This window comes from Podarcis pityusensis (assembly GCF_964106645.2).
Source record: "Podarcis pityusensis genome assembly, chromosome: 3".
In the NCBI taxonomy this organism is placed as follows: domain Eukaryota; kingdom Metazoa; phylum Chordata; class Lepidosauria; order Squamata; family Lacertidae; genus Podarcis; species Podarcis pityusensis.
Window position 1 is genome coordinate 54261460 of NC_138026.1, and position 144179 is coordinate 54405638.

Genomic DNA, 144179 nt, shown 5'->3' on the forward strand with positions numbered 1-144179 from the left:
TAGATCCATTTCAATTGGGGTTCTGAGAATGTAGAATATATTGCTGCAAATATATATATATAAAATTCAGAAATATAGGAAAATAAATAGGAACCATCCTAGGAACCAATAACGCATCATAAGTTACAGCACAAAGGGAACTTCATAAGCAACTTAGTAGTTTCCACTATCTAGGAACATATGATGTTCAGACTATTCAACACTCATTTCATCACTCTCTGAAAAGCGCCAACATTCCTGTCATCAATGATGGGATTTTCTATTCAACCATACCTATTTATTATCTGTATAGCAACTAATGCAACTGTGGCAAGAACAGAAAGGAATTGGGCATTAACTTCTCTGCCGATTACCATATATTTTGTGCTGCTTATTTTGTTCCAGTTGCATCTTATTGAACAAAAAGGAAGGAATGCCAATACATTGTTGATAAGCAATTGTTTAAAGTGCTATGCCCAGTTTTTATGGTGAGTATTTAAGTTGCGTGTGGGAAATGAAAATCAATAGCTGAGCAATGAGGCATGCAGGTTGGAGAGACGTGAGTGGAAATGAAGTATTGGTGTTAAGCAGTACTAACAGGGCTTATAATTTACGGTTGAATTTGGTTTCTTTCTTTTGGAATCAGAAAAATAAGTTGGCACATTTTCAGCCCCTTTATTTATCATTTGGTATTTAAGACAAATATATAGGGACTGTATAAACAACCCCAGCTTTTTATTAAAAATGCCACAATTTGTTTTTCCATTCTTGAACCTGGGAACTTCTGCACATAAAGCAGGTGCTCTGCTACTGAGCTATGGCCCCAACCCCTGCGTCCAGTGGGGCTTACTCCTTGTAGGATTCAGCATTAAAGTATGCTTTAGCTCCATATCTGACAACACTTACATTGGCCAATGCATCTGACCACCTTTACAGAGCTGCTTGAGTAGAAACCATCTGGTGTGGTGATTGTGGAAACTATTCCATTTCCCCTAGAGAAACAGTTGTGGAGGCTGGGCAGTAGGATCAATGGGTTTATAGGCTAATCCAGTTTAGCAAATCCTGTGAAATGCTACATTCATGGTGTGTGTGTGTGTGTGTGTGTGTGTGTGTGTATAATAAAAGAAACCTCTTCTGAATATCACTGAGGAGACCACTAGTGATAGATCCATTGGAGAGTCAAACAATTAAAATGCAGAGGTTTCAGGATGCGTGTAACCAAATTAAGAATGAGCAGAAAAGGCAAAAGCAAACAAAATGGAATAAGTGGAGGGGTGGGGTGAAGTGGGTGCAGGAGGGAGACAATCCCTCCATAAGCCACTGCCACAACAAATAATATACATATCCCCAAAGATGCATACTAAAGAGAAAGGCACAATACTTTTCTTCCATTGCAGAGACTGTCCTTGAGCCCAGCTCCCCATGGGGTGACTTAGAAGCTTTAGAAAGGGAGTTTTAAAAAAATGAATGGGAAATAGGCTTCATTTGAATATCTATTTAAAAAACTGGATTGAAGTCAGTTTATAGACAGCCCCATAAAGCTGTCTGTCAAGCGGCGACCCAATCTGGGTGAGAAATCTGTTCAATTAAAAAGGAAAGATCACTCCAGATGGAATTGGCTGGATGAATGGCCAGCTACTCAGAGATAGGATTCTCTCTTCAAAGGGGAGATACTAGGAGCGCAACAAAAATGTATAAAAATGCAAGTGCCAACAATTTCTGGGTTATTTTGTTTGGGTTTTGTCTGAAGTCATGACAGGTTTCTCAGCCACCTGAGCCTCATTGTTCTCAGGAGAAAGAATGGCCCTCAACACACCAGCCAGTACAAAAAAGAGGCCTGACTGGCTAATTTGATATTTCTCCACCATTAATATTAATCTTTTCACTCAAGTGACACCAAATGCGACCTGTCAGATTTACCTCCCCTGCTGCTTTCTGTTTTGGTTTGAGAAAGTCAGGCTGAAATGGCAGCTTTAGCTGATGCAATTCGCAGATCATTGCCATTCAGAAGCAGCTTTTGTGTAATGAGATTGGAAAGTCAGGCCATCTAGCCTTAACCACTGCAGAGGGCTACTGATTTCCTAGAGAACCTGAGTTGGTATCAGCCTTCAGTTGGGTTTTTTTGTCAGCCAATTCTATAAGAATACAAATTTAAAAGGTAATGAAATGGGATTCAAAATTTAAAGGACAGTAAAAGGAGTGGCGGGGACGCGGGTGGCGCTGTGGGTAAAACCTCAGCGCCTAGGACTTGCCGATTGCATGGTCGACGGTTCGAATCCCTGCGGCGGGGTGAGCTCCCGTCTTTCGGTCCCAGCTCCTGCCCACCTAGCAGTTCGAAAGCATGTCAAAGTGCAAGTAGATAAATAGGTACCGCTTTATAGCGGGAAGGTAAACGGCGTTTCCGTGTGCTGCGCTGGTGCTGGCTCGCCAGAGCAGCTTCGTCATGCTGGCCACGTGACCCGGAAGTGTCTCCGGACAGCGCTGGCCCCCGGCCTCTTAAGTGAGATGGGCGCACAACCCTAGAGTCGGACACGACTGGCCCGTATGGGCAGGGGTACCTTTACCTTTACTAAAAGGAGTGGCACATTTTCATCTCCCAAGATGGAGCCAGAATGAAACCATTTCAGTATGAATTCATTATCCAAAATGAAGTTGTCACACAAATCAGTAGAGAACTGCATCTGGATTGCGAAACCAAAGACTAATATGAGGAGACATTCAGCATGTCTGGTCTTCCAGTTGCTGTTGGACATTCCCCGACCACCTACCTTGTTGTCTGAGACTGATGGGATAGTCACAAGTCCCTCATCTCAGGTTTAGGAAACACACCTGTCAGGAAGCCCAACCAGGAGGTGGTTGTCTCAGAAAAACAACAGGAACAGCTGGACAAGATACAACTAAGTCAAGTGCCACCTAGTGACTAAATTATATAATTACAGACACCCTGATTACAAATAGATTTCTGTACATATGGCTGTTCAGGATGCGTGACAGCAGAAAGTAACTTTTCAAATGGGCCTTGACAGGTTTCTACAAGAACATACAATATTTTGCAACTGATCAGGCAGGACTATTACAGGAACCCAATGCATGCTTCCTAGGAAGTAAAGCTTTGTCTAAGGCAGCTTCCTACCTAATTACAGTAATCTGATTAGGATTGCATCTCTACAGAATGACCCCATTTAGTTGAGTATGGTTGCATTACCTGGGAGTAAGCCCATGGAACTCAGTGGGGCTTCTGAGAAGACATATATAGGACTGCACTGTAAAGCAAGCCAGCACCTATTTGGATACAAAGCAGGATTTACTTTGAAGTAAACATTTATAGGAGGATTAACACGGCCACTTCCACTAGGATGCAAGATATATTTCTATATCCAACAGACGTAGCCTAAGGGGAAAGCTCTTGGCTGTTGCAGCTGGAGAAAAAAATACTGACATTGCTAGGTAACTAAAAGTGATACATCTCTTGTGCTTTCTATGAACACATGCTCACCACGCGCAGATATTTGTGTGTGTGTGTAGCATTTCAATATTTATCTAGTGTAAATCTGATACACACACACAATATTACATTCTTACTAAACATTGCTTCATATTGCTTAAAACCCCCCAATCCTGAATCAACAATTCAAGGAGGCAAATGTGTGTTTCCTGTACATATAATACATGCTAAAACCAGTGAAGGGCAAAACTAAAATGAAAGAGAATGACTGAATCGCCAAGAGTAATAGGAGCATATCAAGGCTTGGGAAGATGACATAAGGCAGGAAGGCAGGAAAAGGTTGTGCGGTTACTACCCGCATGCAAATCAATCCCTTTGTCAATGTCTGCAGCACATCTCTTTGAAGGATGAGTCACTGATTGAGTCATAGGTAAGTATACTTAATTGATTTGATAAGGGTGAGTGGGTGGGAAATGGAACTGGGGGGTTATCTTTATATTTTGTACAGTTTATGACTAGCTAGCAAAGAGTTCCAGCTCCAGGTTAGTCATTTGCTACAGAGAAGCAAACTGAATTCAACATTCAGAGTAAAAAAATATAAGAACAATAATGGGGATTAGCAAAATTAGAAAATTGCCAGTTTCGAAAAAAATGCCAAGAAAGAGAGAGATTTGGAGCTGTATAAGCTTTATCTAAAGTCCTTCTGCAATATATTGGCATGAAGAAGGCATATGCACACACGGGGGGGGGGGTAGAGAGAAGGAGAGGGAGAGAAATATTTATCAGGGGTGTGTGACTGCAAATTGATGAACTGGGGTCTTGATTCTGAATTTCAACATGTAACAGGAATGTTGAAAGCACTGCTGGAATAACCATGAAATAGGATAGCCCTTGAAGTAGTTCTGTGGCAAAATCTGAAGTTATATTACAATTGAAAGTAGTTGACTTGTATTATAGCAGGATATATGAAATATACATTTATGGAATTTAAGGCAGCAATATACTTACCTAGGAATGAGTCACACTGAATTAAGTGTGGCTTACTTCCAACTAGATATGTATAGGATCACACTATAAGTTTACATATGAAAAAGCAACATTGAATTCCAAATTATACCCTAAAGATGCAGCAACTGTGAAGTAAATTAAGCAATCTTTCATCCTTAACTATGGACTTAAGAGCTTTGATTTCAGCTAGTACTGGATACATTAATATAGTTAATCATTAGATTAATCAAAGATAGCTTTAATTGCAGATTAATACTTGCCATTAATTGCATGTTGGAACAGAAAACAAAGAAAACTCAGTTCTTCTGAGAGGCATGCCATGCATACATGTCACAGAGGCCCTGGAACCTGCATCAAATTTGACTTTTAAACAATTCCCTCTCCCAGTTTGTCTGTTTAAAAATGAGGTGTTATTCCCCACCCCCTCCCAACGGCAAAATTAGGGCTTTTCTATTAATAATTTGAAGAACGACAGGCTACTGAAGTAGACAATGCTCAGCTGAGGTATATGTACAACGTATACCCAAATATTCCACAGGGCAAAAGGGTATTGAACTTCTTGCTTCTCATTCTATTATGATATGGAATAAAGAATATTTCCTATGACATTGAAGCAATTTTGATTCCCAGTCTATTGTGATACCAAGTGAAGAATATTATTTATTTCAAAATTGAGAAAGAAAATATTAAAGAGGAGCAGTTGGATTTTGTTTCTCAGGCTGTAAATTATTGGCCAAGATTGCAGGTTCAATCCCCGTAAGGGACAGCTGAATATTCTTACACTGCAGGGGGATTGCTTCCCTTAACTTGCTGATACTTCTTCCTTGGGTGCAGATGGTGTTGTTTTAGCTACATAAGGATCAGCACCCAGAGAACTGAGTTTGTTGTTGTTTTGAGTTGCTGCCACAATGGATAGAGCAGCCTGCGAAGCCAGCATCAAAAATCAAAGACAAGCTTTCTGCACGCAAGTGATTTCTCTTGATCAGAACCTAATGGGTTAATAATTGCATGTTGAAAAACCTTGAGGTGGCTAAAATCCTGGGCAGCTGCAGACATGCTCCACCAGAGGCATTAAAGCTTAGTACTTCCTTAAGATGCACAATAGACGATGCACACTATAAATCAACCTGCACTTATTATGTCAGCTCAGGTTTGATTCTGCTTTTCAGTTTGTATTGGGGAAAACCGAGATCTATCTGGAAGAAGACTATTTACTAACCTCCTGCCAGAGGCACTAAGGAGATACTTACTTATGAAAAGAAGTGATTTTGCTTTCGCTCGGGTGAACATCAGCACAATGGTATGTTGCTTGCTAAAGGCTTTTAGTTTAAAAATACCTAAAGCAAAAATGGTAGAAAAGTGAGTGGTCTAGAAGGGGTCAATTTAACACAAAGGGCCTTTCTCCAGAAATGTAGAGATTAACATCATGCCAGAAGCAAAGTTCAAATATATTACTGTTGCTTGAATGGTGCTTTGGCTGCAGTTTCCTTCTCTGAGTCACAATTTCCAGCAACTTTATCAAACTACAGTTCCCAGGATTCTTTGGGGGAAGCCATGTGCTATAATGTGCACTGTATGTGCATTAAATATTTGTTGTTGATCTGCCCAGTATTAGTTGTGGTTCGCTTTCTGACTCTATATGACTTCCCAACTTACTTGTCTATTTTTAGTTTTTACACAAAGAGACACCTGGGTGACATTATCTCCAGCCATGCTGGGGGCAGAGTGGTGGTGAAGAAAAATATTCCCTCTTTTCAACAAGGCTTGTTCTTCTGTATGTTTGGTTACTGTATCTTTAGCAATATCTTTCACCAGTTTTTCCAGGAAACAGGTTAAGCTAGCCAGCCTGCAATTTCTAGAACTCCGCTGGATCAAGTTATGGGCAAGTTATGGACAAGTTACATATTTTTGTTAGAAGATTAACTATTTCACAATTCCCACCCACAACTCTTGGATGAATGCCATTGAGGTCTGGTGATTTGTCAGTTTTTATTTCGTCAATAAGGCCTAGAACTTTGTCACAACCATTTCCTTCAATTCCTCAGACTCTCTCCTAGAGTTAATTCAGGCTCGGGAATCGGCCCTATATCTTCTGCTGTGAAGATAAAGGGAAATAATTCATTCAGATTCTCTGCAATCTTCTTTTCCTCTGTTTGCAGATCTTTGATTCCCGTGTCATCAAGGTCCAACTGCTTCCCCAGACAGTCTCTTGCTACTAAGGCATTTAAATATGTTGCTGGAGGTGGCCGTTATGCTTTTATCAATGTGCACCTCAAATTCCTTTTTAGCATACAGTGGTACCTTGGGTTAAGAACTTAATTTGTTCTGGAGGTCTGTTCTTAACCTGAAACTGTTCTTAACCTGAAGCACCACTTTAGCTAATGGGGCCTCCTGCTGCCGCTGCGCCGCCGCTGCACAATTTCTGTTCTCATCCTGAAGCAAAGTTCTTAACCCGAGGTACTATTTCTGGGTTAGCGGAGTCTGTAACCTGAAGCGTCTGTAACCTGAAGCGTATGTAACCCAAGGTACCACTGTACTTTCTTGTCTGTGTGCATTTTCCTTTGCAAAGTTTGTGTTCCTTTTTGTTCTCATTATTTTGAAGCCTGCAGTAGCTTCTCTGACCCTCTTGTTAACCACAGTGGCATCCCCCTGGCCCCAGTGGTACATTCCCTGATCTTCCATATACACTCCAGCTGAGCTTGGAATATTGTATTTTTAAAGCATTTTGGAAAGATTAGACCCTCTCAACTTTGCCTTTTGACTTCCTTTTTACCAATCCCTTCATTCTGGGGAAGTTTCCCCTTTTGAAGTTGAATGTGATGACCATCTTGCATGTTCTTGGCAATTGACATTTTACATGTTTATTTAATTTAATAGCACTATGGTCACTGTTCCCAATTGTTCCAGTAGCACTTACATCTCACACCACATCCTGGGCACCACGTACAAGCTCAGAGATTGAATGGCCTGTGGTTTCTCTTTTGGGCTTCTACAGGTCTTTGTATCACTTGTACTGTTTGCAGCAAGATACCTCTCTGGGAAGAGCTTTTCAGTGCCCTTCCTGCATTTCAACGTTTTTTTCAACCTCCTTCTCCTCCAGTCTTGGGAAGTGGGAATTCATCAAGGTCCACAGTGACGTGAATACAAGGAGAACTGAAAGTGATCCGATGTTGGAGAAAGTGCCTCGGATTTACTTGCCTCAGCACTTTCTGCTCCTCCAGCACGAAGGATCTTCTTACATAGGCAGAAGCAAAATAAATGTCATTCAATGACACTTTCTCCTTGAACAAAGCAGACAAAGGGAGACAGGGCGAGGGAATCCTTTTTTTCTTTTCTTTCCTAAGCGGCTTTACTTGAAGAAATCCAAGTTCACCTAATTAGTATGCTTGATTAGAAGGCAAGGACCAGGACCCTTTCCAGAACTTACACAAGGAGTCGTCGTATACTTGCCCATAGGAAGCTACCACATGCATTGTTCCATGTAACTCAGTACTGCCTACAATGAATGGCAGCATCGGTCCAAGTTTTTAGATGGGGGACATTTTCATCCAATCCCAATGCCGGGGATTATACCTGGGACCTTTTGCACATGCTCTACCTCTGAGCCACTTCCCTTCTATCTAGTCCAGTATTGTCTACAGATGGCTGGCAGCTGCTTTCAAGGTGAGGGTCTTACCCAGAAGCCTGTGTGAGGTGAGTGGTGGTGGGGACAGCAGGGTTGGGGAAGAAAATGACAGGAGAAATGGTGGCTGCCTTCTTTTCTGCTGCAATGGCAGAATTGAAAGCATATGAATGTTCTTTGGCTTGCAACCTTGTCTCTAGAGGAGACGAAATAAAATATGCAGGCAGCTATGCATGCATTACCTGCATTATTAACACAGTTGCCTGCCTCTATTAAGCTATAGAGACAAGAATAACTATCCAGATGATGACTGAAGACATCCTTTGCCAACCTGGTGCCATTGAGATGTTTTGGAGTCAACATGCCAGCTGGGACAGATGGAAGTTGCAGTGTAAAAATCAGGGAGGTTGGCAAAGGCTGATCTGTGAATTCTTGGTGAAGGGTACTGGAAGTCAATTCCCCCTCAAAGCCAAGTGGGATGCTGCATGAGCGCCCTGCGGTTGCCAACTTTTCAACTAGCTCCATTTGGTGTGCCTTTCACTACTGATTTGCAGACCTTAGCAGGTGGAGCAATGCTCCATGCTGTGAAAAGGCTTCAACTACTGGCTCCTGCTTATCAAATGACTCTTAAGAAGTCATCCCTGCTGGGCAGGGCCCCAGCTCAGTGGTGAAGCACCTGCTTTGCATGCTGAATGTCCCAGGTTCAATTCCCCAGGCTGAGAATGCTGCCTGTGTGAAACCCCGAAGAACCACAGAATTGGAAGGGACTCCAAGGGTCAGGCCAGTCAGTGTAGACAACACTGAGCTAGACAGACTAGTGTACTGACTTGTTATAATGACTACATCCTAAAGGCTCCCTCCCCCGCCCCCTGCAGCTGCCCAATCAAGTGGCAACCCAGGAAACACATGATCCTTTTTACAACACAGTGGCAGCAAAACAAAGGCAACAGCGCCTTCTTCCTTCCAAGGGTGGTGAACCTCAGGCCCGGTAGTGGTCCGTTGCTGGGTTGCAATGCATCCTTGAACTGTGACAGTGCCTCTTGCCTTTCCTGGATGGGAATGGAGAGGATCTCTGTGTTCAGAAGCCTCAGGCTTGAATGCGGCTGGAATGTGGCCTATTTGTACAAAAGTAAGAATCACACCCAGTTGTATCACCCACTTTTTGCCTCTCGCCCTGCCCACCGCTGCCACGCAACCCCTGCTAAAAACACTTTTGTTTGGATAAACCTAACCAGATATGTAGAATGTTGGCATGTGCTTTTATCTTATCAATGACTTTGATTATTTTTGAATGTTTTAAAATAGCTGTTTTTAACTCTCTCTTTTTACTGATAACTTTATCGTTCTATTCTTTTTGTATACCGCTTTGAGGTTTGTAAAAACAAAAACAAAAAACAAAAAAAAACCCCAAGCGGTATATAAATTTTATGATATAATAAAAAAAACAAAATGATTTTTTATTTCTTTCCTGCCTTTCACCCAAAGGTCCCAGGGTGAGTTACGGCATTAAAACCCAATATTAAAAGCAAACTTTTAAAACAACTTTCTTTAAAAATATGCAAATTATTTTCTTTCTTTTTTGCACAGCAAAATGTTCCAGCTAGAAAATGTTCAAGTGATACTTGTGAGCATCCTCAAAATGATATCCAGGTTGGACCAACAGCAGAAAACAGTGGGGGGGGGCGGGGTCTGCCTCACCTGTCTGGCTTGTGGACTACCTGATGAGCCACTGTAGGGAGCAGGATGCTGCACTAGGAAGCCTGTTGGGATGGTCCATCAGGGCTCCTCTTATGCCGTTAGGTATACAGGTTGAGCATATGTCATAACAAAAACAGCAGTACCCCGATCACAAAGCAGATAAGCAAAAGTAAATCAGCAGTTGTTTTTAAAATTCCGCCTAGCAATTATTCCGAGCAAGCGAACAGATCCGCGAGAGAAAAAGAAATAAAAGAGGTTTTTGTTGTTGTTTTTAAATTACAGCTTGAATACTAACAGAGAAACAACCTTTCCATGAGATACTCTCAAAGGCTGCAGAAACCAGCTGAAAAAATGCAGAGGAAAACTTTAAACGTTGGAGAGTGCCCTCTGGTGGCCGGCACACGCAACTTCTTAAAACAATATTGTTTCCAAACCCCAACCACACCCCAAATAAGCAACTGTAAACGCGGGGGAAGGCGAGTGAGAGCAAAGCCCTTGCCCAAGGAAGTATTATGCTCACCAGGTGCTCTGAAAGGCCTCTCTGCAGTGTTTGAGCTCTGACTCTAGTTTCATACATTAAAGTCATCCTTTTGATGTCGCAGTTCTCAAGGGATGAAAAAGCATGGGTAATGCAAAGGTATGCCATTTCCATCATCGCCGCCACCACGGCCCCAAATTGAGAGAATATTTGCATCTAGCAACATCTGACCAGGTATACTTTCCACACATACTAAATCACTTTCAAGTACTGTTATTTCAGTGAACAAATAAATGAGGTTATATAGAAACATTTTTTCTTGGCCGGGGCAGGGGGGACTTTGTAAGATCAAAAGATGTCCTTACCAACAGAGCCTGAAAGCAGGATAACTACCCTTGTAAACTCTGGCCTAGTTCACTGCATCCGATTCATTTGTTTTAAAATTATTCATTCACTGAAGTGATAAGCACTCACAGGTGCAAATGCAAAACCAGTTTACGGCGGGGGGGGGGGTGCACAGGAAAGGTCAGTGGGAAAACTGCTGGAGGGCGAGGCTTTCGTTGATAAAATAAATGCAGATATGTTCCTGCACAAGGTTCTGTCAAGGAAGAATAATTATGATTCCAATGAGATCTCTCCCCCCTCCCCCATTCTCAAGTATAACAGAAAGCAATCTGTTCTCAGAATGGATAAAACAGGAAATATCAGTATCTAGCAGATAAAGAGCATATCATTTATTATTAATGAAATTTGTGGTTCAATTGCAACAAATACTGAGCATTTAATACCAAGTTTTCCGTCAATAAATGCATCCCCTATGATATGCAATACTACTTGCCATCACTTGGGAGACCCAACTGATGCTTTATTTATTCAGTAAGAATTCCAGCTTTGCCTTTCAATGTGACCTACTGCGTTCTCTACTCACAGACAACCCATGCACATTAATGGATCTTCTGCTGACGCAGTGCTGCAAGGATCAGACCAGTGTAATACGTGAATTTATTTCTCAATCAAGAAGAGAACAGTCTTTGATAAGTGCAGTGCAGTCCTACGTCTCTCTGTTCAGAAGCATCCCCTTCCCGCTTAATTCAATGAGACTTACTCATAGGTAAGCGTGTATAGGATTTCAGCCAGAATGGTACAAAACTACAAGGAAAAAAAGACCAAAGCCTAGGGGATAAAAAGAAAGCACAGGCAAATGCTGTCATTCATTAAGTCTCTTGACTAAAGCCTTGACTGTGACTTCACTCTTGAGCTGTTCCACACACACATCCAAGCAACTGGACTAAAGGATACACATGATGCTTAAGAAAACTGTGAAATCTCTTCCTTTGTTTGAAACAGCATAGCAAAATCACAGCTGTATTTCTAACAACAAAAGCCCTCTGATATGAGGAAAGCTGTTAAGAGCGTGGCTTTCAGTTCCATTCTGGAGTCGTGATTTTGTCTTTTATGGCAAGTACAACTAAGAGAAATAATCTGAAATGATCTAGAACGAGATTGTCTATTACTAAAGGTCACACCAGTCTTGTCCATCAATGCACTTCTGTTACAAGCACATTGTCCCTGGTTCTCAGCATGAACTCTACATAGCTTTGGATACAGGAGGAATACAGAGACCCTCTTGTGTGGAATGTGCTCTAGTGCATTCATTGTGCGGAGAAGGGAAAAATGTTCTGCTTATGTCAGTGCCCTGCAGAGACTGGAGAACTGCTGGTGCTGCCGTCACTGGGCACCAAAACCAGGGCACAGATTGTGCACCAAAGCCAGAGTCAGCCGCTAAGGAGCCAGCTATTTGTTTCACAACAAAGCACTGCAAGTTAGTAGTAGTTGAGGGTTGGGTAGAGATTAGGTCAGGAGATTTCTAGCGGATCAGAAATCAACACCAACACATACAGTAACTTGAAGACACGCTGCGAAGTTCAGTAACCCCCAAATTCAGGACATCAACCAAGTGTGGGCTGTGAACCTCATTACACTTGGTTTCTGCTATCCTAAAGGTGGTAAAGTACCAAATTATCTCCTAGGCTAGATCCACATTGCAGCCCCTGCATTTGCAAGGCAGGATTGCCTTGGGGATTTTTGCAAATGCAATTGCTGCTCACCAAAGAGCACATTCATAACTCAAGTCCATACTACCTGCCACTGGGAAGCACAATAAAAAGTGGGAGGATCTATGTGGCATTTGAGATGTCTTTTTAAATATTATGTACTCAGGGTTTATAGACTGCTTGATTGTAAAAGCAACAGCAACTTCTAAGTAGGTTACCAAAATATATCCTCTGCCATCACTGATTCTCCACCTCCCACTGTGTGTTACATAGCCTGTTTCTTTCCTTATGCCTAATTCTCTTTCCCATGCCATACCCTGGCAGGGCGAACCATTCACTGTGTATCCATCCATTCAAGGCAGCAGCAAGCACAGAGTGAATCAAAAGGAGGCAAGGAGCAATACCAGTCTTAAAAAACACCAGCCCTGAACGTGGATCAGCCCCTAAAGTTCTAAAAATAATCTATCCCAATCTTATAAACTGGAACAGAGAAGAAGCTGGATTTTCAACCAACCAGCCAATCAATATCCAATGCATAGGGTATCTTAGGAAACAAATTCAGCACCTTAAAGCAGCCTTCCCAACCTGGTGCTCTGTAGATGCTTTGAACTACAACTTCCATCTAGCTGATGGAAGCAGTACAACACAGCTATGCCAGTCACATTAAATCACCACCGTATTTTAAAGACAGGGAGAAACTCCACTGGTAGAATTCCCAGCCTAAATAAGGACACACTTTCTCTGCACCTTGTGCTCTTGGTTACTTACTAGTTTTCCACACTAATAGTGGAAGCACATGCACGATAAATGAGAAGCAAATCACGTCTGACAGGTAACAGGATTTATGCAATTGGCATTTAGCTATAGATCCATGGTACTGCTAAGCAATACTTTAATTCCTTCAAATATGGACCAGTTGGCTAGCAGTACATAAGCCACCAATTATGGCTGCGAAAGAACAATTTCAATGGGACATGGATGGGATCCTAACAGAAGCATCACAGGAAGGAAGGATTTTCTTGAAGTGGATTGTGCCCAAGTAAGCCATTAAGGAGGGACGCGGGTGGCGCTGTGGGTAAAACCTCAGTGCCTAGGACTTGCCGATCGTATGGTCGGCGGTTCGAATCCCCGCGGCAGGGTGAGCTCCCGTCGTTTGGTCCCTGCTCCTGCCCACCTAGCAGTTCGAAAGCACTCTTAAGTGCAAGTAGATAAATAGGGACCACTTTATAGCGGGAAGGTAAACGGTGTTTCCGTGTGCTGCGCTGGTGCTGGCTCGCCAGCTGCAGCTTCGTCACGCTGGCCACGTGACCCGGAAGTGTCTTCGGACGGCGCCGGCCCACGGCCTCTAGAGCGAGATGAGCACGCAACCCTAGAGTCGGACACGACTGGCCCGTACGGGCAGGGGTACCTTTACCTTTACCTAAGCCATAAGGAAAGTGTTGTGTATCCATATATAGGCATCTTTGGAATAAATGCCATATTAAATCTGCTTCTCGTTAGACATCTGTATGAAATACATCATAACATATTACACAGATTGAAATATGTGCGCATGGGCTTAGCACACAACTTTTCTCTTTAAAATCCACAGAATGGGAGACTTGCAAAGGATCAGCCCCTTTGCCCATGTGCTTCGAGTAAATACAGTGCAGTGCACATTTTGTTCTCGCTACACTACTGATACTTACAGCAAGATTAATTTAGATTAGATATACAGCCTTGTTTGCCACTGGATACGGGGGGGGGGGGGGGGCTTTTTAGCAATTCAAATACATGTACAAACCTGTAACTTTAATGGAATTATGTGCTTTATATAATTGTTTCAACAATGCATTCCTTAATGCAAAGAAGAACTCTTTCTTTTAAGGGCATCTGTCCAATACTTACTCGGTTTTTCACACACCCATGTGAAACTACTTGCATTTACTAAATAATTAGATCAAGGCAAAGTAGGAACCTGCTAACTGATACTTTATTGAAGGACAGCAATGAAGATCACAGATTTTAAATAGCGTATGTATGGTGCCAAAGCCCATCTCCTCCATCAATCATTTTAAGCTGTGCAGTTTCTTTGGACTGGGCAAAGAAATAAAACCCCTTATTGAACAAATACGTATGTACTCCCCCAATTACTGTGATATAATACAACAATGAAAAAACTAATTTATGTTGAGGGACCTATAGCAGATAATTAAATGAAATTCTCCAGTAAAATACCATGAACCAAGCAGCTTTGGGTAATTCTGTATTACTAGATGAACACAGCTCATTCATAGTCCTTGCACAAAAAGCTGCGGTGTGTTACCTACACCACAAAATGTTATGTAAATGTCGCAGCTGGAAGACACTGAAAGGTGTAGCCCAAAAGCCACATTCTGAAATGGAACCAGTCTGGGATAACTGATTTGAGGTACTTTATGGCCTAAGCATTGCAATGCAGCAAGCATTAAAAGGAAGATGGAGAAGAGAAAACTATGCAATTGCTGTTTTTAAAGGCATGATATTTTTTGGGTGGGAGGTATTAATAGGAAGATGACTATAATTACACCTGGTGGAATCAAGAATTTGTGCAGTAAACTGACTGAAAGAGAAATCTAAATTAAAAAACCTATGCTTCATTGTCAGGGGTTATTCCTCCCTCGGTTTAACCAAGTCATATCCAAAATATGCCAACAAAACAGTCAGTGGAATCAGACATCTTGGAGGAAAAGAGGAATTAGTTGCAATGGCACCTGATGCTTGCCTCTAGGCAATCCTCCATAGTAGTCTACTACCTTCAACACAGTAGTCTGCTAGCTCCATAGCAGTCTACTAACTTCTCTTTGAGGACAGCAGTCTGGGTGTCCTAAAAGTACCACAATTTAAGGGCGCCAAGATTTAGAAAACCTGTATGTTCTTTGTAATTACCTTGAATCCTAACTAGGTTTCTGTGAATGGAGAGGATCCTTCCATTCACTGATGGGACTCTGATCTAGTGCATGATTCTGCTGGCAGAAAGGGGCAAGGCATTTTCTCCAGTTCTTCACTCCCATGTCTCATGCTGCTTTGGAGAACCATCCAAACAAGGTTTTTGGGATGGGGGGGGGGGACAGGACTACAAGAGGAAGGAGAAAATTACTGAAGGTCACTTCCCCTGTTCTGCTGACAGAAGTATCACATGAGTGGAACTTTGCTCAGAGGATGCTTCCACCAGCAGGAGTAAGCTCAGGATCCCAGCCTTTGTAAAGAGGCCATTTTGTAGGTTCATTTAGGCAAGATTAAAACAGATTTCATTTTCAGCATTTTGCAGTGCCATTTTGAGGAGGAAGCAGAAGTTCTTTTTAAGATTTGAGTTTCCTCTTACTCTCTTCATCCCAGTCAAAGTCTAGGGTGGAATCATCAAAATCAGCTATTGAGAACAAAGATTTTCCTGTGCCAGTGCTGGTTCTTTCCAGTTCAAAGCACTTCCTTGAGTGCCCCACGCTATTGGAGGTTTGGGTCTCCAATGGCTCCCTCTGTCTGTCCCTGTCATTACTGGTGACATGCAACAAACCTGGAGACCTTGGCTTTGATTCAGCTGATGGCTTGAAGGCAAAGCTGGCTAATTTTGCCAGTATGCTAGAGCACACTTTTTTCGTGTCCGCACCATCTGATATTTCCTCTCTCATTCTTGCCTTTTTTGTGGAGGAAGGGAGTGAATTATCGTTTTGCTCCTCCTCCTCTCTTTGGTTATCACAAGGGCGTTTCTCCATTCTATTATTTCCCACCTTAATATTGTGTTCCTTGTGGTGTTTCTCAGGACAGTCTTCTCCCCTTGGCTTCCCCACTTTTGACACGGTTTTGGTAGAAGTGTGAGGGCTGCAGACAGTATCAGGCAATTGGGCATGATTTTCATTTTCAGAAGGCCAAGCAAGCTTTGGCTTCTGCTTACGCTGAAACTTAGCTAGTTTAGCAGCCGCAGGTCCCAAATCTTCCAGGATTTCAGGTTTAGTAGAACTTCCTGCTGCACCTTTATTTGTTTGGCCTCTGTTTCGCTTTCTGGTTGAAGTAGCAGACTTCTGTTGCCTTAAAAATGCGCTGTGAGGTGGGGAAGCACCCAAGTCTGTTCTGGGGTGTTGTGGAACAACGGCTGGACCAGGAGAAAATAAAGTTGGAGAACACTCAACCTTAGGATCTGGGGTACTTGCACAAAACCCATTAACTCCTTCAATGTTTTCCCTGTGCCATTTCTTAGAGGCCCTGTGAGTAATCACTAAATCAGGTGAGGTACAATCCGCTGCATTTGGGCCTTTGTCACTTGCTCCTGAAGGTAAACTTGTGGGCTTGGTTGCCTTCCCCCCATCAAGACTAGAGGCAGCCTGTCTGCAGGCATTTCCCAGGGCTATTGTTGTTGGTGTGGTTTGCTTGGCTTCACTTAAGTCATTTCTTTCTTTAGAGCAGGGTTTGTTGTGTGGGGCTTTCAAAGACGTTCTTGCAGTTGGAGACATTCTTGCAACTGGAGACTCATAAATGCTCTTCTCAGCTTCAGTGCTGCTGTCCGTCATACTGTCAAACCAGCTCAAGCTACTGTCCTTGCTGCATTCACTGGGTTTGCCCCATTCCTTTGTTACTCTGTTATCATCAGATGTCTGGCTGCTTGAGAATGTTGGATACTTATCAGGTTGCAATTGTATATTATTGCCCTCTTGGTCTGAATGTTGTGGACGAGACATCTGCTCCGGTTTCTCAAGTGTGCGATTGTTTGAGGATGCCTCTTTGGACTGCAGAAACTGAGACGAATTTTCATTCTGCAATCTGCAAAACAAAAACAAAATATATTTTACAAAAATTAACTATATTTTCCCCTTCCCTGATCCTATGAAATGCAGGATCTGCTCCATCTATGTTTGGGTTCACAGCCCTAATTATTTATTTTGATTTTGGTAAGCATATAAGTAAATGTAAGCAACTGTCTAATTACAGAGTTATTATTCGGCACCATGCGTCTTCACTTTGATACCCTGGACAGTAAGTTTATTAGTGGCCATCCTATGCTACTGCCTATTGCAATAGCACATGTGTTGCCTGAATCCACTGTGAATTACAAAGGCTTTTTTTGCCTCCCGTATAAATGTTTATCACCTGTCAAGTCTTTGGAATTCTTCACGCAGAATGTCCTGGAGTTCCAGCTTCTCGAGGATCAGTTTACACTGCATTCGATACTGCTCCAGTGGATTTTCAGGAAATGATGTGTGCAGTGCATTGACACCTCCAAGGAGTGCACCTCCCTACAGGAAAGAAGAAGAGAGAAATACAATGCAAATGAACTTTAATTAGATATGTCTGTGTGTAAACCTATATGCCGTTAAAAGGGTTATATGACACAGCACACAGATAGGCAGGTTTTTTAGCACTGAATAAAACTGCTATCAAACTAACCCTGTATCTTTAGCTTATAAAAACAGGCATTTGCACCCTTCTTCAGTGCAGCGTGTGTGGGCACAATGACACGCACAGGGACCTTCCATTCTGCCTGCACAAGGCTCTCCTTCTTCCCTGATGCCTTGCTCACCATCATGGTTTCAGTAGTGGTGGTGGTAGGACAGTAGAAGCAGAAGACATTTTATTTACAGGCCCAAATGTACAAAACTGAGGGCTAATGTTAGGAATTGTTGAAGATTAGTTCTGAGGTGTGGAAACGTGGTCTCCTTGTTGCGTTGTGAACCTTGCTTCCGATCACATGTACCACAAAGAACTGTTTCAGCTGCCAGTCTCTACAAGGAAACTCACCTGCATTGAAGACTCCATCACTGAAACCACGGTTACTGCATCTTCCACAGTCACAGTATCTCTAAACATCAACCGAGCATGTGCTAAAAACAAACAACAACAACAAATGTTGCTGAAACTGATGAGCAGATGGTTAGGTTAAATTTATTAAATGCATATGCCACCTATTTAGAAAGCTCTATCGGTGGAAGAAGATTGGAAGAAATTCCAATACAGAAATATTGTAAAATTAATGAATGTTAGAATGATGTTGGATAGTAATTAAGTGGTTTCCAGCTGTAATGCTTTAAGGGAATATGAAAAAAGGGTTATAAATAGGTAAAAATTTAATATTATTACTTTTAAAGGATTTGCTGAACCAACAGATTGAAGTGGAATACAAAAAAGGGAGGTATGAGGAGGTCCGGGAAATAAGTCAAAGGAAAATAAGTAATGGAAAATCTGTGTGTTTTTAACTATTTTTATTTTGTATTTTTGTCATTTTTTTTCCTTTCTCATTTTTATTGTAATATTTTAAAAAAATCTTAATAAATATATTATAAAAATAAAAATAGAAAGCGATAATGGAATTACACTAGCAAAGTTTTTGATTTAAATCTTTAAAAAGTACTGTTGCACACCACCCCAACCTCTGAGTGGTGCAAGATTCCAGGGGTTCCAGGCGCTTACTTACACCCACCAACTGAAGCACTACTTACCCATATTAGGGCTCCTGGTGGTGGGTGTAGTATTTAAAAGCCTCTCAATCCATGTTACAACATTTGCAAGCCAGAGTGGCCATAGCCTAGCTACAGCGTACAATGCTGGGGCATGGAAACCCTATATATGCAGGTGCTGCTGCACTGGATAAAACCCTCTTAGAGGTTCACCATACTGAGTGCCAACAGAAACAAGCATTTGTTGTAGCCCCTGGAGCATTCAAACACGCACCTAGGAGTTTAGTCCAATCAGCTGCATGACCTGGTTCCAGCACTGCCATGAAACGTTTCCCAATTTATTTTGTGTGATGTAAGCGCTAGAAAAGGAAGAGGAAACCCAAGCTCTCACCTTCAGCTAATCGTATCAAACTCTCTAATAAGCGGATGGTGGTTCGCGCAGCGTTCCTGCAGTCGCTCTGCCTCTGCATCTGATAATAGCGGACAAGAATCAAGTTGCTTTCATCAGTCAATACCGGCTGCAGGTTCTTTATAAGGCAGAAATATGTTTTCATTTTTTCCATAGTCCACAGCTTTTCAGACACACTTGGGCAAGCTGCATGAGAAGAGTTTGCAGAAAGAACTGCATTAACAAAATAAGACACAGAGTAGAAATCAATAGACTTCATAATAACTACGCTGTCGTTGGCTCCAACCCTCTGGTGCACTTATTCTGCATGAGCACAAATGGATATGTAGGCTAGGTAGTGTAGAGATTCAGATATATTCTCTATAACTGATTGCAAAAGCCACTGCTACCTTTGTTTTCCAGTATGAATGAGGAAATTATGCGATCCCATTCTTCATTTCTTGTATCCAGCAATACCAGGACAAGGTCGAACCTGCTAAGGAGAGGGCTGCCAAGGGCGATGTTCACAGAGACAGATTCATTAGGGTCATACTGCCCCTTTGGATTGGTTGCTGCCAAGATAGTGGTCCTTGTGTTCAGCTTGCACACTAAACTGAAGAGAAACATGATCAATATTGACACAGAACTATGTTATGCCACCACCCCACTGCCCAAAGGAACACTTTCAGGTACTTTCCATTTTGAACCTTCCCTTCAGAAATTTCACATAGGCTGAACGGATGAGAGAAAAAATGAGGTGACAAACTAGCTAGAAAGGTTTGCGGAACCTAATGCAAATAAAGTGTGGTTTTGGATGAATGTGATGAACTGCAAATATAGATAACAGATAAGATCAAGGGCCAGCAAGGAGCCCTGTCTGGACTGGAGGCCACATCTATAATTTTAATTGGCAGTAAACTAGAGTTCCTAATCAGCCAGCATTAGATCAGTAAGCTTGCTTTGCCAAGTAGCTAAAACTAAAGTCTGAAAAGCCAATTTTAAAAACCTGAATACTCCAGATTCTGCTCATAACCTACCCAGCTCCATCCTCCCTCTTCTACAATCTACCAGAAGGTCTCACTATGTAGCATCACCGGGGTGGGGAGGGGAAGGATTTTTTAGATCAAAAGTTGACAATCTTAACACTGGGGGAAAAAATGCATGCTCTCTCCTACGCAGGCAAATGCAAACTCTCTTACACTGTTGTCTCTGCCACTTGCACACATACACCTGTTTGATGCACAGACATGTCGGTGTTCTTCCACTTGCAGGCACACTCATAAATACACAGATGTTTGCAAATGTACACAATCTCACTATACAAACTACCACGATCATAAGAACAGTATCTATAACAACATTTAGTATGGTGCAATTTCTCCCCCCCCCATCCCTTAATTCATTTGACCTTGACCCGAGGTTTGTTTTCAGAGCTACAGAAGGGTGTTTTGTCCAAGTAAGCATAACTCTCTCAGTGCAGACATTTAGACAGCTGTTCTAAATCTGACTTCGAAGTGATCTATTTCCAGTTGGTGCCATCTTCGCTCTTACCTCATTGTACTGAGAGGGAGCAAGTACAGCACCAAGAATCTTAGCTTTCATATTTGTAGTACATAACATGGGAAAAGTATTTTGACTCTTAGCCAGTAACAACAGAGATTCAAAAAAGAAATCAAGAGTTGACCCCCACTCTGTAATGCCTTAAGGATGTCTAAATATGGAAGTGAAAGGTTGCAGCCCCAGAACACATACTTGGAATGGAGGAAAGGTCTAAAATTCCATCTGCAGCACAAAACAACTGTTTCATTGCTCTCCTGACTAAAAATGGTTTTCCTTTTTTAAAAAACAACAACACTGAAAATAGTTCCCAATGGTGGTCATTTTAAAGTTGTGTATATGTCTGGTCTAGTACTGGTACAATAAGATGCAAACATAGGGTCAAAGAACATAATTCCCTCCCATTTTTGTGGCTTGTAAAAGCTGAACAAGTACACTTAGCTCTTGCACCTTATGAATGTTTACTCAGAAGCCAAGCCCCACTATGTTCAGTGGGGCATGCTCCCTAGTAAGGTAAAAGGTAAAGGATCCTTGGATGAATTAAGTCCAGTCAAAGGCGACTATGGGGCTGCGGCGCTCATCAATTGTAGGGATAAGTTTCACCTCTTCACTGCGGGAAGTTGGGAAGGTGGTGAGACAAAAAGGGAATGAACAGCCAGTCAACAGAAGCTGTGTTTTTCCCTACCTGGTAGAGGTCTGAAAAGTGATGGAAGTACTTAGCACTGACTGCAATGGCTAATACCTTGTCATATAGTGAGAACAGCTAAAATTTTGAGATTTGCTGGGATGGAATTTTATACTTCTTAGCTTTCTGGTTTCATGTATATTCCTGGGCATACGCCAGTTAGGCTGGAAGCAGATTAATAAATAAATAAATTCCCTAGAGAGTTTAAAAGAAGGTCCATTGCTCATTCTGCTTTCCCTCCTGGAAAATGGACTGCAGGTTTCTGGCTTCTTTGAAAACCTACAAAGTTTGTTTGAGCAGACCCTCATGCAACAACAATACAAGAGTGGTGAAATAAATTAGCATCCATGGCCCTTTTTTAAAAAAAAAATTACTTACCCAGCCTTGGCCACGCTGATGGTCTGTTGTTCCATTGCCTCGTGAATGCTGGTTCTGTCGTGTTCCTTGATGCTGTTAAACTCATCAATACAGCAAAGTCCTCCATCAGCCAGCACGAGGGCTCCAGCCTCCAAGTTCCACTCTCCAGAGTCTTTCACAGCAGTCACTGTTAAACCTTTGGAACAGAAAAGTGTTGTTTGAGCAACCCTGGCTCAATCTCATTTGAACAAGGCTTAACAAGGGTCAGCCTAAAAAAAGTAAAGGTGACAGTAGTACAATTTCCAGTGAAGACAGACCTGGTGCAGCTAGTGCCTTTTGTTACCATGAAAGTAAAGGTAAAGGTACCCCTGCCCATCAGGGCCAGTCGTGACCGACTCTAGGGTTGCACGCTCATCTCGCTCAAGAGGCCGGGAGCCGGCGCTGTCCGAAGACACTTCCGGGTAACGTGGCCAGCGTGACTAAACTGCATCTGGCGAGCCAGCACCAGCGCCGCACACGGAAACGCCGTTTACCTTCCCGCTAGAAAGCGGTCCCTATTTATCTACTTGCACTTAGGGGTGCTTTTGAACTGCTAGGTGGGCAGGAGCTGGGACCAAACGACGGGAGCTCACCCCACCGCGGGGATTCGAACCGCCGACCTTTCGATCAGCAGGTCCTAGGCTCTGTGGTTTAACCCACAGCGCCACCCGCGTCCCCTGTTACCATGAAACTTCCTCAGAATTCCCTATGGAAGTTTAGTGTTTGTTTCTTTGTTTGTTTAAAAAAATCATTTTCTTAATTAACAAGGCAAAACAACAACTTACTTACCCGAGTACATGCAGATTTAAAAATAAAATAAAATTAAAAGGTGGGCAGCCTGCTTGGAGCATGTGTGAGGGGGGAAACTGGAGAAACTAGTGTTATGAGGTTTTTTTGGGGGGGGGGTATGTATTAGTATGTGTAGGCTGTATGCCTGAGCCTCCTTCTAATTTCTGGATCCAGCACAGACTCAATTCCTGGAGGAACCAGGCTAGCTTCCTGATGAGGTAAGTATGGGTCATTAAGGTAACAAAGGAAGTGGCTCTGTACCAGATGAATAAGGGGTGACCCCCCCCTTCAACTCACTGGTAGTTAGAAAGACAAAGGGCAGAGTTGAGAGTTATGTGAACTAGCAAGTAGAAGCAAGGCTGCAAGCTGGGCAGCTGGGAGACAGAACCATGCCTGATTTCTGTTGGAATACAAGGCTGTGGCTATGAGAGGAGCAAGACCATTGGGGGGGTGTTAATGCTGTGAACCTCTACATGTAGGCTCAGGTTGAATATATGTGTAAGTAAACCATATAACATAGAGACACCACATTCTCCGCTGTCTCTCATTCCAAAAGAAACACAAGCCCTGAATAAGTGTGTGGAACCCCCGTAATCTCGCATTGCTCAGAGACTGGGGTGGTGTGCAATACCTGTCATTCAAAATGCAAACCAAGGATGGAAGCCAGACTTAGTCCCTTGGCTAAGGGACCTCCTGCAAGTTGTCTCTTTACATTACACCTGCCTGCACCCTAAATCTGATATGTTATCATTCATGATACTATATAGTATAAATAGACTAATGGAAAATCAATTCACATTCATTTGTCAAAGGAAACTTGAAATTCAGTTGCATTTACGAAAGATAGCACAGCAGCAGTGCATCCTTATCTCTGCTGCTCTGGTGGTTTCTTTTTTGAGTATGTTGCTGTCTGCTGAGCTACGCAAAGGGTGGGTAAGTTCTGGAGCAATGACTGTTGTACTTATCAACAGCTGTGGAGTGCACTTGTGCAAGTAAACACCTGGGACGCTGAACCAGGGTAGTAAGTTAAAGAGGTGCAATTGCACCATTAAAGCTTTTTATGACTCACATGTGTGCAGCAAAAAATCAAACCTGGGACTTCCTCCTCACACTGCAGTTTAAAAAAGAGCTGGCCTGTGAGTGACAATGCTTTATAAGTCACATGTCCATAAGCCACACAATGGCATGATTTAAATGTTGTAGTGCAAGAGAACAACCACTAGGTGGTTCCTGTAATTGTCATCCCTAGTTTGTCCCTCTGGGGGTTCCATAGAGGCTTCCTGTGCGAGCCAACAAGCAACCACAAGAAAACGCCACCTATCACTAGAAAATAAAGACTGCTGCTCTTACCAACTGCCTGAATCCTATCTTTCCACAACGCTACAAAAACATAGCATATGTTTAAAACACCCACTGAAAAGGTAATTAGCAGTAACAATAACCTGAGCAGCAGAAAAAAGACAAAGGGATAATCAAGGCAATCTGAAAGACCTCCAGAAGAGAGCTACCATGGTCTGGCATCTGAAAGTTAGCAAGAAAACAAAGGCAAACTAGGAAGTCCCAGAGTTTTGATGCCCTTGCAGAAAAGGCCCTGGCTCATGTTGCAACCTACTGTGTTTCGGAAGGGGAGAACACACAAAAGCAGGGGCTCTGGAGGTGTCCACAATACGGCATTAATGGATATGTGGACTGCTGTTTCCATGTGCATGTTTGTGTGTGTACAGAAGTACAATTTTATGCCTCTATCCTGATGTTTCCCATCCAAAATCCAAATTCAGTCTGTGTGTTTTGGACGGGGGGGGGGGGGGGCGGATTGCTGCCACTTGGATGAAGACATCATATAGACACCAGGGGGGGAAAACAGACACAAGCAGCTCCAAGTGCACTTTAAAATTCAGTGTGGACAAGCCCTCTGAGGAGGAGCCTGCACTTTGGTAGGTTTATGTGGGACCAGTCAATCCTTAAACTAACATGGGCCCAGACTATTTGTCTAGGGTTTTAAAAGTCAAAAACAAAGACTTTAAATTGAATCCAGAAACCAAGTGGGAGCTATTTTGGAGAGCAACCTAAACCCTGGCCAGGCAGTGATGGACCGATGGAGTGGCGTAGTCCCTACATTAACGGTCTTGTTCCACACGTTAGCTGGGGTAGTAGTCCAGCAGATCTTGAGCTGGCTCAGCCCCTCCATGGGGGGGGGGGCTTGTGGTGTGTTTATGCACTTTGCAGATCACCACTCTTTTATTCCACACTTTTCAATGCACTCCTCACTTTCTAATTCGCAAAAAAAAAAAAAAAAATCTGTTTCTTTTTAAAAGAGGATTTGTTTCACTAGGCCGAGTGTGTGCTTTAATCCACTTTAACTGCACAAATCCATCCCACAGAATACTGAGAGGTATGGAGGCATCCTAAAAGCACATACATGCAATCATTAGTTTAAAATAAAGCCCACCATTTATTCTTTTTTTGGGGGGGGAGCAATCAACATGGGCAGTGTTTCTTTTCCCCTTTTCTTTTCACTTCGCTTCAATTACGCCAAGGCCCCTCTTCTTGCTAGTTCACTTCTCTCAAGAGCCTCGCTCGCTTCGCTCTCCAGCCCTTTCACCCTCCTCTGGTCCAGCAGGTGGAGCGCCAGCTAAAGCTTCCCACTCCACTCGGGCTACGGGAGCCCATCTTGCTCTTTCGGGGAAGCCTCGGCTGCAGGAGGAGGGCCATAGCTCAGCGTGCAGCCAATCCGCGCCAGCCCTGCCAGTTAACAGAGCAGAATGGGCTGTAGTTTAGTGTAACAGGAAAGCTGCAAAACAGTGTGGAGTGCTCTCGGTGCAACGTTAAAAAAGAGAGAGAGGAAAACAAGAAAGGGGAAGACGGAGAAGGGCGAGTTTTTGGGTGGTGCTTTTTTTTTTTTTTTTTTTAAAGCAACCCAAACCTCAAAGTTTCCTAACTCTCAACGTGCTCGCTTGCCGGCGCTGGGGTTCGCGCCCTGCAAAAGGGGAGCCCCCTGGACTTTTCTCGGGCTGCGGTAACGCACTATTGTTTGCGGGTCTCCCCTCCCCCCCTCCCCGAAATATGGCAAAGGTTCAGGTGAACAACGTCGTGGTGCTGGACAACCCTTCTCCTTTCTACAACCCTTTCCAGTTCGAGATCACGTTCGAGTGCATCGAGGACTTATCCGAAGGTGAGTTTGCCCGGGGTGGATTTTTCGCCCCCTCGGCGCTGACCAAGCCCTTTCGGGCTATTTCCCTTCCCAGGCTTAAAGTTTGCAAAGGCCTCGCTGCTGCTGCTCCCTCGCCTCCTCCACCTCCTCTGCATCTGGCATGACGGAAGGACGGTGGGCTTTGCAGCCGCCGCCTCCTTCTCTCCCACCCAACCCGGCAGCGCCCGCACGGTGCGCCCAGCTTCTCCGGTCTTCCGCTCGCGAGGAAGGGAAGCCTTTAAGTTGCAAGGAACTTGTTTGAGCGCTGGGAGCAGCCATGTTGCCAGCATTGTGCTGCTGCTGGTGTGCGTTGGAGGGGGCGGCGGGGCGCGTACGCGAGAGAAGGAGGGCTCAACGGAAACACCTCGCACGCTTCGGGTTTTGGTGGCGGGAGGCGAGCCGGGAGAGGCTCAACTACCCAGTGCAAAGGAACCAAAGGGGTGCTACAGATGGGCGGGGGGGGGGCCGCTGAGAACACCTGCAAGTTAAGTGGTTTCCACTCATCCGCTTTTAGTGCTCGCACGAAGGGGTGTGTGTGACATGTTTAAAACGCTTTAGGGAAAAAACAACAACAGAATTTTAACGATGCCTTTTTTTAAAAAGTGTTAAATGGCCTTAAAAGCACTTCTGGTACTACTTTACGTTTGCATAACTTTTTAATTGTGACACCCCTTTCAGACGGAAGTTCGCTTTGGGGAACGCCCTGGAGGTTTGTAGTGGGTGTTTTGTTTTTCGTCTGGATAGCCTAATAAGCCTCTCTTCGGACCTCCACCCTTGCCCCCTCCCGGGGTAGTGAGGTCAGCAACACTTTCCCTACTAGAGGTAGCTAGCAACTTTTGCCGCCACCCTTCAAAAACGTCTTTGCCCTAGGAGGGCAGGAAGAATTCTTAAAGACTCCTCCAGAACTTGCTATCCTAACCTACTGTCTAGTGAAGTCCTGTTGAATTCAGCAGGGTTTACTCCCAAGTAACAGGTTAGGGTCTACAGCCTCAACTACTAAATATTACGAAGTCATGCAGAAATTGAGCAGAATGCTACAGTTGTCTAGAACAACACTTAAAAGTGCTAGTATCAACAAACCTCTTCAAAACAATTTTTCAGTATTGTAAAACATTTCCTTGGATGTAAATACTAATTATTTTCAGCCAGCCCTGCTGGTTTTCAATATTTGCTTTCAAATAAATATAAACATCATCGAGTTAATGTCAACTGGCTTTACTAATGTTAAGAGGCTACAATTTTTATGTGTTTTATTTTAGGTAAAGCAAAAGTACTAAAAGGTTTTTCTTCTTATAATGTAGATTTGGAATGGAAAATTATCTACGTGGGCTCCGCAGAAAGCGAGGAGTACGATCAAGTTCTAGATTCAGTTTTGGTGGGCCCTGTTCCTGCAGGAAGACACATGTTTGTATTTCAGGCAAGTCTGCTTTTAAACATTAAGGAAATTCTAAAACATTGTGTGTATGTTCAGATGGCTACTTTTGCGACAAGCAGTCACAAATTACATGTGACTTAAGTTCAGCACTGCCCTTTGCTTTAAAAGGGTAGCAAATCTAATGTTTAACCCAAGGCTGGACAGCTCTTCCTCTGGGTGCTGATTTTTAACCAAAAACATAGGGACACACATACCCAAGCGTGTGAGCAAGCATCATAAACAGTAAGTTGGCTCTGCTCTAGAAGAGAGAGAGAGTTGCTACAGAAAAATCTGTTCTGGGAATAGAAGGGAGGGAGGGAAATACTGTATATGGGGTAAAAATTTTAATTTCAGTAGGATTTTTTTTTTTAGTGTTTTAGAGGAACGATTTTTCGTGCATTTTTCATGAATACAGTAACATACCCTATTTTTCGCCCCATAGGACGCACCTAGTTTTTTTTGGGGGGGGGGAATAAAGAAAAAAAATTATTTCCCCCCCAGGCACGGGGCTGGCACGGGGGAAGCCCGAGCTCCCCCTGACCCCAGAAGAGCCTGCTATCCGCAAGCCTAGGGAGCCGCGCCGGTCTCCCCAGGCTTGCGGACAGCTGTGCGAAGCCCGGGTGCACTGAGGCTTCCTAATGCAGGCAGCTCTGCGCAACCCTCCGGAGCCCGGCGCAGCTGCGCAATCCTCCGGACCCCGGGAGGGCAGGCAGCTCTGCGCGATCCTCCGGAGGCCAGAGCGGCTTCGCGCCGGGCTCCGGAGGGTTGCGCAGAGCTTCCTGAAGCCTGGAGAGCGAGAGCCTCTCGCTCTCCAGGCTTCAGCGAAAGCCTGTATTCGCCCCATAGGACGCACCCACATTTCCCCTTCATTTTTGGAGGGGAAAAAGTGCGTTCTATAGGGCGAAAAATACGGTAAGCTATGTACGTGCAATCGTAGGTAATATTTTGGCCATCAGACTTGCAACTGCTCACACTGAGTATGAGTTAGATACTTTTCAGGGGAGGCTGTGTGTCTTCCTGCTTTCTGACATGCAAGTGGTGGGTGTGCAGGATACTGACTTCTTTGTAAAAGTGCCTGGGCTCTGGAATTTACAACCCTAGGGGGCCCATCTAGCCCAGTCTCCAAATCATCAAGAGGGCTGTAAAGGAATGTCATTTTTGTAGACGGCTTTTAACATTATCTGAACCCATGAGTTAATGGTTATATGTTGCTTCTGGTCACCTCCTTAACTGGCGGCAATATAGATGCATACATAAAATTTGTCAGCCTCATTGGGACCTCTGTGGGGCCAAAAATCTGCACAGAAATATTAAGAGCACACAATGCTTTTTGGGCGGAGTGTTCTTCAGGAAAGGGGGAAACAAGTGCGTTTAGAGGCCACTGAACACTGTGTGACTTGCAATTGTGGCACAGATTGCACTTGCTAAGCTAATACACTCTAGTTCTGTGCATCTCTCTACAAGGGGATTATTACACAGTCACGTAGTTGCATTTGTATGTAGCTGGTTTTAACCATGATGTGTTCAAGAAGCCAATGTTTTGTTTCTCCAAAGTTTGGTTTGTTACCCAGTGGCTCTTGCCTTGTGCCTCTGTAGCTTGGTGTGTGCCTAGTCTGGAGCTACTAAGCAGAGCATGGTTAGGTAAGGCTGCTATGTTCAGACATGACAAACCATAGTTAAAACAAGCTGTGGTTTGTACGCCAACAACAAACTGGCTTCACATAATGATTTGTTGCCAGGAAAAAAATGATTAGTCCGCTGGGCAGGGTTCAGATATTCAAATGAACCATGGTTTAACATTATGTGCAGACGAGGTATGCGTGTGTTTATGTAAATAGCTGGGTGAATCCACACAGCTAAAAGCTGTGATGTTTGCTCTTTTGGGTAAAAAATTAAGGCAGATTGGGTACAACCTGGTTTGTTTTACTAAAGGAAGTCCACCAACAAAAAAATCTAGTAACAAGTTAAAAGACCTCACAAAAAATAAAATGAGCTTGGAATCCATATCAAGGAGCTGAAACAATTACAGGATGGTCCTTGACTGAAAACCTGAAGTATATGTCTTTGAAGATTAGAACTTTTGTGCTTCTTAGTTCAGTCGGCATCAATAAGTACTGTGCCAAATCTCTTTATATTGTGAGCATAGTGGTTTCCTTAACAAACAAAAAAAGTGGGGGAGCATTGGTCAGTCTTGTGTTTTGTTTTTTGCTGCAGGCAGATGCTCCTAATCCAGGACTAATTCCTGATGCAGATGCTGTAGGAGTCACAGTTGTGTTAATCACCTGCACCTACAGAGGTCAAGAATTTATTAGAGTTGGCTATTATGTGAACAATGAATATACTGAAACAGAATTGAGAGAAAATCCTCCGGTAAAGCCAGATTTTTCTAAGGTAGGAGTTATTATGCTTTGCTTATCTATTAAAATACTCTTGTTACATAGAATTAAAATGCTAAGAAATAAATCAGCAAGTCAAATTTTAAAAAGAGCTTTGTCCTGAATTTGTTCTAAGACTGCTTCAGAAGTCAAGAGTGTCTGATGCAACTCCAAAATGTTGATGTGAATGTCCTTGTTTTGCAGCTCCAGAGGAATATTTTGGCATCTAACCCCAGGGTCACAAGATTCCACATTAATTGGGAGGACAACACTGAAAAACTGACAGATGCAGAGAGCAGCAACCCAAACCTTCAGTCACTCCTTTCTACAGATGCACTGCCTTCTGCTTCAAAAGGATGGTCAACATCAGAAAATTCACTAAATGTTATGTTAGAATCTCATATGGACTGCATGTGACCCGACTTACCTTTCAGCGCTATGTATGTGTTAGGATGTAGACAGACAGCACAGAGACACACATACACACACACACACACACACACACCATCACCAGAAACGATTTCCCGGGAATTGCATATTCAACATGTGAAGAATTTGTTTTAAAATCCCCACATTCTGTAGAAAGTTTATAAGGAAAAAGTATTTGAGTGGATGTATAAATAAAAATTATTTTTAAGTAATTCTGAGGGTTTGCTTAGGCCACACTAAGTATGTTATTAAAACATTTATTTATTTTTCCTCCCCTGCAGGCTGGGTGGGGGTTGAGGGAAATACAGGAAGTTAGATATCTCATAGAATAGTTGGAAAGTACCCTGAGGATCATCTAGTCCTGAAATGCAGGAATATGCAACTGTCCCTTACGGAGATCGAACCTGCAACCTTGGCGTTGTCAGCACCACGCTCTAACCAACTGAACTGAAGAAGTTAAATATACTACTTGTTCAGTACATATGCAAGACTATTCTAAACAGCTTTTGTTTGGAAAGCAGGAAGCATAGCATAAACCGCAGCTGCCTTTTCAAGGCACATATGACTTTTAACAATACAATTTAGTCCAGCATCAAAACGTTTGTGTGGAATACTATTGTGCGTGTACTGTGGGGGTCCCCCCCTTCTCACATACGCTGTTCGTGGCATGCCATGCAGTGTTACCACAGAAAGAAATACAGGACTAAAATGTTTGTGCTGGCCTAGATGCATGGACACTAAACTCAAATCCTCCACCGCACCAAAATAATAGTATGTGCATTACAGTAGTCCTTATCAAGCAGTCAGGCTTATGTATAAGTTGTGGCTTAAAAGATTTATCAGCCTGCAGCCACATACTTGGTCTGAGACAGGGTCTTACGCTTTGTAGACCTCCCACACACTGACCCATTGCATGAAACATGATAAATAGAATTTAAAGCAACAGAAACTGAAGGTGCCTGGCACAGCATCAGGAAGCCTCTATATGCACACAGTATGATTATTTTATCTTTGATGCTATATAGTGTGGGAAGGAAGGGGAACTGAGTTCCTAGGCCAAACAAGATCTTAAATGTCTCATTGGGAGATAAAAGTGTATTCTTTTTAAAAAGGTAAAGGGACCCCTAACTGTTAGGTCTAGTCATGGATGACTATGGGGTTGCGGCGCTCATCTCGCTTTACCGGCCGAGGGAGCCGGCGTACAGCCGGTCATGTGGCCAGCATGACTAAGCTGCTTCTGGCGAACCAGAGCAGCGCATGGAAATGCTGTTTACCTTCCTGCCGGAGCGGTACCTGTTTATCTACTTGCACTTCATGCTTTCGAACTGCTAGGTTGGCAGGAGCAGAGACTGAGCAATGGGAGCTCACCCTGTCTGCCAACCTTCTGATTGGCAAGCCCTAGGCTCTGTGGTTTAACCCACAGTGCCACCCGTGTCCCATATTCTTCTTAGGTCCTCCCAAAGAGAAAACACAACTGGGCCGAAATATTAGAAAAGTTTCACTGTGACAGATGACATTTATTCCAGTTCTGCCCAACTGGCAATGGCCTCCTAGGTTCCTTACACAGCCCTGCTCCATGACATAATACTAGATACACACCCCGGGTTCATCCAGTGCAGTTGAACTTCAGGAGGTACGGGACAGACAAAAGGAAGTATTGTAAAATATAAACTCTGGGGTTTGCTACAACAGGGTGTGAAAATATGGTCCCCAAGCTTGATGGCTTAAAAGGGACTGGATTAAAAATTGAGGATAAAGGCTATGTGGCAATAAGGTTGAGTACCAGCAGATGGGAAACTGGAAGAAACCTACTGACTTCATGTCCTGCTTGTGAGCTTAACCATAGCTATTTGCCCACTGTGGGAACAGAATGCTGGACTAAATGGACCCTCAGTCTGATCTAGCAGAACTACTCTTACGTTCTGAAGAGTCCTTTGAAATTAAGAGCTTGCAGATTAAAGTTAGGGCATTCTGTGTGCAAAGCACATGTTCTATCGAGCCTTCTGGGAATAAAAAGATTATGTTTTGTCATGTATAGATATATCAACATCTTGAGGTAGGACTCAAAACACAAGTCCTGTTTCCTACAGAGTGCTTTTTCCTCAGTGCACTATTACCAAGAGTTATATTGCATTTGAATAAAAAAAAAATCCACTCCTTCATTACAACCTAAAGATGTAGATACTTTCAGAAGGTAATTGTCAACTGCCTCCTCCCCCAATATAAACAAAAATTCCAACCGCATTTGATTGTGCATTTGGATGTCTCATTTTACCTGCGCTTGTGGATCCAATTCCTGCTGTAAGTACAGAACGCGGAGTAATCTTTACTGCGTATTTCAGAAACTGAGACTTCCCTGTTCCAGGGTCTCCAACCAATAAAAGATGTGATTCACCTTGCAGGGAAACAAACGCACAAGTGTTTGCTAAAGCAGCATTTTAGATTAAAGTAATTATTTGGTGCAAGGCCAGAGAAATAATGAAACAGCAGAAATATAATGCCATCATGTCAGCCAATTTCCAATCTTTAAAATAAAAAGCCTTACATTTATCCTGCTTTCCATGAAAAGATAGCCACAAAGTGGCAGTTTTATCATATGTACTTGAATGTATGTACACTCAAAAAACAGAAGAATCTCACCCACCTGCCCTGTGTGCTCCACCTGCTCTGATCCCTGAACCAGACATGCCCACATGTATTGAATACTACCTGCATAGCCCAACCCTGATACTGAATCCTGGATACCAGGATTCAGATTACCACTCAGCCATGAAGATCACTGGGTTACCTTGGGCCAGTTGCAGGATCTCAGCCTAACCAACCTCACAGGTATTGGCAAAATAAAAAGAAAGTGCACCACCCTGAGCTTCTTGTAGGAAAGAGTGGGATATAACTATAATAATATATATATATTTTTAAATGTAGCCCCCAACTTTGCTAAGAAAGGATATGTGCTGAAAGTTTTATGGAAACGTCCTAGACACTAATTTCCATATTTTTTGTCCTAATTACAATTACGCTTTTATTTTATTTTTGCTTAGCTACAAAAATGATCATTCACCTCAATTCATCTCATATGATCTCAGGAGGAAAATGTAAAATATTTAATGTCTTAACAAACATTAGTAGTAGGATTATGATTAAGCATTAGTGGGGTTTTCCCATCCTTTTGATAGTATGCAAGCTCATCATGAGGTAACTTGCATTTCTAAATGGGGAGGGAATGATCTGACAAAAATGGCCATTGCTCAGGAATATTCCACTATAGTTTAGATAATGTTTATTGCAGGAAAATTGTACTTAATAGCCCTCTACAGAAATGACATTAATGCTTTGAAGGTGGCATTTAAATTTTGCTCTGGTGACCTATGGCATATATGCACACATTCAAAAACCTCTTAGGATTATATCCACCTACGCAAGTGGTGACATTTACTGCCCAGCACACAGCACTTCTGCCCTCCACACAAGGAAAAGCAGTTTGCTGAAAATTCTACAGTAACAGATCTAAGAAAAAATAACAGGCAAGTATGGAAAGAAAAGACTGGAATCAAATTATTTGAAGTTACAGGCTGTCAAAACATACAGGCCTTGCTCCCATGTCACTTTAAACCACGGACTATTGTTTAAAGATGAACACAAAGCATGCTGGTGCATAGGGCTAAAATTGCAGCTGCTTTGCTGCTACTTCTGTGTTGTCGACAGCAAAGCCATGGTTTCACTAAGCATCATGTCCAAACCCAGACTCATGGTTTGTTTCTCCCCAAACCACCATGAGTGGTAAGCCACAAACAAACCTTGGTTGTAGCTCATGGTTTATTTTGAGAGCAACAAAACGAGTCTGAGTTTAGATGCAACATGCAACAACAGAAGGGGTGGAAGAGCAAGGTACCCGCAATTTTAGCCTAATGCACCCAGCACATTCACCTTTAACTATGGTTTAGCACAGAGGTCGGCAACCTAAGGCCCATGGGCTGCTTTCGGCCCATGAGCTTCCTGGAACCGGTCCACAGCCGCTCTGTGGATCGGCCTGGGGATTCCATGCTTTTTTCCCCGCGGTGCCATTTTTTTTCTCACCACGGGGACCAACTTCCGGGTCAGAAGAGTGCCAGAAATGGTATGTGCGCATGTGCACGGTCACTCCTCTGTCCCAGAAGTGTGCCCGAAATAGCGTGTACGCACACGCGGGCATGCACACTCTGGCCCACTGAGAGGTCTGCCAGGGAGTGGACCGGCCCAGCCTTAAAAAACATTGCTGACCCCTGGTTCAGCATGATGTGTGAATAAGGCTTTTGTGAGATTTTGCTCTTTCCCCTCCAAAATCTGGTCAAATCTTTATTTTCATGTTATTAACTTGCTGGTGGATTATTTAAATTTAAAGAAGTCATTAAAAAATATTTTTAAACTACCACAAAAAGCACCACAACAATGTTGTGACAAAGTGACACAGTCCTGTGAAGTAGTACAGCAAATTTAAAGCCGTCTTTGTGACTGTTGCTATTGTTCCTCAAAGTGTACAACATACAGTTGCTTTCTAGAGTTTTTAGGGACATGATAACTTATGTGAGTGTCTTTCATGGGACTACTTTATCAAGAAAGCACTAAGGGATTAAAAAATCATACAATGGCAGCTCTTTTACACTACAAGTGGTACAGTAATTCAGGCCAATGTAGTGATAAAGGAGACAGGTCTATAGAGGGTTGTGTGTATGTAAAAGAGGGGATAGGTTTTATATATACTAACCTCTAACCCGAGTGCCTGCAGCATCTGTTCTCTGCACACCCCCTGCAAGCACCATGGCTACGGCCAACTTCACAAGATACAACCCAAAAATCTGAGGGCACAAGCTTGCTAAAATGTCGTTTCTCCCTGAAAAGGGGGGAGGGAAAATAATTAGTTCAGCTGATAACAAACTATATCTGATCACACACATTTCCCAAGTAAATGTCTAAGATACTACTCATTTGAACTCCTTGATTTAAAGTAACAGACTATGACAGGTGAATTAAAAAAAATAATGATCAGATGGCACTTTTGTAAATATTGGTTTGTTGTGGGAATGGTCTCACATGATGCTGAACAGAAAAAAAAGCCCAGATTCAGTGTTTTCCAGTGGGCAGTGATACTTAGAGAACATGTAGAAATTGGATCAGTAGAAGATGGTGTATTGGAGAAGTGCTGCTCACTCATGTTGCTGCTGCTTACTGGGAGGTGGAAGGGAAAGGTGGCAGCAAGGTTGGCATGGTATGGAGCTAATTCAGTGCTCCTGGCAGTGCATTTGCACCATGCCAACCTCCATGCCGCTTCGCCCCTCCTCCTCTAACCTCCCATAAGCAGCAGTGATACAACCGACCAGAGGTCAGGTGAGTGGCAGCGCTCCACCATGCCTTGTGCTATTGGAATAAATGAGATGTATAGCTTTACTGAAACACCTTTATTATTATTATTCCTCACAGGTATACTCGAGGGGTCATAGAAATAACACAGACTGGTTCTGGCTGTGAGAGCTCTGACAGATGTACAGAAGTCTACTATCAGCAAGAACACCCTTCATGCATTAAATAATTAATTTCAAGCAAAGGAAGGTTTGAGTAGATCAGGTCTCTCCACTTAAATGAATGGCTTTGCACAGGCAGTGGTACAATGTGCAGATTTGAGTGCACACAGAACTCTTAGTTTCGAGTAAATATTTATTACCCACATAAAAGCCAGCTCCTGGCTTCTGCCTCTTGGTCACACAAACAGAATCAATAAATAAAGTAGTGTGGCTGTCTGTCCCCAAGGCCACTTCTCGCTTGCACAGACTCTAGGATAGGCACCCCCAAACTCAGCCCTCCAGACGTTTTGGGACTACAACTCCCATCATCCCTAACCAGGGATGATGGGAGTTGTAGTCCGAAAACATCTGGAGGGCCGAGTTTGGGGGTGCCTGCTCTAGGATGTCTCTTCCCCATCCATCAACCTGAATAGTCACAGCACTGCTCCATCATTTAAAATGAAAGTTACTAGGAAATTCAGTTAGGCACCATTTATTGCACACTAAGTAGAAAACTATATAACTTTTTTGACAGTACAATGTACAATGCTGCTCAACACATCATCTAACAAGACAACAGACCGTTACGTTCTGATGTCATTTTAAGTTATTTATATAAAAAGTGCATACAGTGGTACCTCAGTTTATGAACAGCCCTGTTAATGAAATATTTGGTTTACGAACTCCACAAAACCAGAAGTAGTGTTCCCTTTTGCGAACTTTATCTTGGTCTGCAAACAGAAGCTGAATGGTGGAAGGGCATTGGCAGCGGGAGGCCTCATTAGGGAAAGTGCGCCTCAGTTTAAGAACAGATTTGGTTTAAGAACGGACTTCAGGAATGGATTAAGTTTGTAAACCGAGGTACCATTGTACAACTAAGTTCATAACAGAACCTGCAATAAATTTGCTATGAATTTATTATCTGGGAGAAAGCTTTGAACTATGTGTTTTAGTGCTTTTAATGCTCAGAAACAATAAAATTCCTGATACCAAAGTATCTTGATGAGGAAAAATGCTGTGAGAATGAAACAAACAGGAATCAAATGTGCACTTATTGAGTAAACAACTGACAGTGCAGGTGGGTTTTGCATATTTAGGTATGGCCCAACTGATAGAAAAGTCCTACTGTCCTCCATAAAAGCAGCAGCTTAGAAATCAGACCTAACGAAACAGGCCTAATTGTGAATATGTTCCGCCCCCCCACCACTAAAAAAAAATGGTGTGTTAGCATTTTTTCATTCCACTAATCTATTATATTCTCTTTTACAAACCTGCTAAGGGGTCGCCCCTATGTTTTCCCCAAAAATCTTCAAATTCTTTGCGGACCTCCTCATCAATTATAACACCTAACATCTGCTCGTTGTTTACTTGAATGTAATTGGCCTTTAAGACAATCTCTACATCACAACGTGCATCCTGGTGAAAAGGTTTCCACCTCTGCATTACTACTCCATAAACTGTTATGTCATCACCTGAGGACAAACGAGAATGGTCAAAACAATATTGCACATATCACATTCTGAACACACAAAGCTTCCTGTGGTTGACTCAGACTATTGGTCCATCGAGGTCAGCATCATCTATTCTGACTGGAAATGGCTTTCTAAGGATTTGTGCAGGGGCCTTTCCCAACCCTTAAAATGGGAAAGTCAGGAATAAAACTTAGCATTTGCATACAGAGCACATCCTTTGCCTCTCTCTCAGTTAACTTGGTTAATACCTGCAGACATCTGTTTAACAGCTAAATACTTTAGATGCTAGCACTCTGATGGATTGGAATCATAGAATCATAGAGCTGGAAGGGACCACAAGGATAATGTATTCCAACCCACTGCAGTGCAGGAATCTGTTGCCCAACATGGGGCTCAAACCCCACAACTCTGGGATTAAGAGTCTCATGCTCTACTGACTGAGCTTTCACCTAACGTCAATGACATTATCTTCTACGTAGCAACTTTTTAAAACCTTCATTTGTAAAGTTTTAGAGGCAATGCAGCTCAAATAAAAATAAACAAACAAGACAATACCTGCTAAAAACAAAGTTTAATGCTAACAATCACTAATCAACCAAATTATAAGCAAGGAACAACCGAGTGGTAAACATTATGATTTTTAAATTGTGCATATAAAGAATAATATATTTGGAAACAGATCAAATTTACATTTAGGGTTTAAAAAACTTTGACCGCACCCTTCATCTAGCAATTAGTACTGCAACATGGTAAAAGAAATGTTTATTTCATCTAGTGGTAATGTAATTAAGGTATGTCTCAGGGAACTGCCATCGGAAGGAAGGGAGGTGAAAGGGCTCACACAGGTTGGGAGAGACTCAGCAGCTGAAGAGGGAACCAGTAGGGGGAGAGGAGGTGAGCTGAGGGAAAGTGAGCTGGAGGGATGGCTCAGAGACACTTCCAGCGAAAACAGTGGGGAGGTTTCAGGACCTCCTGTAGGGACACCCACTCCTCGCCGGAAACTGTCACGCAGAGAGTCCAGAAGACGTGTTTCCGTTAAGGAGCTTTTATGTTGGAAGCGATTCCGAAAGCAACCACTGTCGGAATCTGCCAGCGACTGACGGAGCCATGTTTAAGGGGCTCCGTTACAGACAGAGGTTTGCAAACTTGACCAAACTCTGAGGGACTTGGATTTTACACACAAGCAGCTCATCGTCCCATCACAGCATTCCGACAGTCTCCGTGAGCAGCTTGTGCAGGAGAAGGCATCATGAGCAACCCAGCCGGAACCGGAGAAGCAGGAGCTGGAGCGGGTCCAAGCCTGGAAGAAAGGTACCGGGCGTTGGAGGTCCAGCTAGCGCTGCAGACGGCGAGGCTCGAGGAGAGGAGGGCTCAAGATGCAGAGAAGGGGAAAACCACCCCGCTCGCCAGAAAGTTGCCAGGATTGGTACAGAAGTTTGGGGGGGAGCCCAAGGACTATCATGCCTTTAGGACAGAGATGCAATATGCCCTTAATCTGCAGTTTGATGACTTTCCCGACGAGGAATCGCGGGTGGCTTTTGTGATTGGGCATCTCGAAAAGGGGGCGAAAGACTGGGTGAGGCCCCTGATGGCAACGAATAATGACATCCTGAAGGACACGAGGAAGTTTTTTCGTGCCATGGATCTGATGTTTTCCAGCGATATTGAGCAGGGAGTGGTACGCAGACAGTTAATGGCGTGCAAACAGGGGAGCCGATCTGTTCGTGAGTACTGGACTGAGTTTACCATGTTGATCCATAAATTGGGGTGGGATCTATCGGCGGAACCCATTCAAATGCTCTTTGAAGAAGGGCTTTCTTCGGCTGTGAAAGACGAACTTTCCCGGGCGCCCAGGGCGGAGTCTATGGACCAGCTGACCAAATCAGCGCTGACCATAGGAGCGCGCCAAGAGGCGAGAGCCTTGGAGAGGCGGGAAGGGAAGGGGGAACGTTGGAGGGAGCTTCGCATTCCAGAGATTCCAGAGCCACCGTTCCCGCCGGGAGAGCCGATGGAAATTGGAACAGCGCGCGCGCAGTTTCAAAGCCCAGTGAAGAGCGGAAGAAGGAGGGGAAGGGCGCCAAGAAATGTTATCTCTGCCAACAGCCAGGTCATTTTGCCAGAGTCTGCCCCCAAAGAAAGGAATGGCAAGGAATGGCGGGAGCTGTTGGGGAGAGGGAGGAAAAGGTACCGGAGCAAGTAAAAGCCAACGCCTGGCTGCCACCGTCAGGGCACAGCAGCCAGGCCAAAGAGCAGTGAAAGTGCCCACGCCGGAACCTCCTAAACCCGCCCTAGTGATAGAGGTGTTACTAGAGCTGCCTAACGGACACCCACTAAAGATAAAGGCGCTATTGGACTCAGGCAGCTCCTGCAATTTCATGAGTAAGGAGTTTGCTGCTGAGCACCAGATACAGACTATCCCTTTAAGTAACCCTTTGCAGGTGACCACGATCGATGGAAGGGAGCTGCTGGGAGGAGAAGTCAGCCAGCAGACCGTCCCAATGATAATGAGGGTAGCAAGACACACTGAGCTAATAGCGTTTAATGTGGCTACCTTGGGAGGAGCTCCCATTATTTTGGGGATGAGCTGGCTAGCGTTACATGATCCGCTAGTGGGCTGGCATCAGAGAGTGGTCTCCTTTGGGTCAGCACATTGTCTAGAACACTGCAAAGAGCGGGAGGCTCAAGGAGGGGCCAGAGCCACTCTAGCAGGGACGGAAGTAACGGAGAAGGGGAAGGTTCCCCAACAATACGCCGACCTGAGCAACGTCTTCAGCGAGAGGGAGGCAAACAAACTACCCCCACATAGACCCTTTGACTGTCAAATCAATTTACTCCCTGGGGCACAGCTCCCTGTAGGCAAGCTGTACGCCATGTCAGACAGAGAGATGCAGGAGCTAAGGGAGTTCATTGACAAGAACCTGAAGAGAGGGTTCATCAGAGAGTCCAGGGCGGTGGGGGGCAGCCCAGTGTTTTTTGTGGATAAAAAAAACACGGACAAACCTAGACTTGTAGTGGACTTCAGGGCCTTAAATGCAGTGTCAGAACCAGTGACTTTCCCGATGCCCAGAATTGATGACATTTTGACAAGGGTCAGGAAGGGAAAGATTTTTACTAAACTGGACCTGAGGGGGGCGTACAACCTGATACGAATAAGGAAGGGGGATGAATGGAAAACCACCATGTTCACCCCTTTGGGGGCATTTGAATATTTAGTTATGCCCTTCGGCTTACAAGCAGGCTCCGCGTGCTTTCAATCGTTTATGAACCACGTCCTGGGGCCTTTGCTTTACAAGAATTGTGTGGCCTTCTTAGATGACGTGTTAGTATATTCAGAGAATGAGGAGCAGCATGTAAAAGACGTCAGGGAAGTGTTGGGCAGACTGCAAGCCAATCAGCTGTGGGTGAAGCTAGAGAAGTGTCAGTTTCATGCCAAGGAGGTGGAATTCCTGGGGTACCGCTTGTCGGACAAGGGATTGGCCATGGATCCTGGCAAGGTCCAAGCGGTACTGGAATGGAAAACACCGAAAACAAGGAAGGATGTGCAAAGATTCCTTGGATTTGGAAACTTCTATCGGAAGTTCATCAGAAATTTTGCCCACTTGACGGCGCCCATTACGGACTGTCTCAGCAGTAAGAGGAAATTCGTTTGGATGGCGGAGACGGAGCGAGCTTTTGAGGAGCTGAAAAGGGCGTTCGCTTCGGAAGAACAGCTCCTGCATGTGGATTTACAAAAACCGATGCGAGTGGAAACGGACGCATCAGACCGGGCTGTGGGGGCGGTGCTTCTGCAGCCTGGCAAGGAGGAGTCGGAGTGGAGACCGTGTGCCTTTTTTTCGCGAAAGCTGAACAAATCTGAGAGGAACTACACGGTGTATGACCGAGAACTACTAGCCATTCATGAAGCGTTCAGGAGATGGAGGCATTTATTAATTGGGGCACAACATAAGGTGCAAGTGTGCACGGACCACAAGAACTTAGAGTATTGGAGAACGGCACGAGTGCTCAACCAACGGCAAGTGAGATGGGCCCAGGAGTTCTCCAAATTCCACTTTGAAATTTGTTATGTGCCAGGTCCAGAAAATGTTAGGGCGGACGCTCTCTCACGCAAACCTGAATATTTGGAAGGGGAGGGGGCACCCGAAGAGAGACATGTCATCCCAGAGGACCGCTGGGTGTGTGGGGCGGCACTGGTGGGGCAAAGAGAACTGGTAGAGGAAACAGCGAATGATGAATACGCCCAGAATAAGCTCAGAGGTCTTAGGGGTGAGGGAGAGGAACCAGGGGGTTTCGAGGAAAGAAATGGAGCTTTGTATTACAAAGGGGCACTGTATATCCCTGAAGGAGACTTAAGGGGGAGGGTACTCAAGCAGTTGCACGACAGCCCCACGGCGGGGCATTTTGGACAACACAAAACCATGTGGTTGGTCACCAGGGAATTTTGGTGGCCTAAGGTGAGGGAAGATGTACGGGAGTATGTAAGAGGGTGCGAGCAATGCCAGCGAGCCAAAGGGGAGAGGCGGGCACCGGCGGGGCTATTAGAACCCTTACCAACCCCAGAACGACCTTGGGAGGCAGTGTCGATAGATTTTATGACTGATCTGCCGAAGTCCAAGGGGAAAACAGCCATCATGGTGGTGGTAGACCTACTAACAAAGATGTGCCACTTTGTAGCCTGCTCGCATGCAGTCACGGCGGAAGAGACAGCGAAGTTATTTGTAGAACACATTTTTAGGTTGCCCGGGGTGCCATTGAGGGTGGTCTCAGACCGAGGAAAACAATTTACTTCCAGGTTCTGGAGGAAGCTCATGAGCTTACTGCAGGTGGAGGTCAACTTTTCGACTGCCCGGCACCCTGAAACCAACGGGCAGGCGGAAAGAGCAAACGGTGTCCTCCAGCAATACCTGAGGTGTTATGTCAATGACAGAGAGAATGACTGGGTAGAAAAGTTGGCGCTGGCGGAATTTGCCTACAACAATGCCGAGAATGTGTCCACAGGGATGAGCCCCTTCTTGGCTAATTATGGGTGTCATCCCAGGGCTTTCCCAGGGGGAGAAGGGGAGAGATGGAGCGTCCCGGCAGCCGAGCATTATGTAGAAGAAATGGAAGCAATCCATCGTCAGCTCCAACTCAACTTAGAAAGGGCGAAGGAAGAATACAAGAGGCAGGCAGACAAGAACCGAAGGGAAGGTGAAACCATAAGGGTGGGAGATAGGGTGTGGCTGTCAACCCAAGGGTTGCCGTTCAAAGGAGGTTGTAAGAAATTAAGACCCAGGAGATTGGGTCCCTTTGAGGTCATTCAACAGGTCAACCCAGTGGCTTTCAGGCTCCGGTTACCCAACCACATGAAACTGCACCCAGTATTTCACAGGTCGTTACTGTCACCGTATGAGGGGGGACGAGAAGGGATGGCCACTCGGGGACCGGTCATAGAAGAAAGAGAATGCAGCAGCCATGTGGCAGAAATCCTCGACGCCAGGTGGAAGGGGGATCAGGTGGAGTATTTGGTAGCGTGGGAAGGAGAACCGGAGTCAGAAAACACTTGGGTAATGGCAGAAGATATCAATGACGAGGTATTGATAGAAACGTTCCATCAAAGGTTCCCAAGGAAACCTCAGCCTGTGGAGAGGTTCCGGAGGGAATACTTTGGGACCACCGATGAGGAGGAGGAGTTGGAAGGATTCCCGGACTTGGAAGGGGAAGGGGAGATGGACTCTGAGGAGGAGGAGTACTTCGAGACCAGGAACCGCAACAGGTGGAGAGAAGTGTTCGAGACATCGGAAGATGAAGGAAGTTCATTCCGGGGTTTTGCCTCCTCACCGCCCGTAGAGGAGGGGGCGGGAGGGGGTGAAGGGGGCCCTGGAGGGGAGGTGGATGTCAGGGAACTGCCATCGGAAGGAAGGGAGGTGAAAGGGCTCACACAGGTTGGGAGAGACTCAGCAGCTGAAGAGGGAACCAGTAGGGGGAGAGGAGGTGAGCTGAGGGAAAGTGAGCTGGAGGGATGGCTCAGAGACACTTCCAGCGAAAACAGTGGGGAGGTTTCAGGACCTCCTGTAGGGACACCCACTCCTCGCCGGAAACTGTCACGCAGAGAGTCCAGAAGACGTGTTTCCGTTAAGGAGCTTTTATGTTGGAAGCGATTCCGAAAGCAACCACTGTCGGAATCTGCCAGCGACTGACGGAGCCATGTTTAAGGGGCTCCGTTACAGACAGAGGTTTGCAAACTTGACCAAACTCTGAGGGACTTGGATTTTACACACAAGCAGCTCATCGTCCCATCACAGTATGGAATAAATTTCTAATGAAAAATGACTTTAAAAAAACCATTAAAAAAATCAGTGGGCTAAAAAGAAAATAAGGTGCCCCTTGAAATGGAAGTTTCCTCTCACAAGCCACAATTGTCTTAAAGTATCAAGATTTCATATTGTATGACCACAATGCCAGCAAAACAACATGGCATATAACATTTTCCTATTAGACAGTAACAACTCTGCTTTCACCTTTTCAAACATGGACAGTCCTAAAGAAGATTTTTTCAAAAGGCAGTGGCACAGAACTCACCAGATTTGCAGCTGTCAACTAAGTCATCTTCAAGGACAACTATCATAGAACGAGGAATACTTCCAACAGAGAGCCTTTGAACCTAGATTGCAAGAAGTGTATGTATTTTATTTCAAGATAAACAATGTTCAAAATAATCCTGAGCTAGAATCCTACAAATATCTCAACAGAAATTACACTTGAGTACCTATGTTGATCATTTGTGGCCTCATCCCTGGGAAATAATTCTTTAGCTACCCAATGGTGTCCAGGCAATCTGCTTTCATTTGGTCTATATTTCAATCAGGTTATGAATACTATGGTGACCCCTTTCCAAATAATTTGCAGCCTGAGCCTATGCAAGTTGAGTCATAATTTAATCCATGATGTTCAGTGGGGCTTATTCCCAAATCAATCTGCATAGGATTGTGGCCTTGAAATACTTTTACAGCATGGGGACACTTGACATGTCAAACCAATAAATACAAGGCAATATGGTGATGAGGTACCAGCTGGCTTGTTACAATTATTTGGGGGTGGGGAGGAAATTAGGAAGGAGCTCAATTGCCACCTTGCTCTTGTACATCAATTTCATTCATTTCTTGGGATTTCCGTATGCTGCATACAAAGTTTCCAAAACACTAAACTTTTCCTGAATTAAAACAAAAGCACTTTCTCTTAAAGAATGCATTTGAATGGGCATGCTGCTCAGATGAAATGGAGTGGGAAGTTAGCCATCAGTGACAATGAAACTAGCCTTTGGTCTTAAACCATTTTAGGTGCTGATCATTTTAATTCACATCTCTCAATGTCTGCTGGAAAAATATCAAGAGAAAAAAATAACTAAACAGCAATGTGGAATGGTACTGTTACCTGATGGTTTATTTAAGCACACCTAATGTGATTTTCCAGGACTGTTGTCTGCTTAAAAATTAAGATGTTCCTTATAAGAAGATGCAAAAATGTGATTTTGCTGCAACACAGGGATTTAATCTATATGTATGCCGGTAATTGTATTGTTTTTGTCCTCCAGGGAAAATTCAGTACAATCTCAACACAGTATATTTGAAGTTTGCCATAATTATTAATAAGATACAGGTAGAATGCAGGCAGAATGGTAAAACAATGCATAATAATTTCTATGCTTGCATCCATGTTACTATAACGGCTATGGCAGTCATCAGGGCATATCATCTGTTTAAGCATTTTGCCAATTTGTGTTAACCCTATTGTGAGATCCTAATTTTGCAGAGATGAATGGTGGGAACTAATGTGCCATGGCTGGGACACAGAATCACGGCAGAAGGTATAGCCAATATTAAAAGGGATGGAGGAGACATATCACTGAAGCTAACATCTATCCACTGATTTCCATAGCAAAATTAGGACCCCAGAAAAGTCATGGTATTAGTTTAAATATATTTGATACCTGCTCCTGAATCTTGATTTCTTGGTAGTCTCTGCAGCTGTTGGGAGCACAGGATGTTCCAGTGAGGCAAGTAAACTTAGATGAGTTGCAGCCTTCTTCATTAGGACAGGCTGGAGGACGGCAGAAAGCATAGTATTGTTCAAAGTCAGCCTTGACTACAAACACATGCTTGCACTTGTTGCACATGTAATCCCGTTCAAACTCCAGGACTTTCACAAGACTGGTACGAATAACAGTGCCAGTGACTGAGAGGAAGTGTCCCACATCTCTGGTCTTTGGGATGTGTTCTCTGGTTAGCTCTGGGCAAACCGGCAAACCTGGTAAATCAGCACATAGAAAATATTACCCCACAAATGTTAATTAAAGCTATGTTTTCTTATGTCACTGTTAAATCCCATCAAGGCTGCATCTTCAATTCCCCAGCAGCACAAGTTTGCAAGGCATTCTCAGATACACCTTGATGTAGAGCTGCCATCAAAGTATTTCATTAACTTGATCTACTACTAACAGCTTGGATGGGGAACTGGTGGCATGCCAACTCTCAACAGTCCCAGTGAACATGGCCAATGGTCAGGGATTATGGGAGCTGTAGTTCAGCAATTTTTAGGGCATACTATGTTTGCTACCCTTGGCCCCTAGTAGAAAGCCAAAGGTAAAGGACCCCTGACAGTTAAAGCCAGTCGCAAATGACACTGGGGTTGCAGCGCTCATCTCGTTTACTGTCTGAGGGAGCCGACGTTTGTCCGCAGACAGTATTTCCAGGTCATGTGGCCAGCATGACTAAGCCGCTTCTGGCGAAACCAGAGCAGTGCACGGAAACGCCTTTTACCTTCCCGCCAGAGCGGTACCTATTTATCTACTTGCATTTTGACGTGCTTTCGAACTTATCTGTCATTAATCTACCATGTGCAATTCTCAATTAATTACATGGTGGAGTGTTTTCCACTTGAATGACTTTGAACAAAACTTCTAAAGCAAATGCAGATACAACTGGCTAGAGCAGATAAAACATAACCACATATATCATGAGGGTAATAAGCTTAAAACACATAACTAATACTCAGAGGTTTTAAAGCATATGTGAGTGTCAAGCTTATGATATGCTGGCCACCCACAACCCCCAGAATTCTTGGATGATGTTTCACCAAAGCCCAAATAGTTATTTTGGATTCATATTGGCAATAAAAAACATTCAGGTTGCTCTTTTACAGCTTTTATTCATGGGATGAGATTACCCTTTGTAGACTGCCAAGAACCCCCTCCTTTCCATGCAGCAGTGGTTTCAAGCTCCTTACAGGCAAGTGGTGCAGGCCCTGTGCTGACAAGATCTGTGGTGGGATTCTTACTGGATGAGAACCCTAGCCTCTTCAATGCCACCCTGTTTTGTTGACACGGCCTTTTCACATTTTAGTATCTACATGAAACCACTGAGTGAGGTCATCCAGAATTGTGGAGCAAGTTTTCAGCAATATGCGGATGACACACAGCCTTACTTCTCCTTTACATCTGCAGGTGGAGCAGTGGATGTGCCAGACCATTGTCTTGCCTTGCTAGTGGACTGGATGAGAGCCAATGCACTGAAGTTCACTCCAGATAAGACAGACACACTGTTAGTGGTCAGTTCCCTGTATCAACTTTGTCACCCTCCTATGCACACATTCCAGCTTGTCAATATTGATTCTCACTGTGTCTTTTTATGTTATAAACCACCCTGTGATCCTCTGATGAAGCAGGCATACAAATTTAATAAATAATAAAATAATTATTTTATTTCTCCATGTTCTCGTGGCCTTGGAAACTATTTATGTTTTACCGGAATTCTACATAGGGAGATAGCTAGCAGGAAACTCCCATGTCAACCTATAATGTTCTCAAAGCCTTGGCAAGCATTCTGTGATCACTGTGAGACCATATTCTGCTTTATCTCTATAAGACAGATCACCCCTGCCCCAACTGCATCCCCGCCCCCCATTTGTACGCATTTCACTAAGTCCTTTGCAATAAATGCTAAACCTGCAGGTTCATAGAATTGCTGACTACACAGATTCATATTAACTGATACATCCATAGGTTATAGTTATAAACATATGCAAGGCCTTATAGAGGGAAAATTGATGGCATCACACTATCTACTCCTGATAACAATACTCTTCCTCAGTGTGACACTACAGGTGCATACAGGGAGGAAGCCTTTGAGGGGAGTGATTAACATAAAAATAGATCACAAAACACACTGTACTTTTAAAAACAAAAACACCCCATTGTTCAGTCAGAACACAAAATAAGTCCTGGAGAGAGTGAGTGTGTGTGTGTGTTATTGTAACCTTGGAGATATTATACTCTCTACATAAATTAAGAAGAGCTTCATGTTTTCCCACCATTTTGCCTGCAGCATCCTTTTTTCTATTAATAGGCCTAAACTCGACGACCTTCTTAAAGCACAGCTTATGCACCTCAAGCCAGAGACAGCTACAGCACTTCAGTAAGCTACTGCACATCTTTTTGGCATGGTTCTCAGGCAAAGCATCAGACAAGCAGACAACTGAGATCCAAAAGTAAAGCATTTGAAGAATAATAGGAGCCACCTTGTTTTGCCCTTTATAAGATAAGAGATAGGGAGGCCAGCAAGCAAAGGGATGCAGTCATCGAGGGGGGACTGAGACCATTGGTCAGAGAATAAATATTATAATGGAAAAAAGAAACAATAATTAATAACATCAGTAAAATCTAGGAGCTGGTGGGACTGAGTAAGAACCATTTCAGAGGGAGGGAAAGGTGGAGACCTGCCCAAAGCGTGTGGCAATCCTGCATGCCACTTTGAACTGTCTGGAGACAGGCAGGGAGAAAAGAAAACTGTGAACAAAACAGCAGACTCCAACCTCCCCTTTCTACATTCTATAATTATTAAGATTCTTTGTAATAAATGAATGAATGAATGAATGAATGAATAAATAAATTACACTAATGCCTGGAGAGTTTCTCTTCAATGCAATTCAATACATGGTTGCAATCTGATGAAATTCATACCTGATATCCTGGCATGAAGGTTCTGTTTAACAACAAAGTCATCCGTTTGAGGAACGGACTGAGAAAGGGTCATGGCTGCCCTGCGCAACGCATTGTCAAAAACAGGGAGCACTTCATTGGGAAAAGCATTAAAATATTCACCAACTTCCATGTTGGTCTCAAATAGCGTCATAGCATCAACAATAACTGGGTAATGCGTATCGTCATCTTTTTCTCTTAAAATCAGCAAGAGGTCATTTTTGTGGTGTTCCAGAACATACGACTCAAACACTTGTCCAATTAGGTTTATCTGTTCAGTACTTAGAAGCATAGTGAACCTATAATTAGAAGATGAAAAAAAATTCATTAAGCCAGTAAAAATGCACATCTTTAAATTATTTGCAGACAACCTTTCTTTTTCTTTTGGGTTCCATTGTGAGGGATGGCTATAAATTGAATAAATGAATAAAATAATTTTTAAAACCCATTCTGGACTTGTTTCTACAATTGACTTTGGACTTTAATCATGTTTTCTGCCTACCGTAGTTTCTAGTGGAAATTCTTTCCCACATCTCCTGTACTTCTACAAATTTCTGTAACAATGTTTATTTTTACAAGGTGTGTTCCCCACCAACTTTTATTTATTTATATTCTTATTTAAACAATTTACATACTACTTAACTACAGTAGTCTCTAAGTGATGCACAGAAAATACAATAAAGGTAAACCTCAGTTAAAACTATAAAACCAGAAATAAGTTAAAATGCCTGCTGGAATAAATAAGTGTTCAAGAGGGAGGGGGGCTTGTATAACCTCAACTGGAAGGGAGTTCCATAAAACTGGGCCAACAATACAAAATACATGGTTTTGGGTGGCTACGAGCCATGCCTCTGAACCATGGGGGACCACCAACAGTGTTTCCTCTAATATCTCAGTGACTGGGCAGGTATAGGCCAGAGATCACCAACTGGATGCCTGTGCGAACCATGGTGTCCATGAAAATGTCCCAGAAGCTGAGCTTTCATTTCTTAAAATTTAAGTCTCAGGCCCTCCTAGAAAGAAAATTATGGGGCAAAATGTGCAGGTACTAAGGGGCACCCCAAAACTTGTTCTGTCAGAGGAAGTGAAACCCCAACCAGAACTGGAAATTTTCTAGTCTCTTGGGCACAGGAACCACGAACCCCCAGAGCCTCTGTCTTCCCAGGGTTCAGGTTCACTTTATTGGCCCTCATCTAGTCTACTGTGCCCAGATAATGCTTGACATCACACACAGCCTCTCCTGATTCAGATATTATGGAGCAGCAGAGCTGTGTGTCATCTGTGTACTAATGACACTTTGGGACCAAACTCCAAAAAGACCGCAAGGGGGACAATAATGTACCCATTATACCTATCTGGTGTTTAACAAATGATAAACATTATAACTGATATAGCAAATCAGTTCTTATCCCACCATGCCTATTTATTTAAACCGACAAATTTAAAACTGCTCTTTCATGCTCAGAGCTCTGAAAAGGCAGGCTTCTAAGTTTTAGCAAGCAGGTAAGAATTTCGGAAGCTCCATTCTTTTATTGCAACACGTGAGCTGCCCTGAAAATTAAAGGGTGGTGTTATACTGCAAATCGGCTGAGCAAATAAATAAATAAATGTTTGATTTTAAATTGAATTAATTAAAAATCAGTATTTTTAATACCTCCTAATACTCTGGGTATGTATAAGCTGTAGTTTGGTTCAGTTATCAACCTTAGCAATGCTCACTGGTTAACTACCATGTATTAGTATCTAAGACACTGGGGCAGCCGAGGTTGCTCCCTCCAGATGTTAGGATCCAGCTCCACTCAGCCCCAGCTTGCAAGGCTATGATGTAGTCCTACATTGACTGGAGGGTGGCACCTTGCCTACTCCTGTTCTGAAGACGGGTACAGGAGCTCACAGAAGAACTTTTGCCTTCTGACCAGGAAGCCTTGAAAACTCTCTTTTTGGTGCTTCAGGACTGAACAGGAAGGAAGACACCAGGACTCCTGCACCAGTAATCACTGTGGAGAAGAGATAAGCTGGGCAGCTGCAAGATTTTGAGGGGCAGAGTGGAGGCCAAATCCCGTCTCCTCCACCGCCATGTCGCCCTTGACTTCTGGCCTCCTTATTCATTTTTTATCACAGGTGTTCTTGCAGCTCACCCGGCCCCCACAAAAACCTAACACGCTGCTGACTATGTCCCCAGAGCGGAGGGAGAGGCACTTTGCGCATGTTCTCTTCTCCACACGCTCAGTCGTACTGAGCTCGGATCGAAAACATCGCGCGCCTCAGGCTAAACACTCTCAGGCAAGCGCTGGGTGCGGACGGGGGAGGGAGGGGAAGCACCGAGCCGGCTGCAGCCCCAGAAGGAAGCGGCATTTCCCGCCTCCGGAGCGCAGCGCTCGTGGGAAGCAAAGCCCCGCCCCGCCGCCGCGCTCAGGGCGCCGAGAGCCCCCGGGGGTTGATGGGTTTGTAACTTGTTGCAAGAGCAGAAGCCGTAAAGGGGCGGCGGGAGAAGCCTCCTGCAAAGCAAAGCCAGGCCGAAATGGAAGAGCCGCCTGTGTACAAACCAATTCCGCCGCTGTGGGAGACGCACCTCTTCAGGCAGAGTGGCGTCTTCGCCAGGAAGCGTGTGAAGGAGGAAGTAACCCCGGAGGAGCGCGTTATTGAGGGGAAAAGAGAAAGAAAGAGCTCCCCCGCCTTTCCTCCGGGGGTTCCGTCAGGGCTTACCCAGGCGGGTCGGCCGGCCACTCCTCGCAGTCTTCGCTGCCGCCGGCGGTAGTAGCTGCGGTGGGTGGGACGAGCGTTGTGCAGTTGGCGGGAGCGACGAGGCGCCTCTCGGTCCCCGCCTTCTCTCCCAAGTTCGCTCCGGCCCGTTCAGCTGAGCTGGCTGCTGGTTATTAGGAGGAGCTTGGGAGAGTTGAAGCGAGAGGAGGATAGTGCTGCCTCTCTTCTCAGAAATAAACCCAAGGAATCAGTTAGCAGCGGTGGGGAGAAAGGGAGTTACTCCCCTCTCCTCCCGCCCCTAACTAGAGGTCAGGCCAGGGGTGCAAAGATTAACAGCGCGCGAGCATAGGCGTGCAGTGGGGGCTTATGTCCTGGTAACTTGCCCTTTTCATGTGAGCCTCGCTTGGGCATCGGGTTGCGTCCTAGCCTAAGACTCTTAACGGGATTACCTGGAAGGTATTGCCCATTGAACTTCGTACGACTTGTGAATAAATATAATGGTAGGCATATGTGTTTATTAATTAAGCACCTAGGTAAGTGGCAGGCATTGTCGGGAACAATGTACAGTGGTACCTCGCAAGACGAATGCCTCGGAAGACGAAAAACTCGCAAGAGGAAAGAGTTTTTCGTTTTTTGAGTTGCTTCGCAAGACGGATTTCCCTATGGGCTTGCTTCGCAAGACGAAAAACGAAAACGTCTTGCAAGTTTGTTTCCTTTTTCTTAAAACCGTTAATACCCAGGCTGACTTCGAGGAGCAACTCATAGCACGTGGTGTGGTAGCCTTTTTTGAGGTTTTTGAAGACTTTGGGAAACCGTGCTTCACAAGATGAAAAAAATCGCAAGACGAAAAAACTCGCAGAATGAATTAATTTCGTCTTGCGAGGCACCACTGTATATGCAAAATATCGAGAATTGTGGGGGTTAGCCTGCACGGTGCCCAACTCCCTTCTAAATTCTGGGGTTCCGGATCCAACGAGGGTTAAAACTGTGTAGGATTCCATAGTTGAAGCAGCCAGGCCAGCTTCTTTGTGGGTTAATGGGCCTAAGCATGGTTATTAGTATAACAGAAGTGGTTTTGTGCCAGAGGGCAAATTGGTGGGTCTGCTTCCTCACCTGGTTTATAGTGAGGACAATGGTGTGTGAGAAAGCTGAGAGCAAGGAGCAGGCAGAAGCCAGTGAGTGAGAGCCATGCCTGATTTCTGCTGGAATCCAAGACTGTGACTATGGGAGAATCAAGACCTTCTAGGGTGTTAATGCTGTGAACCCCTCCATTGTAGGCTCAGGTTGTATAGATGTATAAATAAACCATGTATCATAAAGACAACACAGTCTCTGCTGTCTCTCATTTCAAGGAAACAGCCCTGATTAAGCTCCTGAAACCCCTGGAATGTCACACTGCTTGGAGATTAGGGTGGTGTGCAACAATACATAAAGGTAGAATGCATTCAGTTTCCAGACAGTAGGAAAATCTACTTTATAAAAACCCTGAACTTGTGGGGACAAGGACTAAACTGTGATCTTCCAGGCGTTGCTGGACTACAAATCCCATACTCACTGGTGGTTTGCCATGCTGGTTGGAGCAGATGAAAGTTAGAATCCAACATCTGGAGAGCTACAAGTTACTCAATCCCACCACAGGCATTCTCAGTCTCTGCCTCTGTGTCTGATATGGGGATGATAATACTGGCCTACCTCATCAAACTGCTGGGAAGATTACTGAGATACTGTATAGGAAGTCCTTTGAACACTTAAAAAAAAAAACCCTCAAGTTTGAGTACTTGCCTCCATCCAGAAACAACTGGGTACAATGACTGCTGTGGCACTTTATCTAGCTGCATTGTGAGTTGTTACGATACGATACGATAATCTTTATTGTTATTGTCCCATACAGAACAATGAAATTGAAAAATCTACATAAGACATTCAAAAACCAACAAGCCTGCTATCCCAGCCATCCCAACCTGGTTTGCCCCTTAAAAACTCTGATATCCCATTTTTAAATACAATATACTCCCATAGAGACTCCTTACACTGCGTTTAAAACCAAAATTGCATTTGGATAGAAACTGTTTCTCAGGTGGCTAGTCCTAGTCTTATGTTGCCTATGTTTATGTGGAATTTCCGGGGTGGGGTAGGGTGGCACGTTTCTATTTCCCCCCCATGAACCCTCATGTCTAAGAAGTCTTTAAAACAGAAGTGGCTAATCTGTGGCTCTCCAGCTGCCACTGAACTACAGCTACCAGTCCCAGCCAGCATAGCTGGGATTAATGGGAATTGTGGCATAACTACATCAAAAGCTCTGCAAGTTAGCCACCTGTTTTAAATTGTAGAAAATGCTTTTAAAAAAATCAAGTATGACCTTATGCAGTGCTCCTTTCTGCCTTCATTCTTCCCTTCCTGACTGGATAATCAGGGCTGACCTTTGTTTCTCTCCTGCCAATACACTGATGCTGATGATGCCACTGCAACTATAAAATAGTCGGTTTCACAGGCAACCTATAGTATTGTTGTCTACATCCTTGCCTTGGGCTTTTTACCCAAGCTACTGTAGAGTTGCACTGTTTTATGTTCAGTAGGTGGTAACAGCTAACAGTCAATTTAGCTAATCTATTGTTTTAATTCCAGTGATAAAGGTGTAGCATGCAGATGCTCAGTTAAATTGGCCTTCCTTTTGGACACCACCACATCGGTGACAAGGTACAGAACAGGATAAGGACTTTCCTTAAGACCCAAGGGTACATCATACAGAGCAGAATCAGCATAAATCATAAGCAACTGTGTTTATACAAGAATTGCCTTTTGCTCATAGCATGCTTTTGGGGTTCCATCACAAATGTTAAGAAATAGAGGGTGACAACAGTTTCCCTTATTCATCCATTTCTGAGGAGCAATGTAAGTGTAATTATCTTATCAATGTGCATTCCCACAATTTAGAACCTAATATTTTAAAAGTTTAGTGTGTTGGTGGGGAGAGCAACTTACAAACTGACAACACAGACTATAGAATGATTCGTTCTCGGCATACTTATATTGCTGAAAATTATTATCTCCTTATGCCCAGTTTGCATTCAAAGGACCTTGTGGTGATTTTTACAGCACTTTTATTATTATCTTAAGTGCCATCAATAAGCTTAGTGTTTTGCCTAGGTTCATAAACAACCAATGGACTTAAGAATCTAAATTTTGACAGTGGTAAGAGCAGGAGGGTAGGGGAGCAAGAAATGACCACTGTAAGGAACAAATACAAACAATGTATCTCTCACTTGGTTATTACAACTGGGAATGAGGATTTGAGGTTTAAAGAACTGTTTCAGAAAAAAGCACAGCAAAGAGTCACGGCAGTATCTTAAAGATTAACAGTTTTATTTGTTGTGACATTAGCTTCTGTGTAATAGAATTCATTTCATTAGATGCATCAGATCCAGCAGATGAAGATGATTTTAGTCCATGAAAGCTTATGCCACAATCAATCTGTTAAGTCTTTAAGATGCCCTAAGACTGTTTTTGAAGACAGAATTGCCTGGCGTGCTCTGGTCCATGGGGTCACGAAGAGTAGGTCACGACTAAACGACTAAACAACAACAACAACAAAGACTGTTTTTGCTGCAACTGACTAGCAGACAGAAGTGGCACCACAGGGAGTTCCAACCTTGTGGTGCAAATAAGATTAAACTGGCATAGGCATTTGGGGATTGGAACAGGCTGTTGAGAGAGCTGAAGGCATAGAGGCCACAGATAGACACATACAAAAATATTAGAGCAGAAGGGCAAGGTGGAACAAGCGTCTGAATTACTCTGAAGCGAAGGACAGGTTAAAAACAAAAACAGTAAAACAAAACCCGTTTGATCAGGATATTTAAAAAGCTGTGGAATTATTTTCCCAGCAATGCCAGGATTGTGTCCATATGGTATAGTCCTGCCTAAACTTTCTTATGTTTCTTTGACTTATGGTGTAGCTTCATCCACTTTTGCCATCAAGCCCTGCCCATGCTATATGATATAGTGACATAGTATGTAGGCATCTTTGAAAACACATTGAAAGGAGTAGAGAACAGCATTTTCCACAACACACACAGTTTGGACCCCAGAAATCATCAACCTAAAATAGTCTAACTGGGGCAGGGGCTTGTATTTTGCTTGTGGGAGGAGAAAAGGGGTTTGTGTTAAAAAATTGATAAGGACAGTACAGATGGTGAGGGTTTTTCCCATCTAGAATTGATACGTAAAGCACTATTTTTAAAGGTTGTGTCCACAAACTTTCTAATTCCTGTCTGTGGAATGTAAGAACAAGCTTAAATAATGCAAATTTTCCATTGGAGATAGTGGATAGCTTCACTTAATCAAGTCACTTTTATGTGTACACCACATAAAGGGAAAAACTGTGGGAACCTGTCCTCAGGATTGTGCAGTGCAGCCAGCCCCCAAGTACACGTGAAAGGGACTTTATATGTGAAGGATACATGAGTTGCTGATATGAGAGGATGATTTTTGGAAGAAGATTTATGCATCTAGCTCATTACAGGCCTTTTAAGGCAAGTTTTAAAACTGCTTCAGGACACCTAGGAGCTCTTTGACACTTATTAGGGTTGCTCAGTTAGTAGTTTCTCTGAAATGAATAAGGTTCTCTGAAAGGCAGCATGCCTAGCAATATTGATCTTCCCCCATGAAGAGCATTTTGTAAACAAGAAAACCGAAGGAAAGTAAACTTTAAAGATTGCTATACCTATACATAAAGGTAAAGGTACCCCTGACCATTAGGTCCAGTCGCAGATGATTCTGGAGTTGCGGCGCTCATCTTGCTCTATAGGCCGAGGGAGCCGGCGTTTGTCCATAGACAGCTTCCGCGTCATGTGGCCAGCATGACTAAGCTGCTTCTGGCAAACCAGAGCAGCGCACGGAAACACAGTTTATACTTCCCGCCGGAGCGGTACCTATTTATCTACTAGCACTTTTAGTGTGCTTTCGAACTGCTAGGTGGGCAGGAGCTGGGACCGAGCAACGGAAGCTCACCCCGTCGCGGGGATTCGAAACACTGACCTTCTGATTGGTAAGCCCTAGGCTCTGTGGTTTAGACCACAGCACCACCTGCGTCATACCAGGTGCAAATATTTCTCACTTTTAGAGCTCTTTTGATAAAATAATGTAGTGACCTCAAAGAAGAAAAAAGAAACACAACACAACAAATGCTTCAGAACATCATAGCAAAATCATCCAGTGTGTTTTATTTCACACAACAGCCAAGAAATCTGACTTTGACTCGATATGGCTTTCTTCTAATGTAAAGGCTGCATATACCTACAGTTAAATCCATCAACCATAGAGTAGCTGCCAAACACTGCTTTAGATTAGCAGCAAAACATTAGAACACTGCTTCCAGTGAAGCTTTCAGGCTGAGTTTGCAAGAGATACATTTTTAAAATTCTGATTTAGAATATTTTATATTTTATATGAAAACATACAAATTATTCTTTTATACATATGCTACATATAAAACTTATTGTAACTATTACTGGTACCTTTGATTATGTTTTTGCATAATGGGAAGACATGGTCTGGGCTTCAGCAGAAATAATGAAGAGCTATAATTCTGTATCGAAGGATAAAAATCTTATTTAAAATAACCAAGCAATCCCCCCTCTTTTTTTTTAAAGATACAAATATCAGGTCTGAAAGTACATTCATAAAAGAAAAAAATTCTCCCTGAGATTACCAGTGTCAGCTGCATTGTGGTAATCTTGGAATTGACAACATCATCAACAAAAGTATATAAACCAGATTTGCCATGGTATTACATATTTTCTGCCAGAGAGATTGCACATCTGTAAGACAAGTGTAATAGAGTGGAAAATCAGGCTCATTTGCCATATGAAAAAGGTCATGTGGTCCCTGGCTTAATTTTATAATGTAAGATGGAACATCTTTCTTTGTAAGTTAAGTATGCTGGAGCTCTAATGAAAGATTTGCATGCTTTATTATGCATAATTGATTTAGCACTATTTTTTTTTTTTGTAAAGCCTGAGTTTTGCTCCCAAATTATAATGTTCTCAAAATGCAGATTTCCATAAATGATTATTCATTAATACAGCATTACATAGTGTAGTACCCCACATGTTCTAAAGAGCACTGTCTTTGTAGGTATTTATAAAATATTTGACAAAAGTTTGATGAAATCCAACATTAAAATATAGTAATTATAATTACTAAAGGGCAGATCAGTTGTAGATAAGAAATAAGGATGCCATGTTCTTACTATGTTCTTAAAATCACTCTAAAGGCCATCAGCTATACTACTGCTATTTATTTTGCATTCTTCACCACTTTTAGAGTAAACACAATTTTTAAAGTCAAGTTCTACAAGATAACTAAATAAAAACCGAAGGATTTAAACGTATCTTCCCGCAGTCTGATTTTTAAACTGTTGACAGTTTTATTTTGATATACAATAACCATGCAACTGATTGCATTTGGGATGGGAGACAGGAGGGGGAAAGCCTTTCCTGAAACCAAAGAAAATACATATTTATAGGAAAATGGGTAGGAAGCTTTAAGTTTCTTCTACGAAAATTTGTTATGCAGTAATTACAAAGTTTAAATACTCTTCCATTTTAAATAAAAATAAAAGTGTCATTAAGCACATTTATATTACCATGTCAAGTGATTCCAACAAATATCACATAAAATACAGTGCATTTTCAAATCAGAGAGACAAAATACTTTCTCATTCACAGTGTTTGACATATTACAGGTAAGCTTGTTCACATAAGGGTTTATTTTAAGGTCATGCTCTTATGAACAGTCCACACCACACTGTGCCACACACAAAAATAATCTCTCAGAATGTGAAGTAACGGGCAAACCATTCCTGACGTTGTGGATCGGGTGAAGCCATTGGAGAAGCTTCAGTCTGAGGAGGGCTAAATTCATAAAAAGAAAAGACAGATTTAACCTACAACCAACAGTGAAAATGCAGAAGGCCTGGAAAAAGCACAAAGAAGCCAATACATAGCACACGATGTTTGCAAATCAAGTATCATGTCATAGGATAACCTGATTTAGTTTAATGCCCATTTCTACTATTTCCGATCATCCACTCCATTGGAGAGCATCAGCAGCACATGGTCACTAAGCCACATAAGAGGGTGGGGGAAAATAGTATTTTTGGGGAGGCGGGGGAATGAATGGGATGGCTGCCTTTTTAAAAAAATGTACTGTGGGGAAAAGCGATTTTTGGAAGATCCTCTTTTAGCATCCTTTTCTTCTGGTCAAATTAGTTGTCAGAAGTATGATGCAAGCATCATATTCTTAAATACGTGCAGAATGAAAACTAAACTATGTATTTTAACTGTTTCATAGTCCAAACTAAATTATTGTAGGTTCATGCACATGGGGTTAGATATGTTTTAACAAGGAATTCAGTGCAAAGCAAACACACTTGCCACCCACAAATATAATTCCCAAATATACCTGCATGATGTAATCTTTATATTACTTTAACGTGCTAGTAAAATGTAAATGTTAGAAAAATTAATAAAATAATCCCTACCGTTTTTGGGGGGTAATACAAGGCACGAAATAATTTGCAATGGAAACTCCAGCATCGCAATCCATGAATTCATGCACATGCATGTTAGTGGCGCCTGAGCAAACATGCATACCACATGCACAGGGAAAAATAAGGAACATTTAATATTACAGGAACTCTACTTTGCCTTTAGAAAAAAAATACTATAAAATTTTATCATTCTCTCTTCTGCCCCCAGACTATATTTTGCAGGTAACACTGAAGTGGAATTAAGAAGCAGTATGGAAAGGGCTTTTACTCACCAGATTATCAAGCACTATATATTTGACTTAATCTGATAGTAAAACTCATTCCATCACTTCCTAAAGCAAAGCTAAACTTGGGTATTTTAATGCTGAAACCCAGCATTAAATACATGCAAATATTTACACATATTCTAAGCTTGCTTCCAATAAAGATTTTATCTGAGGTAAGGAAAGGGAATAAATCAGCACACATTCATCTAACACAGAAAACAGTTTTGTCAGGTAAGATCCACTGTTACACAATAAAGACCTTTAATATGGGGATTGTAACATTCTGAAAGGACAGCTAGTAATAACACAAACATTTAACACAATTGTTCATAAATGTAAACAATTGAAAGCACATGAACCATACTGACTGTGTAGTTCATTAGAAAAATGAAAGAAGGGTTCCAGACTTATTAGAAAGGGGAGAGGAATTACATTTCAACAAGTTTTACAATAAAAAAGGAATACTGTAAAGAGGCTTAAAATATAGTGTGAAAATTAAGATTCCAAAGTAAGATTTGTACTCCTGTGTTGTTCTTAAAGACATGTGGGTTCAGCTAAAAAGAAATAAAAAATTTCTCCAAGTTAGGAAAAACAAAAACTGGTGAGGCAGTGCTCACCTCAAAACCGTCTTGGGCTCTTTGGGTGGTATAGGATGTGGAAGTGGTCTGCTGCTGTTGAACTCAATATCATGGATGGGTGAATTTGGAATAGGATCCAGGCGGTTAGCATGTCCATTGCCCACTCCACTAGATTCCAGAGCACTTAGATTGGGGACACTCACAAACCTGTTTGCTGATTTATCATTCTTCTTCTTTTGCTGCATTGAAAATAACAAATGTAAGGAAGGGCCTGTACAGATAAGGAAATTACTTGGGCTTTTAAAATTCTCATTTCATTGTTTCACCTGAAAGTGAGGGTTTGGATATTATTTATTTATTACAGTTTTAGTACAGCTGCATTTAAAGCGTTCTCCAGAGGGATACGAAAGTTAAATGCTCCAGCCAGTTTACTGCAATATTGAAGAGCTTGACTTAGCTTTAAATAATTTTGACAGTTTTAGGCTGTATGCAGATTTTTCTTCTTAAAGAACAATGTTAACTTTCTTGTTTACACTAACATGGTATTGGTCCAACTACAGAAATGTAGTGGGAGAATCTGTTAGTTTCTAGTCTAATTACAGCCTCTTCCCAATCCCCATGCAACTTAAAAGAAAACTAGTAAACTGCACTCCTAAAGGAAATCTGACAGATAGAAAAAAAACCCCTTTCTATGAAAGTATATAATGGGCTAGATCAAGACTTAGTCACAATGAGGGACCCACATGTGGGGGGCTGCTGAGGGCCCAGTCAAACATGGCACCACCCTGGTTCCACAGTACTTTGTATAGGACTATATTATCCACCAACACTCTTTCTGTGGCCATGATCTTTCTAAAATGTTTACTCACAAATGAAACTTGTTTAACAAAGGTCTTTTAAAATATTAATTAAAAGTTTCCTGTTCACAGAGTCCGCTTGTTTAACTGCTTCCCTCTTGGTTCTAACTGGAGAACTGATTGATAGCTCCTTAATTGCTCCTTGAATAATCAGTCTCTTAACTGCCCTAGTGTCAGTTTATGTTCTCATTGTGGTGGGGGGCAACATTTATTACAGATCTATTCAGTTTATTATTCTTTTCATATTTTATGTCAAAATAAAACTATAAGGAATAAAAATAATGAAAGGAAACCAGTCATTGAAGCCTCCCTGGTGAGAACAGAAAAAATAAATAAATTGGGACAACTACCATAGTTTCAAATCGACAGTAAGCAATAAAATGGGAAGGAACTGTAAATAGGAAACTTTTATCTAATCATATACGAGACCTGAGAAGCCTCAATAGTACTTTCCTGTCTACACTGGACAGGCTGGTCAATTGTGTTTTATTGCCGCAAAAAAGAGAGCCACAAATCAGGTATGACAGGAGTTTAATACTGAAAGCATTTGATAGCTACACTTTGACATTGACATTGTCCCAATTCTTTGTAAAATGTGGGTGAACAAAGAATGGCAATTCCAGAGGAAAAAGGCTAGTGTGAAAGCAACCTTAGTGAGTTTTTCCAGCCGCATGCCAAGCTGTTTCCACTAGATGGCACACATGGATCTATTCTTCAGAGTGAAGTATCCTTACTGCAAGACTCCAACAGACAGATGAACTGGTGATGCCACTAATAAGATTTTAGTATCAACCATTTATCAATTTGCAAAAACCAAACAATTATTTGCTTTTTTTTAAATCAAGTCAAAACTTCAATTTTGCCATAACATTTGTGATGTTTTGGTTGGTCCTAATAGAAAAGGTATTGTCAAACTGGGTTTTACTTTTTTTCCTAGACCAACACTGCCTCCCTTGCTTTTTCTCCACAGTGTGCATGGGATTTGGGTCTCAAGAAACAACTTCATAATGACTGCACATCCCCTGCACAATTGAATAGTCATCTAGAAGGGGCCTAAGAGATCAAACCGCAGGAAGGACTAACAATGTGGAGATTTGGAAAACGGAAACCTCTGTGTCTGCAATAATTCTTAAAAAGGTTCGGGTTGTCGTCCCAGGCAGTAGGTTGTGGGGGACAGGAAAATAGCATCCTGCTCTGATGTTGCTGCATGTCAGAGGGGAGAGGCATACCACCAACCTCTGAAGTAAGTGGAGCCTGGCTGCAATATAAGGAGTCACCGAGCATGTGCTGTACCTTTCTCTCTCATGCCATGTCACTGTCAGGACCAGCAGGAATGTAAAGGAGGAGTCAGGGCCTGAGGATGAGGAGGTATGGCTGGCTATGGCCTACCTGCTTATTAGAAGACATGGGTGACCATAGAAAGCCCTGCTTCCTTGCCCACTCCAGGAAGAGAAGTTGAGAAACTACAGTGGCAGAATATGACATGAACCTGCAGGCTTCCTTCTCTTGGACACTACTGAGAGAAGGAAGCCTGTATGGGGCACAAAGGGGAGAAAGACTTTTGTCCCTTCATGCCCTGCCCCCCTGCTGCCAGCATCTTGCCACTGATAGAAAGAAATCTCTGGGGGCGTCCTTCTTTCGGTGGTGGGTGTGGAAAGAGAGAAAAAAATCCAGTAAAAACAAAACTGCACACTCTAAAACATAATACAGGAGCATATTGCTGCATCATACACACTCCACTCTGCCCGTTCTGTCTCCCCAAGAACCAAACTTTAAGCCTTGGGAGAACAAACCCTGTATTCTGCTTGTGCTTTGCTTAGTGGGAAATAAACCACAGTGTAGGCGTGCAGAAGTGGGCACAATTCAGCAGCATGCACTAGCACACTGCTCATTGAGGAGAAGCCATCATTACTGACCATGGCTTACTGTTACTGATGCTGTTGAAAACCACATGCAGCTGGCTTTCTTTTGTGTGCCTTTCACAGTGTTATTGATCCTTTTTATTTGTGTAATATTAGTAATTCACGTTTTCCCAGTTTCGACATTGTAAATGTATGACATACCTTCACCAGAGGGTTAATAACACCAACATTAGGACTTGCATTAAACACCTTGTTGAAGTTAGTCTCCCTATTGACTAGTTCCAGTTGATAGAATTTCTTGTCATCCTAATGAATAACAAAAAGATTAAAATAAATTTCTGTATCAGTCATCTTGGATATTAAGTTACTGTGGCCAGATTGACATTCACTCACTCAAGAGCTCATTGATTACTCAAATCTGAAGGTTTAGAACTTAAACTCAAAACTGTAACTTATTACCAGAAGTCTGAAAGGTGGTCATTTTCATACTCAGCATAATTCTTACATTCATGAGTGTGCCAGAGTGATCCAACTTCATCCTCTACATGGGGATTTTTACCTACTTCCTTCTTTTCATGGACAGCTGTACAAAGAATTGCACTGGCATTCATAACTTCCTAAAAATTCTTTGGATGCTGGGATCATGCCACTGTTTTCATCTATGTCCCAAACCACATTTGCAAGTTACTTCTATATCACAGCAAGGAAAGCCACCAGTGGAATCCACCATAGCTGGGATGAAACAATGGAATTCTGAGTTCCTGCTGGGCATGTGTCCTTGTGCTAGCATGTAAGTTTAATAGGAAAAATTGCAGTGGCTCACAGAAATTGGCTACTCAAGAACACCACTCCACCACCCAAAAACACTGTGTTTTCACTTTGTACACAACATCCAAGAAGTTCAGAAGATAAGAGAATTATCATTTTGCACTCCCCACCTCCTCCAGTTTATGAGAGCTCACTTAGGGTTCCCTGTTGGAGGCTCCCCCAAATCCTGAAGACAGCACAGGGAAAACTAAACATTATTTTGAGAGAAGACATTAAAATTACTTTAAAATTAAGGAAGTAATTCCTTACTTCATTTTGGCATGCTTTTGAACTTACTTTGAATTTATAATTTAGGTCTTTACAGAGTGGTAAAAGAGCAGGTCTAAATCCATTCAGGATTATGACTGTTCTACCATATAAAAACAAGTAATTTAAGGGGTATCCAATGCAAGGACTGTATTCTCAGGAGATTTGACAAGAGTTATTAGCCTTTGGCATGCTCATACCAAAAGAGCACCAAACTGTCTTACAATCAGTTTCTTTATTAGCTGATCCCTCTCAGCAATCAGGTCTTTCAACTCTGCAATAAGCTGTACATCTTCTGGTCTTGATTCCCTGTTTTGATATTTTTCTTCCATTTCTTCTAAACTTTATAGGAGACAAAACATCACCCATGGGTTAATAATAGTCCAAAGTTCAGATATAATGCCATAAAAATCATGCTATCAAACTAGCTCAATGAATAAACCACAAGAGCTATTATGTGATCTTCTACATACTAACTGATTTCTTTAATGGTTGGCTACAATAAATGAAATGGCATTTTGAGCTTGTGGGCCACCATCTGCCATAATCAGAGTGGAAGCCACATAACCGATGTTTACTTCTTCCCCACAAAAGATACTAAAGCTAAAACAACTAAAAAAAATCCACAAATGTGTAAGACAGTATCAGACTAAGTGCTGAGGAACAATTTAGCAAGAACAGTATAAGTGCCACAAACGACAAATAGCAATTACATCAAGAAAATCGTGAGATGGCTTTAAACAGGGAATGAAGAAGCATTAAAGGAGAGAATGGAAATAAGCACACCAATTTACATAGAAGCTGTAAGGAAAGCCTAATAAAACGAAGCCTAGCATTCGTAGAGGTTAGTAACTTTTGAATACAACTGTAGATTGCTATTTGGTATTGAATCATTATTCATATTCTCGAACACTAACAAATGGGTTCAGAATATTAATTTCCAGATGAAAATAAATGAAAGGGCTAATTCACAATTATATCTTGTAGGTAGGCCATGTTGCGGGGTGTGGGGAGTACAGGTGTGAACTGGGGCTTACATGATTGGGCTGTGAACCTGTCCTGAGCTATCTATCAATTATGTCTGCATGGAAAAGCACTTTTTTCTAAAATTACTTTCAGAAGAGGCAATGGAATTACAAGTAGGTAAAATACCTTGGAAAATACCTTCTATCAGTCAGTTAGTCAGCCCAAATTTGACTCTCAGAAGGGCTCTTGGACTAGATCTGATGCAGCAGTTTCAAAGGAGTATGTATATAGAAGTAGACACTTGATTTTGATCATACATTACTATCTAAGCTTCAGGCTCAGATGAATGACAGATGATGAACAAGAGTTTATTCAGTCCATCTCATATCCTAGCACTAAGATTATATCCCCTGGCTAATTGCTGTTAGTGTGGTTGCATGGAAAGTTTAAGAGAGTCAAGTAGCTCAGATTTCCTTATATGGCAGTTTTTTCAAGGACACAATATTTTTTAATCTGACCATAACCATGTGCACAAAAATAGTGTAAGAGATGCTTACAAACACTTTTAAGTAGAAGGGGAGATGGGGTGTGTGAAGAGGTACAGTATCACATAAAGAGGGAATGAAGATGGAAGAAAATCAAAACTAAGGCCAATGTAGCAGTAATATGATGAGGTGCTTCTCCTAAAGATTAAATTCTCACTTCAAAGATATATAAAAATGCATTTGTTAGCCAGTGTATTAAAATAGTAAATTTAGGCATGGTTGGAGCTTAAGCATAGCAAGGGACTGAGATTGTGTTTGCATGCTCCACATTCCCTAGAATCATAGAATCGTATAGTTGGAAGGAACCCAAGAGTCATCTAGTCCAACCCCCTGCAATGCAGGAAGCTCCTGCAGCCAATCGGAAGCCGTGGAAGCCCCGCTGGACGTTCGGCTTCAAAAAATAGTTCGCAAAACGGAACAGTCACTTCTGGGTTTGCGACATTTGGGAGCCAAAACATTCGGGAACTAAGCTGTTTGACTTCCAAGGTATGACTGTACTGTAAAGCTGGAAAAAGGTTCTGAAAAGGTTACATCATTTAGGTCTTTTTTGGTTAGAAAAAAGGTGAATAAGTGGCGGACATGATAGAACTGTATACAATTATGCATGGTGTGGAGAAAGCTTTCCACCCTCTCATATAATACTAGAATCGGTGGTCACCCAATGAAGCAGTATGCTGGATGATTTGGGCCAGACACAAGGAAGTACTTCTTCATACAGCATGTAGTTAAACAATGGAATTTGCTACCATAAGATGCAGTGATGACCACCAACTTGGGTGGCTTTAAAAGGGAGTAGAAAATTCTTGGAGGATAACACTATCAGTGGTTACTAGCCAGGATGACTGTAAACTCCCTCCAATATTGGAAGTGGCATACTTATGAATGCTAGCTGATGAGGACTACAAGTGGTGAGAGTACTGTTGTGTTCATGTCCTGCTTGTGGGCTTCCCAAAAACATTTGGCTGGCCCCTATGAGAACAGGATGCTGGAATACATGGGTCTTGGTCTGATTCAGCAGGGCTCTTCTTATGTGACTGAATACTCTCCTGCACACAGAAAAACCAATATGTCAGAGAAAAGGACTGTAAGCCTAGCTTTCAAGCCATGTTGATTTTTTAAGTTAAGGTTTCTTTTTTAATCTAGAGGCATATTCAAGCACTTGAAGCAATCTACCTAAAGCTGAAACACTGCTGTTAAGTTTGGATTGAAAGTTTGAAGGTATTTTTATGTTAAAAATAATAATTTCATAAAAAGAGAACCAGTCCACTAAAGAACAGTGAACTCCACTTTCTACAAACCCCTGCAGAATTGAAACAAAACTACCAAAACTTTCTTTTTCTTCTACTACATTTTACTGCTATTGCAGGACAAAAGAAAACAAAGAGACAGGGACAGAGACAAGGATAACTGACTTAAAAAGGACAGCCAAGGATGAATCAGCCACAGAGATTAAATCAGACACAGTTTTCAGAATTAAACTTTTCAAGGCTTATCATATATGTCCATATTTTGCCTAACTGTTCTTTCACTAATGACAGGCTAAAGGAACCTTATCAGAAGTGACACATTTGTGGAATTCCCTCCTCAGGAAAGTTTGCCTGGTGCCAACACCCTTGTTCTCCCAGGCTTTTAAAATGTATTTTGAGCTGCAGTCCTATCCATACTTACCTAAGACCCACCAGTGTCAATGAGGCTTTCTTCTAAGTAGATATGCATAGGATTGCACTATTCTCTAACATGCTATATTTTATCTTGTTTTGCAGAAAGGCTGTGGGTGTGTCTAAATTATTCCATCAAAGTTAGTGGGTACACCCAAAAAAGACAAGTTTGGGCTTCTTTTTGAGAAGTTCCTCCACTTGTGCATGTCTCTCCAATGTCCATCATAATTTACTGAGTAATACTGTAGATCATTCCATTCAAACTCTGCCCACATACGAAATGGTTTAATGTAATAAAACTTACGAAATTTGCAAAGCTGAATTAATTTCCTTGAGCAGCTCTTGGGTCTTATTAAAATCTGCCAGCATGCTTTGTCTTTCTCTGATGTGGTCTGCTGTCATGACATCCAGCTCTTTCTCATGTTTCTTGTTTAAATCTTGTTCATGCAGCCTGTTTAATTTATTTTATGTTAAAAAAGGTTATTCTTACACCAGCTTTGTTCATCTTGACTTCCTGCCATGTTTGAAAAGGATTTGTGCATAGCATCACTGAAAAGAGCTACAAAATCTAATTCTGCTATTTTTGTTTCTCTAATCGTCTAGCTTATTTCACTAAAAAGTCATCTCCTTTAATGCTTTGCAAATAAGCATGGTGAAATGTAAACCAAAATATACTTAAGGGCACTTTAATAAATATTAAATAGTAGCTTATGATTGCACCTTACCAATAGCTAATGTCCTCTAAACTCTGCAACTTGCAAATATTGTGGGCAGTCCAAAACTTAAACTTCACTGTTACTTCATCTGACATCAAATGGGCATATGAGTCTAGCAATTTGAATCTGACTGCCTAAAATATTCTAGGTAAGTTTCAAAAAATCAAGTACAGCCCTTCATTAATTTTAGGTTGCCAAATCAATCAGAACATATTACCTGATATTGCAAATATCCATACCTAATTTGTTGGTTGGATTCACTACGTATTCTGAGAACCTCCTTCCCTTTAAATTCCAGTTCCTTGGTTAGTGCACTTATGTTCTCATGCAGAGCAAGAATCTCCTTATCCAGTTCAGATATATGGTGGTCTCGATGCCTCAATTCATCCTGTAGATCTGATATCCGGCAAACAAACTCTTTTTCCTATCAAGCAAGTATCAATAAGAATACTTTATATAACATATTCTTTGTATGACACACCTGCTTCTGGTTGAATAAACATAACTTACTTTCCCACTTTTATATTTCTAGTTACTAGATAAGAGTAAAGAATCAGATTACATTTAGAATGGCAACATATAAAGAACTATAGATAGGCATTTGTACCTCCTGCCCCTACTTTGCCCTATTTCCTCTCCTCTGCAAAATATGGTGATCATGTTAGAGCTGAAGGGAGGGCTGAACCATCATTATAAAAAGTACTTATGGACTTAGAGACAGAGCTGTGCTTTTCTACGCACACACAAAATTCCTGTAGGCTCAAGACTAGCACCTTCATGCTACCCTCTGCTGCCAGAAATACTCTCCAGCAGCACAAGTGAAGTGCACATGTGCAATCTTCCCAGGAAGGTTTTGGGTGAGGTACTGAGGTTCATTCTGACCTTCCTGCTATTTTTCTGCAAGATTAGGTGGTCTCTGCCCACTGGTTCCCTTGAGCATTATTAACCGAAAACCGGGGTGGATTTTCTAGATCAAACCTTGTTTGCAATGCATGGAAATTGCCATGGATCAGTTTTTCATACATGCACAATTCTGTTTTAGCTGTTTTGGAGGGAAACGACCTCCTTTGGTTTCTCTCTCCCCATTTTTGTATTTCTGCAGACCTCTAGGTTCACTTGGGCAAGCTGATACCTCTGTCTTGTCCATAGTTGGTGCCATTTGCCTACATAAGCACCAGCACTTAGTCTATGAAGTTGGAATAGAAGAAATGATATTGACTGAAAGGAGCCAGTATACTAAACAGGTACTAAAGGAGTTGCAATTTTTCTTAACGGTGAACATATGCTCTGTGCCCATAATTAAAAGATATTTACTCTCTTTTGGCTATGTGGAAGATATATACCTGGTGCCTGCTAAGCTCTATGCTTCTTTCAAGTTCCATTTTAGCAGCTGCTAGTTCTTGTTGATGATTATGTCTTAGTTGATCAATTGCTGCAGCATGCTGATGGTTTAGTTCTGAGCGCAAAGATGCTGGAACATAATAAACAGATTTTTTTGTATAGTTCTACAAGTAGTAACCCAAACCACACATATGTATAACCATGCATTTATTGCTTTAGGGGAATGACTAGACACGTAGTTTTTAACAAATTTGTTTTCCAGCTATGTTGCCTCCTTTAGCTGAAAAATGTTAAATTTTGTCATACAATCAATAAATAAATGAGTGAATAAATGGAAATGTTTATCAATGTAACAGTAATTATTATTATACATTAAAATTGTGCTGAATGCCAAATTAAGCACTAAAAACCTTGCAGAATTTTATTACTCTGCGGTGGACCTAGGGTAAGCAATATGATATTTCATATTACTACTCCAGATACTTTATATTACAACTCCCATCAGCCTCAGCCAGCATTGCCAATGATCAGGGATGATGAGAGCTGCAGTCCACTTCATCTGTAGGGCACCATGTGGCTATTCTTGCCAAAGGTAATTTAAATACTTATTACATTCCTGGCACTCAAACTGCAGTATTTTGATGCTTGAAAAAGTTAGCCATTGTGAGTTGCATGGAATGTGGTTACATAAGTGTTGCCTATAACATTCAGTGAGAGCAACTCAGTTTCTGCCTCATTTTGTGACCCTTTAAAGTTTTATTTCAGTTTTCAATAATTTATGTACTTTTTTAAAGGCTGTTTTTCTTTTTTTCACAGATACACACCATTTTGTGACTCCATGTGTCCACTAAGCATGCTCAGTGGATTTTTTTGCGTTTACAGGTTGCTCTCTTTTTGCCCCCCCCCCCCCCCCAGTATTTTCTGTACTTCTGCAAATCTCAGGATTCCCACATGCACGCTGCTACTTTCCTGTTGTTTCTCAGTGACCCACTTTTGGCTCTATTTTTGTGAGCACGGGGACAATGAGTTTGCTCTTTAAAAGGAATTATTAATGAATGATAGTGATATGAATAGGTGATATGCACAAATTTAACACTGAAGAAAAGGGCCTAGTAATGAAAGACTGGGACAAAACAGGCAAGATGAGGGATAGCACAAGACATCTGTCTGAAACTATCATAGGAAGATGTGTATTTCTCAAATTTGGCACAAGTTTCCATTTAAAAAAAACCAACAACAGGAGCATTATCCTGAACAGGAGGTGATAAATAACAATACTGCACCAATAAAATGGGTAAATTGTGCTATAAAACTGTGGGTATCAACTACTTCGAGAATAGTCAGCTTTTCTTCAGAAAAAGTATAAAGGTAGCCCAACACACGGGAAACCACCCATTTTCATTTTTCTGTATACTGGGCAGCACATGCTATCTGCCTTCTGCACCAGAAGTAATAGCTTATGTTTTAAATAGTCACATGAAAATACTGTACCAAGCATAGCTTTCCCTTCATCTTCTAGTTCAAAGCGAAGAGTCTGCAGTTCCTGTTCCATTTCTAGTTTGAAAGCATCCATAGCTTGCCTGTGTGCTTCTTTCAGCGCATGAAGTTCTTCTAAGTGCTTCTGTTTTAAACGTTCCTCAAGTTCCTAGCAAATTTAAAGGAGAATTGCTCTATGTGTATAGAAAAATATTCTTCTCAATCAGGCAAAATGATTGCTAATTAATAATAATAATAATAAAACAACCCGCTGTTATTAACCTTTATTTTTTTGTAACTCCAATCCCACAACCTAGAGTGTAACCCCCTCACTTTTCCATTTTCCCACTTTCTGGACAAAATGTGGGTTGTTAGGGCTTTGGTTGGGCCTAGAGGTAAGGCCTCAAGAGTAACTCATACCTCTACACATCCCTCCTACAGTTCAAGAGAAGTTAGAACACACACGTGTAGTTTCCTCTATGCCTCTCCACCCCTGCCGTTCTCCCAGTACAATGTTTCTTTGGGTGCTTTCTGAGTTCTCAAATGAAGATAAAAAAGTTCTCTGGAGTAATATCTCATAGTTCATGTTAACATACTGAAATCTGAAAATGTTAACATGCTACAAAATACTGAATGAACATGCCTTTTGCTCTTCTTCTTTTGTTTCCTCCATGTTCTGAAATGCAAGGATATGTGCTTCTTTCAAGGACTTGTGTCTTTGTTGATGCTCTTCTTCTAGCTCTTCAATCTCTTGGGCCAGCCTCTGTCGCTCCTGGCTAAATTGTGCCTGAAGTTGCTGCATTGAAGTCTGAGACTGGGAAAGCTGCATTTCTAGATTCTGCTTCAACAGGGAGATCTAATTCACAGAAAAGCAAAGGTAACTAGAAATTCAAACTATAAACACTGTGTTTATATTTACTGATAGATATTTGAGATTTTTTATTGTGGTCACAATACAGAGAAGTACAGAGATCCACAAGTGTGGTGTCCTGCCTTGCCAAATAGGAGCCCTCCCACACTACATCAAGCAGTTTCTTATATGGTAGAGGAAAGCTGGTGGGCAGCGGAGAGACTACAGGTGTACTGTGTTCACAAATGTTCTTGCATTTTTCAACATTTCCTCTCTGTATTGGGGCCTATTTTGCTTAGTAACACATTCTGGTTAATAGAAATTTGAATACCCAACTGCATGCAAGTCAACTTCTGTTTGCACAACAGGACTTTCTCTTCCTTTCCCATCCAGCTTCTAGTGTCCTCAAAATCTGCTCTAGAAAGATGGGGGACCCTATAGAGCAGAACCTGGGTGCATGCAAAATGGACTACAGGGGGGAGGAAAGGAAGGGAAAGTCCCATTGTGTGAGCAATTTTGTTGGGAAGTTGGCCAGACATCACTGGATGTCACCTACAGTATATGCCTAATCAAGTATTACTATGAACTATAACTAATGAGCAAAGAAATACCACATAGTTTATGGAATGCAGATTAGCAATGTGTCATCACCAGCTGTTTGAATGTCAAGTGCAATACACTTTTAGTGGATTGCAATCCTACAGCCAGCTGAAAGCCAGTTCAGTTGCCACAGAAAGTTAATTCAAGTGCTGCACCACTGGCAGAGAGAGTGTCCTAATGGTGGGATGGTGCTTAAGCCGCTGGAGGACCTCAATACACCCACTGAAAAGTTCAAGGATATAGGTGTCCCACTGGTAGTAGGGGCCAAAGTGAGGCATTTTGGTGTGCGTATCAGGAGCAGTCAAAGATCCATAGGATTTTAAGCCCCCTTGTTTCTCCAACACACCTTCAAAAATGGCATGAAACTTCATCAGCCCTGGGGGGATATGGTGGAGTAATGTCCCTTCCATTGGAATAAACAGCAGAGGTGAGGAATGAAAAATCTGTCACCATCCCATTTCCTGGCCTGGTTGAAGTGAGCCAAAATGGGTATAGATATGTAACTGCAATCCTACACACACCTGGGAGTAAGCCCCATTCATCTCAATTGAACTTACTTGCATGTAGACATGCATAGCATTGTGTTGAGAAATTACTTATCAATTAAAAAAGATTCTGTTTCATCACCGCAGTCAAGAGACTAAATATCAGTAATTTTTTTTGCCTAATATGTACTACCAAAATCAATGCTAATAATTCTACAGCACCTTCTAAAGAAAATTCATATCCTTTAACCCAGCTGTAATACATGCCATTATTATGAATTTGTGGCATAGCTCATGCCTTCATAAATCAATCTAAAGGCCCACTGGCAGCCTTCAATTCAGTAGATTATTTTCTACACACCCAGTAATAGGCAACATGGGTACTAGCAGGGTAGAGAGCAATGTACAAACCACACAGGCTACTCCTGCTCTGGGCAATGATTCTCACAGAGTGAGTTATGTAGCACCACCCAGGACACGTTCATCAGGCAATAAAAGAGAGTGCAACTTTAAATCCAGCACGCACTCTTACTAGCAAAAAATGAAGCTCCACTGCAGAGGCTTCTGAGGTATGACATCACTCTGCAACGGTGCTACCAAGTCATTTTGATTTGAGAAACACCATTCCAAGACTGAACTCACATGAAACAACAGTGTGGACTGAAGGCCCCTTAAGATTAGTAGTGGGGCATATGGTTTTCCAGATTGATAAAGTTAACTGATAAAATCATTGCAGTCATTAGTATGCTCTGCATTAGTCTGCAGTGGCTCATAGTACAAAACAAAACAAAACAAAACAAATTTATTACTTATACCCCACCCATCTGGCTGGGTTTCCCCAGCTACTCTGGGCGGCTTCCAACAAGAGACTAAAAATACATTAAAACATCAGTCATTAAAAACTCCCCTAAACAGGGCTGCCTTCAGATGTCTTCTAAACGTCAGATAGTTGTTTATTTCTTTGACATCTGATGGGAAGGCTTTCCACAGGGCAAGTGCCACTACTGAGAAGGCCCTCTGCCTGGTTCCCTGTAACTTTGCTTCTTGCAGTGAGGGAACCGCCACAAGGCCCTCGGCGCTGGACCTCAGTGTCCAGGCTGAACGATGGGGGTGGAGACGCTCCTTCAGGTATACTGGGCAGAGGCCATTTAGGGCTTTAAAGGTCAGCACCAACACTTTGAATTGTGCCCAGAAACGTACTGGGAGCCAATGCAGGTCTTTCAAGACCAGTGTTATGTGGTCTCAGTGGCCGCTCCTAGTCACCAGTCTAGCTGCTGCATTCTGGATTAGTTGTAGTTTCCTGGTCACCTTCAAAGGTAGCCCCACGTAGAGTGTTGCAGTAGTCCAAGTGGGAGCTAACTAGAGCATGCACCACTCTGGTGAGACTGTCCGTGGGCAGGTAGGGTCACAGCCTGCATACCAGATGGAGCTGGTAGACAGCTGTCCTGGACACAGAACCGACCTGCGCCTCCATGGATAGCTGTGAGTCCAGAATGACTCCCAGACTGCGCACCTGGCCCTTCAGGGGCACAGCTACCCCATTCAGGACCAGGGAGTCCTCCACACCCACCCGCCCCCTGTCCCCCCAAAACAGTACAAAAAAAGTCAGTATAGTAAGGATAGTGGTATGTATTAGTGGTAATATTTAATATAAAGATTGAACTCGCAAATTATAGCAGGATTTTAAATGAAGACACATTTACAGTGTGATACAGGTAAAACAATAAAGCAATTATTCTAATTACTGATCAGATTTTGTAAAAGCTAATATAAACACTACATATATAAACGAGCAAGCTGAAAGACCGCTGCGACAAATTCTAGTGCCTGCACTAAAATTAACTTGCAGTCATGATAAATTTTTAATTCAGAATTTCCCTTCCCCCATTCTTGGTTTTCTTTATGTATCTGTGGGAACTAGCAACCTTGAACAAACGATTTAGGGCAGGAGCCCTGACAACAAAAGGGACTTGAGTAGCCTCTTAACTTTGCTACTACAAATTATTTAAGTACAGTGGTACTTCTGGTTATGAACTTAATTCGTTTCAGAGGTCCGTTCTTAACCTAAAACCATTCTTAAGTTGAGGTACCACTTTAGCTAATGGGGCCTCCCGCTGCCACCGCCATGCAATTTCTGTTCTCATCCTGGGGCAAAGTTCTTAACCTGAGGTACTACAGTGGTGCCTCGCAAGACGAAATTAATCCGTTCCGTGAGTATCTTCGTCTAGCGGTTTTTTCGTCTTGCGAAGCAACCCTATTAGCGGCTTAGCGGCTAATAGGCTTAGCGCCTATGGGCCAGAGGGTACACAAACCCTCCATTATCAGTGGGAACAGGACTCAGGAGTGAAAAGCAACAACAACAACAACAACAACAACAACAACAACAACAACCCTACACTTGCCAGTGTCAGCAATGCAGACTATGAGCATGCTCAGATATATTCATTTCAGAATAATGTTTAATTCTATAAACTGCAGTTTTCCTTCCTGATTAATGAGTGAGTCAAGAGGGAGAAAAGTCTGCATTTCCCAGATTACACATTGGCAAATAAAGCTTAGAAGCAGCATTAGCTGATGTATCACATTCCTCTTCGGACACCTGCTAAGTGGGGAAGATGGAAACTGGCAGATCAGAGAACTGGTGAGGCGCCATTACAAGCTGCCAAGGCAAAATTTGAAAGGGAATAGGCTTAATGTTTTCTGAACTGAGAGAGGTTCAAACACTCCCCAACCTTCCAAAATTCTTGTCCACCCTTAAACAGTACTTCTATCTACAGTAGTCCTACCCCTTCCTGTTGCTGTGTTCCACTCTACTTGCTACACATTATACAGGCCCTAAGCAAAAGTTCTACTCTTGACTTATATGTTCCTGCAGTGCAAGGTCTACAATTAAAGTTCCTCCTAAATCATTTCTCTTGGTTGTAATACCTAGTATATTCAGATTCTGCTCACACATCACCGAACAGACTTGAACATTAGTCCAATTCTCTAAATAAAACCTGGAAGCAACATATTTCTTATATGAATTAAATTAATCATTACCAATTTTAACGTATCAAGGCAGATACTATGTAAAGAATATATGCTATTGGAAGTTCCATTAAAAGTGGCAAAATTAAGGACAAACTTTTACGTGTAATACATGCATGCGTGGAATATATTATTTTATGCATATAAATTAATTTTAAAAACTTGCTATCCCATTTTGAAGTAGAAGAAAAGGATGATAAAAATCAGTTTGGTCACCTTAAATAAGTGGACTGGATTACTAGCTGCCTAGCACTTAATATGAACAAATTGTATATAAAGATTCTATTTTAAGCTTCCACATTTTTAAATCTTTTTCTTTTGCTTCTGTTAGTTATCTATTGTAATGTCTCATTTCCTATCCTTGCATTATATTGTTGACACAATGGCAACCAACCTACTAGAATCTGATAATAAATTATGAAAAAAGTTCCGTAACTGTGCAGAGTTTTAATGATCCATAATATATCTCATCATATAAAGAGCCCTATTAAAATTGCACAGAATGTTAATGTTTCCCCAGCATTGATCTTTTACATTCATATAACCATTCAGTGATGAGGTAGATTTCCAAGTTAACATGCAGTAATAGAAATAATCCAATTATGCTAATCAGTATAAATATCCTTTTTGCTCTTCTTTTATCTTTCCATTTGGACAAGAACAAATTTTAAGTTTTTGTCAAAATGTATTTGAGTTAAACAGTTTATTTCTTAAGAAATAATGTTAAATAAATATTATTTTTATTATTAACCACCGCTGCAATCCAAACTGTGCCAAGAGTAGGCAGTGGAGAAACATGCATACAGCCTGTTTTCTTATAGTTTCTACTGCAGCTGATTCTCCAACTGTGTGACTGTCATTACTGTAACTTTCCCCCCCTAAGTTTAACCTAACCCTTTCCATAAGAGAGGCAGGAAGGGTGAGACAGGAAGAAATAGAAAGCCTTGCCTAGCAGGCAGTGGCACTAGCAGCAGAGCCAGTCAGTGAAAGCAAAGACCATTGAACTCAATGAGATTTATTTCTGAGCAGATATCTGTGCTGTAAAATACTATGCAACTCTATGAAGCCTGCAACTAAAATGACACCCTGTACCTGCAAACTATGTTAGTCATTCTAGGAAAAGCTCTACCTACAAACTTTTTTTAAAAAATCATAAATTAATTGCCACAGGGCAGGGATGGTGAACGTGCTGCGGCCCACCCTAACAATTAGCCACACTGCCTTGTTGGGCTAAAGGGAGATAAGAGTCCATCAGTAACTGAAGAGCTGTACATTTCTCATCCCTGCCGCAGGGGATCTTCAACTGTTTTGATTATCCTAAAGACCAAAGTCAATATTCCAGGGAGTTTTCCTAAACATTATGTTTAAATGTTAGCTAGGATCCAAACAGCCTTAAATGAAGTGAAAGGCACTTCCTTATGCAAAAAGGGGAACAAGTGATTTATTCCTCGCTGCATCACAGCCCATTGCATTACACACCTCTCTGAAAGGTCTCCTGACCATCACAAGTGGCTTTTCAGCCATGTATGTGTGTGACAAAGTAAGTGAAAGATAGAGAAGCTACATCATGTGTGTATGTAGTGCATAAACTTAATAGCGTATGACCTTCTGGTGACCATTGAGATCCCACTCATTAATTTTTAAATCTTTGTAGAAATAACAGAATGAAATATAGTAGCCAAACCATAACTGAGTTGCATTATTTATATTAAATTGTAACACGGTACCACACATTTCCATGCTTTAGAAAAAGCTTTATAATGTGCAAATGTACTGCCTGCAAGCTTGCTTTTACATCACATAAAATGACTGTGTGATGTTTAATGTCAAATGATATTAACACATACACATACGAATGAATGAATGAATGAATGAATGCAGCGCAGAGCTTTTTATGAAATTAATGTGTAAACTCTTCCCTTGAACAACATTTCTTTATTGATTTCAAAGGCTAATGCTCTGAAGCAGCACTGGCCAGTATGCAAGCTGAGAAGTGCAAGCATGCCCTCATGTACATATTGTAAGTGCAACTCACTTACATTGCTGATAGATTTATGCAAAGCTTCACCGAGACAGTGCCGCTATGAAGGAAAGATCACAGGAATAAAGGGAAATATTCAGAAATAACTAAGAAGATGGAATAAAGAAGGGACAGTAAAACACAGAACATTGTATTAATTTAAGAAGGAAAAATATGTTGAAAACTGGGCGAAATTGACACAGAACATTTTTGCTATGGCTTGTTATGGAAATCCACTGAACATATTAAAATCACATAAATACAATTTGTGGTCCCATTTTTATAAGAGTTAAATATTGGGAGGAAATTTGTGTATGCTCAAGGATTTTATCATGCTCCTGTATTAAATATTTTTTTCCTTTGATCCAAATTGACACATCTACTTCAGTAAATATACTCTGGAAGAATGGCCAAGTATCTGTTGCATTTCACTATTAATATTTTGTTAACAAAAGCCCTTCAAACATTTTAAACAAATGTTCAGGTATATTTTGACATACATTTTGCCATCGTTTTAAACAAGGTGGCAACATGATTAAACATCAACATCTATTTTATTGCCAAACTCAAACCAATCTGTAAATAATTTGGAACACAACTGAAACTTTGTTTTAAAGATTTAGTTATGGATGTTCCTTAAAATATGTATTTTAAATTGTCAATCCATAGCAAAATTACATTCTACATATAATACTTTAATGTCATTTAATAGGGGTGTGCACTGGTCACAATTGTCAATTTGTATCTGTCTTTGGGAAGCAGTCCAATTTGTTTCAGAACCATTCTGTGTCTTTCCAACTTGACATTATTGGAGATCAAATTAAACCTATTGAAAATTAAGTTTTCTTTTCCCCTGTCCACTATAATCAGGAAACTAAAATAGCTATAACTTTTTTCACAGAAGTGGATGAAATGTGCAGGCATAGGAATCCCTCCTTAGTGGATTAAGCCTTCCTAATTGTAAGCAGATACAACTAGGGAACTTTGTGTGCGGCATCTTTACAAATTGATTTTCTTAAAAACAAGTATTTTTTTCATGTTATGACATAATTAGATTCAGTTTGTAGAATAGGTCATACCTTCAGAGAGGACGAAGGCTGCAATATTTCAGAATGATACATGTAATAGTTCTCCTACAAGTGCAGATGTTACTATTTCAGAGTGAGTACTATGAGACTCTTGGAAAGCAGCAACAATGATGTAAAAATAGCGTAGATTCCCCAAGAAATGACCCTTGTTACTCCAAGGGTCATTGATAGGGTGGGCTTCTGCCTCTCCCCATGGATTTTTGGGGCTACAGAAGAGACCTCTTCATTGACTTGTTTTGTGAAAAACAAGCAGTTTTTAATGTCTCACACATCACTGTGATTGGAGTACCCTGGGAAAATAATTCATACTGATTCATGGAAGACCTGTCCATCAAAATGAAACATCTCCCCCACCTCTCTATCCACTCCCCTCTCAAGCTCTTGGCGTTTCCCCAGTCAGTTTGTTTTGGTTTTTGAGGGCAGGGTGGGTGTGGAAAGTAGAGGCCACGGAGTAACAGAAGCCTTAGGAGTCTGTGATCCACCTCAAGATGCCTTGTTTATAGTACAAACTGTAACCTTCCCTGTTTCACATTCAGGGTACACAGAGCCGATGCACACCCCTACCATTTATTAACAAGCTGAAGATGTACTGTCAGCATGTATAAGTGGTACATCACCATATACATCAGATGCAACAAATATATGATCAATACAATTTTAAAAATTGAATGATGGGTAATTTCATTTCTGGATACATGATTTATGATTCAGGCACCAGTTATTTCAGATTAGTGCGAAGCAAAAAACAAAAAAACCTAAGCTATACTAATTCCCAGATCTAGGAAACTGCAAAGCTACATTCATGGCGAAGCCAGCTTGATGTATTAAGATTCCAAACTCTGAACTACTCCTCTGAAAAGCGGGTCCTACACTCTTTGCTTGCTGAGATTGGATGTCAGATACATCTTTTAAACCTGAAATTTGGGACATTATGCTTGTTTACTTTGGATTTTATTTGATTTAATGCTAGGAAATTGTTATCTACATAGAGTAGACCCACTGAAATTAATGCACTTAAGTTAGCAATGCCCACTGATGTGTCTACTTTGAGTATGACTTAATTGTAGTCAAACTAATATTTGTGTGTGTTGAGAAAGTCCTGGATGTGATCCTGAATTGTTGTTTGCTGTGTGTGTGTGTGTGTGTGTGTGTGTGTGTGTGCATATACTAACAGTCAGGATCACCTACATTCTCTATCAGAGCTACCTCATAGTCTAACATACTTTTCAGCCCTATTTCTTTCCCCTTAATGGGGAAAGCAAAGATATTATTTTGTGTCCTCAAGCCCGTGATACTTAGTTCTATCTCTAATTTCCAAATAATGTCTACGAGACCACATTCTGAACCATTATCTCAATACAGTGAAGGCCTGGTTGGGGACTGTGTAGAACCAAAAGGTGCAAATGTCCCGGAAGGCCTGTAACTGCTATCTTGGTAGTCAAGATAACCCCAGGACTAATTGGTGTGAGCTGTAACATGAGATCACACATGTTTATCTGCTTGTCTGAAGCCTTCTTTGGGATAGAGGAGGCTTCTCATGCTGCTTGCTTGTCAGCTGCTTGCTTATCTAAGAGATGGATAAGAGCTGGGAAGGGGCCTCTAAGCCAGGTGTGAGTTAATTGGACCATTGTTGCCTGCTTAATACCTTGCTTTTTGTATAAGTAAACCATATATGATTAGCACTTCATGGACGAAGCCAAAGTGCTGCTTGCCACTTCAGCGGCAAGGAATCCTGCATTACATTGCAGTATGTGAGTATCTTGCTATACCTGTAATATAAAATACTACAACTGATCACTATGAAGATTTGTGCATCTTTCTTTGGAATCCCTGCAACTGGGACCATCGGGCCAACAGTCAATTCATCACCCTGGTCTGTATTTGGACCCGCAGGACAGAACAGGACTAACAAATTAATTTCAGACAAGAGAGAGGTGCTGTTGGTCAGCAGACAAGCTAATTTAGGACTGTGAGTACAGCCTGTTCTAGATGGGATTGCACTCAATTTGAAGGATAGGCTTTGCTCTTTGGCAGTGCTTCTGGATCCAGCATAGCTCCTTGATGCCAAAGCAGCTGCTGTATCCAGGAATGCTTTTGCCCAGTTTTGGCTGGTGTGTCAACCCTTTTCTGGAGAAGGCAGCTCCGATATGTCACCTTCAAGCTAGATTTTTGCAACATACTCTATATGAGGCTGTTGCCTTTTAAGTGTGTTCAGAAACTGTAGCTGGTACACAATGCAGCAATCAGATTGCTTTCTTGTGTATGTTTCTAAGACCATATGACACCAACCTTGTTTGGTGTTTCCAGGCCCAACTTAAGGTCCTGGTGGTTACCTATAAAGCCAACAGCTTATGGGAGGGGATCTGAAAGACTGCCTCCTCCAATATGAACCAATCCAGAGGCAGAAATCATTTTCTGAAACCCTTTTGTATGGCCCACAAAAGAGATCCAATTGGTGAGGATGCTAGATAGGGTATTTTCTGTACCGGCACCTCAGTTTATGAAACTCCCTTCCTAGAGACATTAGACTGGCCTCATCCCTGCTTAATTTTAAACATATTTTTTTTGTTTGGCTTTTAGTGTTTTTTAAGTTGACATTTTGTTTTAATGTGTTACTTATATTATTGTTTTAAACTGTATTTTCTTTTCTTGCAAACTTGCTTAGTGGCCCATGTTATAGCCAAAAGGTGATACAAAAACATTTTAATAAACAAACAGTGAAATTTTATGGCTATCTACTTACAAGTTAGTCCCAATAAGTTCAATGGGACCTACTCTCAGACAAGCTGATCATAGGATTTAAGGATTAAACCATATTCTGTTTACCACATTTCTAAAATACACCTATAAATGTACTTTTTCCTGAACACATCAAAATCCATAGCTTATTGTATTTAATTTGTGTGTGTGATGCTTTTTAGTTCTGTTGCAGAACAGGAATATTTAGTAAAGTTAACTCACTACTTTCAGGAGGGGGCATCATTAATTTGAAACCCATCAAAGATATGATGCAATAAAAAATCTTCCAGTATCCATTAATGGAAGACATATGCGTTCCAGTGGAAACTATGCTGAAATTATTGTTTCCTTCCTGTGACACCCATCCCTATGCTTTGTCTGCTGCATAATTTTTACAAGTCTCAAACTGTCCATCCTTAAATAAGTCTTTGTCTTTGTATACAGCCTATCACAATTATTTGATTTCTGCAGGTAACATTTGTAGAACATATGAAGGTCCTATGAAGAATTTCCATACATAAAACCAGGTGGCTTCCAATGTGAACAGATATTTCAGCAACAAACAAGAAACTTATTACTGGATAGTCTTCAGTACCTACATTTTTGCTTTTTGCAAAATGTGCATGGTTCAGATGGCTGTTGTGGATTTAGCTCCTCTCCTTTGTATATTGTGTGCTGTTGGGCTGCACTGGGCATGGATGCTTAATACGTTTACGTTTTTCATTTTGGATTTTATTGTTATGCATCAGGCTCTGAGTAGCACGAGCTTTTGAGGGAGAGGGATATAAACAAACTGGTGAATAATAACATTTCCCCCAATATTTTAAGCTAGAGTCTTCTCAGATGTGAATCATAAAGTCTGTCCTTCAGGTCCACAGTTGTACATTGGAGAGAGCAGATACCATGGCTTAGCCCTTACAGATTTCCCAATTCACTGCTAATCAAAGCATATTCATATATTTCATATAATTCTGTAACAGACACAATGGCCACCGACTTCAGCATATGATTTCCCTCCTTAATCATCCAACTAGCTCTACAACAATTTATCCCTTTTCAGATGTAATTTCACAACAGTAATAAAACATGCTAGTAATCATTCCAGTTACCTGATCCAAAAGATCTTCAACTTTCTTCTGCCAGCTATCTCTGGCAGCATTTTTCTCTCTCTCTTTTAGCTGCAGAAGTTGAGTCATTGCTGACTTTTTATCCTCCTCATGCTGAAGCCTTAACTCTTCTCGAAGTTTGGTACATTCCTGCCTAAGAAGAAGAAGCAGAACTAAAACTTTCTGGCCTTTAATAACACTATAAAAATATTATTGAAATGCACAGTTTGGTCACATAACTGCATTTAATACATGCTTTGTTGTAAAAGAAAAAAAATAAAATAAAAAGGGCACTTGCCGAAGATTTTCTGTCCATTTTATTTCTAGATCACGGGCCATTCTGTCAACCTTGAATTTTTCCTCTTCCCTCATAGCTACAATCATTACTTCATGCTGCTGTCTTTCCTGGTCTAGTTCACCCTAGGAACACAAAATTCAAAACATAGATAAGCAGCAACAAAATGATTTCATGACAATATTTTGCTCGGAAGCAATGTTACTGCCTTTACTGAATGCTCAAGCAGTACTAGTGATTTTTTAAACTGACTGCTCAAGAATATGTTTTAGTTTGTATATTTTTATGCAATTAATTTAATGACACCTTAAAAATTTGTATTTTGATAATATTTTAATTGTATGAATTGAGTTGCTTGTTCCTATTAACTATTCATTAAAAAAACAAGGATTTTCAAGTTCATCAGTGTTATGTAGATAAAACAGATCCTGACTCAAGGATCCATGATAACTTTTAGGTACATGCAAAGGAAGCTTGATATGTGCATAAGAACATAAGAGCCCTGCTGAATCAGACCAATGGTCTATTAGTTCAGCAACCTATTTTCCACAGGTGTCCTCTGGATGCTTCTCAGAAGCTCACAAGTAGGAAATGAAGGATACAGTCTTCTCTTGTTGCTTCCAGCAGCCGGCATTCAATGACATGCCAGCTCTGAATCTGAGGTTAGAGCCATAATGACTAGACTCATTCCCCATGAATTTGTCAAATTTCCTTTTAAACACATCTAGTTTAGAGGACCGTAGCACATCCGAGTGAATATAAATATATGGGGTTACAGTAGACATTAGAATAAATAGGAAAGCTTCTCTCTGTGTGTAAGGAGAGGGAGCTTCAGATGTGTAAAGCAGTTGCCATGAATCAGAGTGAGGGAGCTGGTATCCTGCAGTTACCTGAACATTATACAGAGAATCAGTGGTCTCCCTCAGTCTTGCCCTGGTTAACTCCAGTTCTTTTTGTAGTATTTCCTGGGTTTCCTGGAGATTGGAGATGTGCCCTTCTGCAGTACCAAGGCCCTGTTCACTTTTTCTTACTAGATCTTGTAATCGACCCATCTACAAAAAGGAGAGAAAGAAGTATTGATAGTTTAACAATTTCAGATTATGAACTTGTGTATGCTGAATAGTATAGTACTCAGTATATAGTTAACTGAGCATGACATACTTTTGTGCATATTTTCCCCTATTTAAATATAATCTTCATACAGGCAAAACCAACCCCACTCATAATTTTACTATTCACTACTATTAAAAAACAATCATACACGAAACATTTCAAACAAACACAAGTATCACAGTTTCCTAAGATTTAGTCTTTTAAAAAACAGGTTATAAAATACAATATTATAGATAAGAGAGGGCTGCCAAGAGCTACTGTAATTTCAAACATGGTTGGCAATTGCAAAGCTATATCCCCTATATGCTGAAGCTTTATTCATTATGCACACCAGTATTCTGCAAGAATGTAGACAGCACTGCATCCAAGCACACACAACTTGCTGTTTGAAGTCTCATGGCCTTCACCCCATCAATATCTGGTAAGGAGACAAGCTTGCGTTTACGAGACTATACCTGTATTTTGAAATATTTCCTAAAGGATTGTATTAGTCAGGAGTTGCCAACCTTATTATTAAAGGTTTTTGTAACAGGATTTTGTGGAAGGCAATTCTTTTATAACTTTACTTTTACAAGGATTATCTCAAATAGAACTTCAGACATTTTTAACACTACATAGTGGACCTTTGTTATATACGCTAGCAGCATATAACAGCTGCCTGCAACTGGGAATGCATGAAGAACATGCAATACAGATTACTTCCAATTATATCCGCATGACATAGACTAGTATACATATTTTGGTTAATATTCTCTTTTTTTGTATTTGTTTGCTTATGCATAAATATCACCCTAAATTAAGCTTTCGATTCAGAACTACTGACAGTATCAATGAGGCTGAATGTGAGGAAAATGCAAATCAATAGTGTGAATAAGGAAAAATTATCCTTCCGTTTCAAGTTTAAAAACCAATAAACCATGAAGTACATGTCTCCCTTAAGAGTCTTCAAAGCAAATAGTGAACCTAGTACACAATCTCCTCCTAGAGAATGAGTAACTAATGTGCCACTTTCCAAAGCAGAACTCATATTTTGCCTGACTTGGAAGCTCTATATACCCATATCCCTTCATCCAGTGGCCTCATATACCCATCAATGTTCTTGAACATAGGAGGAATTTAATTAAACTTGAACTTTTACTCATTGTATTTTGAAAACTAGCTTGGTAAAGTTGGATTATTGTTTGTTACACAAGTAATCAATACCACCCTTTGAAAAGAGATGACTCATCTACAGTTATTTGCCTTCCGCTCTGTATATATACATTTGCATATTCACTTCTCCACCAGGCGGTCCACCAGCCACCACTCCAACTTCAGATTCTATTTTCTAAGAAAAGTTGTTGAATGGGTGGACAGTCTGCAGACTCAGACATACACAGACACTGTCAGCTACATATAAACCTTCTTGCCTGGCTTTTTACCTGGGTATGCAGCAAGACTGAAATTGCAGTTGTGACTGAGAATCTCTGCCTAGATGTTGAAAAGGGAAATAGCATCCTTTTGATTCTTTGGCAACCTTTGATAAAATGTATAATTTGGACCAAGAATTGAGCACTTGGTCTTACATGATCGACATGGCTTTGGATTTTGTATTTCACAGCAGTACACCACATAGCATTGGAAATTGCTTTTGAGACTGGATATTTACAATTCAAAGGAATACAAAATCTCCTTAGGCATGTACAAGTCCTTGTTACATGCCTGTAGTAACTCTTTGGACCTTGATCTTGGCATCATTGTTTGCATCTGAAAGATTGCTCCCAAGTGACTATACTTAGGCAAACATTCATCACCTCTCCGAGGTTTGATTCACAGCAAAGCAGTACAGTGGACGCTTGGGTTGTGAACATGACCCGTGCGGGATGCACATTCACAACCCGCAGAGTTCGCAACCCGCGTCTGCGCACGTATGGGTTGCGATTCGGCACTTCTGCGCATGCGCAAAGTGCGATTTAGAGCTTCTGCACATGGGCGACTGCCGAAACCTGGAAGTAACCCGTTCCTGTACTTCCAGGTTTTGGCAGTCCGTAACCTTAAAAAAAGGAACCTGAAACGTCTGTAACCCGAGGTATGACTGTATGTAAATGTTGTTAAAAATAAATAAATAAATAAATAAATAAATAAATAAATCTATCTCCTGGGGATCCTGCCTTTGGTGACCCATGGGATCCTATTTTACTCCCTTCTTGTTCAGTGCAAATGTGGGGCCACTTTGTGCTGCAACAGTTTAGATGCTAAGAGCAGAATCTTATAAATGTCTACTCACAAGTTAAATAAATAGGACTTACGGTAGATGTGTAGAGGATTGCAGCAACAAGTAAGCAGCTTTTATTCTCAGCAGTCCCTAATCTATTTATAAGCTATTTATTAGTGTTTGTATGAAATAATGAATAATTTAATGAAATAGTTTTAAAATGACAAATTGGCTTAATTGGCTTTTTCTGGATACTGAATCATTTCTGTGACAACTTATAAGCGACATTATTATCTGTAAAACTGACATTTTAAAAATGTTAGTTTGTAACTCTGAAGCTGAGCATATAATTATTTTTTATGAGAAGGATCAATAGTTCAATAACAGTATTTTTAAAAGAGCATCTTAAGAATGCAATAAACATTAGATTTTCCTGTTACTAACCAATATACCATCTCTATCAAGTTGTTTAAAATAAAAAGCCACTCCTCTTCAGGACTGCAAAATAGTATATTAAAAACGAATGTACAAATGAAATTACAAATAAGAAATACTTAGCACAATGTTGCTCACAAGAAATATGGTCCTCAGACTGAAACAGGTTCTCCGCCCTGGTATACTGTATGAATGCCTTTGTTTGTATAAAAAAAGAAGCTATAATGCAGACATCCCCAAACTGCTGACCTTCAGTTGTTGACTACAACTCCCAACATCCCTTACCACTGGGCATGCTGGTTGGGGTTTGAGGGAGTTGTGAGTCCAACACTGGAGGGTCCCAGATTGGGGGATGCTGCTGTCATGGGTAAGATACTGAACTTGGGCCAAGAAATCCAGGTTCAAATCCCCCCAGCCACTTAGTGGTGGTCTTAGAATATTCAGGACACTATCTATCTAAATCTATAATACATTGTAGGGTTACTTTGAATGTAAAATGAGGAGAATCTATGTAAATTAACCTGAGCTCTTTAGAAGAAGGTTGGAGTATATATGCAACTACTAAGCAAAGCATTTGCATTTAAAAAAAAACAAAACATTGGGGGAAATACAATTACTGTACATGGGAAGTTAAGAATTCTTGCTGGATTAGAGCAAGGTTAATGTAGCAAATTCTGTTTTCAACAGTGGCCACCAGATGCCTCTGGCTTTTTACAAGTAGGGCATGGAGATGACATTCTCCTCCCTGTTTGTCCCTAGTATTTGATATTCAGAGGTATGCTGCCTTTGAATATGGAGATTTCATGTTTAGCTACCCATGGCTGTTGCCACCAATATAGCTATCCTTAATAAATGTGATTAAAGCAGTCTAGTGGTCATTACCAAGTCATGACAGAAAATTCTAGCATTATCAGAGAAGAGAACAACCTTCCTTTTCTCTACACCATTCATAAAAGTCATGAATATAAGAACTATATTTTTAAAAATATATTTAAAAAGCAAAATAGAATAGAGCAAATCTTAAACATACAGCTCTAAAACACTGACTAAAGAACATATCAGTATTGGTTAAAAGTGGTCTAATGCACATGACAGTTAGCTGATATGACTAAGCTGATTCTTGCCTCCTGATTGGATGAAGTCAGCTTGGTTGTCAGTTCTTCCCTCAGGTTTTCCAACTGCTGTCGAAGCTGATTCTTCTCGTCTTCAAAATGTATCTTCTCTTTTTCAAAGTGCTGCTCCAACTCCTTAAGAAAACGAAAAACAATAGAAATGCCTGTTTAGGTTCATTACATACTGAAGCAGGACTCATATTAGTCTGTTTTTCTAATGCTCATGGTTGTTCTATGTATTACTTATAAGACAAAGAGAGACCTGCTGTTGACACAAATAATATTTAATAAAAGTGCTGGAAATGTTTCTCCTTTTCCCCATTCTAATGAGTCCAACATGCAGAAGAGACAGAATATTAGTAAATTTGTAACAACATCTGGACAAGTCCAAAATTAGGGTAATTCTAAACAAACAAAGGTTTGAGCCAAATATGCCATTTCATAGATGAGAGTTTTAGAAACTTCTGGTCTAATAAAAATATTTAATTTCAAGATGTTATTCTGTAGTGAAACTACCCAAACACAAGGATAAAAAATGTAAAAATTTAAGATGTCAGCTGAGGGCTTTCATGAAAGTACTGGGACTGTCAGTTTAATATTAACCTGGCCTGTTGAAAACAATGAATCAAAAACAATTACTCCCAACAGTACATGCCCCCATCTCTCTCAAAAAAAGTATGGTACATCTTTCGCTAGGAAACAAATAATTAAAAAAACTAGCAAAGTTGCTACAGGGGAATTTGAGACTATTATTGCAACCTTTAAAGAAAGAGTGGACAGCCTCTAGCCCATGGGTTGGTCTTGGCCCGTCACAGAGTACAATTTGGCCTGTGAGGCCATATCCTGAAAGAAACATCCACCTGCCCATTAGATGACATCACTGATGACATCAGCTGATGGGCTGGAGGACAGCGTTTTAAATCCTGCATCGGCTGCATGTTCTGTTGCTCAAGCAGAATTCCATGCACAGGGTTTCTGCTGATGACATTTGTTAGGTTAATCCTGGCCATTTCTCTTTACTGTATGGTATTCTAGGTCTATTCTAGCAGTTCAAAAGCACGTCAAAGTGCAAGTAGACAAACAGGTACTGCTCCGGCAGGAAGGTAAATGGCATTTCTGTACGCTGCTCTGGTTCACCAGAAGCAGCTTTAGTCATACTGGCCACATGACCCGGAAGCTGTATGCCAGTAAAGCGAGATGAGCGCCACAATCCCAGAGTCGTCCATGACTGGACCTAATGGTCAGGGGTCCCTTAACCTTTACCTATTCTAAGTCTAGTATGGAGATATACCAGGCATAGGCAAACTTGGCCCTCCAGATGTTTTTTGGGACTACAACTCCCATCATCCCTAGCTAACAGGACCAGTGGTCAGGGATGATGGGAGTTGTAGTCCCAAAACATCTGGAGGGCCAAGTTTGCCAGTGCCTGAGATATACACACAGAAGGCTGCCTCCATGTATACACTGCCCCCAATAGGTCCTCACCTATTACCTCAAAATGCATTTTATATACTTATTTTCTTTAAAGTGTATAAACACTCAAAGCAGCTTACATGAACATCACAGTTTAAACCAACTCATAGTGGTAATTCAAAGAAATGAATGGATGTATATGATGCCCACATTCTAACCTTACTGATGCTTACCTGTGGTCAGAAGGACAGACACAAGTAAGCCCAAAGTAACCTAGGGAGCTGCACTGAGTCAGGCTGCTGGTCCACAATGTCAAAAATTACTGGCAGTGGCTCTCCAGGTTATCAGGCAGGGCTCTCTCCTAGCCTTACCTAGAAATGCTGGGAGGTGAACCTGGATCTTCTGCATGCAAAGTACAGAGCTATGGCCCTTCCCCTCCCACCAGTGTTTGTATAACATACAAAACTGAATCAAGTAACTGATTCCTAATGGGTAGACCAGATACATACACTATACATGAACAAGAATTTGATAATTTGCAACTAGCAGAAAGTGTTCAGAAGGGAATGTTCCCAATCTTTAACTCTACATGCCCTTTCTATTGTTTTTGCTAATTTACCTGTCCTATCAATCAATGAGAGATACAAAAGAGCCCTAGAAGTCTCTAAACAGTGTTGTAAAAGACTGAGAAAGCAAATTCTTATCTTCTTACCTGTCTATTATTAGCCAATGAGAAATTGGAGAGAAATGCTGCCCATTTTTTATATAAGTGATATTAATATACAATCTCTTCTGCCTAAAATAATTCGTATAGCTGAAAAATTTGCTACATGCTTCCTCTTGCTTTTACAAGCCTCTTACTGGTAAATATCTGGAACTAAGGTATGCTATATACTTGATTTTTTAATTCAAAATCTTTTTCATACAGCAAAACTAAGAACAGTCCTCACATTATAGTTCTCTTACCATTTGCAGTTTCTTTTTCTCCTTGTTAGCAGTGCTATGTGCTGCCTCAAGAGCAGTATGATGTTTCCATGCCAACTCCTCCAAGGTCTTAGAATGAGCCTCATTTAATTGTGCAGCCTCCCCTTCCAGCCTAGCTTGCAGTTTTATCAGCTCCTTCTCATAATATTCTCGTTGTGTTTCCCTTGCTTCATTCACTTTCTGTTGATTCAAACAAACAAACTTGAACTCATGACATCATCCATTTTTTCCACTGTAATCTTTGTCCCCGCCTATGACCTTCAATTCTGCAGCTCTACCACCATTCTCTGTCTCATACAAGACTCCACCCATATTCTCTTGGCAGCTGAAAACTCCACCTTTGCTGTAGTACTGGAAGTGTCTCAGGGACAGTGGGCCTAGAAATAAAGCATTCTGGGTGAGGCCTTGACACCCCTCTCATAAAGACCAAAGAGGTAAGTCGGCGTTGGAGCAGACATGTTTCCCTGTCCCATTAGTGTTAATAGAAAATATTTTTAAAAGGATAAACAGAGGGAGAGGGTACAGAAAATATCCCCTCCCTCAAATTCCCAGTGTTCTGTGGCCAGCGTAAAGAAGTAGGGCTTAGGAAGTGGCTCCTCCACCACAGTATTTCCTCCTACCACCCTCCACTTTAGGACTGTTGAATCGGAAGTTGTTCGTTTTGAAAAAGCATTACTTCTTTTACCTTCTCCAGTGCAAGAATTTGTTGCCTTTGTCTTTCATCCAGGCTCTGTGTTTTGCTTTGTAATAGATTTCTTTCATCTTCTAGCTGGGACAGTTTCTCCTTTAATCTAGATTTTTCTGATTCCAAATCCCTTATTGTAACTTCCTGGGTCATTTGTGTAGCTTGAAGCATTCCAATATGACCTATAAGAAAAGAAAGTATGAATTTAGAATCAGAGACACATCCAAACACAATTGTGTAAGAATGGCATCGACCATTGGCTGCGTTTAGATTATCCTATCTTGGTTTAAGAAGCACGAGTCTTTTGTTCACATGCTCTGTACCTGCACTGCTGCTTCCCTGTTCCTTTTTGTGTTGTGTTGTGGTAATTCAGAAAGTTTCCCATTATGTCTGATCTGGGAAAATATGGTTACCAGGTTCAGAACAAGCCAGGATCTTAAAACCAGGGTTTGAAGTCGGCTGAATGTCCTTACCAAAGCTGGTAACCACAGGTTATCAGTTTGGATGTTAATTGGAAATTATGGTTCCCACGGATTTCCAAGGATCGATTGCAACACACTGAGAAGGACAGAAGGAAGGGGCTGCATGTGTGGGTACAAGGCTTGTTCATATCTAGCTTTATTAAGCTGATATGATTGCCCCAATGCAGCTAAGTGTTATTTAGACCACAATCCTATATACCAAGGGTCACCAACCTAAGGCCAATGGGCCGGAAGCGGCCTGTGGAGGTCGTTTGACAGGCCCACGAGCCGCCCCAAACCAAGTTGCCCGCTCACGCACTGCACTAATCTTGCGCAGTGCAGCAAGGGGCCTCACTTCTGCGGCAGCAGAAATCGCATCTGCGCAGAGACAGACACAAAAATTGCAGGTGGGCGTGCTCACACATGCAAGAGATCCGGCCCATGGAGGGATCTCCACAGGACCGATCCGGCCCAAGAAAGATAAACCTTGCTGACCCCTGCTATATACATTTACTCCTATGTAAGACCAATTGAATGTAGAATGACTTATTTCTAAGAAAACGTGTATAGAACTTCACTGTCAGACAGACTGATCATATAACAATTTTATTATTTAATGCCACAATGCTCTTATATAAAATCCTGCCTCATTATGTATGTTGTCCAAATAAATCTTTGGGCCACAAGTGAAACCACAATGTCTTCTGAAGAGTAATTCTGTCATAGAACATTCATAGTTAACTCATTTTATAGTTAACTCATTGACACAACTCTTGAACGGCTAAAGTAAGAGGAAATCACCCTAAAAGTCCACTAAACTTTTCCACTCCCTAACACTTGCAGCCCTGGCAAATGTTGTAGTGAGCAAAGTGCAGCATACCCAGCAGTTCCCATAATTATAAAGCTTTTCTATATCTTGAATAGAGCAATCCACTAATTCTTCTTTTTTCCAGGATCCTGAACAGGCTACACTCAATAAGAGCATCAATAGCAGTGCTGGGCTTGTGCACAGAAGGTTATGCCCCAAATTATTACTCTATTGAATAAAATTTCTGAAACAGATTTTGTTACTATTTTAGAGAGGTAGGGAACAATCAGCAACAGGAGTGCATAACTGCCAGCATCTGGGCTGGATCTGGCCCATGACACAGTACCATCAAGCCGGTAACAACTCTTGGTTGCACCTTTTCACTCAATTGTGTGCCTCAAGCCAACTGTATTTCTGCGCTGGGCGGAGAGAAAAGAGTTCTAATGTGTGGACCAGCCTTCAAATTGTAAAACAGTAACAAGCCAAAAACCAGCAAGGCAATCCATGAAAGATTATGCCATAATAAATGTGTAAGTTTTCAAAACGTCACAAGATTCAGTTGTTTTCGCTGCGAGAGGTACCCCTTCAGAAATTATAAAAGTTAATTAATAGAGAATACAAGACTTCACACTGAGTGTTTTGGAGTCTCTCAGTATGTATGTTTGCATTATATATTCAAGACTTTAACAATGATTTTCCCCCACTATATTTCACATATATGCTAGAAAGTTCAAAATTTAAGACAGCGGGGTAAGGAAGCTCTGGCCTGCAGGCCAAATTAGACACATGAGGCCATTACCCCCAAACCAAACATATCTGCTGTACACCAGACATAATATGTGACACCAGGTATGGGGCAGGTAAAAGCTGCAAAGAACAACTGGGAACTTAAAGTGTGCTCCCAATTGTTCCTTGGTAAGCAGCACTCCTTGCCAGTGCCAATAATTTGATGATTTGTGCTGATGGATAAAATGATTTGTGCTGATGGATAACTTATCTGAAGTTGTCACCCAATGTCATAATGATATCAGGGGACTGACATCTGGGCAGCCCTGCCTACTTGTTGTAGTGACCTGTGGGTTGGTGGGAGAAGTGAGAAACTACCTGGCCTGGGCTGCTACATTCCCATCACTCTTGATATAAGCAAAGTCTAGCAATAACAAGAGTTATACTATAAGCTTTTCAATTCATCATTTAAAGGTTATAAAGGCTTTGTATAAAACAGGCTTTTTGCATTAAACTACTGAACAAAAACATTCTGAATATATACTTAAGGTAGATTACATACAAAGCACATAAAAACATATGCACACATACTGGCTTTTAGTACTAGATCTGTGGCCTGTTGCTGTAAACGTTCTCTAGCAGCTGCTAGTTCACTTTCAACCTCTTTGTGTTTGCTTAACAATGACATTTCCTCATCTTTGACATCATCCAACTGTTTTTGAAGAGCCTAAGAGAAGAGAAAACCATATTAAAAGGACAAAGTAATGCTTTTTAAATGGGACAACTATGAATGAAATTTACCAATTTATAAAACAAAGGCTGCTAGCAACTTTCTTGCCCGGACATTCTTGCAGTGCTTTAGTCACAAAAGTCTGTGAGCCTCTTGCATACAAGCCTGATGTACCAATGTGTCTAATAATTAATCCCCCCCAATCAATGTAGAAAACAATACAATGTTAAATGTAACCCTTTCCTTTTACATTTGATGTGGCTGGGTGGGTGTACAGGCCCACAAGCCTCACACTCCATGATGAAAACAACACACACACACGGAAGCAAACAAAAATACTAAAACAGCAACATGACAAACAATCATGCTGATAATAAGATAATATGAAAAATAGAAGACATTTTTCTGAATGGAAAGAAGGGACCAGATAGGCTTCCACCATCAGGAGGGCTGTGTTCTAAGTACTCAGGTGGTGCATTTTTTAATTATATGGCCATTCAGATAAGTCAGAATAAATGTTCCAGTAATAGTATAGACATGTTGGCATTCTGCCCTGACAGAAAAAAATGCAATTTAATTAGAACAACATATTAAGTTCCCATTACAAAAATGAACTTTATTAAAGAAAATATGCCAACTTAAAAAGCAGCTTTCAAGGAAAAAGGCATGACTAAGCTATGTGTGACTGATTGCAAATCAATGCTATGTATTATGCATGCTCAATATATAATTTTTATCCCTTTTTCAAGCCTTAAAGCTATGTTAGATGACAGTCATAGAAAATTGATAAGTGCTTAATGTGCACAGAGACAGAAGACTGAAAATGCCATTGTACTAAATATTAATGACTGCATTATTTAGCACAATATATATCAAATTTGCAGGAAGAATGGCAAGAAGAACCACTTCTTAGTCTTCGGGGCTGGGGGAGGTAAGTAAATCAACATTTAAAACATGCATTTAGTCCCATGCAGAATAAAAGCAGGAGAATTGGCTAAGAACTGTCAATACCGGTAATTAGAAAAAGATGTTCAAGAACTATTAGAGTTCATGACTACGCCACAGAAGTGAGATTTCAGTGAGGCAGTCTACATAAAATGAAACGAAGAAAGCTAGAATACAAATTTAAATTTTGAGGTAAGGATAGAAGAGGTTTTAGTAGCTTTTAGTCACAAGCAGCAAAATCCACCAAAGTCCCATAATCCATTATTGGATACAAAATAGGTTAAATTGCAAAAAAGTTTATTATTAATATTATTCACTATGGTAAATTTACATACCACCCTTCATGCATGGATCTCAGAGTGGTTCACAATATAAACACAACATTCATAATAAAAGCAAGAACAAAACTAAAACAAAACAATAACTCCCCTCCCCCTATCCGCTTCTTAGTTACACTTCAAAATACAGTGGTACCTTGGTTTAAGAACAGCTTAGTTTATGAACAACTTGGATTAAGAACGCTGCAAACCCGAAGTAGGTGTTTTGGTTTGTGAACTTTGCCTTGGAAGCAGAACATGTTTCGCTTCCTGTTGAGTTTGTTCCATTTGTAAATTGAGTCTCCCGCTGTTATGGGAAAGCACACCTTGGTTTAAGAATGCTTTGGTTTAAGAACAGACTTCCGGAACGGATTAAGTTTGTAAACCAAGGTGCCACTGTAACCATCCTATCCCAGGAGAGTAACTTTTTTGGCATGCATGTCTAGTTTATGTGCTCATCTGTTCAAAACAATGGAGAACCCAGTAGAAGGGTAACAACCTTTTACCATGGAGGAGGGTGAGCATGTGACTGCAAGTTCACACACACAGTGCTAAACCATGTTTTTTCATAATATGTGACTAGGATGCAGAGGATCAAAAGATATTTTCTGAGTTCACTCCATTGCAGCCCCCTATGTAGCATCTAAAAGCCACTCCTTTGGGTAAGGGCAATGCTCTTATAAAAGGTAAAGGTAAAGGACCCCTGGACAATTAAGTCCAATCAAAGACGACTATGGGGTTGCGGTTCACATCTTGGTTCAGACCAAGGGAGCCGGAGTTTGTCCACAGACAGCTTTCTGGGTCATGTGGCCAGCATGACTAAACTACTTCTGGCGCAATGGAACACTGTGATGGAAACCAGAGTGCACAGAAACGCCGTTTACCTTCCTGCTGCAGCAGTACCTATTTATCTACTTGCACTGTTGTGCTTTTGAACTGCTAGGTTGCCAGTAGCTGGGGCAGAGCAATGGGAGCTCACTCTGTTGCACGGATTTGAACCACTGACCTTCCGATCAGCAAGCCCAAGTGGCTCAGTGGTTTAGACCACAGTGCCACCCGCTCCCTTTTGTTCTCTTACCATGGCAATGGCGCCTACCTGTGAGGTCCTGGAACTGAGTTCCGGTGAGTTCAAGCTGAAAAAAAAAGTCCTGGGTCAGGGGACCCCCTAAAATGGTGTCCAAAGTGAAGCTGGTGGCTTCAAGCTGAGGCCGGGAAATTGGTGGGGTGGTATCCAGTGCTCCCATTCCAGAAGTGCAAGAGATGTGTGCTGGTTGAACAGAACTTTTTATTCCTCTTCTCCCCTGCACTTCCCAACCTCAAAATCAGCTTTGGAGGATTAGGAGACTCTCCAGAGAAGATTTGGGAAGCATGGGGTGGAGGAGGAGAAACATCAGCAGAACTCCACTGGCACTGCTTTGGATACAACCCCAAATTTGTTGCATCAATATAAGTGCCATCTGCTTGCCCAAGGGGTCCCTGGATCAAAGCCACCAATTTTAACTGTTAATTACTTCATATTGTCATTTGCTTTCACTGTTAGAAGAAAATCTACTGTAGTTTCACCTGGAAAAACTGTATCATAGTTTTGGATATAAACTTGAACCAATGCCATATTTAAATGTTTCACCCTCTAAATCTACTGTAAGGTGAGGAAGGCAACGTGTTTCTGCAGCTAGCACAGCAACAGGCCCTTCAGCAATCTAAAGTCCCAAAGGCAGCAGGAAGGAATATCCATCCTCAAAAACCATCAATATGGTAAAGCAGAAAATAGAATGACTGGATCCTTTATATCAGGAATGGCCAACTGTGCTCCTTTAGTAGGAGTCATCCTGCTGTTTGCTTCAACCTGTCCCCATCTCAGCATCTGGTGGCCTGAGAGAGAGAGAGAGAAGCAGTACATGACTGAATATTAACAGAAGGGCACGTGAGGAATTTCTCTATTTAAGGTGGGGAGTGTTGGAAGTGCAGCTAACTCAGAAACAGAAGCTTTCATGGGACTTTTTTGCCTGGGTTATGCAACTTCCCAAGCAATCTAATGTGAAAGTAGGGTTACCCATGCCAAAATAGTTATGTGAAACTTTTAAAATATCAGTACTGCATCCTTCTTGAGTGCTAAGTTGAGGGATTCCCAAGAGGCTTCTGCATTTAGGGTCATTATGAAGGCTAATATGCAGATATGTTCCATGCACTGCTTTTGGTTTGGGCAGTACTACTTCTCAGACAACTTACAAGGGAAATAGCAGTGCCCAAGTGAACAGCACCCCACAAGGCACTACAGAGACTCATCTTGAATGTCCTCACCTTTCACACTGAGAGGGCACCTGCCAATTTCAGCATGGGGGGTATGAACCTTGCTCTGAAGGTGTCTGGATCTCAAGTTGTTTGGTAAGGAAGCGTCTGGTACAACATATGAAAGAAGTTGACGATCACAGCTTAAAACCTCACAAGTAAGTAACTCAAAATTATTTATATGTTTTGGATACAACCGTATCATCAATTAGCTTCTCATCTTTTTCATTTAGTTCAACTAAACTTGTGTGTAAGTAAATGAACAAAGTAGGTATTTTTATAAACACCTATCTTTGCACAACTTTTACAACCTAAATACCAAAAGCAGCAGAGTCAATATTAGTTTCCATATAGTAAGGGACAAAATCAACCAGAGTTTGACATTCCCCATCTGACTCAGATAAGAAACCAAAGGCCACTTCAAAACGTTTTACCAGTTTGTTTGTTTGTTTGTTTGACAAAGAAACTACTTTTGTGTAGAAAGAAGTTAAAACTGTTAGCTAAACTTCATGCACACATAAATTATTTCCTTGCATATTCAATATATGGAACACCCAGTAGAACACTCTATCCCTTAACTATACACAGAAGCATTGTAATGCTTTTCACTACGTGTAACCACTTTGTGTTGAGGAAAAGCCCAGCAACTGAGTCTTTGAGGTCCAGTATGCAATAAGTCATTTATCATGTATATAGGAAAGATGTGAAACAGCCAAGTGGTAGTGACAAAGACTTGAAACTTTGCAATCAACATACAAATGGTGAACCATCATTACTTCTTACAGGTTACATTACTTTTGTTCTAAACAAATAATGTAACAATTCTCATCTCACCTGCACATTGTTTTCTGCTGTGTTGAGTGCTACTTGAAGTTTCTGACATTTTTCTCGTAGACCACCTGCTTCATCCTGTACCATCTGCAATTCAGTCTTAAGCTTTCCCAGGTTTTTTCGTAAAACAGATTCTTGGCTTTGAAACTCCTTTCTTAGTTCTATTTCCTTCTCTTTGCAGGTCTTCAGGCTTTCAGCCGTAAATAGCTGCGACCTTTTCATAGTATCAAGTTCATGCTCATAGAAAGATTGAGCTTTGCTGAGTTTACCTTCATAGTCCTCAATTAGCTTTTTTCTTTCCACTCTTAGCTCTTCAACTTTGGCATTCAGTTCTTCCACATCCCGCCTGTGTAATTCTTCTAACTTTTCCTGTCCCTTATTTAAAGTAGCATTCTGGTTCTGATGGGTCTTTACAAGTTCCTGGACCTCAAGTCTATGTGCAGCTCTTAGTTCTTCAAGAGCTGAACGTTTATCCTTTTCCAACTGTACTTGCAATTGTATAAAACTCCGCAACCTCTCCTCAAACTTCTTTCTAATTTCTTCTACTTCCCGTGACATAGTTACTACACGCTGAACATGCTGAGCTTCTGCACAAAGTTGCATATCCTCAACTCTGTCTTTATATGCTTCAAACTCAGTTAAAGCTTGATGCTTCATCTTTTTATGATCTTCCAATGACTCTTCTAAAACCTGGATTTTTCTTTTGAGATCCATTTCCTCAGAAACTTTACTCTTATACTGCAGAATCTTTTCTCTGGTTTCTGCAATAATTTGTTGGATTTCTTCTTCATGAGCATCTTTGAGGGCTTGAATAGCAGCCTCATGTTCATCGTTCTTTGTGTTCAAAGCATATATTACCTGCACAAATACACATATAAAAGATTACTTCCTTACTCAGAAAAAAGAATTTCAAAATAATCTGACAGGACACTTTGTGGCATGGTACTGAATGTCACATGTCATTAAAAGTGATGTTTTATCGTGCTATTAAAATGACAGCAAGTACAAAGAATACATTAATATTAAAGAATAAGTACATTAAGTTAGCAAAAGCAAAAAAGGCTTGACTTCTTTTTGTGATAAAGGTAAGCAGGAATGCTAGCAAAACATTTTGAAACTAAACAATACCTATCAATTACATTTACAAATTTCATTATACGTCTTTGTTTAGCTAAAATATACACATATGGAACATCTCTCTTCCTCTGTGCCTACTTGTCCCTTAATATCAAGCAGAGACACCTTCCTAGAGACCCCTTTTGGAAAGGGAGTGATGGGGACTCTGACCACAGCTTCTCAAGGGTGGCCAGAATCCTTTGGAGTCATCTAATCTGGCGTGCAGAGAAGACTGGCTATTGGCCAATTTATGATGGACCAGTTATTGCCTCCTGGTTGCTGGGACTCTTGCAAAGAATGCTGGAATAAGTTGACCAAGAGTACATACTTATAATCACACCAAATAAATATGTTATTCCTTAAATCAGGGATTCCAAAACTTTCTACTCACAAGGCTCACTTGAGATGGTTGAAAATTACTAAGGCACTCCAGTCTTGGTGCAAAGAAAGAGCCTGTCACAAAATTGGGGGAGGGGCAAAGGAAAACACCTGGCATAATCCACTAGCAATCACTGGCATCCTTTTCTGCTCATATTCAATCTAGCTTTGAAAACTGCTAAATTCTTTGCCACAGCTTTTCCCTTGTAGCAAAGATTTACATAGGTCAGCTTTCCATATGCTGAGTACAGACATTTGCTCTGGAGATAGTAGGACAGTCTCCCCATTTTAGGGCTTCTAAGTGGCCAGTGCTTTTTCTTTTTTCCTCTCCCTACCTCTGCATGTCCCTGAAATTATTTTTTACACATCTTCTGAAATATCTCCATTCACACTCAATTTGTGCCTATCCCCCCCCCCCCCCAAAAAAACCCCAAACCATGTTTCTTTCTTCCCTCCTCTTTCTAGATTTCTTAAACATGACTCCTGGACATTTTTCCTCAGAGGCCTTGTTCCTCTTTAACCAACAAACTTCTTTTCCATCCTAGCCACCTCTACCTAGCTTGCAAGGAGCTGCTGGTGCTAGCATGAGTCAAACCAAAACATTTGCCAAACACAGCTAGGGAGCAGAGAAGGCAAGTAAGAGACACTCAACAGCACGTGGCACTGAGATCCACCTGAAAATGGCTCAGGGTTTACTAGCGGGTCCCACTGATTGGCACAATCCATCACAACACTTAAATATGCTTAAACACACCAATTTCAGTGGGCTTCAGTAAATCAACTATGGCCACCCAAGCCTGGTTTTGTGTTGATTTGTAACCAGTCCTGTTTCTAATATTCATCTAAAAGACAACTTTGGATGAAACTAAAATGCAACCCTACAGACATCATTTGCAACTGTGTGTGTGTGTGTTTAAAGGTATGTGAGGGTACCAACGAGGCTTTCTTCCTGCAGCTTGTAGATTTTGGCAGGAGAGAGGTCTTGGTCAAGACCATAGCAGAAGTGGAACCACTGTACCAAATGGCGTTACTCAGCTGTATAGAAGAAGTGCTTTTCAGTAGTTTTCCCTCCCCTCTGCAAACCCCTGAACCACCCATGCCAAATCTATTCTGGAGGGTCTTCCAACACACTGGAGTATATTTTGGGAGTGAGGGCTGTAGGGCAAGTGAACAAAAAATGCTTCCCTTATCTGAGTGACACCCCCCCCCCCCCAAAAAAAAAACATCCAAAGAGTTTAAACTTCTCTATATGGGTAGGGTTGACATATTTCAAAAAGTTAAAGAAATGACACCTAAAAATTTGTTGAGGTTTTTATTAGAAACCCCCCAAAATTATTAAGCTTTTTTTTACAAAAATGTGAAAATATCACAATTTTTCAATTGACTTCCTACGATTCAGAACAAAGCACCACATTTTGGAAATTCCCCACGAACATCAATGCCACCTTTGAAATCCCAGTAATGGCAGCCCTATGCTAGGTTCCTAATAAAAATAGCCCTTACATGCCTATTTTTTTAACTGGCATATTTGAAAATGAGGTATTCAACATCATGTCTGATTTGCATTCAATAGATCTGTGTTCAATTGGAGTCCAAAAGAAAGATGGAGAGCACTGAAGAGACTGGAGGTGCAGCAGGGCTTTGTTTACGCTGCTTAGCCTCCCTAACAGCTGATGTGAGGGGTAGCACAGCAGCAGCAGCAGCAGCAGCAGCAGCAGCAGCAGCTACTGACACTGCTTTTCCATTCATCCTACAGCCTCCTGCCAGCCCCCAGAGCTTTAATTCTAGTTGTTGATATTTTTGAACACAGTATTTTCAGATTGGATTGAAGAAAAAGCGAAAGAGAGAGCATTTAAAGGGTGCTCCCCACTTTACACAATTTCACTTATGTGTGCAGGGGCCCAGAACATAACCCCCACATAAGTGGCAAATGGCCTCTACAGTAGTTTAAAAAATGCATTGTGTTGGACAAAAAGGAGTAAGAACAGTGCAAAGATTGCACCAGACAAGAATGGAAAAACTGTTCAGTTTGTGATCTACTCTGTATATCAGACTTTTAACATAGACAAAGATTGCTTTAATATGGTAAGAAACAAAAACGCAGCTGGGCCACTCATGATGCAAGCCTCCCCCAAAGAGATATTAAGAACAATTTCATTTCTGATAGGCAACTTTTTTCCACCTCACTTCAGTTCTTACACATTAGCCCTGCAGGAAAGAAAATACTCCAAGTATTTTTTTTCTCAACCCTAACAAAAAGGAACGATAAAAGCATGCACTGTATAATTTAACAACCTTGAGTAGTCTAGCCATTACAAAAAAAAAAAAGAGAGAGAGTAATAAAATGGAAGACATTTCTTATCGGAGGCTGTGCTCCTCAATGCCCTTTCTTCATGAAATCCCTTGTTTTTTTCAGAAGCACTGGCACATTTATTTAAATAATGCAGCTATTAATTTTTGAAAAACCTGACTCACAGCCTTTCCTTGGTAAGCCTACACTGTGCCTTCCCAAGTGTGGGAAGGGAGCCACCAAACACCAAGGTTGCAGAATGAGCCAGTGGCTTCAAGTTCCTAGCTTTCAGAACTGGGCCTGGAAGTAGTCCACAGTCCAACTCCTTACCAATATACTTTAAGCTGGGTGAAACCTGAACAGGTACTGCTTTGCCTTGCTACCCATCCTTTGAGGCATTAACCTTAGAGACTTAAAACTTAAGGAAAATGAGTGACCAAATACATACATCAGAGGTACCAATCCTCCAATTTCCCATGGCTGGCCGGTACAATGATAATCAGATTCATGGCTGACCATTGTCATGAAGATATACATTTCAATGCTACGGTGTAGGATGAAAAGTAGTATGTAAAGTTTAAACAAAGGAGGGAAATGTTGCTAGTGTATATAATTATAATGTATTTAATATTTCTAAATGGTTTTAATTTTGTGAACAACATTGGGAGGGGTTGCACTAGGCAGGCTAAAAATTCACACATGAATCTGGACACAGACATAGCACAGTACTTATACTATATTTTAATTGGTTTTAAGCTGTCCTGTTCATTTCATTTCATTGTAGCTTAATATTATTTGTATAAATTCATATTTTGCACATAAACTCACATGACTTTAGCTAGAATTACTATGTGCAACATTAGAAACTACTAGCAAAGGTTATCTACTCTTTTATTGAATTCATATCCCACTCTATCCCAGGGGCTCAGAGCAACATAAGTTTCCCCAAATGCTACTACTTCTGCCCAAAGAGTTCACAACCTATAAAAGAAATTTACATTTACAAATCACACTACTTTAGATTTAGACTGTCATATGCCTTGGGATGAGTCTATACAAACTGGTTTAGATGTCTGAACATTTATTGCAGTCAAAAGCCTTAGGACTCTCTCCCGCCTTGTTTGGCAGAAAAACAATTTTTACTCCAGAGCAGATGGCATATTCTTGCATGATCAACTGTAGACGGACCATTATCTGCTGCTAGCAATCTCATCAACATGATGCTCTTTTCATCCTGACTAAATCCTATGTGTTGTCCTGCCTATACAGTGGTACCTCGGGTTAAGAACTTAATTCGTTCTGGAGGTCTGTTCTTAACCTGAAACTGTTCTTAACCTGAAGCACCACTTTAGCTAATGGGGCCTCCCGCTGCTGCCGCACCGCCAGAGCACAATTTCTGTTCTTATCCTGAAGCAAAGTTCTTAACCAGAGGTACTATTTCTGGGTTAGCGGAGTCTGTAACCTGAAGCGTATGTAACCCGAGGTACCACTGTAACTGCTAGATCATACCAACCAGGATTTTTTTCAGCCAGAACTCAACGGAACTCAGTTCAGCCACCTCTCAGGCGGGCACCATTGCCATGCTAAGAGAATGAGGGAAGTGGCTCACGGTGAGTTCTGGCACCTCTTTTTCTAGAAAAATAGCACTGATACCAACCATAGGGTAAGATGCTGAAGTGTACACGCAGCTATGCCTCAACAGCATACCAAAATATTTACCATAGTGCTACTTTTTATTTATTAAATTTCTATCTGGCATTTTATCTGCTGCTTTGCATGACATCTTCGGGGGAAGAAAAGACTAAGGAGACAATCCAGAATGGAGTCCCTAAGATGGTTGAATGGTATCTTGTACGCCTCCTTCCAGCAACTCCTGCAGCCAAGCTAAAGTTTTGCTCTGCTTTCCTTTGGTCCATATCAGTGAGGCAAAGAGAAGGATTTTGTCATCTGGTCAGCCCAGAACCTCCAAACACACTACCCAGGCAAAAACAACGTGGGAGGCAGCAGTTACAAGTTACCAGTCTCTGCAGCAACAGCAGGTGCTGTGATTCTCCAGCAATTCACCCCCAGAGGCACACTCCATTGTCTCTTGACACAGACAGATGCCAATAACAAATCCTGCCTTTCCTCCAAAGAAGTGCAGGGTGGCAAATATGTCCATACTATAAACAATACAATTAAATCTTCTTTAAAAATTTAAAATTGTGTTGCGTTAGTACTGGAGTACCATAGCCTTGTCAAGACTACACCATGCTTCGGCATGCACATATACTAAGACTACACCATGCACCATGGTATTCCACAGTTCTTGTAGCCTAGCTTTGGATAGACCTTCATGTAGGTCCAAGCCCCAACAGCCTGAATACAGGAATCACTTGGGAATCTGGCTCCTCTATACAGAGATTTGAGGCATTTATCACTGGTAATACTGAATACAGTACTGTTCATGCAGGATTCTTGTGCTCAGAGAGCAATAAAATAGCAGCTAGAACATGACATCATTATGTGGTACAGAGGCTCCATACTTTGTGTAACACACACACACACACACACACAGAGAGAGAGAGAGAGAGAGAGAGAGAGAGACCTACAACACACTCTGGTATCCACGTAACTTGTGATATAGAACAGATGCAGTTGTATTTTCATTTCCACTATTTTCAGTCATTTGCAATTCAAATCCACAGAGAATGCTACATTCTTGATAAAAAGATTACAACCCTACATGAAAATTTTTGCAGCTACTGAAATAATAAATGGAATGACAGACAACCACAGAGCTCACTCTATTTAACCTTTGATACAACAAGCTACTGAACAAAAGATTTTTTTTGTATTCCCTGTGCCTTTTCAAAGTATGCATTGTGTTAGATCTTATTTTTTCAAAATGCCATATAACACATATTCTGTAGCTGCAGGGTATGCCATCCATTCCTCTTAGCCAATACAAAAATTATACACTTGCATTACCAATGCTTTAGTGTAGTTATTAAAATACTTCCTTTTCTATCACATAGAAATGCATGTACAAGTGTTATCTGCAATACCTATTCATATCTACTCATAAAATATTTCCTACATAATCAACTAAAATTAAAACTTTCCTTTCTAAATCTTTTAGTCATGAAGAAATCTTAACCTGCACAACATTTCATGTTTTTTCTTTTCTTTTTTAGCAATCAGAGCCCTCAGTCACAAGGCATGCTTGGCAAATCACACTAAGACAAACTTTGGCTTAGTGAGACTCTGTGGCTCCTAAAGAGGAGTTTGCAGTCTCTTTGCTCCACCTTTTGCTACTTCTCTAAGCCAGAGTTTGGCTTAGATTTAGAATGTTATCCAAACCTGAACTGATGCTTAAGCTATCTCTTCACTAACCACAAGCTACAGAGGTTGACATAATTAGAGTATGGCAGGAAAAAAACCTAGGGAGGAGCAAAGTTTTCTTAGCATGTTCTGCAAGCCAGTCCATTGTTTTAACTGTTATTTGAAAATAATTACCTTTCAGTTTTAAGAAACCAAAATAGTGCAGCACCAGAAAAATTTAATGTCACCATACACAGTAAATAAATTTATGCACTAGCTCTTCAATATGAAATCTAAAAAAGAGTAGGTACTGTTAAAAGCGATATCCAAAATACAAGATGCTAACAAAGTTGAGCTATTCTTCTTGAAGGAGAATTTCAAGAGGTGGATTCAATTACATTAAAAAAAACCAATGACTAACCCCTGATTTTTCATGTTAATCACTCCCCCACCCTTGAATCTCAGATTTACAAACAAAACTGCTATATTCTTCCCAACAATGAAGGGGGTGTATACAGAAATAATCAACTTTACACAGCCTGGAACTAGTAATATACAGGAGTGTACAGAACAGGTTACTTTATCCTTCTCTTACAGCCAATCTTCCCTATGGTATCTCCCTCTAACAATAGACATAAAATGTTCCCTCAGTACTTTCTATATCACCCTTCTTCACATCTTCTTTAAAAAGTACAATTTCTTCAACAAAATTAATGTAGAAATTTGTCCAATTCCATAGCATATGTTATGCCAAAGATTTGTGTTATTTTCTCCATCCAAAGTATTCTGGAAGCTCCAAAGCTCTGGAGTTCAAATAAAACATACTGATATTTCCGGGGGGGGGGGGGAGGAATGTAGGGGTAGCAGGTAAGATGACAAATTTGTGTAGTTCATTTTCAGCACTTTTGCCTTCCAGTCAGGGATTCTGAATGTTTTGCATATATGCATGGCTTTTTGTTTGTTTTAAAACCTTTGGTCAAAGAAAATAGGTCTCTCAACTGTTACTTTTATGTAGTACTTGCTCAGATAGTTTAAAAGAGGTCTGTAAAAGCGCTTTAGGTGTCACAGTCAGTTCTGCTTAAATCATACTTCTTTCCAATCCAGTCTTCACCTCAGGCTCAGCTTTAAGTTTGAAGGATATAGACCAAGACAAGATGGGGGAGTGTACAAGGAATTTTTTTAGCCGCTTACAAGTATCTGTCATGCAAGGTACATACAAATAGTATGTATCAATGAACATGTGTGTCATTTCATATTTGTTATTCACAAAACACATTATTGGGTATTTCTTAATCTTTTTTCAGTAATGGCTTCAAAGCATCATATATTAACACAATCAGTCCTGTCTTTATAATTGCCATAGGCAATTTCCACTTGGAAGACATGGTTTGCAATGGAAAAAAAGTAGATAGACATTAGGACCAGGTTGACACACGTCTGTGTAAACAATTTTCCAGTATATGGATGTGAGTTTATGAAATAGATGCTGCAGAACGATGTCTAGCAGCCATTTTGGAAAATATACTTCTGCTAATCTGCTCAGTGTTTTTTCCATTCCAAACCATGTCATGCAAGTAAAATTGCTGTAATTACTTTCCTGTGGAAGTCTATTAAAAGGAAAGAAATGTATGTTGTGAGTTAAGGCATTGAATATACTGAACTTTCTAGTCTTGCATTCCTTGTTAAAAGCAAATCACAACTTTGATCATCTGGAGAAGTACTGCTAGTTGCCCAATATTTTACAGAGGTCTAATAGGCCTCCAGGGAAGCGGGTGGCACTTTGGGTTAAACCACAGAGCCTAGGACTTGTTGATCAGAAGGTCGGCGGTTCAAATCCCTGCGATGGGGTGAGCTCCCGTTGCTCAGTCCCTGCTCCTGCCAACCTAGCAGTTCAAAAGCACGTCAAAGTGCAAGTAGATAAATAGTTATCGCTCCGGCGGGAAGGTAAATGGTGTTTCCGTGTGCTGCTCTGGTTCGCCAGAAGTGGCTTAGTCATGCTGGCCACATGACCCGGAAGCTGTATGCCGGCTCCCTCGGCCAATAAAGCGAGATGAGCACCGCAACTCCAGAGTTGGTCACGACCGGACCTAATAGTCAGGGGTCCCTTTACCTTTAATAGGCCTCCACTAGAAATTGGGCATTTAGTGTTACTGATCTCAGGCTATGGAACATTGTTCTATCAGAGATTTTGCAGGCACTCTCATTTTTCATTGCCATGTGTCCCTTGAAGAACTTTTATATAGACAGGCCTATACCACTGTTTGAATTAATTGGTCAGCCAGTCATTTTTATCTGTTTTGTACTTTTTTTAATGGTGTTTTATATTTTATTGTATATACCGCTGTACGCCCATGTTATATTGTAAGAATTGACAATATAAAACACTTCTTTAAACAAACTTTTAAAATTACAGGCTAAAAGGTCATGTTGATAAATTAACTCAGTGTCTAAAAACTGAACATCTTTAGCAAGCAAATGATGTAAAAAACTTATAGAACTGTGGCTTCAATATGCTTGGGCGAAAGTTTCAAGGCAAATAACTTAATCTAAGAATTTGCACTTGTGCTTGGAGGCATTTACCCAATTACAGTGGTACCTCGGGTTACATACGCTTCAGGTTACGTACGCTTTATGTTACAGACTCCACTAACCCAGAAATAGTACCTCGGATTAAGAACTTTGCTTCAGGATGAGAACAGAAATCATGCTCTGGCGGCACGGCAGCAGCGGGAGGCCCCATTCTCTAAAGTGGTCTTCAGGTTAAGAACAGTTTCAGGTTAAGAACGGACCTCCGGAACGAATTAAGTACTTAACCCGAAGTACCACTGTGTGTGCTGTTAGCTTTACAAGTGGTGTTTGCCACGGTATGTTACTGAATATGTACAGATTCTGTATGTATGTTGATATACCAAGATCACATTTTCATATTGGGTGGCATTCAACTAAGTTTTACATAGACCCCCTGAAATAAAGGGGCATAATTTAGTAATGTTCATTAATCTTAATCAGTCTACTCTTGAGTAACACTTAGTTGAATACCCACTGCTTCTAAAGTCTTTTTCATTGCTAAGTATTGCTCAGTATTGCTTTTTCATTGCTAAGTATTTCATTGCTAAGAATATTTTAAATAAAATCTGATTCTAATCAGAGTGGAGAAATTTAGAGAAGCTCATACACTCAGGCAACAGGCTTATACTCATGATTGCCTTTCTGCTGCACCAAAGAATGCTGACTTTTAGGGGATGATTTTATGGGATGGGGCTGCAACTGGAAAGGGGATTTAATAAAGCCCCCTAGTGAGCATGGAAAACATCACACACCTTGGGATTCTGGCTGTTTGAGTGCTGTTATTCCTAGTATTTTAAAACAGCACTTATGTTCAAGTATGCATGCTCAGAACCACAGCTTAAGGAAGACTGAGTGAGCAGTGGATTCTATAGTCTCACAGAATAGGTTTTCCTGGCTCCACTCTCCTCTACAAATTACTACTAGATGGGGGTTAATGGCCCTGCAGGAAAGGTGTGGGTATAGCAGGAGCTGCAGCAGAATGGGAAAATTGGAAGAATTTTGTTGGGTGGGGGACTGCCTTATACAAGCGGCTTTTCCACTCACTTAAGATATTTCTTGATCCAAAGCTAAGTATCTTTCATTTGGATTGTAAAGACATTCAGCAAACAGCTCATCTTAATGTCTGATCTTGTCACATCAAAGTCACATTTTGTGTTTCTTTGTGATATTTATAAATGAATGCTAAGGTTATCTACTCAGTTGCATTGAAAAAATGCAACTTATCATGGTATTACAGACAAAAGTAGCAGGCAGATAATCATAAAATGTAATTACTTTGTTAATTAGTATGTTACTGAGCAGCATTCAAGACAGGAACTAAAAATAAACTCGCATTCAACTTCAAGCTATAACAGTATTGGAGCAGCTACTAGAACAAATGTTAGCCAGCTGTTACCTTGAGTAAGAAGAGAGATATGACAAAAATCAGATTATAATATTAAAATTATCATATTGAATTCCAGTTATCTATGTTACCCCGTGACACAAAATAAAAGCATAGCTAGACTGGTAGACCATGACTAGAGGAGATGATGCCACGTTCGGGGCTCATGCTTATTGTTTTAAGAGATGGTAGGAAATAAAACAGTGGCAAAGGCTGCAGTGAATTTTTCTCTTTAAATAAACTGTTGCTGTCATCAGTACCTAAACAATTAGGATATAACTTTTTCATCCACTGAGTTAAAAAATCTGACCAACAACAAAACTGAGACTTCAATTACACTATGCCTACCAAACTGATGATGTACACTCAACAGTCTTCTTTTGTTTGGATTTTTCCCCCTTGCAAAATGGTAGGAGAAAATGTCAATTAATATAATTTTTATTGTTCCACGTAGCAAGAAAACATATTTGGGGAGGTTTAAATATATAGGATACTTAATTCCCAACATTTATTTTAGCAAGAAGATAACATGATTGCTTTGGGTTTCACACTATTTGATAATAAACACTATTTAGACTTTCCAACATAGAATATTAGAAAAACTGTGGGGTGAAATGGAACATAAAACATCATTACTAATAAACAAAAAGTAAAACTGGCAGCAGTATAAAGAAGACTAAACTGTATGAAGGATGTCTACAGATTATATACTTCCACAATTAATTTTCAAATGATTTTTGTGAATGCTCAATCTGCTAGGATGACAATCCAGAATATTTGGCTCAAATTGCTTTTTAAAAGATTTCCAGAGTGTTGAGGTGTAATGCCAACATGTCAGGGCTTTCAAAAGACTTGTTTTGTGTAAATGTAAAACTTGCAAAGTGACTGAGGCTGCTATCCTACGTGAGAATCAGCCCCATTTAACTCAGTGGGACTTACTTCTGGGTGCACATATAAAGATTTGTGCTATAAGGTAGGTGAAAAGGTAAGAAGAGGAATCTCAAACTTCCAAACCTATATTGAAGGTTTTCCAACAGCTCACTAAATTCTGGCCCAGTTCAGTAAGATGATCCATAGCATTTTGTGACAGCTAAAGCTTTGTAGTCCCATTGGTGATTGGACTTTGGATCTGGTGTAAATTTACTCCAGCTTAATTTACAACACTTTGCTTTATGCCCCTTTCTTGTGCATAAGGATTGCTCCCTTAGCCAATATTCCTGACAATCAGTCGGTTTACTCTGAGCAGGACTGACAGCATTGGTTTAATTTTTTTATACATCTCAATAAATACTATTCTGCCTCCCAGATCACAACGTTGTGAGTCCCTTTCTCACCCATCATATCATCATATATAACATAATTTATAAATTATTCCCTTGCTAACTTCCCAAATCCATTCCCCCCTCTATTCCTCTTTTTATATGTCAATTTCAGTTTCTCATTAAAAAAAAAAAATTCTCAAGGAAACTCATCAGGATTATAGTTGAGATTTTTCCTAATGTACAAATTTTTGTATAGGATTTTGCCTAATATACTATTTTTGCAAATAATTTTTCCTGATATAATGCATGTTCCTATGCTATTTTTGGAATTACAGTGGTACCTTGGGTTACAAACACTTCAGGTTACAGACTCCGCTAAGCCGGAAGTAGTACCTTGGGTTAAGAACTTTACCTCAGGATGAGAACAGAAATCGTGCAGCAGCAGGAGACCCCATTAGCTAAAGTGGTACCTCAGGTTAAGAACGGTTTCAGGTTAAGAACAGACCTCCGGAACGAATTAAGTTCGTAACCAGAGGTACCACTGTATATGCATTTATATGCACACTTCACCCTAGAATATGCATCCCTAGCTGTAACCAAGGTTTGTTCTTAATTTATTATTTGTGGTTTGTCTGGGGGAGAAAAGACAAAATTGGGTTTGGTTGAAATGCTAAGCCTTACTATGGCTTAGCCCAACAATTAGTAAAGCAGTAGGGCTGTGGGAGGAGCACTGTAGCGTCAATCTTTCCTCCAGAAACAGGCACATTTGCTCATTTGCACTAAGCCACTGGAACCCTGTGAATCATACTGTCCCCTTGTATAAATGAATACGGAACAAAAGATGTGTGCCTCAAACTAAGTTCTGGGCCATTACAAATCCAGGGTAGTGTTCTCTTATGAGACTCCACGGCATGATGTGTGACCAAACACCTTAAAAAATGAACATAAAAAGTTCCATTTGTTCACATATTTCTGGAAGGTTTTTGAGCATTGAAGCCATCTATGATGTAAGGATTTTTTTAATTTATTTTTTGCGGGGGGAGAGATATCTTAGGGAAACTCTCTGACCCAAATCCTACCATTGTTTGAGGATATAAGCATCCATATGATTACAATAGATATTCAACCACAGCACAGAAGTAGATAAATTCAAGGAAGCTTCTCTCACACGGCTTTGTTTTGTATTTATCTTCTTAGCATAGAAACAAAGTTTTGGCTTCCAGAATGCTTGATTACTAAAAGAAGCTGACCCAAGAAAATGCATGCTCATTAAAATTCTGCATATATACAACTGCGCAGAATACTAATTGGCTTGACTCAGAGAAACTTGTACAAGAGGGCAGTACATGTAAGGAGTATGGTACTTAGATTGACATACTGTAAATACTTGCATTTGCATTAGGTTGGTAATAACCAGTTTGGAATAGAGACCAGTTGCCGACACTTCATCACTGTTGTACCCATTTAACTGTGATCACCAGCTTGCTAATGCAACAATGCAGCCAACATGCACAGGATTCCTTTGTAAATTACATGCAGAAGGATTCTACATGGATTTTCACAAATGAAAATTAGGCAGATGGACCTATGTGCATGCCATATGCAATGTGGAAGCAGAAGACACTGACTGCGGAGGCATAGATGGTTCACACAAACCATAGTCTAGTACTATGTGGATGAGCCTCCATGAATCAAATGAAACATTGAGCTTGAACATTCCACACTCCCATCTCCCATGCAGACAGCAGAATAACATCCACATAAGTTTTTGCTTTTAAAGAAGTTTGGCTTAGCATTATGTACAATGAAGTGATCCTGGTTTAAAACAATGATTCGTTAACAAGGCAAATTTATGATCCATTGTTTGAAGCTGACACAGCAGAGCGTATTTTAAGCCAGGATTCCTGGTTGATTAAGCACATTTCATCAAGCTCCTTATGCTGAAAGATATATTGACAGAAGTAGCAATGGACCATCAGGCCTGGCCTTATGAGCCATGAGGTTCAGATATGGATGGGGGCAGTGGATTGTACCCCCGTTCACCCTCTGTCTGCCCTGACTAGCAGACTACCACTGCCACTGCTCATACCCAGCCATCCACCACTGTTTCCACCTCCTCCTACCTGCCCGGCACTAACTTGACAGCATAGTCCTTTCCTCACTCTGAAGAAAAAGTTTCTTCTAAAAAGTAAATCTGGCACTGTTGTATCAAAACAGCAGCACCTCAAGGTGCTGTGTGACCTTGCTCATAATACCTCACTTTGAGAAAGGGCACTTTCCTCAGAGTGGGAAATTGAGAACTTATACCATAGGAGTGAGCAAGTAGCAGATGAGACAAAGCAGTGAGGAAGAAAAGGTGACATGGTCCACCCAACTCTGGCAGTGCAATGTTTTGCATCAGCCCTGAAAACTGAAGATAATTCCTGTCTTCAGAGTTTCACTGACTTTAGAACTCCTCCTCAAAACTAATTTGTACAAACTGCAGATTAAAGAATCTGGAACATATGCTATTTGCTGATCCGCTGAAGAACTCTGATTTACAAAGACACATGTACATATAGTCCAGTAACCATTACAAAAGTTAAACAATGCTATGCTGTATTAGAGCATAATCAGCAGCAAACTGTAGGATTTCATGTATCCATTGTTAGTGATATGCAGAGCAGACCCACAGAAATATCAACAAACTTTACTAACTTTAGTCCATGCATTTCAATGTGTCTTCTACGCTGAGTGTGACTTAGTTGGATAAAACCTATGCTTTCCATCTTCTCAGACCTGACGAAAGATCCTACTATTATACAAAGGTAGTCGGTCTCCAAGACGTCATACCCTTTTTGCATTGTTATTACAGACAAATGCAATTATTTTGAAATTTTACTTTGGGTGAACTGTCTACACTCATTGAAGCCTAACTACTACAGACAAAAAGAAAGGAGCTCTATCATAAGCATTTTCACATAGACAAGTCTGTCAGTTTGAAATGTTTGTTACAGTCCAGGCAAGTTGCCAGCATTTCCACTCCAATACATTAATTGGTAAAAGGAACAAAGATTCATTCTACAACAAGGAGTGTTTATTTCCCTTCCTCTCTCAAGAAAGACAAAGAAACACTACACAAACCTGAAGAAACTTTATGCATGTATTTGAAGTTAACATATTTGGGAACACATCCATTACATTTAAAGCACAAGATACCTTTTATTCATGTAGCCCTGGTACAGCAATAGTTGACATTAGTTATTCCATTAGTTATTCAAGCTTTTATGGGTAATTCATATGTCACAGAGGTGGTGGGACAAATGAGGTTCATATACCGGATTAGGCTGCTTGCAGAACAAGAGGTAATTCTGCTCTCCCCAGGGAGGTTCCTAATTCTCATTTATTGCCCATCCAACTGCAGCTCCCCACCCAACCCACAGCATCCCATGCTGTTCATCAGGATCCATTGATTCCCATGAGCATCCATGAAGGTATGGTTTTGTAGCAAGCAGATAAGCCCATTCCAAAAGTAAAAATCAAGTCACAATATGTAGGATCCAACCAACTGTGAATAAAGCTCAGCCCATTTTCTGGCTGTTTGCACATGGTTATTGTACTTATATGTGTATATATAAATACAGTTATATATTTATTGTAAACCACTTTGAGATCTTTCAGATATTAAGCAGTCTATAATTCGATACAATAAATAAATATATAAATAAAGCTGAGGACTACTACCTAGCTAAGTTGAAGCTTTGAAGGAACAAAAACTCAAAAGTAGTGAAATGTTCAATGGGGAAGAAGCAAGAGGACACAACATCCCACACATAATTAACATTTTATTGTGGCATCTCACTCAGTCCTTCTATTTTCAGTTAAATCATCTGAATGCCATCACATCTGCAGCTAAAACCATACAAAAGGAAGGCATGAGCAGACCTAGTAACACAAAAATTGTTACTAACACACACAAAAGGCAGAGAACCCCAAAAAAAGTCAAATGAGGACTGAACATGTTCAGTACACACAGAATGCTGAATGTGGGATGGGGGGAGGACCCGAATAAGGTATACTGAACAACAGCAGTATGCAACATTTTGTTGTAGCTCTAACTTGTCTACACTGCATTTAGCAAAGAAGAAAGGCACTTCCTACAGAGCCCAAGTACAGTCATACCTCAAGTTGAAGTAGCTTTGGATTAAGCGTTTTCGGGTTGTGCTCCGCGGCGACCCGGAAGTAACGGAGCGTGTTACTTCCGGGTTTCACCGCTTGCACAGATGCTCAAAATGACGTCACGCGCATGCGTGGAGACGGCGAATCACACCTGTGCAGGTTTGCTTCAGGATGCGAACGGGGCTCCAGAACGGATCCCGTTCGCATCCAGAGGTACCACTGTACCTTTTTGCTGTAACTCTATACAAAATAACTATTCCATATACCCACAGGTCACATCAGACTCCCCTTTGTGACACACAGTCTGTATATTGTGCATTTTTAGTAACTTAGAACATCCAAGTTTCCTCAAATGGCATGGAGATGAAGTTACAAGGTTAGTGGCCTCCTATACACTTTATTGTATTTTAACACAAGAGCCTGCTGTATCATACAAAGGTTCATCATATCCAACATCCCACAGTGGCCAACCATGTGTCTCAGGGAAATACAGAAAGAGGTTTGGAGCACATAGGTCTCTCCTACTGTTGTTCCATAGCAACTGCTATTCTGAGGCATATTACTTCCAAATTTGAATGTTTAATATTGTCACTAACAGACCTATCCTCCATTACACTTCTCCAATCTAAATATCAATGGAGGTTAAAGTCAGACTGTTAACAAGTAACTTGTCTTCAAAGCATTTTTGTAATGAGCAAGTTTTCTGCTCTCATCTGAGACCCCTTTCTTCTTATGAGTACTGCTCTAATGTTCTTATTTTGTGATGTTTTAAATTATGTACATTGTAGGTCAGATTCAACTAACTGGTCCCGCTAGTGGAAGCCTGTGCAAGGACTTCTGCTAATGCAGTGGGGCTTCCCTCTGCTCTCTCATGCACTTCAAACTGGCTCTGGGAGTTTAGGAGAACCCCCAGCATAGCACACAGAGGGAGGAGAGGAAAGATCTTTCCGTTGGGCAAACAATAATGTTTGTGTTGACAGAAAGCCTGGAAAAGTATGATATTGAATTTCTCCTGAATTTTTTATCTTTGTAAGCCAATTCAAGATGTATAAAAAGCAAGATATACATTAAAAATACATACAAATATAAAGAGACTCCAAAGCGACCAACTCTCATTGGAATTAATATAAGCATTTGTTACATTAGCATAAAATATTTTCTTTCACATATACATAAAACTTAACATACCCCTTTTAGTACAGATATTATTATTACTCTAAATTATCATCCGTCTCCCACTTTTTCAAAACACAATTGCCCAACACCACCAAATCATCCACAGATTTATTATCATAAAACAAACTTGCCACAATGTTTTGAACAAAGAGTACAGCACTACAACTGTATACATTTACATAGGCTGATAAACATACACCTTAATTCATCCCCAAATCTACCAGTTTAGGCTGGATAGCCTGAGCCTTCTTTTTCCTTGGGATAAAGTTTTGTGCTTCATTAAATAGCCATCCTTAAATAAGGTTAAAGAACACTGTTCCTGGCTTTAGAGTACTGTACAAAGAAATATCTATATCTTTGTTTTTCTTTCCCAAACTTACTACGCTTCCATGCTAAAGGTTTATAGGCACTGACCTTACATTACATTATTCCAGGAAGCAAGCTCTAGTACATCAAACATGGGCAAGCAGAAAAAGCTGGTGGAACTATGCAGAAACTCTCCCAAATAGAGCATTTACAGGGATGTAGAGGGGCTGAATCAGCTCGGAATCACATTACAGCATCAGATCTGATTCCAGCCTGGAGCACCAGCTCCAGAGTAGGACTGTGGACCCATTTTCTATGCCAGCCAACTTGAGCAGGAAAGGTGTGGATGGCCAACATATTTTTGTAAGATATTTACTAAAATATGCCAGAAAAGTGCACAAGAACAAGAAGTCTGGAATTCTGGTTCTCTCACCAGTTGTATTTCACATGCCAATGCTATAGTACATTACTTGGATCTTCTAAAGAGGCCCTGCTCTGGAATCCATCTAAAAGGCAGACTATTTTAGCCTCCACTAGGAGCCCTGTCTTTTTTGTAGCAGCCCTGATACTATGTAACTCTCCTAAGAAAAGTTAATTAGCATCCTCCCTGCTGGCTTTCTGAAGGGAGGTAAACACTTTTAGTTTCAGTTCGCCCTTGAGATCTGATAATTGCTGTGTTCACAGTTTTTTGCTGTACAATACTGCTACTTTTCTTTTTTTGTTGAATCTTTCTTTTGTATTTCGTTATGCTTTACCTTTTGTAAACTGCTATGAGGAATGAAAAGCTTAAAATTAAACAGGTAGGCTTTAAGAAAGTTGACAACAATCTAAATCACCATTAAAATTATTCTAGAGTGATTCATTCTGTGGAATTATTATGCAAAAAGAATTATACAACAGGAGCTAAAAAAAACTTACTACTTGCATAAATGAAAGCACCAATATTAAATCCAGAGAGCTATAACAAGACAGCAATTTAAACACATGAGATGATACGTAACTGGATTCCAAACATAAGACAAAACATGCAGCCTGAGCCTATGCATGTTTACTCATAAGTAAATCCTACTGTGTTCAACAGGGTTGACTAGCAAGTGATTGTGCATAGGATTGTAGCCCTTGTTCCACACAAATGCTACCCTATGAACAGATGCAACTTTTATGCTTAAAGAGGGACAATGATAAATATTAGTATTGCTATTAGAACGGTTCTTCTATTAAGTGGATATAGAGAAATAAGTGCAACACTAGACACAACCTTATCACCTATCAAGGTACTCTCTGCAATAACTGACACAACAGCTATTGTAAAATTAATGCAGCCCTCTCTTATAATAAATTTTGTCAGATTTAAGTGGACAGCACAACTGAGACTTTACTCTCTCCAATGCAGGCTTGTAAACACACTTTTTAAGGTTCAGAAAAATTATAATTAAAAAAAATGGGAGCAAGAAAAGAACAAACAAATGCTCTACCAAATTGGGAGGGGGGAAGAGATGCTTAGAGGATGGAGGGCTCCCTCCTACCTTGGTGAGCTGCGCTATTTTCTTGCTCATTTTGAGATGGAGATCCTGATTATATTCCATGCCGAGCTGGGAGGAGGCGGCCGACGAAGAAGTGGAGGTGGTAAATTTTCCAGCGCTCCCCGAGGAGCTGCCGCTGTAGTAGTGCTGCTGCCAGCTCATCCCTGGTGTCGCCATCTTCCACAGCAAAGAAACCCTGCCAACCGCTCTGCCAAGCGCCGGGAGGAGAAGGGCGAGGGTGACACGAAAATAGGGGTGGGGGAGGAGGGGGGGTTGTTGAGGTTGCAGGCGGAGGAAAAAGACAAGGATAGAGATGGAAAGCAGCTAATGCTGGTGGCAAACAGGACGGCGGGGGGTGAGGGGGAAAAGGCGAGGGGGGGGCAGGTCAAACTACCTCTTCACCTCCCCCCCTCCAGTCCCCGCTGCTACCTCCTCTCACTCACAGCGTCTCCCCTCGTCCCCCTCCCGGCCTTATTTGCCACTCTGGCTCCTTCTGCACCATTTTCCTTCGTGGGGAGGGGAGGCGGGTGAGGGACCCACAGACTCCCCGCTCCTTGCCCTTCAGTTCAGGTGAGGGAGGAAAGGATGGGGCGGTCGGGGAAGGATCTCCTGAGGTAACCACAAGCCGCCCCCTGCGGGCTCCTCAGAGATTCCTGCTGCCGTTTCCTTTTTAAACCTCTCCCCCTGGGGCAACGGATAAACGAGCGAGGACGGGGGGGAGCGCGCGTCTCGCGCTCTCCGTCCCCGTCAACCCCTCACAGCGGCGCCTTTCCTCCTCCCGTTCTGGGAGCGGCGCTCCCCGCGGGACCCTTTCCCGGGTCCCGCGAGGGGAGGGGGAGCCCGAGCGGAGCGCCCCCCGCCGTTTCTCTCGCACGGGGGGGGGGCTCCTCTTCCCCTCCCGCCGCAGCTCGCCTCGAAGACAAGCGGGCAAAGCCCCCCCCTTCCAAGCGAGCGACGCCGACTGTTGCTACCGAAGCCGACGCTGCCCGCTCGGCGCTCTTTGGCCACAAGAGGCCAACGCTCCGTTACCAGGGTCTCGGAGAACTGTTTACGCCGCGCGCGTCGCGTCATTTCCGGCGTCCATCCTTCTCCCCCCCCCCACGCGCGCGCCCGCCGCCGTCAGTTCCCGCCCCTTTCAGTACCTCGGAAAGGGACTTAATTTTAAGTCGCGCACGCGCAGATGCGCTCTCCAGGGTGGTTAGTTAAAACCTTTACGGCGGGCGCGCTAAGAGGGAGGCGCGAAAGAGCGCCGTGTGCTGTTAAGACCCACAAGAAGCGGCTCTGAGGAGACGGCTCTATAATAAGCATTGCTCTCCCGTGCTGGCGTCAGGAGCGCGGGCTGCAGCAACGGCCAGGGCGGCCCCAGGAGCAGGTTGGGTGGCGGTTGCTGGGCTGCTTCCCGCCATTGAGATCCTTCGTTGGGAACGATTGCAAATCACCTCTCCCTCTCTCCGAAACATACACATCTGCTCAGAACTCCAGAGATTCTTCTCAAATTATAGTGTACATATACACTTATGATAGCGAAAGATCGAAATAAGAACATAAGGAGAGTCTGCTGGATCAGTCCAGTGGCCCATCTAGTCCAGCACACAGCGGCTGGACAGTTGCCTGTAGGCACACGAGCCAACTCTTAGGGGCCGAGGTCCCTCCCCCCGCCAATAAAATATATGAGCTCCCCACCCCCCAAGTTAATAGGCATCACCATTCAAATGGTGTGTGTGCACCACGTCTTGCGATCAGTTATGTGAGGCTCCCCCAATATTTTATTCAAGTTGGCACCCTTGTCTGCGGGAAACAAGCAAGCCGGATTCAAGCACAAGAGCTCTTTCTCCTCCTGTGGTTTCCAGAAACTGGTATTCAGGATCTGTGGAGGCAGAGCATAGCCATCATGGCTAGGAACCATCTCCTCCATGAATTTGTCTAATGCTCTTTTAAAGCCATCCAAGTTGGTAGCCATTAGTGCCTCCTGTGGGAGTGAGTTCCATAGTTTAATTATGTGCTGTGTGAAAAAGCATATTTTATTTTTTTTTTAAAATCCACCCTGACTCTCCCAACACTCAGCTTCATTGGATGTCTATAAATTCTAGTGTTATGAGAGAGGGAGGGAAAAAATTTTCTATCCACTTTCTCCATACTGTGCATAATTTTATAAGCAATCATGTCACCTCTTACTTGCCTTTTTTCTAAATTAAAAAAGTCTCAAACATTGCAGCCTTTCTTTATAGGGGAGTTGCTGCATCCCCTTGATCATATTGGTTGCTCCAATATGAACCTTTTCCAACTCTGTGAGGCGACCAGAACTGTACACGGTCCAACCACTTAGCCTCCATATATGCAAGAGGAGAGGGTGGTAAAGGTCATACTTAGGTCTTCTTAAATATACTGTATATCACACACAGAACATATCTATTTCAGAACATGTGGCCTTCCACAAGATCGTCAACCATTTTTAAAAAAATGAAATCTACTGAACTAATATTGTAATGATGGTTCTCTAAAATACAAATTCCTTTCAAGTAAGAGTTTCAACTTTCTAACCTTAGGAAACCAGCACAGGAATGAAAATCCATTCATGATTAGTATGCATTATACAGGAATGAACACGGCACTAAATAATGTGCTAATTTATCTGAGCAAAAAGGGAATTAATTTATGTTTAAATAAGCCAATACAAGAGGGAGGAACATCCCTCAAGATTTATCTGCAATAAAATCTGTTGTCAGTTTTAGCTGAGACAGGATTCTACCAACATGAACAATGAAACTCCCTTATAAATTAAAACAGTTTAAGTTGGTGTGATTTTGAAATAAAGCCATATATTTCAGTTTGGCTTCAAGGATATTTGGCTGCTCTCTCCTTAACTTCATTTCATCAGTAGCCAAGGAACTGTGGTGTGGGATGCACAGACGGCAGCTTTAAGGAGTTCAGAGGTTGCAGGTGCAGGGGAACCAAACAGGTAATGCTCATCATGTGAAAATATCCCTGCTGCTTCTCTAGTGTTCACAGCAACATACAAATGTGACTTGAAATGCCACAGAGAAACAACCTCACTGCACTTAAAGCTACCAATGCACACATAGCCTTTATGGCAGTAATAGCAAGTCAAGTCCAAAGCATTTTAAGTGTTCCTCCTATCCCAAGGGATAAGAAGAGGTTTTAGGGACAATGCTGCAGGATTTAATGTCCTTTGGGGGCAGTGCATAGGAAATTTGCAGCATCTTGGTATTCTTTGTTTCAGTTACAACTGAAGAGCAGAGCTTACTAGAAGTTAAGCAACACTCCTATAGCAGACAGCAAATCTGCTAATCTGACATCATGTTTCCAGAGAGAACCCTTGTATCTCAAGATGCTACAGCACTCATCTCTATTTCACTGGCTCCAAACTCTTTATCTGAGCTCCTCCTGCCCACTTCTCAAACGAAAGAGGAATCTCAATCTGTTAAGGAATATGAATATTATTTTGTTAAATTCCAGACTCCTATCGTGTGGCACTCTTTTTAAAACCAGAATGATAGACCCATGATCAGTAATCAAAACGATAACACTGCTTTGGAGTGTGCTGCATATGCAACTAGCTGCTGCTACCACCACTCTTCAGTTTCTTGGTTAGACCTTGACTCCAGTTTGATCAGCTGGGAAGGAGGCAGAAGAAGCATTGCACAGGAGAGAAAGGCAGGAATGCAGATCTGACTCTATATGAACTTTAGACAACCTGGTGCCCTCCAGCTGTTTTGGACTGCAAATCCCATCAGCCCCAGCCAACACAGATGGGGAAGTTTGGGGGGAAGGCTGCTCTAGGCAACAACCAGACCCATGTGCATCAATAGCTTTCCTATGAATGCAATCCATTTGTTTCGCTTGCAGCCTTTGTGACACACATGCTAGGGTTTGGTCAGACTTGAAGTTTGGTGTACTAAACCGCATGTTGTGGAAACATTTCCCCTCTTTGTTTTTTGCTCAGCTGTAACGCTTCTACATAAAGTTTATGCCTTACAGAGCTTTGGCGCTTTGCAGATTCTGAAAGCCCTTTCTATAAGCTTAGTATTTCTAATAAAATTCAGAAATACAGTGGGATTATCTTCTGTATTTTTAGAGCAGCATACATCCTTTCGGTGCCTTTGCTTAAGGAAGCACCAGCATAATAATGGAGACATACTGTGGTAAAAGGGTGCAGACAATGGAGAAAGCAGGGCTGCTATAATAGGACATGTACAAATGTGCCATTCATTGCGACCTCAGTTTTGGCAAGAAAGAGGTCATTAAATATGAATGCAGGCCCTTCTTGGGAAATTACAGTGAACATATTTATGAAATGGGAAAGCAGCACTACTGGTTTGAGACCCAATAAAAAGTAGTGGGAGCACATGAGGCGAGGAAAGGTTTGTGAGTAAAACAAAGGAATGTGAGAAATCAGCACTGATATTTTATTGGGAAACAGTGGCAAAAAGTTGCACAAGGCAGCGAAATGCAGGCAGGTCAGGATGTTTGGGAAGAACTCTTGGTGATCTGAAGGAAATAGGTAAGGATTTCTGACTCTAGTTGTACAGTGAAATAAAATGACTCCTGCATTGCAGGGGTTTGGACTAGATGACCTTCCAGCTCTATGATTCTATGACTCCCCCTCCAAAATGTTATCACTGAAACAAATAAAGCTGTGGTAGAGGCCTGAGAAAGTAACCCGAAGTTGGTTTTTGTGTGGTGGGACTGTGAGATCAGTTCACTTCTGGCATTCATCCAGAACAAATCCCTGGATTAAGAATTTTTTCAATCCCAATGTATGCCTTGTGCATCTGACTCTCAATGGCAGATCTCTGCATATACATCCAAACACCCAGACTAGGTGGCCTAAACTTGAAGTCTACGCTAGTCTGACATAAGATGGACTCTGGTTCACAAATGGCTTATGTCTTAAAAGAAAAAAAGATGTCACATGACTCTTTTTACTGCAACAGACCAACATGGCTACCCCTCTGGAAACTGCGGCAAAAGTAGTTGTGCTAAAACAGAAAACTTTGCAGCAAGTGGAGCACCTCAGACCCAGGAGTCAAATGCAGCCCTCCAGGCCTCCTTGTCCAACCCTCAGGACTCTCCCCAGGCCACACTGCTCACAGGTCCTGGTCGGTGCCTTTCTGAGTGCTTCTGCCTGGATGGAATGTGTCCTTGCCCAGTGATAATGCCTCCTGGTTATCCTCTCCCACACCTTTATTTTTTGTTTGCCAGGATGGCCAGAGGCCTCTGTATTATATTTCTGATAATATAACCAGCAAGATCTAGCTGAAGGTGTCTCTCTCCCCCCCACACACACCCGCCCACCCCAAAGTGAATTCACAGTGATTAATAGTGTCTAGATTTGCCAAAGTATTGCTATACTAAATTCATTCCATTTGGCAGAGCAATTTGGCAGATTGCTTGAGTAATGAGAAAAGTGCAATATGTATAGCGGAATGATAAGATCCAAACTGCCTTATACATTTTATATGCCAATGGGTACCCACTTTCCTGGCATCTGACATTGTCAGTACACGATGGCGCTGATACAGAGGAAGAAACACTTTTGCTAGATTAACCACCTCTGAAAGTCATTCAGACCTTTGCTTGTTGCCTAGTTATCAGATTAATCTTCCATTGAACTGCACCATCCCCAACCAAATCAAAATACAGTACTGTTGTTTTTATATTTTGTACATTGCATTGGGGCATACATGGTAGGTGATTGTGGTCTGCAAGACCACAGGGGCTAATTAATTGCCCCAAACACAACTGTGGAGAGAACAATGAATTATGGATTGCCTGTAGTTGATATGACCATGATGGTTTCCTCCTCCTCCTCCTCCTGGATGCTGCCACAATGGCCCAGCAGCTCTGAGAGCAGAATTTGTCATTCCACTGTAGTTTTAAGTTCCACCTGCTGGCAGCCACACAAACATCAACATAACAACATTCTTAAGACAATATTTATCAGGAGAGATAGTAGAACTGTTCTATAAACTGGAGGGTGGCTGTAAATGTTTCGAAATGGACCTCTAGTACTTACAAACTCCACGTGAATCATATGGAAGCAAAGGAAATCTTCTTTCTTTTCTTTTTTGCTAGAGGCTTCTTTAATAGTTCATCAGCAGTTATAGCCCCAGGCATACAGTTTTTTGGATCTCCTTCATTAATTTTTGAAGGACATTATGAGCCATGATTGAAAGCATCTCGTTTGCGGGAAGTGCATTTGGAGGTTGAATGATCTAGTCGTTTCAGCTCTGATTGGCATTTATTGTTAAGAGCCGGTACTCTTGCTACATTTCTCTCTTCAGCACCTCCTCCTCCTAGACTGCTTTGCAAAGGAAAGTAGCTGGTTTTCTCTTGCAGCCCTGAAAGCCTAACTTTGGATCCATTGTAATCAGTAGCGTTTTCTCACCCCCACCCACAAAACGTGCCTGCACATTTGGAAGCAAATCTGGGTTTGCTTCTGGGTGATGTGTGAAATGGCCTGCACAGATTGATACCACCCATTGTGTTGTTTGAATGTGGGAGTGTCATCATGGGTGACCTTACAAGAATAAATTTTGTATATGATTAAGAGAGTTTTTGCAAGATCCAAGCAACAGTGCCTAACACCCCAATATCTAACAATCATAAAATCATAATCATGACTACGGTAACTTTTGCTAGATGTGTCCTTTGTGGGGTTTTACTGTTTAAATCGTGTGTGTGATACATTATAGCTTAACTGAGACTTTTAAAACTAGAGCAATCTAAATAATGGAAAGTATTGTTAGCAACATTTGGGAAATTTCTCTTACCCTTTCTGGCATTTCATTCTGTTGATTGGCGTGTAACAATTCCATACTTGTCTATTTTGTGCAATGCTTTTTAAGTCCACATAAAATCATATAAAAGTAAAAAATTCTGCTGACCATTAAAAAAATATATAGCTTCCACAGTGTCTCCGATAGCATGCATGATTGTGTTTGGCTTCATTATTTAAAAGAATAATCTGAACCCTTAAAATAACCGTAGAGTTTAAAGACATCTACTCTGAATGCATTAATATCCTGATCTTTTAATAATACGGTATTTTGGAATAAACCCACAATTTCCTATTTTGTTTGTTTTTTTTTAAATCCAGTTGCTGATGCTGCACTACACTGTTTGATGCTTAATCCCTTCTGCTAAGATTTGTGTCTGTATAGGTACTGAAATCATAAAACAACATTCTGAAACTGCGGTCTATAAACTCAGCTTATGCTAAGATGTGTTGGTATTTTCACAGGAACTATGCTTCATTTTTAGGTGTGTAGTTTGTGCAAAGAATTGTCCTGTTTAATCAATACCTTTTATGTTGAGCTGTTGCAAAACAGTGTTTCATACCTTGCAACGGCACAAAGCATTTTATTTTTGCTCAAGCAGTTAGTGTGAAACTTGAGTGTTTCTTAGTGTTAACCAGCTTCTTCTAAAGGTCACAGTTTGTAGCTGTCATGGCTGCATACTGGAAAACTGCAATTTGGAAAAGAATAAGTATGGCCAAGCTTATAGTCATTTGAGGATGCAGTCTAACTGCAGGCACAAACCAATTCAAGTTTAGCACCTTGAATTCCTTTTTGTTTAATTGGAGGAATTACGCACGCTCCCATAAAAATTGGTGGGGCTTAAAAGGTGATTACATTGAGCCAGCCCAAGACATTTTGCTACCAGAGGTGAAGAACAAGATTGTGCCCTCAGTACATTCCATGTGCAGAAACCAATTGGACTGGTAATTTAATCTTAGTGCCACCAATAGGACAGTGTGCTCCACCATGCCTGAAGTCAGCCAATTATAGGGCCACAGGACAGGCTAGTTATGTGTAGAATACACAGCTCTGTTCTCCAACAAAAGCGTATGACCAGGGAGCTTGGGAGGGACAGTCGTGGAGGCTGCCCCTGCTGGCCTCCAGCATTTGATACCAGAGTTGGTCACCTCACACTGCCTAATGGTAGGGCAGGCCATGAATGCAAATAGTATGTCTCTTAAAAATATTGTTTTGTCCTCTCCTATTAGCTATTGTTTTATTGTTTTTGAATCTATGGTTGGTTTTGCTTCTTAGGGAGAGCATTTTGCTAACTTGTGATTTAATCCACATGGTGTGCATTCCTGACCCTTTGAAGTCAATGGGCCTGTAGTTACTGATATATATCAATTTGCACAGTTAGAACTGTAGGCTGCATTTCCCTTGTGGTTTTAAAATCTAGTAGAGTGGAAGCTGTGTTTTTCCTCAAGCATTTATCCTCTTTAGCCACTGACCCTTTAAGCCACAGCATAGATCCCTTTACTTTCCAGCTAAGTCCTTCTCCATTATATATAATTACACATTCATATACAGCAGCTGTATGAAGATTTGATATGATACCCAGTTTTCCTTCCAGATAAAGAGGTTAGCTGTGGGCAGCCCAGTAGCTCCCAGCATGGCCAATTTATATATGACTCAGCAAACAAATATCATTCTCCTAAACTCTCCTTTATGAAAATATTTCAGATATTATGGGTGATATATTGATGATATGTCCCTCCCCCCCCCCCAAGGTGGCTGAGATGTATGGGTATTTTTGGTTGAATTAACTCAATTATATTAATATTATGTAGGCATAACCGACTGGCAATTACTGACATTTTAAAAATTGATATCTAATCCATATTTGGCAAATTGCTAAATTCTTTGGCGCAGAATTTTCTTTGTAGCAAGGAGTTCCATAGTTCCGCTTTCCTTAAGCTAAATACAGACAATTTGCTCTGGAGGCATTGTGACTCAGCCTCCCCAATTTAAGCAGAATTTGCTGCTCCAGAAGCACTTGGGTTGTTTATATTTCCCCCTAACCACTCTCATATGCCTCCCCAACTATTTTTACCCATATCCTTATTCCCCACCCCAAACTCCCAGTTTCTTTAATCTCTCCCACCTGGTCCTTCTACATCCATGCTACCCTCCTCTTTTATCCATTTTCCTTTCTATTCCCACTTTGCATTTTTATTGACGTTATTAATAATATAATAAATACTAATGTTTCCCCCCACTTTCTAATTTCCTTCGGCACTTCATCTGGCCCCTCTGTTTCCTTCCCTTATCTTCCCACCCCAAAATTATCTGTCTCCCAGCCTCATTTACTCAGTATGCAGCGAGTTATGGCATGCCTAGGGGACGGAGTAGGCAAGTGAGGAAGCATTTAGCAGGCCGATGCTCACCTGGAAGTGGCCCAAGGCCTATTGGTGGGTCTTGATCCACAAAGGAACACTGGTCAAAGGCATATTCTATTCCAGGAGTAGCTTCCAGTTGTTCTTGGACTACAGCCCCAGCCAGCCAGCATGGCCAAAGGCAGGGATAATGGGAGTGGGAATCCAATGACATATTGAGGGCACTATTTGGGCTACCCCTGCTCAGAGAAATAAATGTTTTGAGTGGCATGATTTAGGGCAGTGTGACCAGTTTTGCCGCACTGGGCACCGAGCCTAGGGGGTGCTGCAGGGCATGGCAACCGTGAAGTAGTGAATTAAGCAGAACAGAAGGTGAGAGGTGATGGGGGTGTGCGTGCCAGATTTTGGCCTCTCACAGGCCACTGCTGCTGAAATGTGAAAGACCAAACTCTGCCTCTGATCCAATTGGGTCTGCCTGTGTGCCGAATGGACCTCTCTTCATGGAATGGGCCTTCTTCTTCCTCTCCTCCCTCCTGCAGTTCACCTCACATCCTCAGATCTGCTTCAGAGGGTATGGGGACCTGACAAGCAGATCTGGGGATGTGGGAGGCAGTTGCAGGAGAGGAGGAAGTGGAAGTCCTGTTCACTGAGCTGATGTCTACTTGTGTCATGTTTCGCTATCACTTTTCAACATTACTATACAAAACTGAATACTATGTTTTATTTTGAAACTGAGTAAGATGTTTAATACCTTTTACAAAGGTTTAATATCTTTCATTAAAGCTCAATTCACTTTTAACAGGCCCTGCTTTCATTTCTGCGTAGATCAAAGACTTTAACGGTGGAGCATTTTGTACATAATAACTCTTTTGAATTAGTATCACAGACTCCCTGAGGTAAAGTCCAGGTGAAGAAGCAGTGAACTGTGAAGCTGCCTTAGTTGCAGTTTCAGGTGACCTACATTTGCCTGGAAATATGAATAATATTGTGGATTTTAAATATAAATCCCTTTCATTACTTTCGCCTGGTACAATCTGCATCTGACATAGTGGATAATGATGGGGGGTGGTGGTACTAAATATTATGAGCAAACCCATTGAACAAAAGCTGATGAACTGGGTGTGCCTTGGGCTATAATTCACTCCTCCTTTACACCAAATAGTCCTTGGGAGGTTGGTGAGCAGGCTCCATAATGACTAGCTTGGAGCCTCTGTTTCTAAGGAAAGATGACTGATGAAGGGAGCCCTAGGATTATTCTGATGATTTTATGGAGATGGAAGACATACCAATTTACAGAGCTGAAATATACGTGGTGGGATTTCTAAATGAGGATGGGGAGACTGCAGAGAAGCTAAATGAATTATTTGTGTAGTTTTTCACTGCAGATGATGTTGGACAGCAGCTACTCATACCTGACCCAGTGCACTGAGTACATGTCTACTCAGAAGTAACCTCATTTGATTCAATTGAGCCTACTCCCAGGTAAGTGTATCTAGGATTGCAGACTGAATCTTTGTTTCTTTGGAGAGGGTGTCAGAAAAAAACTGACTGAAATAGAGGTTACAAGATATCACAGTAGAGATCCACATATTAACTCATCTATTTTTTAGATGTTTAGTTTTAAATGTATGGCTCCATAGTTGAAAAAGTTGCCAAACAAATCTGTTTCTGTTGTAGATTTTTTTTTTTACTGAGGCTGCATACACACATTTTATTCTAGAATCAATGAAGGCTTGCTTTTTTTCTACATAGTCGACACGTAATCTAGATCTATTGCTTATTCTCTGCCTCTGAAAAGTGCTTTTTGAGAAATGGGTTTCATCCGAGAAAAAAAAGTTCATTGCAGATTGATTCTGCATTACTCAGCAGTGTATCCATTTGAAAACAGATGTAGGTGGCCCCAACAAGGTGTCTGCATGTATTCATGCCTGTCCAATAATGTTGTAGATGGACATAACCCAAGATTGCAATCATCACATCCTCCTTCATTCACTTAGGGCATGAGCAGGGAAGAAAAGGCATGGATAGCCTAATCAAGCCCCCCCACCCCAATGCATATCAAGTAACTATGCCCACCCTGGGGATAGGGTTAGCCTAGGATCAATTGTAGATTGAAACCAGCATGTTGAGGAGGAGCAGGAATTAGTTTGGAATGAGGAAAAACTACACTTTTGTGCTACAAATGGGTTAGCACATATGCAGCCTAAAATGCAAAGTTTGTCCTTGTGGTAAATGTAGGTTACAAATTAATTCAAACACAGCTGTCCTTTACTTCCTTAATGCATTCTTATTTCATATCTTTATTCAACATTTTAGGACATACATTCTAAGTCAGTGCACCCACTTCCTTCTTGTTGAGTCTGGGCATGCAAGAACACAGATTGCTATGATTAGGCAATGAGGTGGCTGGATATTTGTGAGTATTAGAAGCAACTGACTGTAAGCATAGTCAGAATGGGTTTCATTCACAGATGCAGCAGCACAAGTTTAAAAATGTTTCATTGCAAGGAAACAGTGTGTGTGTGTGTGTGTGTGTGATTTTAAGTAGTTGTCCAAGCCATTAATGCATTGAGAAAGATACTTATTCAAATTATCTCCCCCCCTTTTAAAAAAAAAAACCAAACCTCCTAGCTTATCTAGTATATCTAGATATCATGAACTGGCAGGACCATGGGGAGGAGAAAGAGGATCCCAGCAAGGGGTGTAGCTGAGACTGGGAAATACTGGGGCAAGCTGGAGATGGGGAAGGAGAGGGTGGTGTAGGAAGTACTCACAGGGTGAGGGAATGGGGTCAGTGCATAGGAACCCAAGCAGGACCCAAAGCTAGAGCCAGAGGGGCCTAGAACGGACTCTGAGGTGTAGGGAGCAGCCAGAGTGGTGCTCTAGGAGGCTGAGGCAGACAAGACCCAACAGTCTAGCCCATTAGCTGGCCAGGTGAGACTCACTAGCCCTGGGAGGAAGTGTGTGATTCCTCAGCTGGAGGAGGCCTGGAACAGGTGAGGGTTACATGCCTCATCAAGCCCAGATGCTGCAATCAGCATATGAAGGGAAGTAGAGCTGAGGTGCTGTGTCTGCTCAACTGCCCATGTTGATGAACCTCAACTTGGATGCCCCAGGATCTCTGCTGGACTGTGCTTCAGTTTGGACTTTGGACATGTGGATTGACCCTGGACTGGGGGTTTGACATACTGACTTGCTGCCAGGTAGGCCAGGGGCTCAGGGCACTAGATGATTTTTTTTGTAGTATTTTTAATTATTTCATAAAATCTAAAATGTAGTTGGGGCAAATTTTCTATTCATTGATTTGGGAATGAGCAAGTGTTCCCTGCATATGAGCACAAGCACTGAAGGATCTTCACTATAATTAAGTAAGATTGTTTTTTGATACATCTGCACCTGTATTTTTTCCTGTGTAAGAAATCTGCCATTGAATGAAATCTGGCTGCGCTTGGCACTTCTGAGCAAGTGGATGCTAGTCGTACTCTGTTTAGCAGAATCCTATGCCCATGAATTCAGAGGGATGCCCTGTTAAATTGATCTTGATTGTACCTGTTATGCTGGTATATTTTTATTTTTTTTGTATTTTTCTTGCTGAGTTCTTATGATTTTTGTGGTAAGCTTATTCACAATGTAGAGCAATATACATATTTCTAAGTGAAGGAAGCAATAAGAAATGGAACACTTGCTTTGCAACCCTGCACTGATAAAAGCAGTGGAGTCTTGTGACACCTTAAAGACATTTATATTGTAGCATAAGCTTTCATGGACTCGTGTCATCGTTTCGGACCAGGAATCCTTGAATGCAAAGTCCTCTTACGATGGTTTGAATTAGAAAAAAATGTACCCATTCTTTATCTTGTTCCTTGCATTAGTAGCATTTATTAAATTTACACCCGGCTCTTCCTCCCCAAGGAGTCCAGGGCAGCAAACAGATAGTTAAAAAACAAAAGCAAAGCAAAAACATTGAGAAACAGTTAAAACATTCCAAAAACAATTTCAATTAAAAACAGTCCAAAAGAAATAACACTTAAGAATATACTTTTATTTGATGATCTCAGGGGTATTGTTGGTATTATTAGTTGCTTGTTACTAAAGTCTACCAGTGACTTATGTTTGAAACCATAAATACAGTTTTCCATAAAAAAATTCATAGAAAACATTAACAAGCTCATACAATTCTTACATAATTACATTCATAACCTGCCCCCCTATAACAGCTGCAGGAAGCTTTGACAGCACATTAACAAGAGAAGGAAAAGCCAGCTTAGTCCATCAAAGATCTGGGCTAGGGGAAAGCAAGTATTTCCCTGACACCAACAAGATGTCTATGAAGGTGCCATGCAGACCTCACTGGGGCGAGCATTTGACAGATGGTGGGCCACAGCTGAAAAGGCCCTCCCTCTCTTTATGGCTCCTTTGGCATCTGCTTGCACATACGTGCTTCTCTCAAAATGGCAAGGTGGCTTGGAAAACATCTGCAGGCAGCGCATTCACCTGCAAAAGGCACCTAGTGACTTCCCAGGCCTGAAGAAAGGAAATGCTATTGGACTGGTTACCTCTATTAGCCTCTGCCAGTCATGTCAAGCCCCATCTATTTTTTCAGGTGAGGATATATTGCAGGGCGAATGCCTTTCTGCATGCAGTCAGAAGCACCAGTGTTAAGCAATCCCTACCATCTCTGCCCCAGGAGCGAACCTGTCCCACTGTGTCACTCAAGCACAAAGGACATTTTCCTTTCTCTCTGTGACTCATAAGGTGACTTGCAATGCTCTCGCTCCCTCGCTCCCTCGCTCCCTCCCCCAAATCTCTTCTGCTCCAATAAATTCTTGTGTTGGAGCCACTATGCCGCAGTGAGAAAACTGCTGAGTTTCTTACTGTAATATCATTTACAATTAGTTTGCATGATTTTGATTATGCTCCCTACAGAAACATATTTTCAGCAATGTATTTGTAGCTGGCTTGCAATGGTCCTGCATGATCCACAGTGTGGAATAACTGCTTTTATGCCTGTGACATTTATGTAGAATATTTCCAAACCTCCCAACCACAGAGCCTAGGACTTGCCAATCGGAAGGTTGGCGGTTCAAATCCCCGCGACAGGGTGAGCTCCCGTTGCTTGGTCCCTGCTCCTGCCAACCTAGCAGTTCGAAAGCACGTCAAAGTGCAAGTAGGTAAATAGGTACCGCTCTGGCGGGAAGGTAAACTGTCTTTCCGTGCACTGCTCTGGTTTGCCAGAAGCGGTTTAGTCATGCTGGTCACATGACCCGGAAGCTGTACACTGGCTCCCTCAGCCAATAAAGCGAGATGAGCGCCACAACCCCAGAGTTGGCCACGACTGGACCTAATGGTCAGGGGTCCCTTTACCTTTACCTTACCCCCCCGCCCCAGCTCAGCTGCAAATATTGCTGAGAGGATTTCACCCATCACGGCTGATCTGTGTTGAGTGAAATGCACCCAATAGTTTTTCAATGGTAAAGTTTATATAGAGCGATGGGCAAACTCTGCTGGTTTTGATTTAGAATTAGGCTTAGTAAGTCACACACCAGTTCCCAAAAGTACATACATGAATCAAAAGCTCTTTTCCACGCTCCATTTCTGAATATGGGGAACCCCATCATGCTCTCCATGATGTCACAGGGAGCACAATTGCCTTTGTATTCCACGAATCACAGTCTGCCGATGAACCCTCTTACTGCTTCTTTTCTTCCTCCTAAACTTACGCAGCCAAAAAGTTCAGAGCATGTTTTGCTCATTGTTATTTATGAGGACTGGCAAACTCCCCCCCCCCCCCGGTATTCTGTAAATAACAGGACTATGAAACATTGCAGTTAGTGAGAGAGAGAGAGAGAGAGAGAGAGATGGTGGTGGTGGTTTTCTGGATTTATGCATTTCCCCCCTTTATTTGGTCTGTGAGTGACATTATATATTTGCATTTAGCTTTTCCTCCCTGTAGGTAGTGTAAATTATCCTCCCCCTGTTTATCTTTACAACAGCCCTGTGAGGTAGGGTAAACTAAGTAAAAATATGTACATAAGCAGCAGCAGTTCTTGCCAATGGGTACTGATGGTGCAGGGCCCCCAATCCATATTTAGCATTTTAGGGCCGTGAAATCTTGTTTGCATCTCTGTGGCCTTCTACTCATGCTTCTCTCACACATTTTACTGGGTTGCCCCAGCCACTCTAAGCAGCTTCCAACATATATAAAAACGTAATAAAATATTAAACATTTAACAAAACTTCCCTACACAGGATTGCCTTCAGATGGCTTGGGGGTCTGATAATGCCTTACCCTGAAGGGAAGCTCTGCTTCTGCACATGACTGTGGCATGATGGGAAGTCCTGCCTCTGAGCTTTTCTCTGGCATGATGGGAAGTCTTGCTTCTAAGCTTTTCTCTGCTTCTGCACATGCTGCACAACCCGTTCTAAATACCAAGACATTCCCTCATCTCCCTAGAATGTTCAGTTCATATTAAGTTCATGAAAACAATATACTCTGACCTGTTCTTAATGCATAGCTGACCACATCTACGGAACGCGATTATTATATTCTTTCATGTTATGATCAATCATTAGTAATTGTTTTAGTCTTGCTATATCAATCACTAAGTATAATTTAATTAGGAGGTTTCATGCCTGTCTAGTTCTGTGCTCCCTTTCCCAGCCTTTAATCTATTGGTGATTAATGCCTATATGTAACCTTTGCTTTGTACTTGTGTTAACCAATCAGCAACAAGTTGCTTTGTGTTTGTGTCAACCAATCAGCAACGAGCGCACCTGTGGCAATGTTGTAATATTCAATAAAAGAGTCTCCTCGGGGCTGGCTCGAGAGATGCCTCTCACATGACACTTGCTACTCGTCTGTCGTTATTTCAACCCAACATCACCCTTCAATGAAAATAGGGACATCCTAAGGAAAAGTGGGATATTCCGGGATCAAATAGGAAACTGGGATAGCTTCTCCAAAGCAGAGACGTCCCCGAAAAATAGGGACACTTGGAGGGTCTGTGACAACTCACTGGGTGCTTAATAAACTTTCTGAAAAGGGCTCCCATCCTATCCCACTTACCAGGGATATAAGTATCACTGAATTTAGTAGGACTTACTTCTGAGTAGATATCGTTAGGATTGTGCTGCTTTGTTGCCTGCCTGGGATAGCAAAAATGTGTGTATTAAGTAGCCCTGGGAAGGCACAGTAGTGTGTCATGTTTCTCTTTTCCTTTTGTGGGCGATATTCATAGCACAGCAACATTCATTTTCAGTTTCTTACGACACCCTGGCATTTTCATCAGCCTGTTCTTTGTCACTTGAATTTGTTTATCTGTAAGGAACATTTTCTTTCATGAGTTTCTTCACTTCATTTCCATTTCTGATTGTTCAAATAGTGTTAATGGCCCGTCAGCTTTGATAGGCGAGATCTTGCACTGAATTAATGCTCTAGGAAGAAAGACATGCTGACAACCTGAATTTTTGAGATCTAGTTTTGCAGTCAGTTGTGCTATGATTTTGGGCTTCTTGGAATGAGTGATGACAAGCTATCACGCGATATACACTTAAGTGGGGTCTTTCAAGCTTCTGTAGGAGGATGCAGGATCTTGTGCGAGATCTACATGGGCAGAGTGGTAGAGGACTTAAAACCTTCAGCCGTTGAGCAGACGGGGGCCATGTTGGTGTCTATTATCAGGGGGACTATAGATCAACTAAAGTTGTGATGTCCAGTTTTAACTTTTAGAAAAAATGGTCTTTAGCCATGCTACATAATTATCTTTTTGGGGGGGAAACATTTCCCCATCACTTGAGTTTGTTTATTGTAGATATTTCAACAATGCTGTCTTAACACCTACCTGAATCAAGCTGGACAGTGTGGGCTAATGAATCTATTGTTAATTCCTGAGTATTTGCTGCCCTCTGCAGCTGAAACGGTTTATTAGCTTGTCAGCCATTCAAATACAACCCTGCATCAATGACTTTCCAAGCTCTTTAAAGCATGCCCTTTTGTCTTAATGCTGTACCGACGCTGCTATTGCTATCGATTAAGCAGTACCCATCCAATAGTCTTTCTTGACATAATGGTAGGGAGAGGAATCCTTGGAAATGATATCACAGACTTGGGCACAATACAGAAAAGGTTGAGATAACTTCCCTACAAGGAAAGAGTTTGAAAACCTGCTGGGGGAAAATGAGGTTTGTACAGGGCTTCCAACTATTTATTGTGCTCACTTGACTGCTTCAGTCTGTGGAACTGGCACTGGTACAGGTCACACACAATACTCATTCTGTAGTTGTAAGAAATTGATTTTTTAGCGTGATGGCACCTACAATTTGGAACTTCCTGCCTGACGTCAGGCAGGCACCTTTGCTGTGCTCTTTTCGGTGCTTGCTTAAAACATGTTTGTTTAGGAAAGCCCATCCAGAAATGTGATGTTGGCAAGTTTTAATCATTTTTAATTACCTTTTAGTGATCTTTAACTGTTTTTAATTGTTTTTAATAGTTTTCATTGATAATTTTAACATTTCCAGTAAACTGCTTAGAGGTTTTACTACAATCAAGTGATGTATGCCAGGTGGCCCAAAAGTAGGCTTACAGAAGTTGGTATACAGTTGAAGGAAGGAAATTCCTCACAACAGATTATATGGGTACACATAACTGACACCCAACAAAGTGACTGTTAAATTTTAGGCTGGCAGTTGGAAAGAATAGTGGAGTCAGGTAAAAGGATTATTCTTCTTTACTGATATTGTGAATGATGACAGCGAACTTGAGTCAAGAACAAAGAAAGTGGATTTTAAAAGCAGTATACCTACTTTTGGGGGTCCCTGTACACTTTGCTATTTTAATATTATTATTATTTATCTGAAGTAACTAACATGGGAAGCTTCCTTATACTCATTGTTATGAGCTGCCAGTACACATTTCTTGATAAAAGTGGTGTGGGTGTTGGCACAAAATGGCTGCCATGGGCAGCAATAAAAAGCAGAGGAGGTATTTCATAGCAGTGAGAGCCTGCATTTAAAAAAAACCACACCACTACTTGCACTGTATCAGACCATGGGTCCAGCTAGTTCTGTGTTGTCATCACTGATCAGTTACCTTTTAATACCCATTAATAACTGCTTTGAATTTAAAACTGGAGAAAGATTTCCCAACATAATAATATTTGGAACGGAGGTTCGAATCCACTTGGTAGCTGTAGGTCCAGAATGAGGGTTCCCACAGAGCAACAAATCGTGAGCGAAAGGTGAGATTTGGCATGTGTGCCTTGCAGTTGCTGCTCCGTGCTGCTCAGGTTCCCGGATTTTTCAGAGGGTACCGAAAAAGGCATTGGACAGAAGGGACAGGAATGTCCTTGAAAGAGGTACAGAGCTGTTAGCTTTGTACACTGGGATTGTTATTGCTGGCCTGGTCTTCTGGCGTGACAAGTCACATAGTGAATGGATGAAAGGTACATCCAGTTTTAGCCTAAGGGAAAACCATCCATCTGGGTCATTCTTCAGTTGAAGAATTGCTCTGTTTTTTATATCTGGCAAGGGACAGACAGGTCTGTCTGCAGAGAGAATTTCTTAGCAGGAACAGATGGAATCTGAAGTAGAAGATTTCTCTTCTCTTCCAACACTTCCTATTAATAGTTAATATTTCAGCCACTCGTGTCTGTTTCAGATATCTGTAACAGTTTTAGGTCTGCAGGTAGCAGAGATTTAGTTATTCTCATAATAGTATTTCTGTCCCACCTTTCCTCTTAGCATAAAATTCTCGAGGTAGCTTACAATGCAAATTAAAACACAATATTACACAACCGTCTTCCTGCAGGTGGATCTGAAATTACAGCCTGTCTCAGGTTGCCATCCAAACAAAAACAACTTCTTATTGGTGTCAGGGCATCTAGCTTCCGAATCCATTGTCCTGAATGCACCTTGTCTCTAAAAATCCAATTACAGTGGACTGAAAGCCATTTTCTCATGTTTGATTTTAAAGGTTTCTGATTTTTAAAGCTGCTTTTCTATCCTTTTCAGGCACCATCCTGTGATTAGCAGTAATGTGCTCCCCTCTTGTGTAGCTTTCACTTTTAAACCAGGGCATCAGCACCAGCTAGCATAATACTAATACTAATACTAGTATTATTTATACCCCACCCATCTGACTGGGTTTCCCCAGCCACTCTGGGCAGCTTACAGCATATATAAAAACATAGTAAAGCATCAAGCATTAAAAACTTCCTGATACAGGGCTGCCTTCAGATGTCTTCTAAAAGTTGTGTAGTTCTTTATCTCCTTCACATCTGAAGGGTGTTCCACAGAGAGGGTGCCACTACCAAGAAGGCCCTCGGCCTGGTTCCAATATCAGGAATAGCAAGAGCTGTACTGATTCCCCTCGTTTAAACTAATCAGAGTTTCTTTGGGCTTACGCTGCTCCTTTGTGACATAAAAGTGTGACTTGCTGCCTTAGCCATCCCTATCGTGTGTGTGTGTGTGAGAGAGAGAGAGAGAGGGGGGGTTTTGTTGGTTTCTGCTTTCCTTCACTGTGCAGCGAAAGGGCTTGTCACGAGACAGGTGTTTACATTCCACAGTCTGTACTGTTGGAGTTTCTCACGGGAAAGGGAGGCTGGATGTGACGTACACTGGTTTCCTGTTTTTCACTGTACTTTGCAGTTTCACTTTGTGATTCTCTCCGAGCTGTCGAGGAGAGAGGATGCATTTTTCTGCTCCGGCAGAGGCAAGATGTCTTTCTGTAATATACCAGCTTTGAACTGTAAATAAAGCAATATAGAGTATGCAGCACGTACTCCTCATCCTTCCGCTGGGCACGAGACTCTGCTTTAAATCAACACGTGGTTATGGGCTCCAGAAGTCGAATCGGAGTGCCGGCAAAGGATCGGAATGCAGAGGGACAGATCGGAACGGAATCTGCTCTGCGCGTAAAAGTGATTGATGAGGTATGTGCTACTGCTCCGGGCAGCCTGCCAGCTTCTAGTTAATGGCTTTATGGCTGGACTTTGAACTTTCAAAGCCGTTTTGCCGGGAATAGGCAAAAGGCTCCCAGGCACAAGTTACTATGCTGGGGAAATCGAAAGTAACTTTTAAGTGCGCTTTTGGAATAAGGCAGCTGCAGCAGTGACGCAGCAAGATTTAAAGCAGCATATATGACGCTGAAGGCTAATGCCAGAGTCATGATGGCCCTTCAGGATGCTTGTGGGATTCCTAAGCTCAACAAGAAAAATTACGCCGACTGGGTTCTGTATGCAGAGGCAATTCTGCGGAAAGAGGGTTTGTTTGAGGTGATTACAGAAACCCCCCCAGCTCCAGTTACAGATGCATGGGAAGCTAAGGATTCCAAAGCAAGGGGAACTCTTACATTGATAGTATCCCCAGAAGAGCTCTGTCTATTGCGTGATAAGACCTCAGCCAGAGAAATTTGGGACGCTTTGAGAGAAGCTCACTTAAGGACAGAAGCTGGATCCACTATGTTTTACTTTAACAAGCTGCATAATATGGCTCTTGCTGAAGGTGGAGATGTGCGTTTACATCTGATGGAGATGCAAAATCTGAGACATGAGCTGCAACAGAGAGGACTCAACTTTCCAGAGGCTGTGTATTCTTTCATGATACTACAATCTTTGAGTTCAGGTTGGGAGTCTGTTGCAACCCAGATTGCTGTGCAGCCAACCGCTCAGCTGACAGTGGACTTTGTTACTGCCGTGATTTTAAATGAAGCAGATCGCCGGGGTGCTAGCTGCATGGGCAAGGGGGAGTCTTCACAGACGTCATCCCATAGTGCAGTGGAACCACCAGATGGCACCAAAGCTTTGAAGGCAGTGAAATGCTACTCGTGTGGACGTCTAGGCCATATGAAGAGGGAATGCAGATATCCCAGGGCCAAGACAGAGCAGCGCAGCGAAAGCTCATCGCGCGGAAAAGGCCGAGGCAAAGGCAAAGGCAAAGGTCCGGTGTCTAGGACAACGCAGCACAAGGCTATGGTTTCACGCTTCACTCCAAAGGTTGCAGAGGTCCAGAAGACGTCTAGATCTTTCTTCGTTGTTGATTCAGCGGCAACCCACCACATGTGCAATGATAAGAGACTGTTTGTGTCTTTTACACCGCAGGAAGGTGCGATTCACCAGGCGGATGACCACACTATTCCCAGTAAAGGCTACGGAACTGTTGTTCTTCACAGTTTGGACTTATCGATACAGAATGTGCTTTACGTGCCAGACGCCAAACATAATCTGCTCAGCGTTGGACAGCTGAATGAGCGGAACATTGACGTTTCCTTCAAGAACAGGAAGTGCATCATCACAAAGAAAAATGATTATGTATTGCATGCTGAATATGTTGATCGTTTGTTTGTTTTGTATTATGATGATGTTGAAAAGGATGACACTTGTTGCATTGCAGGTTCTAACAAAAGTTTGCATGCAGAATGTATTCACGATTTTCATAGAAAATTTGGTCATTTGCATTTTGAGGCAGTATCTAAAATGCCTGCCTTGGTTGAAGGTATGACTATTAAACCCTGCAGGTACCACATGAAGTGCAAAGCATGCGCAGCAAACAAGGTGAAAATGGCTGCGAAAGGTAAGGTGTCTAGTAGGCAACCTACAGAACCATACCAGGTTGTTCATGCTGATTTAGTTGGACCACTAGCGCCCTCTTTGGGTGGAAATAGGTACTTCATGGTTCTCATTGATGCATTTTCTAGATATATTTTTGTGTACAATCTCAAGCAGAAATCAGAGGCTTTTCCTAGGTTCAAGGAATTCTGTGCTTGGTTGGAAAATGTGCACGGTAAGAAGATAAAGACTCTTTTCACTGATCGCGGGGGGGAATTCACTTCTCAGCAGTTTGAAGCTTTTCTGACTGAGAAAGGAATTCAACACGATTTGTCTAGTCCTCGCTCGCCATGGCAGAATGGACTTGCGGAACGGGCAAATCAGACATTGCTTCAAGGGTTAAAAACCTTGCTGCATGATGCCAATCTTCCAGAGAGTTATTGGGCCGAATCTCTCTCGTGTTTTGTTTACAGTTACAATCGCAGGTTATCTTCAGCGATTGGTTGTACCCCCTATGAGAAGATGTTTGGCAAGAAGCCATACATCAAACACATGAAGATTTTTGGTTCTGACATGTGGGTTCGCTCACCACAAAACTCCAAGTTAGACAAGCGTGGATTGCATGGTATCTTTCTAGGTTATCAGAAAGGGTCTTACAGAATAATGATGACTGACTCTAAGACAATTAAGCTCACGAGAAGTGTTGAGTACAATGCAAAGTGGGGGGAGAATGTGGGAATTTTCCAATGTTATCCTGATGACGGTGATGAGACTGAGGATAGTCAAAAGCAACCACAACAACCCACACCCACTGATGAAGGTTCTGAGTCTGAATCTGAAACTGAATCGGGTGATTCAGAGGATTTCAAGAGTGCGAAAGCCTCTATGCGACCCTCTGAAAGCTCTGATCAAGAATTGGAGGAACCATTGTTCACAATAGGTCGTTTTTCTCCTAAGAAGGAAGAGGAGAGTGTTGAAGACTTAAGGCTAATTCGTAGGTCACAGAGAGCCACAAAAGGCAGACCTCCAAAGAGATTTGCTGATGAGTTTGCTACGATAGCAGTAACAGCTGTTAAAAGCTCCAAGAAGGTATTTGAACCTTCAAGTTTCCAAGACATCCAGGGTTTGGATTCAAAGGAAGCTGAGCCATGGTTAAATGCCATGAAGGCTGAGCTTGATTCCTTAGAAAGGAACAACACATGGGAGCTAGTTCCAGTAGTTCCAGGAATGAAACTGCTTGGAAGCAAATGGGTCTTCAAAGCGAAGACAGATCAAAATGGCAAGATAGTCAGACACAAAGCCAGATTGGTAGCCAGAGGTTTTGCACAGGTACCAGGTGAAGACTATCACGAGACCTATTCACCCACAGTGAGATATGAAAGCATTAGGCTTATGCTCAAGCTAGCTGCAGAGGAAAATCTACACATTAGTCACCATGATATTAATACAGCTTTTCTGTACGGATCTCTAGATGAATCACTTTATATGCTTCCACCTGATGGCGTACAGGTAAAACAGGGATTTGTTTGTGCTCTGAAGAAATCCCTTTATGGTCTCAAACAAAGTGCACGGTGTTGGCACACAAAACTCACTGAAGTATTGTTTTCTCTAGGTTTTCAGCAAGGAAAAGCTGATCCATGTGTATTTGTCAAAGAGGAGGGGCAAAAGAAACTGTACTGTTTGTTTTATGTTGATGATTTATTATTCTTTTGGAAAGATGTCGCAATGTACAATAACGCCCTAGCTCAACTGAAAGAGCACTTTGACATGAAAGATCTTGGTGAGGTAAACAACTACCTATCTCTGGAAATAGAGAGAGGTCAAGATGGTAACATTCTAGTACACCAGTCACGGAAAATTGCTGATGTGTTAAGCAAACTAAATCTGATGGATGCTAACCCTGTAGACACACCGATGACAACGGGTTATCAGGTAGATGACACTGAAGAAGCATTTTCTGACACTACACTGTACAGAAGTGTGCTAGGCAAGCTAAACTTCATTGCCAGATGTTCAAGACCAGACATTGCTGTTAGCTGTAATTTGCTAAGCAGACAAGTCAACAATCCTAGTGTCAAGGATTGGAAAGCTCTGAAACGCATAGCGCGGTATTTGAAAGGCACTATGCATTACAGACTGAGATTTAACAATCAGAAGTCTGGTGGTCTTGAGATATTTGCAGATGCAAGTTTTGGAAGTGACACTACAGACAGGAAAAGTACGTCTGGAGTTTGCTACATGTACAATCAAGGTCTGTTTGATTGGTCATGCAAGAAGCAAACAACAGTTAGCTTAAGTACTTGTGAAGCCGAACTGAATGCACTGTCTTATTCACTTAAGGATTGTGAATGGTTAATACAATTGTGCAAAGATATGAAAATTCCTGTCAAATGTCCAATCCAGGTTTACCAGGACAACAAAGCATGTTTGGCTTTGCTGAAGTCTGAAGGTTGTAAGCAAAGCACAAAGCACTTGCAATTAAAGTTGCAGCATGCTAGGGAATGTATTCAGAAGGGACTCGTAACGGTGTCCTATATGCCAGGTAATGAAATTCCTGCTGATGTATTGTCCAAGATTGTATCAAGGGATCAACACTGTACTTATGTGCAGAAGTTGGGTTTGTACTGATATTGTACAAACACGCTGCCCAGTGATGTTCACAGAAAGGGGGAGGATGTTGGTTTCTGCTTTCCTTCACTGTGCAGCGAAAGGGCTTGTCACGAGACAGGTGTTTACATTCCACAGTCTGTACTGTTGGAGTTTCTCACGGGAAAGGGAGGCTGGATGTGACGTACACTGGTTTCCTGTTTTTCACTGTACTTTGCAGTTTCACTTTGTGATTCTCTCCGAGCTGTCGAGGAGAGAGGATGCATTTTTCTGCTCCGGCAGAGGCAAGATGTCTTTCTGTAATATACCAGCTTTGAACTGTAAATAAAGCAATATAGAGTATGCAGCACGTACTCCTCATCCTTCCGCTGGGCACGAGACTCTGCTTTAAATCAACACGTTTAACTACGTCATCTATGGTTGTTGTCTCTGGGAATTTCTGGAGTGAGCAAGTAAGCTCACCATTTGACTGTCAGATGTAGAACATGAATAGTCCTCCAGTGATAATCCAACAATGATATTTGACGTGCCGACTGAATAGACGGTTGTGAGGTACAGTTTTGAGAAGGAAAGTGGTTTTTGTTCTTTTTATAAAGAAGGGGCTGAATCATGTTTATTTTCCTTTCGAGAATAAATTATAAATGCCACACAGATCAGCCTGTCTGAAAAGGCTGAATTAATTAGCCTGTCACCTGAGAGAGTTATCGTCCTTTCTGCCAAGGATGGAGTGTTTTCAAAGAGCACTACAGAGATCCCATGTGGTACTTGACCTTTCCAGAGATGTGGTAGACAGATCAACGGGTGAGTGACTGCAACAAGCTGAAATGGCATAGCTGGGAAGAAGGAGAAGAGGTAGAAAAAAGTTGTGAGAGCAATTGAGAACATAATTTTCATAAACCTTAAAGAACTACTTCGGTTTGTAAGGTGAAGGATGGAACTAGTGATCCACGTAGGTGGCCTTGTTTCATGAGTACAGGTAAAACTTGTAAAGCTGGTGTTTCCCAAACTTTGGATAGGAAAAAAAAACACATGAATTAAAATGGGAATTATGCTTCATTCTTACACCCCCCCAAATGTTTACAGCAGCCTTCTTCAACCTGGTGTCACCCAGATGTGCTGACTATCACTCCCATCATCCTTGACCTTGACAGAGGAGGCAAGTGGAGTTTAAATATACAGTGGTACCTCTGGTTACGTACTTAATTTGTTCCAGAGGTCTGTTCTTAACCTGAAACTGTTCTTAACCTGAAGCACCACTTTAGCTAATGGGGCCTCCTCCTGCTGCTGCTGCGCCGCCGGAGCACGATTTCTGTTCTCATCCTGAAGCAAAGTTTTTAACCTGAGGTAATATTTCTGGGTTAGCGGAGTCTGTAACCTGAAGCGTATGTAACCTGAAGCGTATGTAACCTGAGGTATCACTGTATCTGGACGGCACCTGGTTAGGAAAAGCTGTTTGAGAGAAATGCAGCAATTGCCAGAGGCCCTGCTCCAGGTCCAACTGCCAAATGAAGCACAGTGGATGGCTGCCAGGAGCAGGGCCTTTTCACTGGTGGCAATGACTTTATGAAACATCCTCTGCAGAGAGATTTGGAGGCCTTCAACATTGCCTTCTGTCAGGTGCCAAGCCAAATGTTACTGTAAAAAAAACCCCAAACCACCCTTAGGCAAGCCTGGTTTGATAATGCCGCTACTTATTGTTGACTCTCATTGTGATGGTGTGTGTCAGGGATGGTATATTGCCATAGCTGCATCCTGCACTTAAGATCCTTCATTGAGTAGGATGTTGGACTGCGTGATCTTCAAGGTCCTGACAACTCTTACATTCTCTGGGAGGAATACAACGTTCCACTATTATGAATGTTCCATCTGTGCAAGCATTTCAGCTTGTCAGATGAAACAATTGCCCTCTCCTCCCGCCCCATGGTGCTGTTCTGGGGATATCCCAAGCCAATTTGGGGAGCATAGGGAGCACACAGATGGAGGAGAGGGGAGGAAGTGCTAGTGAAGATCCTTGTACAGGCGTCCACTAGCCAGACTCATTAACAGAATCATGGGGATTCATTCATCTATTTTACCTGAAACATTGTAGAGGTTTGTGCCCTTTGTAGCGAAAGCAGGATAGTTAGTACTCTTGGAAGGTGAGCCAAGCAGCAAGACTCTGTCCCTTGTGGTATTGGAACGCCAGAAGAATGACTACTTCTTCTTGGTCTACAGAAGTTCTAGCATAGCACTCCCCTGGCCACACTGACCATTGCTAGGATGGCATGTAGCTACTGCTACTGGTTGTTTATCCTTCTGGATTCTGTTTCACATCCACCTGACCCATAAGATGGCATAGCTGCTCCAGTGGGGGGGGGGGGCAAGGATGATGGCAAAGTCCTTCTTGGCTTCCTTGGCTGTGGAAGCTGCTTGCTGAGATAAAAAAAATGGAACCCATATAACAGTCCTACAAAGTTACCGAGGCTTTATAAGTACAGTGGTACCTCAGGTTACATACGCTTCAGGTTACATACGCTTCAGGTTACAAACTCCGCTAACCCAGAAATAGTACCTCAGGTTAAGAACTTTGCTTCAGGATGAGAACAGAAATCATGCTCCGGCGGCACAGCAGCAGCAGGAGGCTCCATTAGCTAAAGTGGTACTTCAGGTTAAGAACAATTTCAGGTTAAGAAAGGACATCCGGAACGAATTAAGTTCTTAACCCGAGGTACCACTGTATTTGCCCAGGTGCTGGAAGAGAAAGGTAGACCTTGTGTGGGAATGGATACAGGGAAGAGATGGGGCACTAACAAACAGATTTACAGATCAAGGACTAGTTCACACAAGCAGGTAGATTATTTGATTTTTGTTATGTATTGAAGTTCTCACCCTGGCCACCAGGAGTATCATGTATATAGTTTTCACTCAGGTCCACGTCAGTTACTTTAGGTGGGAAACCCTGGGTTGTTGTTGCTACAATGTTGACAGCCGGCTGCCTATAAAAGCAGGCCGGCTGAGCTGTTTGCAGTTCAGTTCTGTTCCAGCTTACAAATAAAGAGCTGCTTTGGAGAAATCGCTGCGTCGTCTGCCATGTCTACCCACTATTTAACAATTTTCTAGCACTTTTTTCTCTGCCCTTGATGACTGAGTGTGTGAACTGAGGGAAAATGTCGCACATAAATGGCCACATAATGCAACTCATGAGGAATGCACATGTGTAAACCAGTCAAAACACTTGGATTGAAGCAGTGGCGTAGCGTGGGGGGTGCAGGGGGGGCGGCCGCACCGGGCGCAACATCTGGGGGGGGCGCGCTCACACTCGCAGCTCTCTGCCCCTACTAAAATCCACGGGTTAGGGGGCGCAAATTACTTGCCTTGCCCCGGGTGCTGACAACCCACGCTACGCCACTGGATTGAAGCCAGGTTATAACCCCCACCTTGAGGCTACACATGGGGTGTGTAGCTATGTGTGGCAGTTCTGAACAAAGATGACATTCCCTCAGTAAAACGTCTGGAAACGACTGTGCTGAAATAAGCTATTTGTTACTAGGGTGCAAGATTTGTCGTTGCCTCTCTTTCTTCATGTAAAGACGGTGGTTTCTTTGTGACACATTGCAGGTGATTGCTGTGGATTTTTTATTTTTATTTT

At 41.7% G+C, this 144179-nt stretch overlaps 3 protein-coding genes across 14 annotated transcripts; 1 reads left to right on the forward strand and 2 right to left on the reverse strand.

Moving 5' to 3' along the window:
- Positions 1–14237: 14237 nt before the first annotated feature.
- On the reverse strand, positions 14238–51186 carry MCM9 (minichromosome maintenance 9 homologous recombination repair factor). 5 transcript variants are annotated; one of them, XM_080999543.1, is made up of 13 exons: positions 50638–51181; positions 47914–48230; positions 44887–45203; positions 43479–43560; positions 36720–36920; positions 34656–34781; positions 32187–32306; positions 21697–21871; positions 19487–19689; positions 19080–19283; positions 18033–18115; positions 17385–17530; positions 14238–17057 (listed from the first exon to the last, which is right to left on the reverse strand). In XM_080999543.1, exons 2-13 carry the CDS (start codon positions 48221–48223, stop codon positions 15605–15607), a joined length of 3420 nt encoding a protein of 1139 aa, XP_080855669.1. In that variant the 5' UTR covers positions 48224–48230; positions 50638–51181; the 3' UTR covers positions 14238–15604. The 5 variants fall into 5 exon arrangements, 4 of the variants coding, with proteins under 4 accessions (XP_080855669.1, XP_080855671.1, XP_080855670.1 ...); XM_080999545.1 differs by having other exon boundaries at positions 50504–51181; XM_080999544.1 differs by having other exon boundaries at positions 50478–51181.
- ASF1A (anti-silencing function 1A histone chaperone) lies at positions 25297–30123 on the forward strand. The gene is made up of 4 exons (XM_080999772.1): positions 25297–25675; positions 26995–27114; positions 29326–29498; positions 29687–30123. The coding sequence occupies exons 1-4, from the start codon at positions 25567–25569 to the stop codon at positions 29897–29899; spliced, it is 615 nt and encodes a 204-aa protein (XP_080855898.1). The 5' UTR covers positions 25297–25566; the 3' UTR covers positions 29900–30123.
- Positions 51187–55830: 4644 nt separating the features above from the next.
- FAM184A (family with sequence similarity 184 member A) lies at positions 55831–117261 on the reverse strand. 8 transcript variants are annotated; one of them, XR_013984344.1, is made up of 20 exons: positions 116249–117260; positions 96785–97639; positions 92261–92396; positions 89675–89856; positions 88972–89169; positions 86605–86727; positions 82629–82790; positions 81738–81863; positions 81447–81593; positions 76530–76571; positions 70169–70381; positions 69541–69694; positions 68052–68179; positions 66948–67132; positions 66297–66443; positions 63048–63165; positions 61951–62055; positions 59070–59269; positions 58178–58271; positions 55831–57548 (listed from the first exon to the last, which is right to left on the reverse strand). XR_013984344.1 is itself a non-coding variant. In XM_080999515.1 (20 exons), exons 2-20 carry the CDS (start codon positions 116420–116422, stop codon positions 57467–57469), a joined length of 3477 nt encoding a protein of 1158 aa, XP_080855641.1. In that variant the 5' UTR covers positions 116423–116453; positions 117217–117240; the 3' UTR covers positions 55831–57466. The 8 variants fall into 8 exon arrangements, 7 of the variants coding, with proteins under 7 accessions (XP_080855641.1, XP_080855640.1, XP_080855643.1 ...); XM_080999515.1 differs by lacking the exon at positions 58178–58271 and having other exon boundaries at positions 116249–116453; positions 117217–117240; XM_080999514.1 differs by lacking the exon at positions 58178–58271.
- Positions 117262–144179: the final 26918 nt, after the last annotated feature.

Bases quoted from the DNA above. Each gene is read 5' to 3' on its own strand.
- ASF1A (XM_080999772.1), top strand. From the start codon at position 25,567: ATGGCAAAGGTTCAGGTGAACAACGTCGTGGTGCTGGACAACCCTTCT. The intron at 25,676-26,994 runs GTGAGTTTGCCC...CTTATAATGTAG, and splicing joins CATCGAGGACTTATCCGAAG to ATTTGGAATGGAAAATTATC. The intron at 27,115-29,325 runs GTCTGCTTTTAA...TGCTGCAGGCAG, and splicing joins CATGTTTGTATTTCAGGCAA to ATGCTCCTAATCCAGGACTA.
- MCM9 (XM_080999543.1), bottom strand. From the start codon at position 48,223: ATGCTTCTAAGTACTGAACAGATAAACCTAATTGGACAAGTGTTTGAG. The intron at 36,921-43,478 runs GTGAGTTCTGTG...GTTTGTCCTCAG, and splicing joins AGTTGACAGCTGCAAATCTG to GTGATGACATAACAGTTTAT. The intron at 19,690-21,696 runs GTAAGTAATTTT...GTTTCTCTTCAG, and splicing joins ATCAGCGTGGCCAAGGCTGG to TTTAGTGTGCAAGCTGAACA.
- FAM184A (XM_080999514.1), bottom strand. From the start codon at position 116,422: ATGGCGACACCAGGGATGAGCTGGCAGCAGCACTACTACAGCGGCAGC. The intron at 81,864-82,628 runs GTAACTGCAGGA...TTGTGTTCCTAG, and splicing joins ATTCTCTGTATAATGTTCAG to GGTGAACTAGACCAGGAAAG. The intron at 81,594-81,737 runs GTGCCCTTTTTA...CTTCTTAGGCAG, and splicing joins GGACAGAAAATCTTCGGCAA to GAATGTACCAAACTTCGAGA.